The 123,845-nt window shown below is 39.7% G+C and overlaps 1 protein-coding gene across 4 annotated transcripts; it reads left to right on the forward strand.

Moving 5' to 3' along the window:
• Nucleotides 1-12,071: 12,071 nt before the first annotated feature.
• On the forward strand, nucleotides 12,072-65,153 carry MYZAP (myocardial zonula adherens protein). Of its 4 annotated transcripts, XM_071441626.1 has the most exons (15): nucleotides 12,510-12,727; nucleotides 18,569-18,658; nucleotides 27,061-27,219; nucleotides 29,526-29,618; nucleotides 31,975-32,088; nucleotides 32,951-33,103; nucleotides 35,811-35,936; nucleotides 36,793-36,921; nucleotides 38,704-38,789; nucleotides 40,930-41,035; nucleotides 51,217-51,300; nucleotides 51,715-51,815; nucleotides 59,602-60,276; nucleotides 60,923-61,145; nucleotides 61,917-65,153. In XM_071441626.1, exons 1-15 carry the CDS (start codon nucleotides 12,644-12,646, stop codon nucleotides 62,052-62,054), a joined length of 2,361 nt encoding a protein of 786 aa, XP_071297727.1. In that variant the 5' UTR covers nucleotides 12,510-12,643; the 3' UTR covers nucleotides 62,055-65,153. The 4 variants fall into 4 exon arrangements, with proteins under 4 accessions (XP_071297724.1, XP_071297726.1, XP_071297727.1 ...); XM_071441623.1 differs by lacking the exons at nucleotides 12,510-12,727; nucleotides 59,602-60,276; nucleotides 60,923-61,145; nucleotides 61,917-65,153 and adding exons at nucleotides 12,072-12,227; nucleotides 53,414-56,045; XM_071441625.1 differs by lacking the exons at nucleotides 59,602-60,276; nucleotides 60,923-61,145; nucleotides 61,917-65,153 and adding an exon at nucleotides 53,414-56,045 and having other exon boundaries at nucleotides 12,325-12,727.
• The last annotated feature ends 58,692 nt before the right edge of the window (nucleotides 65,154-123,845 follow it).

Genomic DNA, 123,845 nt, shown 5'->3' on the forward strand with positions numbered 1-123,845 from the left:
GAAATTTCATTGGCATCTCAAAATTTTCTCAGGAGCAGTGGGCTGTTGAGAAAAAGGTATAGAGTTAATAGATATTTTTGTATTACAGGTTTTTCTTTTTACATGTAGGAAAGGAAAGACTTAAGAAGAAGGGGAGTGAAGTTCAGCAGACAAGGCCAAGTGCAGTAGTCAGTTTGCCTCACCTACCTCAGTAGCAGAATGACAGTTCTTTAATGGTTGGTACCAGTGACCCTTATGTAAAGTCAGCAGGGACTGTTTTATGTAAGCTGGAACATTTGATCTTTTTTCCATTTCTAATAACAATTTACTGCTTTATTTAGATCTTGAAGCTTCATGCCATTAGCAGAAGAACAGGCAATAAAAAAAATATTTAAATTCAGAGCACAGGTGGAGGATGAGAGTTTAAGCTCTCCAAGTTGTCAGTAGGAAAACTGTAGGAACACTTCTATGTGAGTGCAGAGGAGGAACTCACTACAGGTAACTCCATTACAGGTAACCTGAGTTTTGCTTTGCCTTCTGTGTACTTCTGTTTTTCAGCAGAATGGGCTTTCTGAACAGTGCTTCATGTGTTAGGTTACAAAGCTATTTTTACTGGTTTCAAGTACTCCTTTCATCTTGGTATGCAGGCTGGCTTGGATGGACCCTACAAAAAGGCATAATGGGAAGTAAGAAAAAAGTACAGTAGGAAAGAGTCAACTCAGGATCCAGTTCTGATTAATTTGATTTTGACCTTCCCTTCACTCTTAAGGATCCTGGCACACATCTGAGATTGAATGTCTGGCTCTGCAGTAACCAGCAGGCTCTGTGGAGTGTCTTTTTTGCAGAACAACAGCCTTAAGTATAGATTTCCTTGCTTTATGGGGAGTTTCAAATCTGGTTTTCTTCAAACAAAAAAATGGTTTATTGTGAAACAGGTAGAATGGCTATGAAAAGTGGAAAGGAAGAAATAATAAAGTGAGTCCAATAAAAATATGTAAAAGCAGTAAAATCAGCCAACTAAAGAAAGGAAGCTTCCTGAATTAGGCTATGTGTACTTTAAACACAGCCCACTGTGCCTTGCTATTTCAGGACATATTGTGCATGGTATCCACCTATTTTAGAGATAAGATCAAATTTGTAATTTAGATATAATGTCCCTCCCAAATGTGAACTTCTTAAGCATTACTGAGTCACAATGGATAACTGTGGTCTGTGTGGATATAAAAAAACAACTCAAAATGCTCACAAATGTGGAAATTCAGTTTTCTAAATGAAACAGGTTCTGTTTAGAGACCCTGCTGGGCCAGCTGCTCACAACACAGCAGCCCCATAAAGGTGCAGGTAAGTGTGTCAGGACTACCAGGCTGTGCTGCAGTGCTTTCTGACACAGTACCTGGCTGATGGTCTCTCCTGCCCTTCCAAGTTGTGGTTCTTCTTCATCAGTGACAAGTGCAGCCTCTGCTGGAAGACCAATGTGTGGCTTAGATGCATCAGGCCAGAGAGGACGTGAAGAGACCTGACCACCAGATGTCTGGGAAACTGAGTTAACATTACTTATTCACAGCAACAACAGGGTTCCAGGTACTGGCAGAAAGGTGTGGCTGTTTGATAGGTGGCTGTTGGGGCATTCTATATTTTTTTGGCAAGTTTAGAGTTTTGGGGTATTTTGGTCAGAGGATAGGAAAGGAAAAAACAATTCAAAAAACACCCCTGTCCTGGATGTACTCTCCAGGTGCCTGCTGGTTCTTCTCTTTCTTGTGGGTGAAATCTGTATGCCTGGGATTTGATTTTACTTCAGTCTTTGCTGACCATGTGTCCACAAGCACACTGAGAGGCAGGCAGTATCTGCAGTCTGCTGTGGTGACATTGCCAGGGTGGTAGCACAGGAAATGTCAGGACACTCTGTGGCCATGACATTAAACACCAGTCCTGCAGCTTTATTTGAGCAAAATAAGGAGCTTTTTTTACTTGTGCAATATCTGCTTACCTTGCCTCTTGGTGAGTGTTTGTATTCACCTGGTGGCTCTTACTGTAAAGCCTCACAATGCTTTTCCAGGGAATGCAGGTTCTTATGGCTCAAAGCTGGATTACCCAAGCCTCAGGAGGCTGTGTCTAAACTGCAGCATCCATCCATGTCAATGTGCCATTCAATGACATCAGCAGCTGCAGCTGAAGGCCAGTGCAGATGGAGGGAGGAAACTGGATACCAGGAAGCTCAGTTGGTTCTGCAGTCAGCTCAGCTCTGTTCTGTGTGGTGTCAGCACCAGTGCCACAGGGTAATTCCTGCATTGAATAGGTCTCTGCTCTGAGTGGTTAGAGAGTCCTGCACTTTCTATGCCTGCAGAGTCTAGAGCACTAGATATCATGTAATTGGGCTTTTATTCCACAAGCTTTTGTAAAGTCTTGTCATTTTAGCTTTTCTTTTCAAGTGTATAAAAATACCAACCAGGCACAGAGGAACTGTGCCTCTTACCACAGTTGTGAGTGTGCCCAGCTGCCAGCTGTGAGCCCTGGGAGGATGCTCTGAGGATGAGCTGAGCGGAGATAGAGTCAGATACAAGCAACACGTTTTAACTTTGATTGGCACTTTATCTTGTCAGTGCAATTTTTCTTACCACCTTTGCCATTTTTACGAATTAGAAGTAATGTAGAGGGAAAATGGGATATTAACACCCAATTAACTTTGCTGCTCCTCTGAAACGATTCTGTGCTTAGCAGAGCTTGGAATTTCTGGCTCTTGATAAAAAAAAACTGGTTTTCGACGTAAGACGTTTGGAAATCTTAAACTGGGAACCGCAGTGGAGTCTCGGCTGAAATCCAGCGGGTCTGGGAGAAGGCGCGGGGGAGCGCGGCCCGCAGGGGGCAGCAGAGCGGGGCGGCTGCGGCCCCTTGGCCCTGAGTGGTTCGGGGCGTCTTCGGTGCCTCCTCCGTGGAAATCAATTCTCTATTGAAATGCGAGACAGGACTGCCAGGTTTCCCTTCAGGAAGTAGTCTGTTCAGCAAGTGACATGCTGCTCCACAAAAATGCTTTTCAGTGTAGAAGCACAGTCAAAGTAGCATTCAAGATGTTAAGGTGCACGAAGTGACTGATGTGAGAAGGAGAATGGTGCTTTCCTATAAAGATGTTGGTGCTGTAAGTACTCAGATACTATTGCATAACTCTGTAAGAAGACAGAAAATTGAGTGGTTCTGAGTCTGAAGAAATGAATTTATGAAGCACAGAAAAAGCTCAGAGTATCTCATCTTAACTGTTCAGTGACACTGTAACAAGGTGACAACCTCCAGAATAGAGCAAGGATAATAAAAATTAGTACTTTTAAAAAAAATATACAGCATGATTAGACACACTGGTATTGATGGTGATAATTTATCAAAACCCAGAAGTTCACAGCTGGTAAGAACACCCATTATTCATGAAAATGTGATGGCTGGAGTTATGCCAGACAAAGATCAATCTAACCATACCATCTGTACATGTGCTGTGTGTGCCTTTCCTGCACTGCAGACATCCAGCCTAGAGATGAGGAAGTTTATGTCACGTTCCCATCAGGATCAAAGCTTCTGCCAAATATGTTTTTCTAGATGCTTCCATTGTCAGAAAATCACCTTTAAACTGAAATTATTCCAAATGATGATGAAATCCTGCTTATGGTTACAGCATATTTATGCAGAAAAGGCATCCTATTAAACAGGAAGATTTGTTTGTATGGGTAGGATGCATAAAGTGTTCTAGTTGTACTCATCTTCCTTTGCAATTTACGCCCACGTTGGGCACTGTCCTTTGCATAAGCCGAGGAGAGAAAAACAATATTCTATTGAGAAATCTACAGAAATGTTCAGCAGGCATGTAGTTATGGAGGGCACTTTAACATTTTTTGTCCAATGTCAAATTCTATAGGATCTTTTTGTCTGTGCTCTCTTCTGTTGTTACTCTATCAAAATACTAAATGTGTGCATTAACAGAGGAAAACCCCAAAATTCATAGAGATTCTGTAATTCCAGTCATATGAGACATGGGAAATGTACCAAAATGTCTCAATAAGGCCTTGCTAACCTGTCTGCTGTCAGAATATTTTGGTGTACTTTTCATTCTAATCCTTTAGCAAAAGTACACTGTCATAGGACAGTGGATTAAGATTTTGAAAGTGTTTGTTACTCCTCCAAATGGTTTACTAAAAACAAGCTAGAAAATGAACAACCATCAAGTGTTTTCAATGTATCCAGTACATGCTATTAATATATTATAAACTCTGTTCTACAGAAGTAGAAATACTGGGATTGTAGATGGAGGAGGATGGGATCTTGTGTTACTATATTAATCATTGGGTAAATGTTTCTCTAAAAGGTAGGATTATAGAAATTTCCAGGGGCAGACTGATGGTTTTTTATGAAAACATCCTGTTTTCAACAGCTCCAATTCCCAGGGCCCCATAGGAAGGCAGATCCCCTCCTTTCCTTCCCCCCATGTCAGTTGTGTCAGAGACTGCTGTCAGTCTCTCTTGAGTAAATCTGGCTAATAACTCAAGCTGATTTCATGGCAACCAGCTCACCATTCTGCCTGACCTAAAGCTGAGCCTGTAAACCCACCCACAACCATGTGTGTATCAACCTCTTCCTTCAGGGCTTCTTTACTCTGTGACCTGTGGCAGCAGTGGATCTCCAAGTTAATTATAAAAGGCAATAAGATATTTCCTTTGTGCTACTTTAATTCTATTAACCCACATTATATCCAGAGCATCTTCATTTACTTCTCAGTTATTATCAGGCAGATGCTAGTAAAAAATGAGAGCACAAGTAGGGCAATTTTCTTGTCATGATTTTTGGTGTCTTTCTGTTCTTGTTCTGTACCAGGGAGAATTGGTGTTTCAGACAAGACTGTTCTAAGCACTCATTGCTATCCATACCCCTCTTGCGTCTGTGTTCTCTGCTTACATCCAAACTGTCACGCGTGTGACTGTGTATGTGTGAATTTTAAAAAGCTTTGTGAGTTCTTCCTAGAGAAAGCTAATGGGAAAAGAATACCCCTTGCAGAAGCTGCATTTTGAAATAAATACAGCAGCCCTATACTGTTTGCTTTCCATGCAAAGCTGCAACAGAGAAGAATGTAAACACACCTCTTGATATGCCATTTCTGTTTACTCCAGCAAGGTGATACAATTCTGCCCCAGCAGGAAATATAGGAAAATGTCCCCTATTAGGCCAACTCAAGGAGGCTTAATAGAATTCCATTAGTTAGTCAGTCCAGCCACTCAGGTAGATTTTCAGTCTTTCAGTAACTCCTCTCAAAGATTTCCTGAGGTGGGAGTGGTGCTCTGTTATCCTGTAATAAACTCCTCAAAGAAGTAACCTGGGTAGGCCAGAACTGCAGCAAAATGCCTAAGCAAAGGGAAGTTATGAGAAAAAGAACAGCAGTTATTGTTCAGTGAAATGCAATTTTTAAGTTAATGCTAATGACAGAAGTTTTATCTCTCTCTGGGCTGCAGCATCCTGAAGGATGACACACGGGAAATCTGGGGAGTGGCCATCCAGATTCACAGATACAGTGTGTGACCAAATATATAAGTGGTGAGGTGTGTAAATCCATTTCCTTTCTAGGACCAATTTAGAGGGAAGTCCCCTAGGTAACATTTAGTCATGCTGGCTCAGCTATTATTAAGTACCTTAACTATTTAGTCCTTCCTACGTTCCCTCCTAATAACTTCAGTCCAGTTAGACCAAACATTATCTTCTGTATTGATTATGACTTTACTTTTTTCTATTATTATGATGACTTATGCACAGAGGAAATGAGACAGTTCTTGGTGAGAGGATTAGAAAATTTCATCATACTGTAGATACAGAGATGTCTGCTAGAATACTTTTAGAGCTGGAGGGACCCAAGTTTCCTCTTGAAGGTCCCCTGATTTCAGTCAGTATGACCTGCTATTTTATGGTTAAAATACCTCCCCTTCTTCCTCTTTTTATATGACTTCTAATAAACTTATTTTTAGTATGTAGAAAGGAAATAAATAATAGAACAAATAGAAGATCTTTCACTTACACTAAACAATTTTTATGGACAGCTTCCTGTCCCAGCTGTGTGTGTGAACAGCAATGGGCTGTGAGAGTCCATTAAGGACTGCTAAATTCCCATATACATCATTCTGATATGAGAGAACATGGAGGTCTTAAACCAGATCTGAAACAAGGGAGAAGCCAAATAACTGAGAACTTCTGTAGCATCTGCACAGATGTTCTAGACAAATGCTTGGTTTCCATCATCCTCTGCCCTGAAGCAGGGCTGAAGTTAACCACTTGCTATTCTGGTACTCTTATCATAAGATAGAGCTGAAGCAGAATATTGGTTTTGCCCTCTTACTCTTCTGTGTTTCCTTTTTGTGGAGAAACAAAATGAAATATTTCATCTTCCCCTTTTAAACTAAAAGAAGTCAGTTGTGACTTCTTTTACAAATATAGTGATTTCCTGTCTTAATGCTCCCACTCCCTGAAATATGCACATTCCTCACACCTATGGAAGAACTTGAACTCCACAGTTTATTTCTGCCTCTAAAATTTCCTTATTTCCTGCTACAATGACAATGCTGGAATCAGAAGAAATCTGATCATTTGCTATTATCTCTAGGGAGTGGAACACGATTTTAAATGCAGCTACCCGGCAATATAACAGTGGGTGTGCCTGTTTTCTACTCTCCTACCTACCTTAACAGGTTCCATTGCGTGATCTGGCCAAGCCACACCCCTGTGTGAACAATGCTGCTCCTGTGCTGCATTATTTTTATATGACATCTCTGCTGAACTGTCTTGCTTGCATGACTGACTAAACCAAACCTGCTACTGGAGGATGAGTGACAGGCTTCCAGCATTTCATGTGCATCTCGAGCCACATTGCCGTGGCTGTGACCCACTTGTGAACTGAATGGGAGACCTACATGGAAAAGGAAATGCTGAAGATGAATCAGGGGGTGGTACTTTTTCTGCTGAATCAGAACTGCATTGATGCCCTATACACTTCAGCAACATCTGAAGTGATGCTATCTAGATCCCTTAGAATTTGTGACTGAAAAATTAGAGTGCTATCTTTTTATTCAGATACAGACACACATGATAAATTAAACTGTCCTATATTTGTCTCAATCCATTTCATATTTCTCAGTTGATTTTAAATTCCAGTCTTTTTTTAAATTTAATAAATCAAAAGTCATGACTACAAAAGTGTACAATTATGCAATTATGATTTATACGCATGCTTAATGAAAAGCCCTCCCAAATAAAGGTGAAAAATACCTTTTTATTGAAAAACCTGCCCTTCTAGGGCTTTCCAGACTTTAAAATCTTAGTAGTGGTATTTTTTGTTTCTCTATAAACTGCTTTTAACAGTCTGGCTCTACAGATCACATCAACTAGATGTAATTTTCATTTTTCCCACTGCTTGGGGTACAAACTGTGTGAAATGCACTGACATGGATGCATAAAGGTACACAGCAGAATCCTGGTACTATTGTCATTACCTGATTGGCTTCAATGCACTTGCTCTGTGGTCATGCCCAGATACAGCTTTTCTGACTAACCCATTCCCTTTTGTCCCTTCTGTCTATTCCAGGGGAAATTACTGTCAATGTGGCATTGTATTACTTATTGACCTAGCTAGCGTTTTTTTGCTTTGTTGCTACATAGTTAAAAATTATTTTGAGAACTCAACAGGAAGATGGACTTTGAGTAGAAAGTAGGACAATTAAAAGCAGAAGATATTAAAAGAAACATTTTCTACAATTGCAGTCTGTGACTCTACATTATCAGTAAAGATGAAAGCAAGGTATTATGGCAGGTAAGTCCAGGAATTTAATTTTTACTCAATTCAACCATAACTGAAATAATTACATAAAATACATACTGAGGGCTTTGCACAAATAAAATGTGTATTCTGCATTTCAAACTCCTGATGTGGGAATTCCTAATTATAGATTAATGTGTGTGAGATCAGCAGGAAAAGCTCTAAGTTTTTGCAGTAATCTTGTATTAGCCATGTACCAAGCATGTACAAGGGTAACAGTAGTTGCAAATGCAGCAAAGATGCATTTGCCAGTGAAGACAAAATACTACTCAAGAGAAAAACTGCACAGTATTATATATTGGTTTATATATTGCATATAAGAGCACCTATGGCAACTGACTTTGGGGGCGCCGTTTCTGATATGTGTCAGGCTGTTTTAGCTGGCTAAAATTTTCACATGAACTATAATATCCAAAAAAGAGAGCCTCATAATTATATGGGGCTGAGCTAAATGTGTGTTTGAGGATATAGTGGTGAGAGCTGGCAGAAAAAAAGAAACAGCTTTCAGGAAACATCATTGATCAAGCCTCCAGTTCTTACTAAGTCTGGTTCTGAAATGTGTTACATGCATCTGTCCATTTGATAATCTCTGCTATAATGGGTTTCATGCCTTAGGGATGATGAAGGCAGAATAGATCTTAATCCCCCTGGAAAGTGAAGGCTATTAGAAGTTAATTATAACCTCATTTTTGTAGCAATGCGAACAGGACTTTATAACCTTAATGACCACAGGTGTGAGTTCTTGTACAATTTGTGACTGCAATTATTCCCAAATCTCCTAGGATTAATATTCCACTTGATAATGTATTACAGGAACTTTTCTTTTTCCTCTGGACTGTGTCAGCAATTAGCCTGAAGATGGACAGGAGAATTTTGATTAAAAAAAAAAAGTCAGCCTTTTAGCATGTCTACATTCAGGCAGTTTGTTTCAGTAAGACCAGGCTACCCACTCCTGCTGTTCTAGGAGGGCAGACCTTCCTCCTCCATGTACTGCATGCTCTATGTCCATCTTGTGATCAAGGGCTTTGCATAGAAAAGCCTGTTGATTCTGTGCCATCCCACTTCATTTTTCCTACAGCATAATGATCTTTGGGCCTCCTGGGAAAAAAATATTTCAGTAATGCTGGTGATGGGAAACAGGGTAGTTACAAAAAACCAAAGGTGTCTACACTTTAAATTTCTTGCTGTTTCCATGTAATTATATTAGCTTTTTCACAATAACTATTGCTTCAGATATTCATACTGTAGTGTAATTGTATGAATTACAATTGCACTACAGTATGAATATCTGAAGCAATAGTCAGATGCCTATTGGACCATTGTAGTCAGAAAGCACTGGCAGGTTTTGAACTGAAAGCTCAGCATCCTGGTTGGATTATGTTCTGCCACCATATTGTATATTGTCTATGAGCAGTCTGTATGATATATGTTTTGGGCAGTCTGTCCAGCTGTAAAAATCAGCAGAATAGGGTTATTTCAGTCAAACTATTTCCTGAGTAGTGACTTACTTTCTATTCCTCCATCTTGTTTCTGTAAACTAGTGCCACGTGCCAAGCAGAGTATGAAGGGCTCCCAGCAGTGTACAATGACTCTTGCAGGAAAAAAGAGCTGTAAACTGTGGCAAATCTACTTCAGATTATCAGAACCAAGGAGGTAAGGTCATGGGGCCTGTTTCAGGGACAAGCTGAAACCAAGCAGAGACTTCTCTCTGAGGTGTCAGGGACCGAAAGAGGGAGACTGTGGAGAAAGAGGAGTGACTGTTAAACCTCCAAAGGGGGTGAGAGAGACTGGCAAACATGGAGTAATGGGCTGCAGCCATGACTATGTGCCGAGTGTGCCCAAGGCAAGCAAAGCTGGGCATGGGAGCAGCATTGCAGAGCAGAGGTGATTTGTTGCTTGCTAGAAGCTGTCACCTCTAGTACTGTTGGTGGGGAGTCAATCCTGCCCAGGAGGACAAGGGAGTGTCAGACATCCTTTGACTGGGGAGCTATCAACAATGCAAACCCACATTTTGGGGACCTTCTGAGTTGTAAGCCTGTCTTCATGTTTCATAGCCCCAATAGCTTGTTTTCCAGGAGCTTACCCAGCTACTATTTGGGAGCATTTAAACTCTTCATGATCGGTGATTCTTCTGACATAATTTTCATAATTTTCACACAGAAATGTGGTGCCTGGTTTTCTTCAAATCCACTGTTCTCAAAGGTAGGAAATAATGAACAGCTGTTCCCTGTTAACTTCTGCATACCAGCCATGATCTTCTATGCCTCTGTCACCCATTCCCTGCCACTGTCTTTTGTCCAAGCTGAAGATCACAAATTTGCTTCTCCTTTCTTAATCCAAAAATAATTCTAGAGTTCTTTTTTTCAGCTCTGCTGTGTATGTCCCATATTGCTTCAACAGCTTCTCTTGAACTTTCTTTTTGCCACCTGGGGAGTCCCAGATGTTCACTCCATACCAGTGGTTGGCTCCATAATTCCTTTAGTGTAGGCAGAGCTTTGGGGATGAAGAAAAAGTTGTTCCAAATGTTGCTTTCATGCAGAAGGGTCACACAGGCTACACAAGGGGTGAAGAGACTGCAATGGTTGCATGGTCAAGTAGCAAGGCAGCAAACAAATTACTCTCATTACTACATCTTGTTGGCAGGGGAAGGGAAGGTGTTTCTGAGAGTGTTCAAAATAGGGAGACTACTCACCATGCATGTAGGTTACTTTTTCTTGGAGGATATTAATTTGCAGATTAAAATGAAGATGCTCTTTTCAAACTAATATTGGTAAATCAAATAAACCTGTCTTTCTGCTATTTTCCAAGAAATGGGGAGAGCTGCAACTAAAACAGATATAACTGAGAAAATAATATTTTTATTGTCTGTCTATTATTCATGGACAAGTCTTTTCCTCATCTGCACTTATAAGATTTCCATCAAAATTATCAATATTCTCAAAGTTGATGCAGACCTTGCAAATTTTCTCAGAGATCTGATTATTGTGCCTTACTCTCTTATGTCAATGATTATTGTGCCATACTTTTATCATATAGGAAGGGAGGTCCTTTTCCCTAGTGTAGTGCAAGTTTAGTCTCTGACTGTTCTTAGAAAAGCAGTTGTGTTTGTGCCTTGCAGTGACTGGGCAGCCCCACATACACACCTTGGTCCAGAGGGAAATACAGTCCAGAAGATACAACTTGTAACTAACCAGAGCAATCTCACAGGTCTGTGAACTCCTTCTCATCTGAAACCACAGAGGTCACCAGCTGTCTGCATACCAGAATTTAAATAGACTCACCAGAATGACCAGGAGCACATGCTAAGGGATAACCCCACGGGTAGACAACATACTTGTGAAGGAGCATGTTCCTGTTGATGATGACACACCTATTATCCACCTGCAAACCCACAAAAGCAGCATTACAAGCAGGACTTAAGACAGAGGGTGATTCACAGAGAAATGCAATTGTTTGTAGGAACAAGACACTTTGCCACAAAAAGAAACGTGTAACACTCAATCTTGCCTAGAGACAAATCCAAATACAAGTGGATGTTCTAATTCATCTGCCTTGGGCTATATTACCTTTCACAGGAGGAGAAGAGAATAGTAATTGGGAAAACAGCAAAAAAGATGCTGAATACTAAATGCGGATCCTTCATTCATTCCTCTGTGCTGGGCAATAATATCTTCCTCTCCTGCTCAGATCCTTGTCATGCCGATAGCTCAATATCCTGCCCTGGGGACAGAGAGCTGAGAGGCAGAAGGGAGCAGAGGCATTGTACACAGAGAGGGGAAGGCATCCATAGCTCAGTGCAGTTCCCATTTTTCCAATGCAGATTTCCTCTCTTCAGTTCTCTGGTCGTTACCATCTTAACAGGACATTGCGTAGCCATAACTCTGTTTTCTCGTGGTCTTAATTTAATTACATGGAGACAGGAGATAAATTATTTTTAAAATGTAGTTTAAGTTATTTGTTCTGTCATTTCTTTCAAACAAAAGCATCTCCTTTGCTTATAACTCCCTTGATTACTGAGGAATGTAGTGCTCATGACAGATGCCCCAAGACTGCCTAGGCCGTGTAGGGCATTATAGGTTATGGCGTTCCCTCATCTCAGATGCGGAAGAACCGAGCATCTGAAATGCTGAAGTCCACACCTGCGCTCTGGCTCGGGGCCAGCCGGCTCGGGCAGACCACGCTCACCTTGTGGGACCTTTGGCACTGAGGCGGATGCTGTCATCCATGCACTGAGCTGCACCGGCTTTGTGCCTGTCAACCCCGAGGCTGGCGGGGATCTGCGTGCTTTCTGATGAGCCTGGTACCCATTCCTGGGGCACGGACAACCACTGACAGCCTGGGTGGCTCACGAATTGCCGTGGGAAGAAGGGGAGGACAGTGTTCAGCTTTCACATAACACTCTTAAGAGTGCTCAGAGGTGGGTGCCGGGACTGAGTGGCCGCCAATGGCTCCTGCGAGCCCTAACCCCCGTTTTGCGGTGCCGGGGGTGGCTGTGTGACAGATGGACCTTTCTGGGTCTCCCCTCGAAGCTCCTCTCCCCAGGCTGCAGCCAATATTCTCGTGAGCAGAGGGAATGCCAGCCTGCCCTGGCACCTCAGCGTCCCACAGCGACTTTGCCCAGTGTCGCGGCATGGGAGGAAATCGGGCACTCGGGTGGCCCGAGAGCCGGCGCGGGGCCGTGAGTTCCGCGGGGCGGAGGGGGAAGCGGAGCCCGCGCAGCCCCGGCCCGCCCCCGCCCGGCCCCTGCGGCCGCCCGCGGCCAAGTGCGCGGGGGCGGAGCGGCGGCGCCGGCCCGAGGAGCCGCAGAGAGCGCTGGCCCGGCGGCCCGCGGGGATGCTGCGCTACAGCTCGGGACTCACGGTGACCGCCACCACCCCCCGGAGGCCGCCCGGCGACGGCGGCCGCTCCCGGCGGAAGGTGCGCGGGGCAGCGCGGGGGGGCGGCGGGGAGGTCCCGCGGGCGCGGTCGCGGGGCGAAGCGGAGGTTCGACATCCCCCCTCGTGGAGTTACCTGCGGAGCGCCTTTCTCTTTTTAACCTTCCCCCCCTCCCCTTCTCCTTATTTTCGGTGTTTTCGGGTGAAGCTTGGGGTGTGCGAGAGCATCTTTTTGTGCGTTGTTTGTAGGTGTGGGGAAAGGAAGAGTTTTTGGGGAGTCCTGCAAGGCTTTTGTAGTTCTAGACCCTGGCCTGTTCTGTAAACCTGCGGAGAAGGTGTACTAGTGTTGAAGACTTTCCCCGCATCATTGAAATGTGTCTGGATATTTACAATGCGAACTCGCCTATCCTATCCTGAGAAAACTCACTGTAATGATTTAGATGGCAATAGTAATTTAACTGTTTAATCACTTCCTCAAATTCAGATATGTAATTTGCTAATTTTTAAAAATTTTTCATAAATGCACTAAATAACAACCATTGGGTTGTTATTTAGTGCATTTATGAAAAAATTGCATTTATGAAAAATCTATTGGGCTTCTAAAAAGTTGTTAAAACTCAGGCAGATATGATAGGAATGTCTCTACAGCCACTCAGCTTTAAATAGCCCTTTTCTTCCTTCTGTAACTACACTGCTATCATCGTGAATGTTGATTCCACATGAGAAGAAAGAAATCAAAAAAAGTGATAATCTTATCATTACCAAAAATACATCTATGTGACCATGATGTTTCTTGAATTATGCAGTTATTGTTTTGATGCTTCAAAAATATGAGTTCATAATCTAAAAAATTAAGAAAGGTTTTGCATGATAGCAAGTAAGTCAGAGTGGTCTTCCTGACAAAAAGATCCCTGGTCTTCATAAAAAATGGAATTGCTCATGCATAAGAAAAATTACAGTGACTTGAAAATCATAGGTATGTTCCCTATATGTCTTCTGTGTTCTAATTGAGTTTCCCTGTTCTAGTATTTCTTAAAGAAGTTACAGTAAGGGAACTTCTGTTCAGGTGATAAGCTTCTTATTTTGCTCCCCTTGATAGATTTATTGGGAATGATGAACTGCATTTGATGCATTCTTTTAAGAAAACTGGTAAGAATTTAATTTGTGACTGCAACCCACTGGGAAGCCGTTGTTCCTTTTTTTTAGTGAAGTGTGGTTCCCTTACCATGAGTTGTTAGAAAAGAGGAGAGAGACAATCAGAATAACTGCTGAATAAAAGGAAGATGTGTGTCACATTCCTATGTGCCTGTAGTCAGAGGAAAGTGCCTTTAATTGTGTGTGGAATCTCACGGGAGAGATTTCATAAATGGAGCAGGCTAATCAACAGATAAATGACCAAAGAAAGTGCTTTCTTCTTTGCTTTTTAGGACTGAAATTAAACAAGCACTGTTTGTCTGCTTTCACTTTCAAAGGTCTAAAGCCAACAGTCAAAGGGAAGGATTTTTAGCCATTGAGCTGATAAGGTAGTAGGTAATTATTCTACAAGCATGTTATCCCCATTTCTTTTGTCAGTATCTACAGTATTAAATTCTGGTGATGTAGAACTCAAGGGCTGGTTTGAAGCTAGATCAATATTGAACCACATCTTTTTTTTTTCTGTGGATGTCCTCTAAAATGCTTAGAGACTGGTTGCTAGTAGAATAGCCTGTATATTTCTGTTGCTGTACTAGTAACTTTGGTTATTCTATAACAGCATTGCTCATTAATTTAACAATTAATGAAAAAATCTGTAATTGTTTCAGCCTATAGTTAATTCTGATTAATGCCTTTCTGGGTGCTTTGTTTTTTGGAAAGGGGGAAGAAGAGGCTGAAGGACATTACTTAAACTGAATCTATCTGTTTTTAAGTTGCAGCCTAGTGATTTGAGTTAGATGGTAAACATACACATGGATTGTGGATCTGGGCTGTGGATTCTCAACATTTTAAACTAAACTAGATTGGGATTATTTCTTAACTGCTATATTACAGTAGCTCTCCTCTATGCTGTGCCACTAGCCTCTTAGAAATATTGTAAAAAAACGTGTTTTCACCTATTACTTTTCATTGCAGTCAGGAAGCTTTTGTGGTCTGGTGTTGTGGTAGGGTGAACCAGTCCTTGTTTTCCTGTCTGTGTCTTTGTTTCACAAATGATGTCAGATGAGCTTTGGAAATGCTACTTATGGGTTGTTGGTGTCAAAAAGTCAGCAGCGAGCATAAAATGTTGGCACAATTAAGATTATTTATAATGTCGACTTGCCAAAGCTGCAGATGCTGCAAATTAAATGGAAGTCAGTCTTGTAGGATTGTTAGAAAGATACCTCGTTCTTCTTCTACCCAGTATTTCTTTTTAAAATTTATGCTCACCAAGTTACAATGTTAATGACATTAAGATAAGGTGGAAGTCATGTCTGTCCCTGTTTTCTCTCACTTGTTCTTACTGTCAGTAAGCAGATGAAGGAAATTGAATTGCAGCTCTTTCCCTGTTGGAGAAATTCTCATTCTCCTCCCCATTTTCCTTCTGCATTGCCCAGTTTGTTTCTGGAAATTACTTTTTCATCCTCAGTTGCACGTTATCCTGCCACTGTTTGGCACTGAGTCGGGGCTCTTCCTGTTAGGATTTCATTTCCATTTTAAGGCATCACTACAGCCGTGTTTGCTGTGGGAGGAGGGCTTGCTGTGATTTCCATGTGAGCCTGCTCATTGATTTGGTAAGGAAACTCACCAACAAATGGCACAGTGTGTTGTTCCTTCAGGAAGCCCTGCAGAGCAAGAACAGTGCATGTACAGTGTTCAGAATGCTTCTGGGGGCGGGAGGAAAAAGCAGTGCCTGTTGGTTTTCCTTTCCAATCTCCAGAGTGTTTCTGAATTTTAGCAGGTGGGTCTGTAGTGCTGTCCTGAGGTAGAATGCATCATCTGGTGCCTAGGAGAGCTGGTCTGCATGGCTTCTTTATACATTTGTGCTGTTTCCCCAGGGATGCTGAGGAAGTCCCATTGTTGTGAACAATGGCAGAGTACAGCCAGTGTAAGTTTGTTCTAGCAAGGAACTGGGTGGTTCTGTGCCACTGCTGTACAAGCCTTGCTGGGCACAACTTCCAGGCTGGAATCCTTGTGATTGCCAGCTGGGGTGGGTGGGGTAAGTCATTTGGGGGTAATAGATAAGGCAAGGTGAAAAGGGCAAGAAAAAACAGCTTAAATGATGACAACCTTTTGTTGTACAGTGGTTTTAGTCTCAACAAATGACTGTTGTTAATTTATATTTCCAGTGTAGTTGTGATGACTTGACTGCTATCTGTACTGCACTTTTGTGATTTCCTTCATAGCAGTCCTGTGACACCTGTGATGTGAAGGGCAGTTGTGGTTCACTCATTGGTGTACAGGTACAGGCATAATTACTTATTTACAATCACTGCACTCTGCATCTCTGTTAGCTATAATTAGCCTCATACTGATTAATAGGCAGGTTATTTGCTTCAGAGATTCATACACAGCCTCATTCTCCTAACTTTGAGTTTCCAGTCATTATCTATTTCTAGTTATTTCAGGCATTTTAATGTTTCATCAGCAATGTGTTAATTCCTTTTTGTCCAGTTTTCCTTTGTTCAAAATCACTGTAAGAGAAAGGTGGCCTCATCTGTCACTTCCTTCACAGCACAAGTTCACTTCTATTTCCTATTTATGGCTCTGGCCTTTGTTTGCCTACATGGAGGAATGCCAGTCTGTGTTTCCCTTCTTGTTGTAAACAGGAATGTTTTAAGAGGAAAGAGCCTTAATAAGCTGATGGGAGGAAAGGGCACGAGGAAATAGATGAGGAAAGGTGAAGTCAATTACCTTATGAATTAATGAGTTCTAAAGATGAGGAATTTACTATTATTATTATTATCTGGATAACTAATCTGTAAGTAGGAAGTACCACAGCTTCTGTAGTATATGGAGACAGTCTGGTGTTCTTAGAGCAAACATAGCAGCCAATCAGTATCAAAAGCCAATGTACCAAATTTCATAATTTTAGAATGCATTTCATTGTTTCAGTGTTCTTTAGCAAATATGAAAGCATAAACTGCTTTTAGGTTTTGGGGGCTTTATGTCACTTTGTGGCTTCTTGTTCTAGATTTTCTAGCATATGGATGAATGGTAAATTAAGAGGGAGGAGGCCACTGCACGAAACATTGATTTTACAGATATGTCCACAGAAAAGGTTATATTTCACCTCGATCTTCTTATAGACTTTCCCCCCTTTTTATTCTTTATAATACAGACACATCTCACATATTTTATAAGAACTTTATCTGTCTCAGGACAGTGTTTCTTACTGCCCTTGCAGACCTGAAAGACCAAACTGAAAGGAAGATGGAAGGCAGTACCTAATATTTCTAAAATACAGTTGAGAACATACCAGTAGTCTAAATGCTATTGATTTGTCCTCTCAATGGATTTAAAGAAATGCCAGAAAAAAATAGTGAAGTTGCAGATAGTTCTTCCAATTGTTTTTGCTTGGGAAGAAGAAGAAATTAAAGCCTGTTTGAGAAGTTGAAAAAGGTCTTTTGTCTGGCAATGGAAAATAAGGATGTGATGTTGTGATGCTGAATAATGGTCTCTGAGGAAGTTGTATTGTAAAGAGGCTTGAAAATGCAGTCAAGGCAGCTTAAATGATTTGAAAGACAGTTGGAAGAAAGGAATTGTAAAATGGAAACATTTGGGGTATATGGGAAGGGCTTTGCTGCAGTGCTCTGAATGCAGTGAGCAGAACTTTATTGCCATTTTCAAGGCAAAAGGAGGTGCTAAAATGACCAAGATGTGTGCTGTTAGCTGGGACAAGTGCAGTGGGAAGGTGGGTGTGAAAGAGAGACACACGTTCAGCATGACTCCAGGAGAAACTGGAGAGATCCGGATCAGTGAGATGCTGGGCTGTAGAAGAACAGTGATGTTGGCCCACAGTTATCATGAAAGAGATACTTAAGAGGTTTGGAGGAAGAGCTTTAAGAGCTCTCTTTGTTGCCAGCAGACATCTGGCATTTTACAGGAAGGCATAGTGCAGCTTTGAATTTGGACTGCCAAATTTCTTATTTCATCATTTGCTATGCTCTGCTTAGGACTTGGAGTTGTTTTCCACAAAAATGTCTCATAAATGGGACTAAGACCAAAAGTTTTAACCAAGTTTCTTGTATGAAATGTATTGCTTGGAAAACACCATTAAACCAAAGATGTCTCAGCCCAAAGCAAGGCAAACTGCAGCTGAGTACAGAACAGTACCATGCCTGCTGGCAAGAGAATGGCTGTTCTAAAATCAGATAGGAAACAACACCTCCTAACTTTTTTTCTGAAGTGTTTTGAAGTTTTACATTTGTATGTACCAGATTTCAAGAATGCTCCTGTTTCACATCTAGTGGAGTTGCAATACTGAGGTATCCTTGGATCAAATACTTGGCTATATGCTGAGCAGAAAAGAGGCATTTACTCTAAAATACACTCCGTGTTTCTAAATAATCCCTTTTGAAGAATAAAAGTATGCCAAATCAGCAAACAAAATTCAGAAAGTGGAAAATTATGTTCATTGTTCTGTTATCTCTGCTCTAAGTGTCATTTATGAGTACCTAAGAACAATTTGTTGATTGAAATGGAATTTTTTGCTATTTCAGGTATGTAATTATGGGAATGCCCTTGAATTATTTTTTGCCAGCTAAAAACCCCTTTAACCAATAACAATAATAATAATAATCAGCTGTGTGGTAGAAAACAGAAAAATCAGAAAAATAGTAAGTTGAAAATTGAATCTCAGTACCATTCATTCTGTAAAGCAAATTGTTAAAATAATTTTTGTAACACCTAAATCTTCTTCTTCTTTCAGATGAATGTGTGTAGGCTACGTTTAACAGTGCCACCTGATGAAGTATCACAGCCTGAACAGGGACCAAAGGAAACAGAGAGAAAGAAAAGTGTAAGTTTTAAAAATCAAAGTTAAATTCTCTATAAATAAGAAGTAAACATTGCCCTCCATAGATGTTGATATTTGTTGTTTTGCAGCCCAAAGCCCGGTCATCTTAGAAGATTTAAGAACATGTGGAAGGTCATCAAGTTAGGTGTGAGTTTTGAGCCTAAGTCTTGGAGTTAGGGATGGCAAAACTGCATCCAAAATAGAACAGTGGCAGAGGAACAACAGAGATTGTAGGTGATTTGTGACTGAGGTACCTTTACAACCTTGATTATTTGGTATTTATGTATCAAAGAGCAAGAAACTGCTGCTAGGAACACGGCCCTTTATTAAACAGGATCTTGATCAGGATCCTCTTGATCCTGAAAGAGCATTTAATATTTCATGTAGGCTCAGATTTCATGTGCAAGATTTGAACATTATTGTAGTTGGTGTGCTGGGGACCGTTGATGTTTGTGTGTGCCAACTAATTTCAGTAAATGGTGATGTACAAATAAATTAAAGAATTCAAGATTGTTCTGAAGTGAAAGGGATTTTGAAGGTCATGTGCTTAAAAGAGTTCAGAAGCCATTTGTTTTGCAGAAGTGAGTAGTGTGCACACAGAGAAAAATTTACAATCTGCTTTGGTGCAGAACTTGTTCTGTAAGAACTGTTCACTGCAAGAGATGATGTTTAATTAGTCTTAAGGATGAAGACTAAAAAGGGAAGCTGGATGGGCTCCACAACTTCATCACATTTATACTTGGATAAACCAAAATTAAACAAGTTGATGAAGTTTGCCAGACTCAATGTCTGACAATAGGAAGTGTGACAGCAGAAAGAAAAACAACAATAGGGTTTACTAGAGATAATTTCTTAGAGATACTTAAAGGCAAAAATTACTGTGAAAGGCATTCTAAGCAATAAAAATAATTGGAAAGTAAAATTCTCAAGATAAGGATTCCTTATCAGTTGTTTTTCGTCCTGGAATCTTTTATACACTCAGGTTTTCATACACTGGTCTAGCAGAGTAATTGGTTCTTTAGGATCAGAATAGTTTAAATAGACCTTAATGCAAAACAAAATTTGGGCCACCATTAAATAGTAATAATTCATTTTGTACAGAGGTGTTTAGTTGTAGCACTTAGAGTAGCTTCTCTGTCATCTCTTGTCAGCTTGTGTCTGATTGCAGCAACCCTCAGACTCGCCTAAGTTTATGGGCCCATTGCCCTGAGAGGAATCTGAGTTTGCTTTTGAGGAGGATAGATATTTACTCATGCCTTACTCACTTTATGGTTCTGAGTAATGTGATAATGAGAAAGAATCGTTAAGGATTAGGGCTGGACAATTTGTAGTGACTTTCTTATGTAACCGATGTTTTTCTCTGTGGGACCTTGTATTTAATGAGCTGTTATTTCCCCCATAATACAAATAAAGGCAAATGGGTTTTATATCAGAGAATGTTAAGGAGAGGATATGAAGATAATAAATAGACTATTTGATTCTATGTGCAAAACAGTGATGTTTAAGAGATGGGTCCTTAAAGCTGAGACCAGAAAAAACCATGTGCAATTTAAGTATTGTGTGTTCTGAGTAGTTTCTAAATTCAGTACTTTGAGACAATTGAAAGAATTAAAAGTCAGGCTTCAGAGCTAGGTGGGATCTACTCAGCCAATTTCATAGCAATTAAAAAACACAGAGGAATTGTGCCAACTACTTGTGTTTTATAATTTCTGTGTGATAAACACTCCACAGATAGTATAGCCATGGAAGCAGCTACAAAAAAAATCACTGCTCATGAACTGGTATTTCCTTATGTCTCTGAAGTCAGACAGCAGTGTATTACCTGTAGATTTTTATTGTCTGTGTGATCAATTGCTTTATGTATCTGAATTAGCTATACAGTAACTTACAGTGCACACATGCCTCATGATTAGTTATGCTGTGATGCTTTTACTGCACAGTTTAAAAAAAAAAACCTCCCAAAAATAGTAATCATGTATCTGCTGATCACTTGTTTTCAGCTGACTTCGTGTTAATGAAATAGCTTAAAGCACTTTGAGAACAAGTTTTACAAATATTAGATAATCCTTACACAGTCCTGTGAGAACTGTGCCCCTTTTTGGAAATAGGGATAATAGAAATTAAGGAACTGCTCTGTTTTCTACCTTGCACTTTACAATTTAAGGTCAAAAAATCCAACTTTAGCAAGAATCAAATTTAACATCAGATCTCTTGTTGGAATCTAGTGTTCTCTGCTGACTTTAATTGCTGACTCCTAAGAAAATGGGAACATGAAAAATGCTTTTGGTATTTACAATACATTAATGTGACTTACAGAAATGAACTGCAGGGGTAATCTCTGGGATTGCACAGGTTTTGCTGGAGTTCTCAGCCAAGTCAGGTGGTCAGAGCCTGGCTGCAGGTGCTCTCCTGTTTGGGCAGGACAAGTCTCTGCCTCTGCTGCTGAGGGAGGAGAGAAAAGACCTTGCAGTGTTGGAGGGAATGCCAGAAAACTATAAATACACCATGGTGTGACATTTGGTTGTAATCTCCTCTTTGAAATCTTTCATTAGAAGGAGGTGATTTTGAGCTGCCCTAATGTGACATGGTGCTGGCTCACTGTGTTTGTTCCTTTTCTGCGTCTCTCAGGCTCAGTACCATTAAGAGGTGTTTCAGTTCAGAAACTACACAGCAGCTCTTGCTAGTGCTGATCCTCCCAATAACTTGTTTTGCTGCTTGATGTCAGACCAGAAGGGATTCTTTATCAATTCTGTTGGTAGCTCTTGCCTTAGCCTTTTTCATTGGAGTCCAAACTTGGCAGGAAATTTATGCTGTATTTCATTCAATCTGTATCAGTGCAGGAAGTTTCTAGATTAACTTTTTTACTGCTATGCATCCTTTGAATAAAAATGAACTAGTGTAAGAGATTAAAAATGAAATTATGGATCTGGGTGGTTTTGTTGCAAGAAAATTGCTGCAGGCAATACTGTACTAGGGTGGCCTCTCCCTGCCTTTTGTGACAGGCTGGCAGATGGTACAGAGTTAGAAACTGATCTCAGAAACTGAAGGGGGAGTGAGTTTGTGTCAGGTTGAATTTTTTATACTCACATTTAGGATATGAGACCCTGAAAGAAGCATATGAGAACTTAACCCACAGGTAGAGGCTGGTTGGTTGGCTTGTTTGAATTGTTAGTACTTTAGGTAGAGAGAATCACAAACTATTCTGATTGTGTTCAATTATTTCTGTCCATGACAGACAATGGGTGACAGTAGTGTGAGGCTGTTTACTTCACCATGAAGTACAAAGGAATGTTGTGCTTGGCAGATTGTATGCAAAATCTGCATATCCTGAAGCTTCTCTTGTCTTGCATAATAAAGGGCTACTAGACAATTGTATTGTCCCTCTTTGGGATTGGGCTTGTTTTTATCCATCAGTCTCTTTATTCACTGTGATGGTTAAATTTGAAAGTGTCATTGGAAGCTGTAGCTAAGCTTTTGAGGGCAGAATGTGAAGATATGTATAGACAGACATTTCTTTTTCATTTGGATATGTGGACAAGAGAATGAAAATGAGATAACACTCTGGAAATTTGTGTCACTTTACTGTCTGTGGCTTTCAGCCAAGTTTGAGCAGTGTTTAGTCTTAAACTCAGGTTGGTACTTTGGCTGCATATATCCTCAAACACTTTAATGTTCTTGGTTTTTTAAGCATCACAACTAAGAAGTGGAATTCTTTTTACTTCCTAAGCAAGAACACAGAAGCAGAGCAAACTTTTTTTTTCCCCCCAGAAAAAAAAAAAAAAAAAAAAAGTAGGCTGTAAAGAAGCCAGAAGGGGAATTTGCTTCTGTACATCATGGTGAGAATCAAGCAGAAACTTTTGTCAGGCCTGGTTCAAGAATATGAGTGCAGTGAGTGTGGGGCTGTGGTGCACATGGAATCTAGGACAGCTATTTTCTCTGCTGCTGCCAGCCCACTCCTGTCAGCAGAGCAGAACTTGTACCTGAAAAAATGTGGTTCATCTGCTACAGGTGATGTTACTGTTTCTCAGCCTCTCCAGCACTGGTCCCTTAATTTTTGACTCAGACTAATTAAGCAACACCTTTGTTAAAACCAGCACTATGTAAAAAATACAGAAAGAATTCCACTGACTTCTGAGGTTACTGCTGTATTTGTTGTATCTTATCTTCCCAATGTGTAAACACTGGCATTCTGTGTACAGATTTCAGGGGTTAGATATCACTTTGTATAATGTCTGGCAGTTCTCTTTTGAGATGGACACCTAAATTCAACACCTAAGCAGCTTCAAAGCTGGAATGTGTTCAGTGATGCTTCTTGCAGTCTTCATGAATTTAGGAACACTCATGTCTTTTGTGGCATGTTTTCCCCATTGTAATACTAGTTTAATGTAAAACATTCCTAAGTGTAACATGATTTTTATGGGCTGTAGAGGAATATCAAAAGACATAAAAACAGAGCTGCCTTTTGTCAGAGCACAGTAACTTTTCTTGGTGAGCTCAATGTTATAAATGTGTCATTTTACTGAATAGAAAATATGTAATCTCAGTAACAGCATCAGTATTCTTGTTCCTTGTGTAACTAGTGAACAGGTAAAAGATAACTGGATGTTTTAGAAACGCCTGGAATGTGGCTGTTAATGGAAAGATAAAGCCTTGCTTGACTGATATAATTCTTGTTTACAGTTTTTTGATGGTGTAGGTAAACAGAAGATCATGAGTCAGGAAAATTTTAAGGCCATAGGGATACTTAACATAGACTTGAGTTAGGCAATACATTAGATGTCCTTTTTTCTCAAAAAAGATGTATCTTCTGTGCTTTTGCTTTCAATTTTGGGGCAGGGAGTACAATATATAAGCCTAACTGACTTTCATTTATAAAACTGGTAGATTAGGAAGCAGATGATCCCCTAATGTTGTTTATGTAATGCAAATTAAACCATGGGCCATAATAAAAACAGCTAAAAACTTAAATTTAGGGTTTAGGTTTGTAATGTTTTCACCTCTTTCATGTTACTTGTGCTGCCTCCTTGGACAGAGACATAAACAGGATGCATGGTAATTATCAAGGCTTTTGCAACCTTGGGGTGTAGGCTTCTGTTTTAAATATTTATTAGTTAGGTGAAGGCAGTCTGTGTTTCTTTGGTGCATTCTGTGTGAGCACACCAAGTGCAGCTGTCTGTTGCTGCAGCACAGACAGGACACATTCCTGGAGGCTGCTCATCCTCACCACGTGCCCTTGCTGTCACCTTGGGCTGTCCTAGAGCTGACTATAGGTGCAAAGAAATATTCACAAACTGGTTAAGCTAACTCTGCCTTTTCAGATCATTACCTCACATTAGAAGGGATTTGGCTGATGTTTTGACCTTAAACAGCAGTGGTAGATTAATCTAAGGAACCCTTCCATCTTAAAGCTCTATTCTTGTTAGCTTTACAGTATTTACTTGCTCCTAAATTCTTGTATGTATTTACTTACACTGTTATCTTCACTGAGATGCCTCACTGCAGATAAGAGTGGAGACCATTGAAGACCTGCTTGGAAAAATATCTGAGTTCTGGGAGTGGGTGTGTATGGGACACAGAGGAAAATAATGGGATGTATTTGACTTTAAAATACTGTTATGTAGTTCTTGAGCATGTGGAAAATCCAGGATTTGTGAAAGAGGAAGCATGGGAGAGAGGATGTATCAGAGGAAGAAGAGAGAACAAGGCAGAAATGGAAAAAACAGTGAAGGGAGAATAATAGACAAAGGTGGATAAAGTGGCTTGAGAGGAGGCAGACTGGCAGAAGAATACTCAGTGCATGCTTACTGCTGCAGCTCTGTGGAGATATTTGAGAACTGAGCTGCTCAGCAAGGCCTCGTTTAGAGGCAAAGCTGTGTTGAAAAAGTAGTCAATAAACAAAGCAACCATCTCAACCCTGCATTCAGAGGAGTTTTCTGATTGTAACCTTTCTCCTAAGAGGAGACTGCATCAGGTGAGCCCTTTTTTGGGCTACTTATATAGAACCCTGAAACTAGTGGTCACTGAGAAGAAATTCAGTTACTAAACAGAAAAGGGTGAGTAGAAGATAAGCATGGCTGGAATAGACCAGCAATGAAAAAGGTTAAGGAAACATGAGAACAGTTCCTTTGTAGCTGTTGGCTCACACATCTTTAAAACAAGCAAGAGCTGAAATTTTAACAGGCACTTGTCTGGGGATTGTGATACAAAGGAAGAATAAGGAGAGGATAAAAACAATATCCTGTATTTTAAGTAGCTCATAGAACTGGAACAGTCAACAGATGATGGAGAGTCCTTTAATCTTCTGAAAGAAAAGTAACAAAGGCATCTTAGGAGGCTTGTGCACATACAGATAACAGGCAAGTTTAGCATTGTTGCAAGAGACATGTAACCAGTCTGCCTTTGTGTGTACCTAATCCTGCATGTACTGTCCATTATAATGGAAATTTAAGTGTCTGTTCATCTCTGAAATACATATGTAAGTGCCATGGGTGATTCTCCAGCTGCAAACCCATTGGTGTGAATTTGTAGGTCTTTCTTGGGGAGTGGGGGGACTGGGAGAGGGGGCATCCTTCAAAGCATTCCTTAGGAATGTGTTCATATTATTCTAAAAATAAGAAACTTGGTCAGAATTTTTGTGCCAGAATTCTGCAAATAGCACTTTAGACAATTCTGCTAATGTTTCAGAGGCACAAAGAACCTTGGTATTGCTGGTATTCAGCTGTTCAGCTCATTAAAAATGGGTGATCATGGGCAAAGGGTATGGATTTATGAATTCTGTGTCTGGTGCCTTGGTAACCTCTAAACAATCAAAGTGATTATTCATTCTGTTATCAGGAAGATGGAAACTTGTGTGTAATCCCTTTTTCCAGATGCAGGGGAGGAGCTGCAATGAACTCTGAACGAAACTGTACAACCCTGGAAGCAAACAAACACAAAATATTTTTGAGCCATGTCCCCATCTGGTTTCTGTATTTCTCTATTTCTAAGTATGAGGTGTAGAAATTTTGTTTGTGCACATCCAAACAGCAAAACAAAACTCCCAATAATACATAATTATGAAACATCTCATTTTGAGGATATGAAGCTTTGCATAAAATGTTTTCAAAGTGCAAAATTACATCATGTATAGGTAGGGCTGGTTGCCCAATGTTTTCTTCATTAAGTGGTTTTAAAGCTTTCTTTTCAAATGAAGGCTTACATCTTTGTTGGTCTATGCCTGAAATGTTCTTTATTGGGTGTCTGCTCTGTGATTGTTCCCCTCCCAGCCCTGCACACACACACCCAGAGCTTCAGCAACATGCCTAAACTATTAATGATGTGATAAAGAAGAGGGTGTAGGATTTACAGTGTTGAGGAAAATCAGTCAGTGCCATGTGGGAAGGACACAATAGAAACCAAATGTCTGTCAATTTTTCTTAATGCAAGTAAGTTTTCCTGTTAATTTCCCCCCTACCTAAAGAAGTATTTATTCTTATATTGCCAACATAGTTGTGTTGGTTTGGCTCCTAAAAACTGAGAGTGCTGCTGCTTTAGGCTGCAGATGGTGTCCTCTCTTCACTGTCATGGTAAGGACTGGAGGTCTCTAGGAGGCAGCTGCAGATGGACATAAGATGCTGAGCTTTGTCTCTTTAAGCCTCTGTTTGGTGTCAAAGAGGGTATTTAGACAATGCTTAGAATAAAAAAAAATAAACCAAAACATATTCTAAGGTCAATGTAATAAATGTCCTCAAGTGGGCCTGTATCTGATATATCCAGCATAAGAAGTAAGTTCAGTAAAACAATCTATGCCTGATTTTTCTCTAGAACTGACCTTTCAAACGCAATGTGCAAAGCTTATCAGTAACAGCTGTGTTTCCAAATTCTGCTTTATCTTCAAGAGAAACAGATATTTTCTCTTTTAAAGAGCACTGCCTAAATGTTTTAATTTCAGTTTCTTAGAACTTTCTATGTTTTTTGAGTAAACTTGTGAATTTTTGTTTCCTGCAGCAGGGAGTTTGGGAAATGAGGGATACTTCTTTGGTTGCAAGAGTTTGGAGGGTACTAGAGACCTGACAGTGTTCTGCAGGAATGCAGAAAAGTAGCATATGGTGGTGAATGAAAATAAGCCAGTTTAACCTTTTCTTACATGCCTCTACCTCTCCTTGTACAAATCAGCCTGTTATCTCTAGCTGTGCCTGCACGACTTCCATTGAAGGCAGTGGTAATTACACATCTCTGTATTCTTTATCAATTAGAAGTTGGTCATTGTTCTTTCCTAAAACATGAAGGCTGACAGGTTGACTCCAAAATGTTTGGGAGTTAGTGTTCATATGTACTGTTGTTCTTTCACTATAATTGGTGTCTCTACCGTGGTGTTTTGGTTTTTTTTTTATTCTAGTACTGATTTTTTTTTTTTTAATTTTTAGGAGCTCTACCATGTTCCAAATGGGATGTCTCCAGGGAAGCTCTCTCATGGGATGGTATATGGTGTTGTGCACCGAACCGACAACAACCATAAGAGAGAAATGGTGGTTTATGGCTGGTCAGCTGATCAGCTGAAAGAGGAGATGAATTACATTAAAGAAGTGAGTTACACTTTCACCTCAAAATTTGTTAAATACCCTTTCCATATATCCATATATTTCCCTATATGTAGAGCTGTGAGAATATAATGGGATGACTGATGTCTAGCCCAACATCTCAGTTTGAACTGGGAACCTACTCTGAAGCTAGAGGCTGGCCTTGGTAGTATCTGAGTTGGGAAAAAAGCATGCTCTGTACCTGGGAACTGTGCTTGCTGATGGAAGAAGCTATGTAAGGAGACACCTGAAAGGATAAAGTCTCTCTTCCTCTGCTTCCCCCAACCCCAAAATCCCCAGTTTTGAAAAGGCTTCTAAATTAGGTGACATAGTAAAGTCACTTGGGGATATTTTGGGGTGGCCTTAAAATAGTCAGCCTAATAAGGATCTTTGTACTACTTTCTCTGTGCCTGCTCATTTATCACCGTTGGCAGAAGATTGCCTGAAAAACAAAAAGTGCATTTCTGATCCTGCTTGAATTTTTTCTGTTCTTGAAACTCAGCATCTCTTTGCCCATCGGTCTTTGGCTCTCAGACTGTGGCAGTAACACCCTAATTACCTCAGGGCAAATCATCTGACCTCTTTCCATCCACCTTCCCCACCCAGGAGGCTGTTGGTCAGAGCTTATTGTGCTACACTGATTCAAGTGCAAACTGAGTTGATAAAGAAGGGAGGAACCTTGAGTCAGGGGAGCAGTGTAAAGCACTGTGACCATGTGTGCTCCTTGCCTGCCTGCTCTGTGGCTATCAGCACTTGCTTCTCTCCCTGGCTACTCCCAGTTCGCCGGCTCCCAGTGTTGCTGAGGTGAGGGACCGGCAGGGTCTGTCAGTGCTGTGGTGCTGCCGAGGCACACAAGCTGCCTTGGCTGCTGTTTTCCTGCCTAGGTATTTTCTTTGCCCTGCTGGGGTGGTGTCAAGGGGCAGGTGAATTGGCACACAGCAGCGCCAGCTCCCCAAACTGCACTGTCTGTGGTACCTGGGGATTGCTTGGGCTGGGACCATCTCCCTGCCCTTGTCTGTCCTTTATGGAGGGACACAGCACACCAGGTGAACTACATGTCTTGCTTGTGCGTTCAGGGTACTGATGGTTTCAGGAAGAAGTGGGAAAGACAGGGGAGGAGACATTGCTCTTCATCTTCTGGAAGCCTTTGTGGTCTTTGGTCTGCTAGAGTAGTGTTGTCTTTAAAAGCAGAGTTTTACACAAGAGTCCTCAGCTTGTGCCATCTATTTGCTGACTCAGATAGACCAAAAATGATGGGCCATGTCAGAGCTGCTGACAGCTTCCTCTGCCTGAGTCAAATTTGCATCTTGCAGGAGGGTGTGTGCCTGTGCTTGTGCGTGGGGAGGCACAGGGCGAGCGCTGCTTTCCTGAGGTGCGGGGCAGGAATCTGCTCCCTCCCCTCTTCCCCACCCCAAAGGGAGCCTGTGGGTAGGGAGCACTCCCTGCATAGCTCTGGTGCCCAGTGCCCCTCTTTCTGGGAGGCAGGGGGGGGATTCTATGCACAGCTGCTAAAAACATCTCCTGCTGAAGTTTTGCCCTCACCCCACTGTGCAGACACAGTAAACTCACTGACCTAAATGATCTGCAATCAGCCTGTGCTTGGTAGAGGTGAGGAAGAGAAAAAAAAGAGATTGAATTATGTAAGCTGTAGGCAAACATGGCTGCAATGGCATGTAAAGCCAAACTGGAGGCCAACTTGTGGGGTTTTCGAGTGTTTTTTTTTCTTAGAAAGGCAAAGAATAATTTGCATCCATAGTTCTTGAAATCAAATTGAGTTCTCCATTCTTCAGATTTGAAATTGCATTGGTAAATGTAAGCTAGTTTGTTGTTTAGTTCGATACAAGTCTAAAAGACTGAAATTAAAAGTGTTTGTCTGCAAAGGATACCCAGGGGAAACCAGCCACTTTTAAAAGTATGGAGGTACACTAAGTCCATGCCTTTTTCAGAAATAAAACAATATATGATCAAATTACTTTTAAGACATTTAGTAATCAGGTTAGAATGACTTATGGATTTTTAATTGAAATTAACTTATCTAAATTATTAATTTACAAGTGTTTAAGCATGTACAGAGAGGTTTGGAACTACTCATAGTGACAGTTATTTGTATCATCCCTATGCAGACAAGTCTTGAGACTTAAGTTTTTGTCTTTTTCTTGAGAATAAATTGCTGTTATGCAGTGGTAGATTAACAATGGAAATTACAGAAAGTAAGCAAAACATAGAGAAAAAAAATCATGTCCTACACGTTATACTATATGAACAGTATAATCCAAAATTTTGATAAAGGCATTTGATTTTTCTGACACCAGGTGAGAGCAACTCTGGAAAAAGTAAGAAAGAAAATGTATGGTGAATATGATGAAATGAAACGAAAAATACAGCAGCTTACAAATGAACTGAAAGTAAGTACCCATTCATTTACAGGGAAAGCATATGGGAAAAACTGTCCCAGTGTTATCTAGAAACTTTTCTTTTGCTTTAGCAGAACAGAACTAATCACCCAAACCACTCCAATTCACTGGTTTATGTGACATCTGTAGTTTTCTTTTGTTATTTATTTTTCCATCCAGGAAGGTAAAGCAGGACAGGGATGCTTTTTCATATGAAATTACTAACTGGCTGGAAATTCTTGGAAATAAAAGAATGATTTTGATATCATTGCCAGTGTGTATTGGTAATTAATGGAGATGGATGTAACAGCTTGCAGGTGAATCAAATAAAATTGATAATTAGGAAAAACTGATAACTTGGAGTTATTTCAACACTTTGCTCTGTTTTACTGACTCTGTTGTTTAAACACTAAGTAAAAGAAGCAGCAATATTTGTTGGTATTAAAGTGCTAAAAATGACTTACCTTTTGGTTTTTAATGGAACATTTCAATGGTCATTCAATGACCCGTCTTTCTTCTGATATGCTGCTTTAGCAGTAAAAGCTGTTGCACTCTGTAAATAGCCTTCATATTAAACTGCTAAGTTGTTTGATCCAAAAAAATCCCCCTGAAAACTTGCTTTGAATTTATATTCAGCATTGATTTTCACAGCCCTGATTCAGAGGAAGCTTTGGCGATTAAAAGTATTCTGATTTCAAGGGACTGGGACCTTGACTTGTGCCCTTCTGCCATCCTCATTTGGAGGCTGTCAGTTCCCTGCATGCTGTATTAGGTACAAAAATCAGAACTTGCTATAAACTGCTACTTTCATTCTGTGCAACTGGTCTCAAAAAATAGGAAAAAAAAATCTCCCTGACTTGAGAGGAAGAGAGAGAAAAAACTCAATTTCTGCAAACTGTTAAATAGTCACAATGCTGCCAACAAGACTCTCTCCACCCAGCATGCACGTGGTAAATGCTGATTCAGGTGCAGCTTTCTTGTCTTTGCTGCTGATCTTTACTGAATAGCAGTGATGATATCCTGCACTTCCAGAACTTCTGTCAGACCAGTAGAAATCCTGCATGAGTCAGAAATTCTTCTTTAATTAAGGGTTTCTGACCAGCTCTGACAGAATATCTAGTTCTCCAGCAAATTAGCAGTTCATGAAGCTTCCTTCTGACATAAATGGCACATTAGGAGACATCCTTCCCTTTTTTTTAGTACTCTAGACTGCCTGAAAGAAGCACAAGTGTTGTTCTTCCTAATAATGTGAGCTTTTTGTTTGGTTGGTTATTTGGGAGCTGATTTTGGTTTTACATGACTGTTGTCTTTTGTGCTATTTCCGAATCCTGTTTAAAATCCTTTCTATACTCTTTGCTTCAGATTTCAATCACTGTGCTTTTATCTTTCCAATTTCCAGAACAACTTTTTGTTCATAAAGTTTGTTTGAAATTTGCTCTTCCAGTATCCTGCCCTGGGCTTCTTCTCACAAGTTCTTCCCTTGTAACTTTCTTAATCCATCCAAAGCATTTTTGCTTTCGTTTGTTTTACATGAGCACGCATTTATGGAAGATTAACAGTGACTATTTGGCCTCTACTCCCTATGCTGACCTAGTCTGTGTATGGCTTGGTTACTGCACACTTGTCCCCTGTATCAGTCCCTGGTGTTCTTCTCTTTTTATCAAGAAGCAAATCTGGTCCATCTAAGAATGTGAGCTGGCTGGCTTTCATTAGTAACACTCTTTTCCTCTTTATTATTGAATCATTCACAATTGTTTACACTGTTTGAGTTTTGGTCTCTTCTTGAATGATGTAATTTTGTGTCTTCCCCCTCTCCCCTCTCAGTTTTTAAGCATGTGTGTGAGTACCTATCAAAAATGACTAATTTTAACACAACAAAGCCCTCTGGCTTCCCCTTCCTGCTTTGTACTGTTTCATCCTTATGTCTTCTTGATGTTGCTTCTCTATGTACCTGATTAGTCAGTTCCTTCTTAATTAAGGCTCTTCTACAATTCACAGTTCTAGATTTCCTTATTTCTTGCATTCTTCTGCTTTTCACTCTGAATTTTTACTATCTGCCCGCTCTGTGTATATAATCTGTCTGAATAGACAGCTGCCAATTGTCCTCTTGTCCTTTCAAAAAGAACAGCTTATACAGTGATTGCAGACTAACAATAAACTTAGATACTCATGCCTTATTTCTGTTAGATTATTTGGATTTTAAGTTTTGTTTGTTTGTTTGTAAGAATATACTTTGAGGCCTGAATATTTTAAGCATCCTAGTACTGTGAAAACGACCGTGGCATCTTTTTCTTCTGTAGCTCTCTTGGAAAGAATAGGTAAACTTGATCATAAACTATATAAAACTTTTTTCTTTTTTCCTGCTCAGGTGACAAATGCTCATCAGGAATCCTTAGAGAATCATGTGCGAGTGCAGGCTGCAGCCTTAGATAGCTTTAGCGAAATGAACAGCTCCTTGACATCAGCATCAATAGACTTGCAGGTACATCTTCACAGCTGCTTCCCAGCTCACAGCTGCCTTTGCTAACTTGGATTTCAAAGCACACAGAAAACATGGATGACAGATACAGATTCTAACACTAAGAACACCATGAAGTACTGTCTTGGATATCTAAAGCACCTAATTTAGGAAACAAAGAAAAACATTCCAGAAGTTCTTGTTTTTAAAAAAATTAAAAATAATGTGCAATAATGAGATACTGATATGCAGCAGACTAATACCACAAATCATGGCTCTGTGAAGGATCTAAGGTGAAAATGTGATTTGGTCTGTATAGTGCAAAATGGTGCATCTCCTGACTTAGTTCTGCCTTCAGCTGGTAACAGAAATGAAGTGGCATGTTTGGGTGCCAGACACTTGTGAGATTTTACATACCTGTGAGATGCAGGGGGAGGGATGACGTGGGAATGAATTTTAATTTTTAAAGACTTCTAAATTCCCATGTATCTGAGCTGAACAACTTAACGTCCCTGCTTTCTTGTATGTAACAAGAATGTTATGCTCTTGTACATTACTTTCATGTTTTCAGTTCACTGCATTTTGTATGTATGGCATGGCCCTCAGAGAGAAGGGAAGATTATTCATGCTGAAATGTATCCATGTTCCCTTTTTTTTTTTTTTTTAATAGTGTTCCAGGGCTTGATTTCACTGAGTATGCTCCTCACAGAAACACCTCTTAGGAGAAACAAAAGCCATAATTTTAAATGTTAAAACTTGCAAAACTGTTCACTCTGCATTAATATGTCAGAAAGCTCTTTAAATGTGCTGTTTCATAACATCTTGCCTATATTAATTCATCAAATGGTTTCTGATTTTTAATATGTGCTTTGCCTCTTTCTTTTAGAAAACTCTAGTGGATGTTACATTGGAGAACACAGACATAAGGGAACAAATAAGGAATTTAAAACATACACATGAGCAATCTATGGAAAAGCTGAGAGAGAAGCAAAAGCAACTGGAAACGGCACAAATTGAAAATCAGTTACTGAAGTTAAAGGTGAGGTATACAAACTCCCCTAAAAATACTGCACAGTAAGGGCATTAGGTGGATTTAAAATAAATTCCTTGGCCTTATCTGTAAAGGGCTCTTCATCCTTCATGCCCTTGTCATGCCCTCGAGCTCCCTTGTTCCTGTGAATCAATACTGGTTTAATAACAAAGAATCTCAGCTGGCGACAGGCAGTCTTCCCATAACTTGGGATGTAACATAAGAGTCAGAGATGTTGGCAGGTGAAAATTTTATTAGTGTCCATAATTATTAAGTGAAAGAATATTACAACTCTGCACATTGCTACCTGAATTTCTTGGTGTTGAGTTTCTTTGGTGTTGCACCATTTTTAATAGGTAGTCTGTTAAGTCTTGTGAGCATGTGGTCAGCAGGTAACAGCGAGCATCTTCAAGAGAGAATTAAGCTATTATTTCAGAGAAATGCAAGGGAATAAAGCACAAACTGCAAGGTTTAATATGACAGAAAGCTTGACCATGTTTTCCCCTCATCAGCCAAATGTATTCCTTTAATCTCAAAAAAACCAAGCCCACAAAAACCCAAATAAAACAAACAACACCCTCTCCCTGCTGGAAACCTTTGTCTCTGTTTTGCTCAAAGTAGACCAATTGGGATATAGCACTACATCAGAATTCGTCAAATTTTGAAAAATTTGTTTCTATTTTTGATAAAGTTTCTGAAATTAAGGTGACTGTAGCTACATTCATGTTTGATCTTGTGAGAGAAGGTGTTTCTTTCTGGCTGTTTTGCTAGTGACTAGCACTCATGTTTAATGATAAATGGTTTAACAAGTGCATTTCATGTTCTGCTTTCCTCTCACAGTGAAGCTCTACAGGCTGTAAAAGTAGCTGTATTTTGCACCTGTTGTTGTCAGCAGGAAATAAAAAGAGGGAAAAACCAAGTAACAGACGCAAAGATGATGCAATTAAGATTTAAAACAGAAATTTGGGCTTCATTATAATATTAAGGACATGTCCCAGCAAGTCAGGGAAAGGTATGTCTGCTTCTAAGGGCAAGGAACTGCAGCTTAAGTCTCAGTTCAACTGAATGCATAAGGATTTGTTTAACTTCAAGCATGTCAAGCTCTGCAGAGTACATGCCCTGCATTTACAAAGCAAAAGTGTAAATTTTGCCCTCACACTTTCAGGTTTAGTACCAAGTTAGTGAATAATATACCTCATTACTGTCTTTGGCAGTTAAATATAAAATTGTGTCTCAAAAGGTGCCAAGAGTTCTGGGAATTAATTCCAGGAATGAATGTAAGGGGATGGTGTGGCATCTGGGAGGTTAGTGTTGAAAAGCAGTAACTACTGTGTACCATGATTACAGTCTGGGTGGAGAACACACCTGTGGGGCTTATTAAAGAGGTTTGGTTTATTCATAAATCTGTAATAACTTAGAGTGGAGATGCTGCTTAAGTGTATTATAACAGATGCCCTGATACATCCACTTTTTTATGCTTGTTTTTACTGTCCTCATTGCTCAAGGTGTAAGGGAGGGAATGATGGAGATAAAAGGCCAGAGATCCTGTTCCAGTTCAGTGTATCTGAAGGAATCTGGGGTTTGATGATTGGCTTTCTCTAAATGATACAATTCTTTCAGGCTTCCTGAAATGTGGAAGGTTCATTTAACTCCACACCCTCTCATGAAGTGCAGGTCACTACCTGTGCCCCAGGGTTGGCCTAGGTGAGATGACAGAGGGGACAACTGCAGTACAAGTGGAGTCCTTCAGGGCTTGTCCCTTTTCAAAGAATGAAACACACTGTTGTTTTTCTACAGGGTATTAAACAAGCTTGTTTCTGCCATGCAAGATGTACCCAAGGGTTTACTAAACCTTTTGGTCCCTGAAATAGAAAAAAAAAATCCAACCCAAAACCTTAATCATCAAAACTCTGTATTTTGTAGCTCTGTTGTGTGGTGATCAGTCTCCTCTTCCTGTCACTTTTGTAGCACCCATAGCATTTCACTGTAACCTTGGCTGATTCACAGCATCTCTAGGAGGAGAACTAAGTTCTGTACTAGCTGTTTTACTTCACTTTTATTGTGGTTTACATAGTAGATGGACCTAAGCTATGAAGATCCTATCTGGTGTTTAATTACTGAGGGTGTGGTTAAGTCAGTGTTTTCAGCCAACACAGGAAATCCTGTCTCTGGATGACATTCTGCCCTCTTCCCCATAGTTCTAGTAAAGTTTCTGGTTCTGTTGTTAAAAATTAACCCTTCCACACACCTGAGAATTTTAACTTTTGGTTTGATTGCAGGGAAGGTACTGCAATAAAGTATTGCTTTGAGTGTTCATGGTCATTTAGAAAGAGGAGTTGAGTCTAGTCCATGCTTCAGTAGAATGGGGGCAGACAATATCATTTCAATGGGGAAACAAACCAAGTGACTTGGAGGCTGTTATGGAATGGTTCAGCAAAGAGGCATGGCCTGATCTTGGATCAGCAGTGACTAAATGAGCTAATTTCAGACAACATGGAACTTCATGGAACAGTAACTTCTACAGATTCAAATTATGTGAATTCTGGCAGAATGCTGTAAATGGTCTTGATGCAAATGGAAATCTACTTTTTCAATGTCAGATTTATAAGAAGGAGGAGCTTAATCTCAAACTCTTATTTTCTCATCATGTGAACTCTCTTTCTCCTGCTGCCAGCAATACTGTACTTACTGATGGGGCAACCTTCCTCTCTCGTAGGTGGAATCATCACAGGAAGCCAATGCTGAAGTCATGAGAGAGATGACCAGAAAGCTGTATAGTCAGTATGAGGAAAAAATGCGAGAGGAGGAACAGAAACACAAAGCTGAGAAAGAAATGCTCCTGGTATGTAGAGCCAGTCTGTAAGAGCAGTGCTTAGCTTGGATGTTGTTTCTCAATCGCTTCATACTCCACAGTCTATGCAAGTTCCTTCACTCCTGTCTCTGGGATTAGTTGTGCCATAGTTACTAAACTTTACAAACATTTGGGGTTGTAGGACTAAGAAAAATATGTATTCAAACATAGTAATATTAATGATAATCTAGATTTCAAAATCTGAAATAGGGTAAGTAGGCTTTTTTAACTTTTGATTCTCTAAAAAAGGAAAACATAATGTCCAATTTTAACAAGTGACATTTTAAGGAGAAAGGGAACAACTTCACTGGATGCTACTGGAGCAAGAACTCTCCTGTACCCCAATTCCCCTCCACCCCCAAGTTAAACCTTTCTATGAGCAGTCAGTTGTTGCATTTTTTTAAATTATAGAGTCAGATAATGATGGAGATTGAAGATAGATGCTCCTTTTTATTCATATTGCTTTACATGTAAGGAAAGTACAAAGCTGAACATGGCCAGCTATGGTGTTTAGAAAGCTGTCTTTTGGAGCAGCATGTTTTTCTCATGCTGTTATTCAACAGCATCCTCGGGAAAAGGGAAGGGAAATCAGCTATCTAAGAAATGGGTAAAAGTTTCTCGTGGATTGTCATAATGATGCTTTACTAATTCCTGTGTATTTCAAAGTACGCCTAATCTTTTGCTCTGTATAATTCACTCTCAGGGTCATAACTCTTGCAGATTTCTGAGCAGGTGTAGTGAAAAGCTTTGAGCTCTTTAAGAGCTGTTAGCCTTGCCCTAGATCCGAAAAGAAGAAATATTCCTCATTAATACCATAGATGCTAATGTGACTGTAAATGTTGTTTAGGAGGAAACAAATCGGCTTCTGAAGGCTATTGAAGAGGCAAACAAGAAGATGCAGATTACAGAAACAAGCATACAGGAGAAAGACCAGAGAATTGGTGAGCTGGACCGGCTGATTGAACGCATGGAAGAGGTAGGAGAGCTGACTGCTGCCTTGACAGGAAATGCACCAAGTGCATGGAGGAAACTCCAGATGTTACTGTTCTGCTGCTCAGCTCCCTGTTCAGTGGCATACTGAGCTGTTTGCATCTTAGTATTTATATCAGTAAATGCACCTGGACTGCCATAGAGACCCTGTGTTGAGGAGGTGGTTCTCTCTTCTTGGTAGTCCTTACAGGACAGCATTTATTTAGGAAATGAACCATTATTTTAAAGAGAGAATTTAAAAACCATTCAGTGTCTCTTCAGTGTGCAAGGTGTCTTAAGCCTAATCAAGTAATAATCATAAATATCCCAGAGTCTCTTAGAAATGTTGCTGTGGTAGGTCCATAGAGTGCACAGAGCTCTGTCCAGGGATGGGTAAGAAGCTGATGAAGAACCTACAGGGTCAGGATTAAAGGGAGGGCAGGGACAGGTGACATCAGAGTGAGGGGCTACCCAGCCAGGAAGACTGAAAGGAAGAGGCCCTTTACAGACAATGGGAGCAGCCTCTTGTTCACAAGCCCTGGTCCTCATGGGGATTTTCAACCACCCTGATATCATTTGGAGGGACAAAACAGCAGAGCATAAGCAATCCAGGTTCCTGGAATGTGTTGATGATAACTTCCTTCTCCAGTTGATACAGGAGCCAGTGAGGAGAGGTGCTGTTCTGGGCCTTGTTCTCACCAAGGAGGAGCTCCTGGGGAATGTGGAGCTCAAGGGCAGCCTTGGCTGCAGTGACTGTGAAATGGTCTTGGATGTACTTTGGCATTTCTCATTTCATTCAATAGCAGGCAACTCATCTTTAAAGATTCATGCCTCACTATCTCTGATACTCTGATACAGGAGCAGAGAGTGTTTTAGTCAGGGGAGGGAGTACAATCCTCTGCTCTTTCCAATGAAATGGGTTTTTTTCACTAATTTCACTTTATTGTCGTACATATTAAATATCAGTATCTACTGAGAAATAGATTTTTATAAGCCAGTCTTTTTGGCTTGAGTGGTTAGTCTAATGTGCACTGAGTCCCTTTTGTCTAATGCTTGCAAATCCATTTGTAGAATTAATGATTACACTGAGAAATTACTCAACCTAATAATAGCCCCTCTAGTGGCTCCATTAACTTCATCTGGGCTTCAGCCTACAGCTTTTAAGTATTATGCAGTGAATGTAGGATTGCAGTACAGTTCACAAGTACAGAGGAGTTCCTTCACTTTAGTTCTTTAATCTGCTCTTACCTGGCTCATCCTCACCCAGTGAGGCTGAATGCCTCTTAAATTGCCCTCAAGGTGGATAACACACTTACACTTCTCTGTTAACTTTTTTGACTCAGACCCTAAGTCCTCACAGATCTTCACAAGCACTGTGCTGGTGGGCACTTAAAAATAACAGGAATACTCTGGGGGAAGAAAATGCAGCAGTAGCTTTTAGCTCAGCCTTGGATTGGGAGATTTTTTTGAGTAATAATGTGGACAATTTGACTTTATGTAGTTAAAGATTTTGATGACTCATCTTTTTATTGAAAAAAAATCAGTTTCAAGTACAACCGTACATCTTCATATAGGAAATTGAAAACTGATCTTGTTTCTATGCATAGCTGGGAAGTTGATTTTATTATTATGTATTCTGTCCTCTTTGGCTATAGGAAATACATGAATTTTGTTTAATCAGTTTCTATTTTAATTTCACAAATGATGTTTTGAATTGCAATGAAATATGCTTTGTGAAGCCTTTACACTTTTATACATGGAGAACTGAATGATAACTTTTCTTGTTTAGGAACGTCATCAGCTGAAAAAACAACTTGAATTAAATGAACTACAAATATCTGGAGCAAAATCTGAAAACAACTCTGACAGTGAAAGGTGAGATATAACTTGCCTGTGGAACTTCTACTATTGCTAGGAAATGTAGGTTTTTTTGTTTTTGTAGACATCTGAATTTGCCTTTTCTAACTTTAAAACTGCAGTGTGGTAGGGGGTAGGGATTGTCCATCTGAATGTAGGTTTATTGACATGTAAAATATCAAGACAATTATTTTTTGCAAGAATGACCACCTTCATGCATCTTTTCTGAAAAGTTGTTTGCAAATGTGCGAAGTCCATTGTAGGTGGAACAAGCTGTGACATATCTATAGCTTGCATTTTTCTTAAACAAGCATTCCCAAATTCAGAAGAGTATGATCCTGACTATGAATACTTTCACTACCTAAACTCAAAGGTTTATATGACACTGCTTCAGTGGGTAAAGATGAATTATAACCAGAGACTGAATAACAGTGCTTGATTACTACTTACAGTTCTGTGGCACCCAGAAATTAAGTTTTAAGGTTTTGGGCTTCCTGCTGTTCTTTGGGAAGCATAAACATGAAAGGAGATCCCTGCTGAGAGCTTCTCAGTGTCTTGTATTGATCTTTGACCAGCTTCTCTGGTTTCAGAGTAAGAATGGCTTTTCACAGCAGCCTGTTAAAATAATAACTTCAAATGAACAGATGTCGCTCACATACAACATAGAATATGGAGATGAAAGATAATTGCTGTTTTCCTTTACCTCTGAATAACACAGACACTTCTTGCTTCAGTGAATCCTTTTCAGTGTGAAAAGTTATGCTGCAGTAAAAGGGTAAAGGCAATGTTCAGGCAGGAATTTGTGCAATGCAGGCAAGCTCACAGTTGCAATCTATGCCATGCAAGCAATGAATCTGTGTTTAGATGATGCTGGTTTATTCTTAAATTGTCTTTACCTATCTGTACGTTATCAGACACTCAAGCTCCACCTTAGGAAGGATGTCTGTTCCATTTCTCCATTGCTATCAATGCTTAAGATTCTGACTTTTCCAACGAGATACAAAATATGTGCTAGAATTGCAATTAAAATATAAATTAAAGTTTTATGAGATGTTAATACACACAACTGAAAAACCTGCAGCAATGCTTTGAATTTTTTGAGTCCTTGTCAAAGTGCTGCTGTTATATTTCTGCAGAGTACTTCACTGTTAATAGAGACTCTTTTGGGGGAAACAGGATACAATTCAGTCATTCACTGGAATCACGTCCTACAGTTTGCCATCTGCTGCTTTGTCTTAGAATGGTTTTTCTATTTGCAGCTTTAACAGTTTTTTTTCTGCTGTGCACAGACCAAGATGAAAAAAGCCTTTTTGTTTTTGATTCCCCTCCTCCATTCTCAAATTCTGTCCAGTCCTGAATCTGGGAGTACAGCAGTTTATTTTGTAAGCGAGAAATTGCTTTCTTTGACAAATTTTAAGAATTGGACATTCAGATAAAAATGGAGACTCCCATGGCCAAAGAGACAAAAACTTATGAAAAAGCTTCACTCCAGTTTCCTTGCATATTCTTCAGCTACTTTTCTGACAAGCTGCCAAACCAGCTTGTGGCAGGAGTTCTGTGGGAGTTCACTTTCTGTATTAAACACATTTGAAGAAATGCAGAATCTATCTGAAGAGTTGTATGGACAAATTTAAACCATTCATAGCATTCCTGCTGACTGCTGAGGAGTTAATACTATTCCAGTTAGCATTCTGCTGCTGTTGGCAGCTCTGCCAAATTCTTGACTCCAGGCTCCCCTGCAGTAAGACAGTTTTGAAAGCAGACCTGCTTCCTGGCTTTTGTTTCGCATACATTTCCAAAATATTTGCAGGTAGTAGTAAGTCAGCCTAAATGTGTCTCTCTGAAGCTAAAGATCTAGTTGTGTAAAAACCTTTCACTAAAGGGAAACACACCTTGAGATGAGTTTTGTCACATTGTTTAATTGTCAGCACTTCAGGCTCTGAGTAAGCATGTCAGTATGCAAGACAAAGGTGAGATAACTTGGGTGGAGACAGCCACTTGGACTAAGATCACATTAAAATGTACTTTGGACAATTTGACATCTGTCAGGGCAATTTGACCTGCCTGTCCTGATTTATGGTGGACTGTGGGGGTTCTTGTTCTGCTTATACTGCATAGCTCCCCACTTACAGGCCTGATCCTTTGCATGTTTTGCCAGGTCACAGCATTTGGAGGAGGTAGCAGCCAGCCTGAGAGAGCGGATCAAGCATCTGGATGACATGGTCCACTGCCAGCAGAAGAAAGTCAAGCATATGGTTGAGGAGGTGAGATGTAGTAAAACAACTCAGAGTCTTTGGGGAACACTGATTCTTTTAGTACATAATCCAAAGAGAACTGTGTTCTTTGTGTAGTTGCTTTCTGCCACCTTTGTTGCAGTGGAAGTTGAATGAAGCATCTGGAGCCAGTGAAGCAGAAAGAGTAGATGAAAGCAGTTTATTGCAGTGGCTGTGGGTTATATATTGTGATCTTTAGGCTGACACTAGTTCTGTACCTCTTCATGGGTGTTCAGGAAATGCAACACAACTTCCAGCTCAGAGGGTACCTCTGATATGATGCACTCTAGTCATTAATGGTCTCCTTCCTGTACAGAAGTGGAAGGCAAAAGCTGAGTTTATTGCTTTGTTCTTCTGGTTTTGGGAGATTTTGCTTGGGTTCTTTTGTTTGTTTAATATGATTCCTCACAGAAATAGGTGAGCAAGCACAGATTCTCACTGCTCATCTCTTCTTACCCTGGTCTGGGGACATTGTCTTAGCTGCTGCCATTTCCTGTAAAATTTTAAGTGGAATTTTGCTTAGGATAAATGCTTTAGGTTACAGGCTACCTGTGTGTCAGGAAACTGTTCTGTGGTCAGAAGGCTGTAATTGCAAACATTTCTGTTTGTCCAAGTGGGAAGAATGTCATGGGAAATAGATAAGTTTAAATTGGAGCTTTACAAAGCTGACAGCTCTATTAGACAAGCCTCCTACTGTACAGACGATGGGTGTTCATGAGATACCTTTGATTTGTATCTGGACATCATACACTCAAGATATCAAATGTTTAGAAACCACTCAAATCGAAGGCATTCTTTCTGCATTTGTATTTATATGTATTTACATATGCTTTGTTTTATAAGATTCTGATGCAGCCCTTCTGTATGATCACATGTGTGATGCTAGTGTATTTTACACAGAGGGATTAAAGTTCTTCTGTTGTATCAGACATATCTTGAGGTTTTGGTTTTAGTTTAATTCACCATTATCACTGTTTTTAAGCATCCTAGCTGGTCTAAAACAGAACTTACAGTCTTCATACCATGGCATTTTAATAAAGAAAGTTTATCCAGTCCAGTAATCCAATCCATCTAATTAATGGATTATGGGAACAATTATTTAATCTGCTTTGTATCTCTGTACACCAGAGTTTTTTCTGAAGTATTTGTGATATATGTGGCACCCTGAATGAATCTAGTAATACATGAGGACGGTGGCCTAAATTTTGCCCTTTATTACTAAATATATTTTAAACTTCTGGTTGTAACTTGACCTCTAGTGGGCTGCATTGGTATAACAAGTCCTTTCAGCTCTATCTTTTGTTCTGGAATAAAACCACATATAAAGCTTGAGCCAATGATTATCATTTCATTAATATTAGATTTAATGGGTAAGTTTAGCTTGCTAATTAGTTGTAATGCTTGTAATGTATCTCTCCTGGTGCCTTGATATACACAGAAAGCCCTTCTAGACCATCTGGTTATCCTATTTAATGAATGTTAGGTGACCAAGTCACTATTAATTGTCAAACATGTCTGCTTCTAACTGCTGTCTAACTGCCTGCTTTTCAGATTCAGTTAAACCTCTATCACTCTTGACTGCCACCTAGCCATAGGGGAGATACTTTTGCTCTTTCCTTTAGTTCCTGTGTGTTTTAATTTTTATTTTAATTCAGCTTCCTTCTGCATGAACACCTGTGTAGCTACATCTATATTTTCACTAGTGAGCTAGCTAAAGACTCCTGTACCAGAGGTTTGATCAGGTCAGGTGGTACCAAATACATCAGGCATTTAATGTTTGTTTCTTTCTTTCTTAATTTTGTGCTGTTTGTTGCTTGTGTTTGTACTGTGTTTGAGAAAATATCCATAATATAGTTGGCATGCCATGTTTTAAACTAGACTCTTGAATAATGGCCTAAAAATAGCAGTTTTAATAATGTGGAGAAGAGTAGCTGTTCACCATGGGGCAAGAGAAAAAACATTGCAGATATGTATGTCCTCAACTATCCAAGCATGTGGTGCTTTTCATGATTTTGTATTTTTTCTTCATATTAGATAAGTATTTTTTGGTTTATTTTAAGCAAACACTTATTAACTATGCCATAGAAGCTGAAAAGTTGGCAACAAAAATATTGAAAAGGAATGCTATCTGAAGAGTCTGTTCTGAAGTTAGGTTGAAAAGTAGTGAGCAGCAGCACTAAAAATATCTGCTAGAGCAAATAGGGAAGATTGCACTACTATTTAAGTCCCGGAAGACATGTTCATCAGGGTATATTTAAACACACATCCTCCCTACACTAAATTTAACTGATTGCAGAATGTAATGGCAAGGAATATCAAGAAAAGTGTAGTGAAAACCTGCCTTGTTACTCATTGCACTATTTTCATTACTGGTATCTGTAAAGTAACATGCCATCTTAGGGTTTATGAGGGTATTATAATCATATTGATAACTTGCATTTAAATAATTGAGAAAGAATAACCAAATAATTCAAAAGCTAGAAATCTTGCTTTCTGAAACACTTAGCTTCTCTGTGGCAGTCAATGGAGTGAGAACAGGCTGACCTGGGAAACTCAGGAGAGAAGTGGAAGGAAAGGAAGTAGTTAAAATTATCAGCAGAAATTGAAGCTGAAACAGGGCTACTGTTTGAGCTGCTAGGTGAGAAAGCCTAAACTTGCTTGACTACAGGATGAGCTTTGTTTACAATTAATCTTCATATATTGGACACAGGTTTGAAGTATAAATAAGGGCTTTACTCTTCCAGTGTAAATCATACATGTATGCTGTTACCATCTCCAATTCAGAGAAATTGGAGAAATGAACATCACTTCAAAGGGATGCTGAACAAACAAGATATACTGCTTCAAACTCATACGGAGAACTGTCAAAATTGGACAAGTACTGAGCTGAATCTCCTGCTGAAAAAAATCACGGAGTAGATTGCTCTTAAGCCGTTTCTGGGAAAGATGACGGATCGTTTGCAAATCACAGATGCAGGGCATTCTGTAAAAGAACAGCAAGCAGCCAGGAGGAAGTGAAAGAGAAGCTTTAGAATGGAGTTTTGTGATGCAGCAGGCAACTCTTAACACCGCTGGTGCTATTTTGATGGCATTTAAAAATGTGTTAGGAGCTGGTGGTCAGTCCTGACTTAGGCATGAAAGGGGATACTGCAGAGAAGCATCAGATGTAGGAGGCCATGGAGGTAGAGTATTAACACCTTCCTCTTTACAGATCTCATCATATTGGTATTGAATTCAATGATTACGTGATCTAGGGAATTGAGCCCAGGCAGAAGAGGACACTCACAATTCAGTGTGCTCACATTCCTTAGCAAAAACATATTTGCTTCTATTTTTTTTCCTCTGAAAAGAAATCCTTCCATTTCAGGCATTAATAGAAACCTTTTTCAACTTGATCTAGTCAAATCAGTCATAAATTAAATAGAAGCCTAGAAAATTACTTTCAGAAGAAAAATAAATGGGAGAAATAAGATGGAAATTTTCTGGAGTTGGTGACCTTCAACACCTCTGTGTGTTAGCTCTCACGCACACACATTTTTCATCCTCACAGGGATTCTTTTCTGTGAGGGCAAAAATTGCTGCTCATTAGTGCACCAGCTGAGCAGAAAGTTATCCTGCATGGTCTTAAAGCCTCATGTTCTCATTAGAGAGAGATTGCAGATGATTTATGGCTGACAGATTTATCCCTGTGTTGAACTTGTTTGTTAAACAAATCTATTTGTTCACAGCTTAGTGTAGTATGCTTTAAATGCAGTGCTGGCAGTTAAAAGTGCAGGACTTGCATTTTGCAGGTGTTTAGAAACCCAGCCCTTTTCTCATACTATTTTTACATCACAGGCTTTCAAAAACCAAGTGAGGAGACACAGATGGCCCGAGTGGTCACCCAAGGCTCAGTTTTTTCAGCCCTGGCCTTTGTAGATGTCTTAAAGTATGGCTAGGTAGAGCAAAGGCAATCCTGGTAAAAGACTGTTTGATGAGAGGAAGAATTTGCAGGGAGACTCACAGGTGGAAGGCAGAGGCACAGAGACTTCAGGCCTTTCCACTGAGGAGTTTCCCTGCAGAGATGGGACTGGGCAGGCAGATGCAGGCACAGAGGCACCACGGGAGGGCAGGGGAAGCTGCTACCACACTGTTCCCTTCAGGGCTGAAATTGCTCTTGTTCTGTGAGAGGGGTAAAAGCTTCTCTTCGAAGTATCTATCTGATGGGTCAGCCAGTTCATCCTGTCTGTGCCACTGTAGGAAATGAGACTTTCAAGTAAGATAAATCAAATACAAAACATAGATTTTAAATTAGCAATATAATTATTTTGTGGCTTGATCTCAATTTCAAACCTGGAGAGATTTGAGAGAGGTTTAGTTTTGAGAATTATGCAATTCACTTTGAAATGGATTGCAATTTCATTGCCCAGTAAGCTTATTTTATATGTAATGTTGTTTCATTGTTGAGAAGCAGAGGAGGGAAGGAAATTAGCATTTACATTTTATAAGCTAGGCAAGGGGGTTGATGCAGATATAGGAAGCTGTTCTGAAGGGATCTGAAGAAAAAAGGATATTTGATCTCATGCCAAGAAATTATCTACAGAACTTAGATTTCACATGAAATTCCCCTAACGACTGAATTGAACTGTCTCTAGGTCATGGCCCATGAGCTGTTCTCCAGCTTTAGTCTCAGATTCCTTGGATAATAAATGGTGACCAGACACCAGGGAGAAGCTGTCTCCTGTTCTGTCGGGGAGGATACTTGCATGAAAGGACACAGTGCTAATGAGCAAATGATATCCCAAATACAGAAGAGACTTTGTATTGCACAAATGGGGCATAAAAAGAAGAAATTTTTCCAAAAAAGACTTAAACATCTGAAAACATCTGTATCAAGACACTTCAACTTCAGATATATAGTGAAATTTCCCTCTTTTAATATGGAAGAACAGTTTCAAGGTCGTGTAAGAGAAGCCACGGAGAAGGAGGAGAAGATGGAATTACCAACAACAGATGCCAAACTTTTATTAACCAAGATCTGCATTCCATAGTACCTGCCATAAAAATGAAACAACAAAAATGCAGAACAGGAAATGTAGAAAGAGAAACACACCTTGGGATTTTGGAGGAAGAAGACAAAGGACAGAACATGAATAACTTTCCACACCCTCCTCCCCCCCTCCCCAGTACAAGTGTTTGGCATTCCTCAGTGGACTTGAGCAAGCAGTACAATGCTTATCTGTTGGCAGAAGTAGAATCACTGCTGGTGTTTGGTGAGAGGGTTTATATATGCACAACATCAGCACTTTCAGCTGGGAATTGCCTGGCCAAGTCACAAATTAGAAACTTGCCCATCACTAAGGTAATGCTTAACGAGGTGGGTTGATGTGCAGAGAATGAGCCAATGTCTGTAACTCATTAGGACATGTCAGCCCCTGCTTTAGCAATACATGGACATCAACCACTGGATAATGTGTTCATGGAGCTCATTCATTTAGGAAGGTCTCTACGTTGGTGCATTAACCTAAATCAGTCAGTTACTTCTTTTGTAAATGCAATGTGAGGTTTAAAATACAAAAAGTGTAAGTTTAAGTGGATAAGTTGTTCACGTGATTTAAGGAGGATTAAAAGGCAAAGGTGCTCATTCCTATTCACTGCATTATGCTCCCTGAAAAAGTTTCAACTCTTGTCTAGCCTCTCATAAATACCAGTTAAGGTCCAGTGAAATACAGGACTGAGGAAAATCCTGTTCTCCTTGTACAGCACTTACCTCTGCGAGCTCAGGCTGATGTATGTTGCAATGTCTTGTCTGTCTTGTTTTGTGCATGCTGTGTAGCATCTGTTTGTCCTGTGCAGTCATATTTCTGACTAATTTGTTCATGTCTCTGTATTGGTGTTACCGATGCTCAGTACATTAATGGTGAATGAATAAGGAAAATATAGGTATACTTGAATAAAATGATACTTATATATATTAAAACTATATGCTGGTAAATATTTTAAACTAATGGATAATACTGTTAAGTGGTAAATGGTGACTGAGTTTACCTAATAGCTGGATCTGTTCCAATCGAGCAGATCACTATATAGTTTAATGCCTTCAAATCTGTATCTGAGTTACTTAGAATGAAATAGTTTCCTATTTCAGGCCTTCTTTATAAAGGCTCTACATTTAAAAACAATTTTACTTTTCTCTCAAGATGCTTTTTCCTTCTGCTTTAATAGCTTTGTAATTCTGTTGACTTTTCATTCTAATACCATTAGTCACATATCCAGCATTTCTTTACAGACTCTTCCTTTTAGATCTTGCAGTTCTCCAACTCTTCTCTTGACTGTTCTTCTTAGGTATTCTGTCCATGAGATCAGTTTAATGCTGTTGACTCTTTCATCTCACTTTCCATCTTAGGGAAGCAAAGTTTAGTATTTACAAAGCCCATTCAAGTACCCTGACAATTGTTTGGTATTTGGAGAATCTATAAGGAGCAGAGATGACAAAGAAAGAGATCTTCATCGATGGGATGGACAAGAAGAATTGAATTTTCTGGGAGATGCAGCAAGATAAAATGACAATCTGAAGATTGAGGCAGTTTGAGAAATGACTTCCAGTTTCTTGAAGGAGACAAAAGCATAGAGGTGGTGACAGCAGCAGGGCAGAAACAAGGATGGGAGATCTAAAAAAGAAGTCCGTGACCATATTAATCCTGAGTCAGTGGATGAATTCAGGATGATTCACATTCCATGTTGACCTTGCATGCTGATTCAGATAATTGGAAATTGCAGTGGGTATATGAAATGCAAGCTGCACACCCAGCACCACTGGCAGGGAGCTTCATGGATTGTGCCAGGATGGGGAGAGATTCGGTGCCCCTTCTCTGCCCGGCAGGGAAGTGCCAGGGGTGGCTGAAGGGCTGAGAGCACAGCATGCCCCTCAGTTGCTGGCACACCAGATAAATTACAAACTGGAGCTTGGGCCTTGTAGCCTTTCTCTTCCCAGCTTTGGAATAGTCAGATGTCTCCCAGCTGGAGAAGGGAAAGCAGGAGCAATGGATACAATGGGTTGGGGGAGGTAAGAGAGAATGCAGTGGTAGGAAGAAGGGTGACTGTGTGGTTCAGAGTTGATAAAGTCACATTAGTACTGTTAGCAGAACTGTTTTGAAAGGAATGAGCAGCTCATTAATGTAACTGATATTTCTAAGTATGTTGCTAGTTTTGTTTTAGTGCTTAATGTAGACAGGAAGGTTATAGAAATACAGGTAGAAATGTGGAGTCTTAACAATGTCAGGTCAAGAACTAAAGGCTAGGGAAAGTCTGTCTGGACATTTCTGGAGAAGGTTGGCAGAGAGAGCCTGAAGAATGTACCTGAATAGTGCTTGTAGAAAATGATGAAGAAATCTGAGAGGGTAGTTGTGCAAAAGCCAGGCTTGGGATAAAGTTGCTGAGTTCAGTGAGCAGAAACTCTTGAAGCCTGCAGACACTGCAAGGTTGAGGTGGATTATAGACTGTGAGCATTGACCAAAGAAAACATAGGAACATCTTGATGATAATTTTATCCTGAAGTCAGTCCAGAAATTACTTAGAAGAGTCAGTCCATGGAATTTGGGAGTCTTTGGCTTGCACTGATTTGTTTCTGACCATTCTGACCAGACTGTTCTGGCCACCACTGAGGCCTGGAGTTGAGTGCTGTGTTTGACCCATCTTGCTTCTCCTCTTCTCCTCCTTATCTTGTATTCAACCCAAAGTCAAAATCTATTGCTCTGACACCTGCTAGATGTTCTCTTGCTTTAGGCAGCTGCTAGAAACAAAGAAATTATCAATATGTGGATTTGTGGGGTTTTAAAATTTAATATAATAATATATTAATATATTAATATAATCTCTTAGAGTTATTCCTGTTTTTCCTGGTTCCCTGTGAGATACTCTCTCAAGGATTAATCAAATCAGCTTTTTCGTTCCTGATGTTAATGGCATAAGATGATGTGTACTCAAGTCCTTATTCAGTAAATAAACTTATTTTTATAGTAAATTACTGTGCTGGGATGTGTCATCTGTGTCAGGACACTTGTTTAGCCCTTGGCCTGCAGTAGCTGCTGAGGCAGCTGTTTGGCCAAGTGTTTGGTGGTGCAGAATTCTTGCTCCATTCTGAGCCTGCTTTCCTTCTGCAGTGGCCTCACAGGGCTCTGCTGTGTCCAGGGAGCAGGACTGCAGGACATTGGAGCTGAAACAGCCTCTCATTTTAGCACCTCAAATGCAGCCTCACTGCTGCATTTATTTCTCCTGAAATCTATTTGGGATGTGTGGCTGTGTCTGAGTTCCTAATGTTTAAAGACCCACCAAAAGGTTTTATATAGGTTACACAATTCACAGCCTGATCGTTCTGTAACCTGCATGGTCTAACCACACCGTTCTGTCTGGCTGCTCAACTGAGACACAGAGCATGTGATGATATTCTGCATATTCTCTGCAGAAAAGAAGGTGGATTTAAAAAATCTGGTGTAATTCTGGGGCAAAGGCATGGTTTTAATGGGTTCTGACTGGTACCATGTAAACATGTTCCAGAGAGCCTGGAGGTACTGTTGTCTATGCTTCAGTCTGCTGCTCCCTGGAGCATCCTCACCAAAATACAAAATGTCTCTTTGGAGTTCAGTTCTGTGTTTGGGAAGGGGAGGAAGCTGTTTGTCAAAGTCTTCCTTTTTGTATTCTCTGTTAGATTTTAAGGTTCTAACCTCATCTTTGCCCTCAGACTATTCTAATAAAATAATTCAAAAATATCCTTAGGGAGCTGTCTTTCTCTAGCCAATGTGAAAAATAAGCAGAACTTGAATTTTAACTTACACAAAATCTATTTGTACATGATACTGGTGAACATAATGGTTACTGTCAGTTTATTTCACATCTTAGGTCTTTCTATCATAGAATGAATATAAGTTAAGGTAAATGCCTGTGAAACACAAGAGTTGTCTTGCTTTTGGATGACAGATAGTTTAATCACTTATTTGGAAACAGAAATATTTTGTGTTTGATGTAAAAACCAGCCTAGGCAGCTGATGGAGTTGATTATTTTCAATAACAAGCAAGAATGGCTGTGTGCCAGTGTGATCACACAGCTGTGCTTGGCTTTGGGCTTCTTTGTGTGGCACTGATTATTGGTGTTAGTAATATTTCCTTATATGCATAGTAGGAGAATATTAATAGAGAAGAACCACTTGAAAGTCCTAAGAGAACAGTTTATCTTTTCTAAAGTGGAGTTTATTGGCAGGACTGAAGCTACTGAACCAGGGAAGACATAACTGACTTAATTCAGTCTTACTATGAAACAAAGTTGTGATAAAATATGAAGATCGAGGTATGTTCTAAGATTTTCTGAAAATGCTACAAGATGACATGGGTAGTTTTTCTATGGACTTTAAAAGAGGAAAAAAAGGAAAGACCTGATTTTGAGAAAGATGGATGATGACAGCACTCCTGTATTCTGTAACTGTTCAGCTGAAAACACTGTATGGTGTTTATGTTTTAGCTTTTCCAAGTAACAACTGATCATTGTGTCAGTGACATGTGATACCTGAAAGTCATGGAGACTAAATTAAAGTTCACTTGGTGTTACAGCTTTTCATTTTTCAGTTCAATATGTGTATTTGTTTTGCTTCTTTTTTTTTTTTTCACAGTTCTGTATGTTTTTGTTTAAATATTTTATAATTTCTAGCAGTAAATTTTTGGGAGAGTATTGTTTTCATTATTGTGCCTTGAGTGTTTTATCCTTCTCCTTTAGCAGGATGGGAATATTTATATTAATCATTGGTTTCCAGATACGCTGAAAAATTTTACCCTGGTGATGGGGATGTTAGTGTTTGTTCATAGCTTTGATTTTAATATACAGAGTTAAAAAGTGACTGGTGAGAATGCATGGAAAATTTGACCAAAGTATTCAGAAATGGTCATTCTTGCAATGACTGCCAGAAAAAAATGAATGTGTTCTGAGTGTTCCTTGATTTCAGTTTAGCTCTTCTCTAAAATGAATTCACTTTAGTAAAAGCCCACTGAATTTGGTAGCTAATCCAGGGATTAAAGCAGTTTGTGAATACTTACAGATATTCAATTGTTTCTGAACAATAATATTAAATACGTTTTCTTCCTCTGATACCTAGATAATTTTCTCCCATCCCCATCAGACTAAATATCTTTGTTTTTCTTCATAGATTGAAATGCTAAGGAAGAAAGTAAAAGAAAAGGAATTATTTATAATACAGCTTTTAGACAAAATCTCTTTCTTAGAATGTGAGGTAAGGCATTACATTTTAAGTTTACATTATTGTGATTATTTTATGAAACCAAATTAAATTTGAACCAATGTCATCCAGTGCTATCTGGATGTACTGTATGTATTTGCTGTTCTTCAAATGGAAATTAAACATATGACCAGTCATACAGTCAGGAGTGTGTGTAATAAAGTCTCAATATTCACTCTAAGTTTCTTAACTTACAATTTGCTAAAGGTTTTATAATGACTTAGGCCAGAAGCTTCTGAATAAAACTGTTGGTTTAATTTATATTCTTTCCAGAATTAAGGATCCCTTTATTTTATCAATACATACTTTTACACTGTTTCTTTTAGGGAGAGGGCAATGTGCAATTTTATTTCCTTGTTTAATTACCATAAATAAAATAAACTTGTGATGAAAATTACTGTTTCCCAGAATAAAGAATTGCAAGATAAACTGGACTACCTAATGGAAAACCAACAAAAGACCAATATAGAGACCAGAGATACTGGTGTAGAATGTGATCTTCCATACAGGTATTTACTTTTTCTGCTTGTTTTTAGGAAAATTCCTCATAATGTTCCTTATCAGTGTTGTATTAGTGAACCATTTTGCTAATGAACTCTTTGAGTGTGGAGTTTAAAAGAGTGCTTCACTCCTAGGTGCAGTTTACATAAGTGATTTATGGTTTCGGATTTATTTTTTTCTTAAAGATGCAAACATACTGCAAACTCGTGGGGAGGAGTTATTGCCAATAATGCAATTTCAGTCAAGAACTCAGAGAGGGGACAGTGAGGTGTGGCAGGTTCTGGTGCAGAGTGGCCGCTGGCAGCGCTGCGGACAGGGACAGCTCTGCCCAAGCTGCCCAGCCCTGGCTTCGGGCACGCTTCCCTCTGTGCCCGGAGGTGTGACCGGGAGCACTGGAGAGCAGGGAACACCCACAGGGAAGGGCTGCGGCATTCTGGACATTCCTGGCCCGGGCTGCAGGATTGCCAGGTAAACAGCGCCGTGACATCGCCACCACGGCTGCACTGGAACGCTGCGGCTGCTCCGTGCTGCCAGGGCTCTGAGCCTGGCTTTGGGAAGCTCAGGTGTGGTGCCAGGGCTCTGAGCCTGGCTTTGGGAAGCTCAGGTGTGGTGCCAGTGGCTCTGCAGCCTGGCTTTGGGAATCCCGGGTGTAGTGACTGAGGCTCTGAGCCTGGCTTTGCAAAGCTTGGGTGTAAGTGCCTCCCCTTCTCCCCTGCTTTCTCTGCCCTGAGCCTACAGCAGGGCACTGAGCTCTGGGAGCAGGGCTCTGCACTTGCACTTCAGTATTCCCCACAAGGCCCCACACAGAAGGGCAAAACAGGAAACAAACCAGTAAAATAAAGAGGACCACTTCACATTACTTTTATTACCAATAAGTAAACTTGTTCATTGTAACCGCTCTGCAAATTGAATTGTTTACTTTGAGGAATGTAAATTAGCATATGAAATCAGAAAGCAAACTAAAATTCACTTCATAATTTAAAAATACACTCATTTTGGAGTTCAGCCTAGAGCATATTTTAATGGCATGTGTTTTGGAACCTTAAACACACTGTTTTTTCACTCAGATTGTCAATAGAAACCTATCTTTGCCCTCTCTCGGGCCCCTCCGTATGTAAGCACAGCCCCTACTTATCTGATATTTTTCCTCTTTTTGAGATTTATCTCTTTGAAGAAATGCACCTCTGTGCAGTTTAGATTTCATGGAATTACTCTTAATGATTAATTGTGTTCTTAAATGCAATACTGCTATCTTTCTTTGTTGCAGGACTCTTAGTCCTAATAACTTTATTGCTGGGCATTCCACTGTGAGCACCAGCAAATGCTGGCCTGTAAACATGTCAGTATCTGCCACGGATCTTATCAAATACTCTTTGTGGCAAGGATATTATAGAAAAGAAATTATACAAAAGAAATTTAATGGAATATTATATACAATTTTATAGAATATTATAGAATAAAGAAGTACGGAACATACCAAATGCACTGATATGTTTAATTTTAGCCTGTCAATATCAACACAAGGGTGCAAGTTCACTGCCATGGCATTACAGCTGTGTGGTACTCTGACCTTTACACTGTAAGCTTTCTCTTGTCTCCTGAACAGCACAAACTCTGAGACCAGAGCTCCTGAAAGCCCGAGGCCGGTGAGGACGTACACCCCGTTCAAGAGAGTGCTGGAATTCAGCACAAGGAGCAGCACATCCTGAGAGCCCAGCTCAGCCAGCTTTCCAAATATGAGCAGATCTTTGCGCCTTGCAGCTTGGTTAGATAAGTTTTTATCAGTTTAGAGGAGAGCAGCAGCATGGAGTCTTGCTAAATTTGTCCTGAAAGCAGCTCTTTGGTAACTTTTTACCTGAAGTCACTACTGATGTTAACTGTGAGGGAATAGGGAAGCAGCAGGCTGAGAGAAGCAGCAGTCAGGCAATATTGCTTCTTTAGAAGCTGTCTAGTGCAATGTGTCATTTCAAATGCCTGTAAGGACTTGTATAGCTGTACAGTTGGTTTTTTTTTTTTGTCAATTGTGTTGTAATTCTGTTTAATTAGGCTCTAATGTATTCTGTTGTCAGTACTACTGGAGCAGTACCTGAAGCTGTGCTGGCAGAGGGAATTTGTGTGGAAGCTCCGGAGCTGCCCAAACTGAGGGTGGCTCACACCTGTCCCAGAGACCTGGGGCAGCTGAGGGCTCTCTTCAACTGGGAGCAGCTCTTTTGTACCCAGCACTCTTTGTCTGGGAGGGAGAGATGAACTGGGCTGTTTAAAACAATTCCCTCAACACGTGGCAGATGAATATTGTGTTTGCAGCTCAAAACAGTAAGGGATAGAGCAGATTATAATGGAATTTGCTTTGTTGGACTGAGGCACTGGTTTGCACTTCTTCAGTCACAGGACAGAGTGACCATGGGTGACACATTCAGTAGCAATTATGTAGGAAAATCCCTGACACTTTATTTATTTACTTTTCTATAGGAAAAATAGGAGTTTTAATTAAACAAAAGTTTGCCTACTGCAACCTGCAGCAGTCCTTGCAATTCCAACAGCAATAGCAATCCTGAATCAGGATTTGGGGTTTTGAGTACTAAGTTTGTTTTTTTTTTTTTTTTTGTCCAGACCACTTAAAATCTTATCTTTGGCTTCAAAGTAGCAACAGGAGTGACTGTATCTAGTACTGAACTAATTTAAATATATTTATAGGGTATTATTTACATCTTGTTTTGATCTTCCTCTCTTAGTGAGTTTAAAATGAAGTAGGAATATATTATTTAAATTCTGTTAACATGAATGAAGGACTTTTTTTTTTTTTTCTAATTACAGCACCTGCAACAGAAAACAAACAACTTAGGTTCTGTATGATCAATATTTCATGCAGTGTCAATCCCAGGAGGTGCTCACCTTGCCACAGAGCTTCACAAAGGGATTGCTTTTATCTCCAGCCTAATGCAATTCAGTCCTGTCTATTCAAATCAAGTACACTTACTAAAGCTGTATTTAAAATAATAATGTTGAACACACAAGAAGATGAATAATAACTCTGATTTCAGGGATAAGCTTTGTACCCATGAAATCTTATCTCCATCTAGTGGCTGATAACAGCAAATATTTGGACAGTATCTGTTTTTGAAGAAAAGGACACTAAAAACTAATCCCAACAGGTATCTTAATGTCCATTAGGGATGCAACTAGGTCTTACAGAATGTTTGTTAGCATTTCTGTGCCCAAACAGTCCCTCTGTAATTCAGGACTTGAATTCTGGACCATGTTTTGTGAAAATTACTTTCAAACTTAAGATGAATGGATGAAGGTGGTAGTTTTAGATAAAAGGAAATGCATGTTGCTGCAAAAGACATTAACTGACAAGTTTAAAAAAGTGAAAATCCTTTACCCCTCTGATTTTGGCCAGAAGTCAGGAAACAGAGCCTGATGACTGTGAGGTGCTCAGTGAATGGTAGTAGAGGGCAGGGTAAGTATCAAAATGATGTTTTGACACAGACTCAAAGGAAGGTCATTCTACTTTTAATATACTCCTGAGGATCTCCTGAAAATGCTGCAAGCTATTTTTAACTCTGAGACTTGCAACATTATGATAATCTGCTCAAGACTTTACGAGGAATGCAGCAAGGCCTTAAGTTTTTACTGTAAAGGTGTTCTGTGTAAATTTTGTCTTGACTGTTTGATGAAATACAGTATTTTTTTCTAAACCAAATAAGGACTAAAGTCAAAGCTGTATTTTAAGAGCATTTTGACATGCAGTGAGCTGGATGACTATCACTTGATTGGATTACTGGTGTAGATTTGGTAACTGAAGAACAGAAGAGGAAGTGTATTTATATCATTGTGCTACATGAAAATGTAGAGCTTTCCAGTCAAATGAGCAGTAATATAAACTAGCATAGATAATAACAAACCTGACTGAAAAGATTGTAACACTTCTGGATAAATTTTCTCAATTTGAGACTGAGTTAATTAGTACTATCACATTAGAAACTAGTAAAATTTCTGTAAAAAGCAATAAAAGCCATATAGGAAGGTCCCAGAAAGTACACTAAATGTAAGTCAATTGTATGACTACATTTGTACCATGATAAGTATTCTTTTGTGATTTATTCCAGATACTCTGGAAAGTATTTTGGGATACACTTTTCATATATGCTGTACAAATAATGTATTACATTGTATGCTTTTAATACATCCGGTATGTAGGACATGAAAAGGATAAATTGCAATAAACACTGTATTTAGACTTGTTGTTCTGTTGTGTGAACAGTCTTTTGGAAATAAACCTACCTTAAAAGGTTGCAGACTCTTGCTGTTCACAACCTTGTTTGTTCCAAACATGTGGGAATGGAGAGCGGCTCCTGCGGAGCCTCGATGTTCCCGTCGTGTTTCCTTTGGCACACGGGCTCCTGAGAACAGGAAGGCACTCCCTGCCTAAAGACTCTCAAAGCCAAGTCACAAAAGTAGATGAACTCTTTCATGAAATAAAAAACTATTGACTTGCACAGGATAAACAAAACTGGGCAGCACAGCTCTTGGAAAAAACTCAACAGCTTCAGATCATCCAGATAACATCTGAATCCATTTGGGATGATGCTCTCCAGGCTTCAGCAGGATGAGACTGGGATGGTTGTGGCACATCTTTATTTACAGGTTATATCCACTTACTGATAATAGAGATTTATTTTTAAGACTATAAAAATAATCTACATGTCAGCTAAAGAAGAGGTTGTGCAAACAAGATAATCACAGTGTCACAGGTTTGTAATGCTCACAGGAAGAATGTCAGGTTTTTAACTCAAATAATGCTTTCCTATTTACATGTATTCAGCTCAGATTGCCAGCAAGCCCTGATAAAATCTTGTTGAGATGGGCAGTGCTTGGTGCTGAACCTCCAGCATGGAATTCTGGGAGCTGGATACAGATGCTTTTCAAAGAGCTTTAAATATTTGACATCTGAACATTTCTGCATATGGAGGGATGAGAAGTAAGTTCTCTGTGCATGAAGTGTGTAATTCTGCACAGGAAATCCCTGCTCCACAGAATGGAGAAGGGCATGCTGAGAGTTTCATTCCATTTACATTTTACTCCACTCTTATTCAGCCCCTGGGGCTATTTGCATGTTTAAAAGAAGAAAAGTGCAGAGAGACCTGAGTTAAGGCCCTTCCAGCCCTGCCTCAAGCACAAGATGGAAGGAGCACAAGAAAAGAAAGACGCAGGAGCCATTTACAACTCAAGGTATGTGAATATTTTACAAATAAAAAGGGACTTGGTGATTTAAAGAGAAAATACATAGAAATGGACATCTGTGAGGTTACAATATTCTGTAAAGGCAAGTGGTATGTAGGCAATGCAATGATCTCATGGTTGCTTCCCAGTACATTGATAGGTATAAATACATATAGATTTGTTTTTGAAATGTTTGGGACTTTTTTTTGAGAAATAAGTTTAAGGGAGGAGTTGTTTTTTTAAATAAAATGAATTATTATAAAGGTGCATCATGCTGATAAGAAATTATTTTTTTCCCTAAATGCAATAAAAATTATTCAGTTAAATTCCAAATACTCATACCATTTTTCTTGTTATTTTGGGGGTGATTTACATTGAATGTTTACCTTGTTTCCTCTCAAAACTCCTGAGCAGAGAAATGGTAATGGTAGTTCCTGCCCTCCCGCCCAGAAAAAAAACCCTATAATCTAAAGATTCTTTTGCTCCTTTTCCTAATGAAAAGAAGTAACATTTTATAAAGTTGAATAATAATACTAAATTGCTAAATCTATATTTCCTTCTTTAAGTTTGTACTGAAGTTGATGCTGGCTCAGTAGCATGGTGTCTCAATACTGCCCTCTTGTTCACAACCAAGAATATATTTGTTCCGGCACGTTCCAAATTTCAGCTACTTGCTCATCATTCTGGAACTGTGGGTTACCTGTAAACAGACAATGTTATTCCAAAATTTAACACTCCCAAACTGTAAAGATGAACAACATTCCTTCCCAGTGAACTTGGACAAATACAGACTCAGTGAACAGTATTACCAGTGAAGTACAGAATGATCAGGTGAGATTCCCAGAAGCCATGTTATTAACACTTTATTATCTTCATTTTTTGCTCTACTTTTTTCTGTGTTTATACAGTTTAGCATATAAATTGAACCCTCTGTAAATTGCTTTTCTGTACATGTCACAAAGCAGCTGAACATTTTGTGAGAGCAGTGCTCTAATGCGTTTATTCCTTCTAGATCCTCATTTCCCTGCTGGCAGGAGCAGTTTCCGTGCCGTGTTCCCCACTCTCTCCTGCCTTCAGGATCAAGTGCTCCTTCCTGCAAGATGCCCAAATGTGACAGAGGTACGTGACTTAAACTTGTGTAACAGAGGCAGCAATTCAATGAACTTGTGTCCAGTAACTGCGGGGGATCTCCCGCTGAGAAAAACTCGGGGATTTCCCTGAATCTTAAGCAAAACCCCCAGGGGATTTTCCACGGATGATCCAGGTAGTGCGTAACAGATAAAAGATGTCGAGAAACTTGGATAGAATACCAGATTGTGTGCTATTGTGTGGACTGTGGAGGAGGAAAAGTCAGAGTCTGCTGCAGCGCTGACCTAAAAAAATTGCTAAAAGGTGTCAAATTGCTCTCAAACTCAAACCCACAGGCTTTCAGCGCTGCTCCGCACGTGGCACGCGTGCTGTGCAGGGCACACACCGCAGCTTTCCCAGCTGCTGATGCAATTCTCGTAGGATGAAGGCGGGTCCCCAGCGCGGGGCAGAGCGGCCCGCGGTGCCGCAGCCCCCAGCGCTCCCTCAGCGCTGTCCCAGGGCCGCGCCGTCCTTCGCCTTCCGAGCAGGTCGGGCCCCGCCGCCGCGCCGTCACTTCCGGCAAGATGGCGGCCCGCGGGGCTGTGCCGGGTGCCCATGGCGGCGGCTCCGGGGCTGCGCGGGCGGGCGCTGCCCGAGCTCCGCGAGATGCTGAGGCGGCAGGAGCGGCTGCTGGCCGACCGGTGAGGGCAGCCGGAGCGCGGGCGCCGAGGAGCGGGCCGGGCTTCCCGCCGACTTTGCCCGTCCCCTAGCAGGCCGCAGAGGACGAACCGCCCGCTCCCGTTCGGCGCCTGCGGGGCTGGGGAGGGCGCGGGTAGCCCCGGGCTCCAGCGGCTGGGGCTGCGGGCAGCGCTCAGGCTGTACATGGCCGTGTGGCTCTGCCGCCCGCGGGCACAGGGATGGACACCTGTCCTGTGAAGGGAGGCTGGGAGGGTTGGGATTGTTCAGCCTGGAAAAGGGAAGGCTTTGGGGTAACCTAAGTGCGGCCTTGCAGAACCTGAGGGGAGCGTACACGAACGATAGGGCAAAACCATTTGCGGGAGTATGTCGTGACGGACGAGGGAAGGAAGGGGTTCAAATGAAAGAGAGTAGGTTTAGATTAGATACAGAAGGAAGGAATTATGCCCTGTGAGGGTGGAGAGGCACTGGAACAGAAGCTGTGGCTGCCCCGTCCCTGCAAGTGCTCGAGGTTGTGTGGGGCTCTGAGCAGCCTGGCCTGGTGGATCGTGTCCCTGCCTGTGGCACGGGGTGGAACGAGATCATTTCTAAGATCCCTTCCACCCAAACCATTTAATGGCTCGTGTGTTTCACTGACAACATGTAGGTAGTGCTATGCTGCAAATGCTTTGCATCTTGCTGTGTTTCAGAAGTTTAGTATGTAAATAGGAAACCTGCCCCATTTAGCCATTCTAATAAAACTTATGTATTTCTGGTTGAAATAGGATTGTTTATAATAATTTTTGGTTTTTTGTTTCTTTGTTTTAGGAAGTTCATTGCTAGGCTTCCAGATAAGGGTAAGAAGATCTCTGATTTTGCTGAAAAGCTGAGGCTTGCCATTTCCCAAGAGGAAGAAGTAGCCAGGACAGCTGAGCTGTTATCTGCTGTCAGGTTGGAGTTTCAGGCAAAACAGGAGGAGATTAACGCAAGCAAACAAGAAGTTGTCCTAATTGAGGACACAGTGAACAGTGCAGATCCCTCAGTCATTAATGAAAACTCTAACATTAAGGACATTTCTGACACTTCTGCTGAAAGGGAGGAGGAGGCAGAAGAAGACGTGACAAATCAAAGGACTCAGAGGAAAAATAATAAAGTAAAGACTGTTACAAAGGATCAGAATAGTTTTTGTGAAGATGTCTCGAAGTCAGCCACCAGTAATCACATGAACAATGATCAGCAAGTGTCCCAGAGCAACACTGAGGATGGGACAGAAAGTACAGCTGCTTTGGACAATAGTAAAGAAGCCTTGGTTGATGCCTTTCAAAAAGTTACAATTGCAGATGGGGAAAACAGTGAAAAAATATTGGAAAAAGAGCAGGATGTGGCAAAACACAGGGGCAATGTATTTGGAAGCCAGCATCCCAAGACACCACATTATATTGAAGTTCTAGAGGCCAGAGCCAAGAATCCAATCATAAAAAAACCCAAATTTAAAACAAATGCGTGAGTACAGATCTTTTCTAGGTGCATAAAATGGGAAATGGTGGAGAACAAGCATGATGGCTTTGTTTTCTGGTGATGATTAAAGAGATTTAAAGTCTCGTGACACACAAGGTTCATGTGTTGGCTCTGTAGCTTTAAATGCCACAGAATCTCAGTGCTGAGCAGTGGTTTCATTCCACCCATCTGAAACAACTGTCATGAACTGTCATAGAATTTCATAGCTTAAGGTGCAAAACTACTAAACAATTGGTAAAACTTTTGGATCAGTTCTAGAACATGTAGAACTTTAATAGCTGGAAGTGTTTTGCTTTTTCTGCACTTTTAGGAAAATTACAATTTACATTGTCTGTTCTGATAGCAGTAACAGTTTGTACCTTGTGTGACTCCCACAGCATTGCTACTTCAGTTTGCTAATAAATCAGCAAACCAGTTTGGTTCATTGCCAGGAGTAACTTTTGATACTGTCTCTCTGTGGAGAAATAGCTCTGTTTTCTCTGAGTGCTGTTTACTTTTTATTTGTCTATGTTTCCATAGCACTTCAGATTTATTTTCAACTCTTAGGTGTTTAAAGTAAGTTTTGAAACTGGAGTTGTTCAACCTTGTGATGCAACTTTGGATCACAGCACAGGTGTTTTATGTCTTCCAGACTATCAGGAGAGCAGAGTGGATCATCTCATGGTTCCTCTTCCAGTCGATCACCCGGGGGATTGGGCTCTCCAGTTCCTCCAGAAGAGAGGAGGCTCAGAGATAAGAAACATTTGGATGACATCACAGCAGCTCGACTGCCACCACTGCACCACTCCCCTGCCAAGCTGTTGTCCATAGAGGAATCCATAGCAATTCAGATACAGCAAAAAGAAGCTTATGAGGTATGCATTTACAATCTGGTCTGAAAATGATATCACTCCCAAAACAGAAAAGATAAAGGAAGCTTTTCTTAAAGGTGAATTCAGATGGGAAGACTTTGAGGAGAGGTACTTTGTCTTGTATTTGATTCTTTTAATGATATAATTAAAGAATGTATTATTGCTCTCTGAAAGTGTTGGTTCTACATTAAACAAAATCTTTGTGTGTTAATATGCTGACCTTATTGCACTCACTTCACCTCTGACTAGAAATTTAAATGTACACTTTCCCTATTAGTGATGACAGAGCTTTTGTCCCTTGCATAAATGAAGGCCTAGCACTATTTGTTATTCTTAAAATATTCAAGTATCTACATTTGCCTTTATTTATTCTGTGTCTGAAGAATCCAGGTTCTGAGGTTCTAAATTCTGTTATAATGGATTTTGACTTTCCAGGTAGAGTCAGGCTAATGTTTAAATTAGACACTATTGTAGAAGTGTTCTGTTAAAACTGACACTACTGTATCACAGGTGGGGGCTGCCACATGGAGAATTTCAACTCTTATTAAAAAGAGTCAAATATTAATAGCATAGTTATGTATAAGTGTGAAAAGAAAACTGAAATTTCTTTGCTAGTTGCTAAAACTTTTAATTAAGTCCACTTTGGAATTACTGATATTGTTATTATTATTATCATTATTATTTCAAGTTTATATTTTAGTATATTAGTTTATTCATGAGAATGACAAATGAACACTTTTTCTAACCTTGTCTTTTTTTTTTTTCCTGACATAGGAAATGCAAGCCAAGCTTGCAGCACAGAAGCTTGCAGAGAGACTGAATATAAAAATGCTCAGGTTTGAACCAGAGGGGGAGGCCTCAATGCAGTACAGAGAAGTGAGAGATGAAGATTATTTTTCAGCAGAAGACTGAATGCATGGAAGGGTGTCTGTGGATGAGCTGTGTAACTGATCTTTATGCAGTACTTCTTAAAACCCAAACCTGAATATTGAGAATGCTTCATCTTGTCAGCTTTTTCTTAAAATCTTCACATGACAGCTCCAGTAAGGGTTCATAATAAATATACATGTCACAATTATTTATCAGTCTTCTTTGGGGACTGTTCTTTGAGCACTTGGGGCAGCTAATTCTTGTAGAATGCCCCATAGTTCTCAGCTTTAGCAAAGTAAGCTCTCTAATACAGTTTTGCAGGCTAGGACGGGTCAGCTATAAGAGAAAGTTTCTTCTGTGTAGAAATCTGATTGCAAAGGGCTTTGGCACAAAACATGTCCATAAAGAAAGCTGAGGTGCCTGTGAACTGCTCACATGTCTTGTGTAAAGCTCTTGTCTTGTATAAATGTGAGCTACTTCTTTTACCTATTTAATATTACCTTTCATGGTATGGTGAAAATACCTGCCCAGAGAGTTACAATAAATACCTGATCTTTAGGCTGTAAGGTAACTTCTTACCACATGAGAACTTAGTTCTCTGCCTGCACCTTAAAATAACACTTGCTGCCCTTACCTTGTAAATAGCTAAGAATTCAAAGTTATTTTGTAACTCAAATTCTGTTTGGGCTTTAAGGGACTCTGCTGTTTGGTTTTTGGTTATTATGGCAAAGCACATTAAGAGATCAAGTTCATCTGAAGACTTTACTATTTTATTAAAGATTTTTATGTTTTTCTGTATTTTTGTACACTGCTTTCATACTTTGGATGTACTATTTTTCATAGCCCAATACTGTAAATGAAGAGATCCACCCTCTGGTTTTCTTGGAGGAAGTGTTGTGTGTATTTTTAAGTTTTGGCTGTTATTTGAAGACAAAAAAACCAAACTTCCTTACATGACCATGAATAATAATATGAATTTTGAAAGATAAGGAACACACCTGACAAGTATTTATTTCACAATGGTATTTTCACTGTGGACTAGGATTTTCTGAGCCTAGTTTGAGCTCAGTTCCTTAAAGCAAACCTCAGAGATTCCTTGTAGTGCCTGGCAACCTGTTTTCCAAGATGTTGCCACAGCTCTGTGTGTGCAGGGCTGTCCCTGGATGTTCCTGCAGGAATGATGTCTTTGGAAACCAAGGCTGCTCCAGCTGCAAGTCATTGAAAAAGCTGCATGGAATGAAAATGTGGGAGGAAGGTCTCAGCCACTTCTTAGTGCAGGCAGCACTTCCCTAGCAGGCAGGAACTCTCTCCCAAGTGCTCCACAAGCCCTCCTGGGCAGTCCCTGTGGCACAGTCCATACCCTGGCACTGCAGTTGGACACAGCAGTGGAACTGCTGCTCCTTGTGATATTTTTTGACTAGATCATCTCTTGCTCTTTGCTGAACCCTTTCAACTCTTGCAGCCTTCTGGTTCTCATTGTTCATTGGCTTCTCATCAGCTGCTCTTCCCTTTTTCTCATTAGGCTTACTTACTGTCACTAAACCCAATGTTCTGCCTCCCACCCATTCCCTTTCCAATGACATGCTGCTGTGTGTGTGTGTGTGTGTGACTCCTGCCACTGCTACCTTACCTTGCTTTCTGGAACTCCATCTAAATACCAGCTGTGCACCTCCTATGTGCCTCAGTCCCTTGAATACCTCACAGAGACCTCAATATCTTTGTAGTTTTGCCATAACTGCTCTCCTGAGGCTTTCCTTATTTCCTGATTTGATTTCAGTCTCTGCAGGTGTTTGTCATTTCCAGGCCTTCTCACCTTTCTACCTTTTTTTCATATTTGGAGTTTTTTCCCCTCCTCTCTTGTCTATGCTCCTTCATCATCCTCCCAGCTTCTCACCATCACTGGCCTTTGTCAGCACAATTCTTTGGTTTGTTTTCAGCCATTCACATTGATCCCTCAGCATCCCTATTGATGACCCAGTGGATCTCAGTTGTGCCTATTCCTGTTCAGCACGTGGCTCTGACTCACAGGCCAGAGGAGTGGGTGCAGTTCATCTCTCAGATCAATGCTTTCCATGCTGCCACCTGCTTGCCCAGCTGCATCTTATCATCAGCTCTCCCATTACTGCAGTTTGTACTGCTCAAGGACAAGCAGCCTCAGAATTGGATTGGCTTTCCCTGTGCTGTTTCATGAAACATAAATCACCACTTCCATGCTGTTTGCATCTCTTCCCCTGGTTGGCATCCCTGCCCTTACCCTGTACTGGCTGTGCTCTCACACCTCTGTGAGCTGCTGTGTGTGTGTTTTCTCTCTGCTGGCTTTTCTGTGCTGAAGGAATTCACACAAAGCTATGCAGTTAGGGACTTGTTTTCCAGATTACTCAAATTTACCTCTTCCTAGGCTTCTGCTGAGCACACACTTCTGCTAACTAAACCAACTCTTTTTTTTTTTCTGCTATTAACACATACTTTTGCTCTCTAAACTTGGTAAATTAAAGGCAGTTTTCTTGACCTTTATTTTGATAGCATTTAACATGTTGGGTTTTTGCCAAAATGATCCCTGAATGGGCAAACTTCCCCTTTAAGGGGAGGTAGGGTGGGGTGGCAATCACTGTGGTAACAGGTGAAGTTCATTATGTGCTCATTAAACAATCAGCAGTTGGTCAGTGCAGTTTTGGGGAGTTCTTGTGGAGGAGAGTCTTGTGTGAATGCCAAACCAAGCTAAAGGTATTAATTTTGATTTATTATTTTAAAGTTTGCAAAACCTAGAAGCTTTCCTGGGGGCTATTGCTTCTGAGCAGAGGTGTGCACTTTGAATTAAGATTCTGTGAATGATAGAAAGCAAAGGTTTAAAGAGTCCTATGTTGAGGATATGCAGTCCTGAAATCTGTGAAAGGTTAGAGCACAAGAGGATCATGAAAGGATTTGCTGGATAATGAAAGGATGAATCATTAAATGGTTTAGTCACATTGAAAAAAAGTTCTGATTGAGTACGGTATTGCTGTTGTGTATTTCATTGTTTCCCAGTTCGAGATCATGTCCAAATGTATCTGAGAGCTAAGGAGCTTGTTCTCTGTTTTGAGAATGGACTGCTATATTGGAATGGGTTGTTAACACAGTAAAAATAAAGAATGGATAATGATATATTTTTGAAGTTGTTCATGTGAATAATGTTTTGTTTTGACCACGTAAAATTTAGAAGAGAATGGGAACTCTTTTGCTTCAGTGCTTTACAAGGAAAACACGGAGATGGAGCTAGGAAACTATTGCTATATAGGAAAAGAAAACTAGGGGTGCAAATGGATGAGGAAAGACCTGAGAGACCTAAAGCTGGCCAATCTTGCAGGTCTGAGAGATGGCACAGAGACGCAGTTTAAATGTGGCCTGTGGGTCAGAGAGCTGTAGCAGGTGAGGCAGGATGTGTGCTGCACCAGCTGTAGGCCCTTGGTTTCTGCATTGCTGGGGCACCTGATACCCAAACTGCTCAGAAGAAAAGCCCTCTAACAGATTTTCTGTGCTGCAGCAGCTTTAACCTTTCCTGAGGGAAAGAACATGTAGTCTGGTTTGCCTGCTATGGTGATAATATCTTCTAGAGGATTTAGCCACCTAAAAATTTAGGCTAGTTATTTAGAAAATAGCATTTGAAGAAAAGTCTAAATACTGCTGGACTTCAATTATTTTTGGCAGGCTTGAGAATAACTAAGGGTAGCAAAGACACAGTTGCTTTTCTGTTTTTTAGAGTTCTGTTGAGAGTGTTCTGGCTTCTGGACTACTAAGGGCCATGTGATTAAAAACGTCAGTGACTGTGAGCTCTGAGCTCCTGTGTGGAGGAAACGGGGCTGGTAAATTGCGAACTTGGAAACTGTGGAATTTCTGAACCTGCCACAGGGACACAGTATCAGGAGTCAGGCAGAACAATACCCAGACAGTACTGACTGAGCGGGAAAGCCACAGCAAGAGCTGGTCCCCGAGCAGCCCCGGGCAGCAGTGTGGGGTTTCATTGTGGATCTCAGGCACACCACAAGCTGGCAGCCTTCAGCGGCCTCCCTGAGCAGCTCCAGCTGTGCCTGTGGCTGCTGCTCTGCTCCTCTGCAGAGCCAGCTCGGCTCCAGGAGCCTGCAGCCTCAGTCGTGTGCCTGCAGGGTTTTGCCAGTGGAAATGATCTGTAGTAGGACCCAGTTCTGGCACGGTTTGGGGGGCGTCTGGCTCCTCCTCTGCCTTTAGCAAGGTAGTGCCTGCAAGGAGTGTACTTGGGCCAGGGGAATAGCAACTGGCCTTTTATTACAAAGGAAAATGAATGGCTTTAAGAGGACAAGCAGAGGGAGTACTGTGTTGGAACAAAGCTGTGTCCTGTTGTAGGAAAAGACAGCTTTTCTCAGCTTTCCCAGCCCTGCTTCTTTTTTCAGAGCAGGATAAGAAAGAAGCATAATTTCTCCAAAGTATTTTGTAAGGACAAATTTTTCAGGGTGTAGGTGTTGCGTGTTGTGGCCTTGTTCCAGGGAGGTGCTAACTGACCCTTAGTTTCCCTTAGTTTCTGGTTTACAGGTTTTTTTTGCAAATTCACTGCTTTTAGGTGGTATGTGTGGAGATCACCATTGAGATTTCCTGGTCTCCTAATGTTTAGGTTTAGGTTGTGAACTCCCACGTTCTGGGAGGGAAAGGGAAGTAGAAAAGACAGCTGTGTGAATACATTTGTTTTGTTGTGGTATTGTTTGTTTTCCAGTCAGCTAATGAATGTATTTTGTTCTCATTCTCTGCAGTGCTATGTCACTGCTGCCACTGTGGTGGGCAAATATTAGCTGACTACAGCCCAAACATTTTCCAATCACACTGGCTTTTCATGGAATATGGATGCACAACTGCATTTGACTCATTTGTAAATCCATACTGTAATTATTATTCTATTATTATGTATGCAAAGCTTTAGAGGCATTTAGTAATCTCTTGTTTAAAGCAACTGTCCTGATCACTTGGTTATTAAGCTTTCACTGAATTGCCCTTTGATTTGGTGAAGCATGAAAACTTCACTGTAATACTGAATTGAAGTCAAAGCTGGATTCCTCTAGGAACATTTATGTGCAAGTGTTCTGTTGAACCGGGATATTGGCTCTGTGTATTGTTTAATCTCTGTGTGCAAGGCAATTTGTGAATAAGAGTTGTGAACTAGTTACTGGATGTGAGGAGACACAGATGAACCCAGTGAAATGTGTGTGGGAAGCAAATTGATTTTCAACTTGCTAGAATCATTGAACTAAGCATTTCACTTCTAATCACCTAAATATGAGTGAATGTGTCCTGCAGCAGTTTAAGAGTGGTTTCTTGACAGGAAAATTTGTAGGAATTTGTACTGACACCCTCATTGCTTTTCTTTCAGGTCTATATTGGAGACTATAATTGTGTCATGCATGAATTGGCAGATCTCCACTGAAATCTTGAAGGATATAAGTGGAGCCATAATGCTTAATGAACGTATTTCTATTTTCTCCCTCTCTCCACACAGCTGGTATTAATGTACTTGCTTATTAGATCAAGACAGTGATATAATGTGGCAAGTGGTTGCAGTCCAAGGTTTGCTGAATCTCTGTAGCTGAGTACTTGATAGGAGATACTCTTTACACACTTCTAAATAGAAATTTCAGTTGTAAAAATTCTGTACATTTTTTCTTTTTTTTTTTTCCTAAAAAAAAAGTTTTCTCAATTGTTACTTGATGACAGTAACACACACATTATATTTACTCAGAGTAGTCAGACAATGGTGGGAGTACTGCAGCTCTGGCTTAACAGCTCAAGATTTTCTGCACCCATTTCTGAATTGAAGCTGTCATTTGCCCAGCCTGTGCTGCCCTGGGCCCAAATACTGTGACAAACCTTGTCCTGCAGAATCACAACTGAGTCTGGAGGTGCAATGACACCATCTGTAGGAGATCTTGGTGAGGGAGAGACTGCAAGGCTGTAATGCTCAGCTGTTAGGGCTTTGGGTAGGTGGATGCACCTTCCCAAACTGACACTGAGAGAGTAAATTACACAGTCAATGAGATTCCCAAGTCATTTAAGCAGTTTTCCATTGAAGTTGCCAGGTGCCTGTCTCTTATAGATCAATGAGAACTAAAATTCCTCACCAAGAGAGGAACCTGGTATTAGTAAGTACCTGGGTACTAACTTCAAAACAGGAAATAGCATTGGTAGTCTTTCCTTCAGCCATCTTATAGCTCTAATGCCACTTATATTAAATTAACATTGATTTTATTCTGTTTTCTTACAAATCTTTAAAAATGAATCTTCTAGAATTTGCCTACAATGAAATGAACTCCCTGATTTTGGGTAACAGATTATATATATATAAAAAGCATAAGCTGTGCTCTCTGGCCATTATTTGTATTTGAATGTATGAAACCTTCAGGGGCTGTGTGATAAGCTCTTTCTGTTTAAGTCACTGTTACGAGTGGTCTGTGTTGTCTCCTGGTTACTATAAAAGTCTTGATGTAATTCTGGTTTCCAGAGTTACAGTTTCCATCAATTCCATTTGTAATTATGTGTGAAATTATTTTGTCATTGGCTTTCTCCCTGCTTCTTCCTTATGGGGGGAGAAAAAAACCCAAACCCAAGCCACACAGATTCATAAAGCCTTTCTTATGTGAAATAATTTCTTTACTGACCCAGGTTATTTCATATTGATTAGAAGTTCCTAAGCCTTGGTTTCATGTGTCTTCCTCTGAACTGCTTTAAGTTGGCATTGTACTGATTATAGGAGTGCTTAAATGATAGCTGATGATAAATATTATCCGTGCACAGACATTGGGCATCATCATGTGTCATGTCTGCAGACCAGTTTTTTTTGCCTGCACGGCAGATTTTTGTGGCTGTGAGCCAGGAATTTTAATGAAAGAAAACATCAAAGATGCAGAAGAAATGAGAATATTAGTCAAGGAAGATACACAGTGATGCTCTCTGATAACCCCTGGTAATTGACATTAGAACTATGTGGGAGCAACTTAAATAAACATCTGGACACTGAGTTTAGACATTTCCAGTGACAAAACCCAGACAGATCTTCTGGACTTGCAATAATAAATATTTCAGCGCAGTCCACATGAATCAACTTAGAATTCTGTTTTCAATTATTCTAGTTTTATAAATATATCATAGTTAATTATTCAGGGATACAGTTTCTTTTGAAGATTAAGGAATTTGATGGTTGCTTCATTCACATAAAGTTCCATTTTTTATTTGTACCAAACTTACTTCTGTTTGTACAAAAACAATAATGCAAGCTTGCCAGAAGCCATTAAAGTAGAATGCAACTGAACTTTTCCTGGGGTGGAAGGGACTTTTCTGAAATTCCTGGCAGTGCACTGTACTGCATTCCAGCTATGGTAACCACTTAAATTGTGCTGAAAAGAAAGTTATAAATAATAATTTTTAAAAGTTATTCTCAATATTTAGAAGATACTTTCTTTATCTTTTTTACTTTTGGTAATGTGATAGTGCTAAGAATGTCGTATCCCTTACAAACAGTGAAGAAATGTTGATATCTACCAAAGTATTTTAAAAAGGTAGTAATGAAGCTACAAGACTGAATGGAATACTGGTTGCAGCCCAGATCTGATCTTAGTATTACAACTGTGAGGAGTCAATGGCTAGCAAAAGCATGCTCAACTTTTGTATTTTCTCTATATTCTTTAGAGAAGCCTCTACTGTGGGCTCTAATTGCAAAACCACTTATTTCAGGAGGAGTGAATCATGTCTCCGAGTTCAAAGAGTTATTTCCACATTATATTAAAATTACTCTATTCATGCTTTTAAAATAATAGTAATAATAATAATAATAATAATTATTTTGGGATTATATGTACCTTTGTTGCTGGGGGCCCTGGACAAAATGAGGAATTCTTCTGAAGTGTACTCAGCATTTAGTAATCTTCAATTTCCACTTTCAGTTTAATTTATGCTTCCCCACAGCCCAGCCTGTCAACATCAGCAGGTTTCTGCAGCTCCCTGCCCTGGCTGTCACTAGCAGGAGCACAAGTGTAAGCTGGCTGCCAGCGTTACTGAGGCACTGGCTGAGTTGTGCCATAGCACGGGATTAAGAAAGTTTTAGGGGACGACTGTGTTAGTCTGGCTTACAGGTCATCGTCCCTTTCAGAGGTGGGAGAGGCAGCCATCAGTGAGCACAATTCAGAAAGTCTCTCTTGTGCTGGCTGACAGAGCTGTTCCTGCATCAGGCTGGGCTCGTGTGGCAGTTCAGGTTAGAAGGGACCTCAGGAGAGCTCCTGGCTGGGATCCTGCACAAAGCAGTCAGTTCTGAGGCAGGTGACATTGCTCACAGCCTTAATCCAGACTTCCTTGGAGACCTCCAAGGAAGGAGACCATACAACCTCTCAGGATAACCTGTTCCCGAGTATGGCTGTCCTCCTGTGAGGCCAGGACAAAGCCCCTCTTGCTTCAGCTTATGCCTGCCTCTGTCTTTTGCTGATGTCCTTATAGGTGCTGGAGGATGCTGTTCAATCCCCTTGAGGTCTCTCCTTCTCCAAGCTGCACAGGTACACTGCTGGCTCAAGCAGCTTGCTCTTTACCAAGATCCTCAAGGCCTTTTCAGCAGGGCTGCTCCACAGCTTTTCATTTCTGGGCAAATCCTAGGCAAGCATGTCAGGAAGTTGTAAGCAGACAAGTGTATTGGATTTGGTTCTGTCACAGCTCTCTCAGATTAATAAAGTATGTTTTCTGCTTTCATATTTTGAAAACAAAAAGTAACCTAGACTCAGATCAGGATTGCCATGCTATCCAAAACTTCACTGTTAATTAAAACAAGGCAATTTGTGCTTTGTAACCCTTTCTACATACTATAAAAGTGATGGATAAGGAAGCACAGTGAAAGCTATAAATCAGCCTTGAATTTGATAATCTAATAAGAGCATCTCTTTGGTGGTTTCACCTCTTGCTCATTGATCTATAGCTTAGTAATTAATTTTCCTTAGTTTTATCCTTGTATTTATTGTAATACCTAATTCTTTATTGCTGAGACTATGCACCGGAAATTTGTAGTGTTATAGTTCAGAGAGTGCAATTTATTCATTGTTATAGGAAAACAGAGGAGGGAGACAAATTATTTAGAGGTTTCTTACTCAGAGAGGTGCACTTAAGCAAAGACAGAATAAAGCAGAATGGATAAATTTAAGGGGAAAATGGAGGTTGTGAATGTTAAGCAGCTCTTGTAACAGAGGAATTATCTGTTGAATGATCCTCATGGGAGAATGTTCAGTTCTCATCTGCAGGTGCTCCCAGAGCACTGAGTGCAGGGAACAGCTCTGCACTGGAGAGGTGAATGGATAATTGGGATGTGGGGATGTTTTGTGTGTGCTGCCCATGCCATGACTGGAGCATTCCCCTCTGTTACAGGGCAGCCACTCTTTCCAGTTGCATTTGTGGTTAAAACCTGAGGGTGTGGTTTCGATACCTTAACTCCTGGAATTTAAGGGAAATTGCTCATCAGATCTTGAATCTGAAATACATTGATAGTTATTTCCTCCTGCAGTTTTGTTTTCTTATCTTGCTGAAAGGATGGGGCAGTATGGGTAAATGCTTTGCTTATCAGCTCTGCCCCATTCCAACATTACTTTTTCCCAAGGAGGAAAAATGCTGATAAAAAACAGTAATAAAATTAGTTTCAAATCATTTGTAGCAGATGACAATTCTCTTTATGCATTATTTTTGTGTCTTGTCTAAAGGCAAAAGAGCTCAAGCTCTTTCTTGACCTTTCATTTGACTCAAACTACCACACAGCAGAGAGGAAATGAAGTTTATAGGTTTGTACTTAATGGCTGTTGAGACACTTGACATATGTACATTTAAAATGTTAACTCATTTCTCTATTTCAATGTTTTTATTTCCTAAATGATTATTAAGTTTTGTAGAGATCCAAAGATAACAAACTTCTAGGTAGTACATACGTTACAAACTGACTTTTGTGCTCATGTGCCACATACTTATATGCAGATAAATTTGAAAAATGAAAAGAAAGCAAGATGTAGAAAAAAGTAAATATTTCATTAGATGGTGAAGCTCTCACTTTCTTTATAAATAGCACTTTGTTTAAAACAAACAAACAATCAAAAAACCCCAACCAAACCCCACAATTGAAACCAAAGCAGCAAAGAGCATATATTGTTATTAGGTTATCAGAATCTCCTGCAGAAAAGAGTACAGGTCAGGTATATTAGACAGATGCTAAGAAGAGCTCTGTTCTCTATCTTGCAAGCAGTTCCCATGGTTATCAATTGTATTTGGCTTTTGGAATAAAGGTAACTGGCAAAGTGCCATGTCATATTTCATCCATTGTGCCTGTCTTATGAAGTATCACACACTTCTTCCTAGAGTAGGTGCTCCCCCTCCTCTCCAGGGACCAGACTCTGCTTTTACTTGTGGAATGGGTCTGTGGGAGAGTCACGTGAACTGCACTCTTCCTATCTTTTAAAAACAGGGAGATGAGAGATAAAGTTTCATAGGTCTGGAGAGAGCAGCAGTTTGTATTTCAGCCCGTGTCACGTCTGTCTGATTTGTGTATGTGGTCCATAACTCTCTGCCACAGCTTTGGAGGGGAGTGCTCCAGAGGACTTGGTGTGCTCTTTTTTGTGCTTTCGTGTGTGAGAAAGGATAGCTCCAAAATATTTGGAGGCTCTAAGAGATTAGGACAAAAACCCAGTACACCTTTTCCAGATGTATAAGGAAGGACAGTATGACACTTGTTCTTAAACCTAGCCTATACTTAGGTTCCCTGCTAAATTGATGTCTAAGTAAATAGCTTTACTGGTGGAGTAGAGGAGACACGAGAGTCAGGTTACACTTTATCACAGAACTTAATATGAAATCCATACTTTTTTCCCTGGACAGTGCAGTGAGATGGATATCTCTGGTAGTAATGTAAGAGGATGTTTGTAGGAGTGCTGTATGTCACAGGGCTGCCCTGGATCAAATAGCATTTAAATACGTTGTACATGGGCTTTGATCAAGGACCACGGGGCCATGTCTAGCCCATGGAGCATGAGGAGAGCCACTTACAGCCTGCCACTGCAGCAGGAAATGTTTTCCCAGGTCATGGTTTTACTATTATTAAAGCTGGAGATGTATAGTACAGGATCACCCAACAGTACTAGTTAAACCAGGCTACTATGTGGATACACAACTTACTCTTGTTTTCTGTTTAGCTGGAGCAGTCCCAGAGTAACGGCTATGCTGCCTTTATGCTTCTTTGCCAGCTGTGTAAGGACAATACTGGATATGGCACACAGTCTGAGGAGAAATGTGTTTTTCAGAACAGCTGGAACAACTGAGACTCAGGTGATCAATCTGAATCAGTGTTGCTATTTGTTTCACCTGCTTTGTTTGTGCTTGGGCTAGGTGCTTAAACCCAGGTGATGTCTGACTGAGCTGTGTCCTCAGAAAAGTTCCAATTTGTGCTTCTGTCTGAAGAGTTGATGTCCCCTCTATGGAACACCCTGTTCCCCACTGCAGAGCTGTGCCATGCAAGGCATTTAGTGGCTTTTGTTGTTGTGCCAATGTTTCAAGGCTGCCATAATAATTTCAAAATCTAAGGTAGAGGGAAACCAATGTTTTTTCCTGCCAACAAAACTGGCCTTGTTTGGGATTTGTTTTAGGGGTTGAAAATTGTATCTAGTGTTTTGTGTAATAAATGCACTCCTGGTTTAATGCCATGAGGCACCCGTGTGGCACCAGGCAGCACCCCAGAACCTCGCCCAGCTTAACAGGGCGATGGAAGCAATGGAATCTTATTAGCACCAAGCTCTGCCTGGGTTAATGAAGCCCTGCTAATGAACAGTGTTGTGCTAGGTAACCTCATGTCAGTAGACTAACCATGATAAAGTTTGGATATTAAGAGGGTTTGAAAGTATTTTTTGATATTTTTATTGATAATACAGGTATATGCAACTTGACCTGATCCTATTTCTGTTCCGTTCCCAGGAATATCGCTGGTCTGTTTGTAGCTTCTGATTAATGGCTTAACTCCAACTCTAACACAATTTTCTGTGGATTTATGATGTTCAGCCAAGCTGATATAATAATGTAATAAATATCCAGTTTTTCCCTGATACTTTAATTAAATATCAGACCTCCTTACAGAGCTTCAGAAGAGGGGAAATACACGAAGTGGGAGTTACGCTTTGCAAGTCACTCCCCAGCCCGGACTGGGCTGAGGGGAGCAGCCCGGCTCGGGGATCGTGTTTGTGAGGGGCGGCACAGTGGCAGTGGCTCCGGCCGGGAGGGGACGGCGTGGCCTCCCCCGGGCTGCGAGGAGCTCGCTGAGAGCTGAGGAAAAACTTAAAATGGGCCATAGCCTGGAGGTATTGTGCTCTCCCTGGCTGACAGCCTGGGCTGGAGCGCAGCCAGGGAGGGCGGAATGGGGCCCTGGGGCTCTGCAGATCCGAACAGAATCCATAACCCCGCGCAGCGCCCCTTGCCGCCCCAGCGGCCGCGCGGAGCCGGCAGCGCCCTCCGCGGCGCGGCCTCCTGAGGGCACCGGGCAGCCGCGTCTGCTTTCTATTATTAAAAGAGGGAAATGGGGAAAAAAACTCCACAAAAAACAACACCCCGCAATGTAAACATTCTTACAATTGCTGCGGAAACTGGATATAACCAGGTTATTCAAAGGGGAAAAAAATTAAGCCATCTGTACATGCCAAGTTTGCCTTCACATCTGTTAATTGTAAGGGGGTGATTTTAAAAAAGAAATCGTGTTTTAGAGCCTGGTTCGGCAAAGGCTGTGAATGTGTGCTCTCGAAAAGAAGGTTAAATGTGCCCGTGTGCCATGAAGGCCTTTCCGTGCCGGTGGCCGTGGGCAGCCCCCGTGTTTCCCTGGGCTGGGCCGCCATGGCCGGGGCTCCACAGCCCCGCGCTGAGGGCGCCCTGGGCCGGCAGAGTATCCGTGCTGTGTTGTCAGCGCTGTGCTGCTATTATCCTGTCGGCAATGCACGGTAAGAAGAAATGAGCCCTGCTTTAAAAGATTTAAAGGACAGAAAATGCCCGTGTTGTTGCTACTATTATGTTTTAGGAGTGTTTTGTCTTACTGTAGCATTACTACCTTACTCTTACATAATCCACAACATGACATTTCTGAGTTCAGTACAGTCATTTTAACATCAAATAGCAAATCTTTTACCTCACAAAATCTTCGGTTGAGTTTAGCATGGCAACACTTTTAAACTTAAAATAAAGACAAGGCTTTTTTGTCTATATGTGCTCACATGAGTGCCTATCTCTGGTGGCCTAACTTAGAGAGCCATGATCCACTTCTCGCTGAAATTCTGATTTCAGTAGGAAAACCTAAAACGTCAGAATCATTAGTTCAAACTGCTGTGCTCTGGTTTCTCGACTGTTACTTGAAAATGTCATCCCATTAGAAGCACAATGATGTCACTGCCCATTATTGTCAACTTCAAAATACTCCGTACGGTTTGGGGGCTGTTGTTTGTTTGTTTGTTTTTCTTTAACACTATCTCCTGAAAAATCTTGAAAATCTTGGCTTCAGCTGTATAAGGTGAGTTTCTATGCCTGGAATCTGGATAATCTACCTTAAAGGTAAAATATTTTCTTAATTCTGTCAGTTATAAAGAATCCAATGCTTTCTATGTTTACAAATAGATAAATAAATCAGCCAATTCCCATGATTTTCTGTTTTGAAATTTGCTAGATTTTTACTACTTAGAATTGTTAATACTGAAAATAAATACAGCAGAGGAAGAAAGCATTTTCTGTGCCTGATCAAATGAACTCTTAACATAATTTGGTTTTCTAAGTTGCCTTTTAATTTTAAAGAACAAGCTATTCTTATATAAAAGATTCCTTTCATTAAGTTGTTTAGATGCTTTTCTAAAAGGATTTTTTAATAAACTTTATGTCGCAGTAGAATAATAATTAAAATGTGAATAAATGAATATTCAATAACTGGAAAGCCTAGCAAATGCACACAACAAAATGGTTTAAATAACATCCTATAAAAAGTTGTCTTTACTGTATTATTGAACTGTTGAAGCTCAAGCTTTAAGATACATTATCAAATTCTGACAGAATCCTCCTTTCTAACAGCTTCAAAGGTACATATTTTATAAGTTTACATACATAAGTAAGTTTAAATACATATATGACACTTGGAAGCATTTGAACAAGATGCATTAATTTAATCTTTCAGTGAGGTTTTGTACATATTGCCTTGCAGAGTACTTGGGGGAGCAAGAGTATTTGCAAAGATATCTGTGACATCTGTTCTTAATATTCTAACATCTTTCTTCCGTGTATTTTTGATAGACAACATATTTTTGGCAGTCTTTGTTATTAGAATTGCCAAAATGTTGATATTGAGTGCCTTGGTTTTCGATGAGTGCGAGCCAGAATGAGCCTTTTCAGAGATTCATCTTTGGAACCAAGTTTTTTCTAGAAAGTCATGTGTTTCAACATTCTTTTTAGGTAATCAGAAATAGATTTATAATAGAATAAGGAAATTATTTCTGTTCAGGAACAGTTGTTCAAATATGTCTGCTCCCTCATCTTTATTTCTGATCTGTGTATTTTTAAACATAACAGTGTGTTAGAACTCCATCCAAGTACCAGGCTGTGGGATTTGCTTCACTAGATCCCTAACCCTCTTAAATGCCCATTGTAAGTGCATTGATATGAATGTATAAATGGCATTTCATTAAGGGGATTTCTGAGACTCAGGTGTAACAGTGTTGAGCACTGTGCTGTGCAGTTTTTAGGGTTCTGAGTACAGAGTGAAAGGCACAGCCATGAGTTAAGTGCCAGGGCTTCTTACAAAATATGTGAGAAGTTCCCTCTGAAAGATCGGTGTAAAGTCCAGAAAGCAAAAGGAGAATCAGTAAGGAAATACCTCTGGGCACTCTGGATTAGCAATCTGAAAAGAAAGAAGGTTCCTGGGTATTTCTTTTCAGAAGCTAAGTGACTGTCATTTCTCTGAAATCACACCATCAAATGATTAGGTGTCTGTAGAATTCAGCTGGGATTAAATCCTTTTGTTGCAGAGCCTGTGCCCTTCAAGTCTGTTTGTTGAATGTCTTGGAAAGGTTCATTAGCCAGGGGCCCACAAACTGTTCTGCCCTGGTGCAGGCTGACATCCTCAGGGAAAGCTGTTACCCAGTCTAGCAAAGCTCAGGGAGAGGGAGAACATGGGTTCAAACCCACCTGACATGTTGAAGAGAGAGATCAGCTTCCATCTGCTCTTCACAGCATTACCTGGGTGGAGAAGCAGTATGAGCCACCTTTTCCCACTCTAGGAAGGCAGATGAGGCTGCAGCTGCTCGTTCTGGGGAGGCCAGTGTGAGCAATAGGAATGCATGCTGGACCAGACACCAGTGATGACTGCATGGATCCTGCTGCTAAGTGCTGACCTGCACACTCCTCCCATGTGGCATGTCAGAATGTATGCAGAAGCCAAGCTTTAGGTATGAAGACAAATTCAAGGTGATAACTGAGGCATAGATCCTTTGGTGAGAAAGCATCAGGAGAGGGTTTCCAACCCTGTGCTGCACTTTGTAACCTGTATGTGATTTTCAGAGCAGAACCTAAGTGGGAGCTGAGTGTGTGTCAGCTTTATTGATTGGACCTACTCACCTAAAAAAGCTGGAGTTTAGTCCTGAGTGACCAAAAATTAGTGATGGAGATATTTTATACAGCAGATACATGAGCCAAAGGTCTCATGTTTATATCTGTTTCAGAATCTGCAGAAAACAACTGTGAAATGTCTTGCAGACACTGAAATTCTGGCCCTGTCAGGGTCACAGGGGCACTTCATAACAACTTAGATCAAATCTTGTAATGTGATATTTAATTTTGACTGTGAAGGTTTCTCTTGTAGAAATCAAATTAATTATGCTGCTTTATTGTGTTGCCCTATATTGCAAATATTTATTTGCCAAATTAGTTTTTATTTATAATCCTGTAAGTTCAGTGTAACATCAGTGATGAGAATATTGCCCCAGAAGTGCCCTCAATCATTATCACCCTCACTCCAACTTTATTAGAATTTTATGTTGTTTCTTACCCCACAACCCCCAAACTGAGATAGACATACCTTTCCTGTTGTAGAAGGAAATCCCTAGACATGAGACCTGTAGTAGTGGTTGTTGTTCTGTGGCTCTATGGATAGCTATGAATTCTTTGTTCAGTTTGGAGAAAGAATACACTTTATAATGCACAAGATACCAGCAAAGTTTTTCCTTGAATTGCCTGAATAGTGTCACTGCCATATGTCACTGTGACAACAGACACACGAATCAGAAAGTATTTCTGACTTGGTTTTTTGAGTACAGTTCTCATACTGGTGATATTTTTATTCCTGCCATAGTTTAGCTAAATGATTCATTTCCTATAGAAAAAATGATACTGTATTTTCAGTATTACTTTTGGAGCTCTGTTTCTTAGATCTGGTGTTTTGTACTACAGGGATTTTGGCCTCAGCTGCCCCAGCCTGAGGGCTTTAGGTGCAGTCAGTGTGACCTGGAAGTGCATCCTCATACATCAGATGTGTGAGTCAGTCTGAGCCTTCGGACTGGCAGCTCTAACCACGAGTCTGCAGCAGTTGTGTAAGGGATCCAGCCCTCTCCTGAAGGCCCTCTCATCTCCTCCCTGGCCTTTCCCTTAGTGTATCTGTTGGTTCGCTGATCTGAAATGAAGCAAGTGAGGATTGATACAAGATAATGAATAAATATGCGAGAAAGAATGAAATGAGTCTGAAAACTAGAAGAGCAAACAACAAATAAGGGCCAAGGGAGGCTCTTCCCTTTGCAGAGATGTGCAATTCGGTTTTCTCTCAGTAGATGTCAGCAGCACTACAAATTTGCCCAGCTCACCGCTTTGGGAGCCCTTCTGTTTACAATTTTTATTAGTTCACGATTTCAGATCCAAAGGAATATCCCATCTAAACCAGTGGAAACTATTGCCCTCTGAAATGGGTTTAGAGACTCCTGTTTAGCATCTTAGAATAATATTGTATTCTCAGTAATGCATTTTTTTCATAGAGAACTTAGAAGAGGCTTATTGCTACATTTTTAGAATTTTCTGAACATTTACCTCACATTTGCCCTCCAGGCAAATGTGAAGAAATATAAGATGTCTAATATTTTGCTTCTTTCTGTGAAGTAAATCAAAACCGTGGGAATGTTTTCATATAATTTGATTTACTCCTGTCTCCTACAATACATCTTCAACTCTGTTCCATTAACTCTGCCTGCTATAAGAAAAGGGTGCAGTCATATTCTGACTGAAAGCAATGGCAAGTGTTCTTTTGGATCTGCTGGGAGCTGTCAGCCCCAGAGGAGTTCACAACCACAAGGGAAGGATGTGGAAGGAAGTTTCCTGTGTGTAGAATTTTGTGTGTATATGGCAGGGACAGAAAAGGGTTGTTTATTTCAGTCTGTAAGGAACATGCATTTTGCTGCATATTATAAAATAAAGAGAAATATTTCAAAATCACCATGTACATGAAATAGGGACAAGAAGATAAACAATCCAGTGTTTATTTGGTTAGAAATCAAGACATTTCATTATCTTCTGTTTCTCACAGGAGGGGGTCTTTTCCTTCATCTGATCTCCAGCAGGAATCTTGAAGTTTTTTTGTGGTATACTGGGGACTTGTCAAGTGTGGCAGAGTTGTACTTTTGGAAGTTAAGATCCTCTGGGACAGGATCAGCCCAGAAAGCAGCATTGGCCCCTTTCCCACATGTCTGTCACCATCTTATTTGCAAGAGCACCAAAATGAGCAGCACTAAGAATTAGAGGCCAATTCAGCCACAAGCAGTGCTGGGGACATTTTGTGTGGCATTTGCTTGTCTCTAGGAAAATAGGCTGGGACTGTTTTATCTTGACTGCAGGGTGTGCCCACACATGTTGTAGCCAGCTAGAACTGGCCAGCTCCAGAGCCAAACTTCTCTAACCAGGGATGCTTATTTCCACACACCCCTGCAGCCCACCCCAAATTTGGAGGGGAATCAGGTGGAGTGATTTTAACTTAGTGAAGGGAGATAGAGCAGTGCTGCCAACCTGTGTTATTGTCAACAACACTTGCAATTATCACACTCTTAGCAACTTTGTAATTTGTTTTCCATGCCATCTTCAGACCCTTTTCATTTCCTGTGTCACGTGCAACTTTACTGTGTGTTGCCTTCAATCTGTAGGTTGGGGGCCCTTTGTCATACTATTCCCTTTCTATTTGTCCCCCACTCTCTGTCCTTTCTCATGATCTGTTCCTTTTGCTGTTCTTTAGTGCCCTCTCCCACCTCACAATCCTCCATTCCTGGCCTTATCCCATGGACTTTGATAATTTTCTGCCTGTCAGTCGATCCATTCTGTATCAAACCTTTTCTTAACTGCACTTTTTTCATGACCCCACCGGAGTGGGCTGGGAGATGCTCTGTGGCAGGCCAACAGTGCCAAAGGAATAATTACCAGTTCTAGGGATGGATCCAAAACACAGGGGAGCCAGCGGAGTTTGGGCCCCCCACATGGGCCCATTGATGCCTGGATCTCAGCCTGGGTAGATGAAGCACTTTGCCAAACTGAGCATGGGGTACAAGGCTCCAGGGTGATGAGGCAGCAGCAATGCACAGCAAATTTTCCCTCAAGGCATCTGTTAGCAGCAGTTTGGGAACTAAACCAAATGACCCCAGTGTAATGCTGTTCTGCTCTCTCCATTGTTCTGGGGTTCTTTCTTACTTGCATAGCCAGCAGGAGGAAGCTGGTGGCTTTGGCTCTCTCTCTGACTCCTTTGGCTCTCCTTGCTGAATGGATCTGTTCTGCCTCCGTTGTTCAGCTGTTGAGCAAGTCTGTTTCTTAGGTTTTGGCTTGCTCTCCAGGACATGAAGTAGGGAATGCTGAATCTGCTGCTGCTTTGCAGAACATTAGATTTGGAGGGGCAGTCTTTGCCACTTCACCTCAGACTGGAACTGGAAGAAAACAGAACAATTGTGTCTAGTGTCTGCATGAAGGTTGTGCAAAAATGTCTTCCTAGTTAATTATGTTGTGAATTTGCATCTGAGAATATCAGAGGGTCATGAGCTAAACACACACCTGTGCAAAGTTAGGCAAGAGGTGCCTCTACGTTACAGGGATTGAAATCAAGGTGCAAAAATTATATGAGTTAGCTCAGAGTTTACACAAAGCTTAAGCAATTTGGCAGCAGAGTGACAGGAAATCTCCCCATCTTCAGGGTTGTGCACAATGACAGAGCCAGAAGTACTAAATAAAGTGTAGTGCTGAACACTGGGTTAGTTTTCATTGTCTTCATGTAAGTCTCCTAGGGAACTTCTAAGAAATGAAGTTTTGCAATTTTTTTTTTGCAAAAAGATTGGGCACACAGCAATACTGCTGGGTATTTTGGGATTGTAAATAATTGGTGTTTAAGTCACAGAGTAAAAATGAATGATCCTAACTTCACGCATACTGCAGTATGAAAGAAGAGATGCTGGCTTAGTTTACCATCATGCTTGTGACAACTTTTTCATGATTTGCTGCACTGATGGACTGGTTTAGATGAAAAGGGAGGTGGTGGCAGGGCTGAGTTTTCATTTAAATATGACTTGACTGGAAGAGCTAGCATAAATTTTTATTAATACTAAAAATGCTGAACATAACATCAAAGCAAGGTTTAACTATTACACAGTTGCATACCTAATATGAAAAATAAGACCTTTCTGTGTGTGCACAATTTCCTGACACTGATTTTGTGGCCTTATGTGCATCAACAATAATGGACCAATCCAGCCAAAATTTTCTTCCACAGCTGCTGTTCTTAGGAAGTTCCCTGGGCCTCCTGTGCTCTGCAGCTGTGGAGGCTATTCCCTGCTCTGAATAAAAGAATCTCCCCTCTCCTGTGACTGCAAATGCTGAATGAGACATCCTGTAACACCCTGTTCAGAGGGGCAGAGCTGACAGCCAAAGGCCATCCTTGGCATTTTAGTCCTTGTAGATAATGACAGATGGTGCATAACCATGAGCAGGGAACCCCTTAGTCCTAAAACAGGGAAGGAGATTTTGGGGCATGAAAGTTCATTGCCCAAAGGTCTTGGGGCTGGTTCAGCTCCAGAAAAAGTAAGGAGGAGAGATTTTACGTAGCAGTTTAAAGAAAAAGTCATCTGGCATATTAGAGTATTGCAGCATCTTAGGTGGTGTAAAGGGCCCATTTCTGCACATACCATTAGAGTAAAACCCAAGGACTGCTATGTGGAATGTTTCCTACAGAGCCATGCAAAGCTGGCCTGCTTGCATTCAGCTGTAAAAGCATCAGTTGCAATTTTCACATGAATCCCTTAATTTGCACCTTTGAAAACTTACAGTTTTGCAAGTGAAACCTGATGGTTTCAAGTGTGTTTCAATTTGAGCTTTTAATATTCTTGTTTGAACCTGAAACTCAAAATGAAATGTAGGAGTTGCAAAAGAATGCATAGAATACAGACAAATTGCAGGAAAAATTCACAAGAACCTGAGCAAACCAAACTTGCAAAATTTCCCATAGCTCAGGCTCTCTTTGTTTATGAAAATTATCTTGGTCTTCTCTTTGTCACGTGGCTGTGGAGGCTTTGAAGGTGGAGAGGTTGTGATGGTGGGAGCTGTCAGGGGCAGCACTGTCAAAGAATTGCAGGGTCAGCTACTGTCCCCATGGGGACAACAATTCATCCAAATCTAAGTTTGTCTTCAGATTCCACCCATGTATTAGGCAAGAATCGTTTAAGCTCTGTGGATAATGTGTAACTGAAGCTAAAGAGACAAGGTTTGAAGCCTGTTTTGAAGCAGGGAAGTTTTAGTAACTGATTTGCAATAAAGGAGCATTTAAAAAGAGCTAGATGGTAGAGGACCAGACTAATGATGAAGTTTTTCTGATTTCCATTCCTGCAGCATTTTCGGTTGGAAAACAGAAAATAACCATGCTTGTTATTGCATGAAATAAATAAAACAAACCCAGAATGCTGTGGTAGTTTCTTGATGTCTAAAGCATACAAAGCTGAAACCACCACATGCAAAAACCATCACAAGAAGAGCGAGTGCAAGCTGAAAGGTTGGTGATACTTGCTCTCTGCAGTGCACACAGCTCACAGTTCTCAGCACTGAGAACTCAGCTGACCTCTGGGGAATTGATAGGAAGTCCTGGCTCTGCTTGACTCAATGGGAATTTTGCTGTGGACTTCAGGGAACTTCACAGAGTAGTTCTTGTTGTGCAATGTATTGTTCCTGACTCCTAAAACCTTGCAAAATCTCATAGTTGGGCAAATAGGCATTTTTTAGTGCTCTACATCTTCCCTAGCAAGCATGGGAAAAGAAAGGCAAGCCATGTTCACTGAGTCTGGCTAGGCTCCTGGTGGGGACATGTTGCCTTACCCATGGAAATGAAATGCAGAATGTCCAAGTGCTATGGCAGGCAGTGGTCTCGTGCTGCTCATTCTTTGTATTTGTGTGTTCTGTACCTTCCTTTGCCTGTGCTGTCACCTGAGCTGCTTCTGGGGCACACAGGCTTTGGCAGTACATGGAGGGAGGACTCCTGCTTGTTTGCTTGTTGGACATTAAGGTCCACATCCTCACTCCCCATGGGGGCCTCAAGTGGTAGTTGTGATAATTGATATTCAGTTATATTAACCAGATAATTTAAAGTCTGTTAAGTAAACTGGTATCTCTGATTATAACATTAGTAATGGGGAAATGCTGTGCTCAGCAAGCAAATAAGGATTAATTTTTGGGCCCTGTTCCTGGCTATCCTTAGATGTGTATTGTCATCCCTACAGAAGATACAAGCATTTTTCTCTCTTAATAATACCTTTTTGTCAGCTTTGAATGTGTAAGCTGCCAATATTGTTACAAAAGTTTTTATTCTGTTCACTCAATTTGTTGAGTTCTTCCTGCTAAGTCAGCCAAAAATTTATTTTCACTGTATATGGAAGGTCTGGCTGTTGTCAGTAGGTTATGTATGGGGGAAGGTAAAATTTAATTTATTGACCACTAAGAAGCTGTGCTTTCATAACTGAAATGGCTGGGGTTCCTTGTGTCTCCTTCCCTTGTGTCTCTGTCTCTGCAAGGCTTAGCTACAAGGGTGAGACCTACAGTCCTTTGGAGAAGAGGAACCTACTGTATCTATTTCACTTTAGGAGGTCTACCTGAGTAAATGGACAGATGAAATGACAAAAAGCTGGCAATAAAATGGCATGAAGCCTGAGGTACTTCTTTCTTGTAAAGCATCTTGGTAGGGGCCCTAAAACAGGTCCTTGTGTTCTTTTATAGCCAGAGCTGTAGATAAGTGGGGACTTAGGACCAAATCCACAGCATTAGTACCTTCCAGTAATCTGTTCTTGTGGTGGGAAAAACCTTGCTGAGGAAAAAACAACACTTAATTTAACAAGAGTTTGAAAATCACTTCTGCAAAACACAGCATTCTTAAGGTGATTTGCCAGGGTGAATTGACCTTATAAGGTCCATGTAAGGAAATATAATGGTATTATTTCCTAAGAATTTGAACTTTAGTTTTTTCTACAGAAGCTCCAGAAAGTTTTTATATCTGTAGAGGAAGCAGCTGGTATCTTGGATGTAGGGACAGTTTGCTACACCAATCAATAGACACCCAAATTAAGGTGCCACGTCAAGAACCTTTCACTTCAGAAAAAAACAAACAAAATCAAATTTGAGATTTATTTCTGTGTTGCCTCATCTGGAAAAACTCTCTGATGATTGTATTGTGTTCATAAGTATGACACAAAATCAGCAGAGTGTTGCTAGTGGTGTAGGATTTAGAACATTAATTTAAGACAGAAAAGTAAGCAGGAAGAGAATTGATTGCCAAGGGTGTAGGATTTGCTCTGCCAGTGTTGTAAGCAGGCTGTGAGTGCTCTGTCTGAAGCCTGCAAAGTGGGCACATAATACAGCTACCCACAGACTATGGGTTAAATGCCAGCTGTGGTTGGTGCTTTTTTTTTTCTCCCAAGTATAGCTGAATAAGGAATATTCTATTTAAGCTTGTTTTAGTTGGGAATGTGACACATCAAAAAATCGCCAGATTATTTTCCCAGCCTTGCTTTCTGCAGAAGCCCAAATAACTTTAGTTGCCTCATAAATCCACAGTGATTACAATGTATTTATTTATTATTATCTATGCAGACACAAAATGACCTCAGCAAAGAAGAAGCCAAAACAATTCCTTGATTTTGGGAGAAAACTCATTCAGCCCCCATCTCTTCCACCCACAGGCTCCTTCTGAGGGCTGTGACTTTGTCATATGCTTCAGCAGGAAACATATTTTTGGCTGAGATTGAGCTCTCTGGAGTGTGTGGATCTTACAGGTCTATTGTCAAGTGGAGTTTGTGTTGAACACAGGGTGCTTCACTTCAGTGTTCCCTGTCAAATTGCATTTGTGATTTTCAATATATGATGTTTTGTTATTACACAATTTCAAATAATAGAAAAGTTAAAGGGATGAAATACTTTTTGAGCTGTGTAAGGGGAATGTGGGACCATGTTCACTTCAGCAGAGAGCTGAGTAAATTGTTGACAAGCATGATAAAATAGGATTGTACAGCCTTGGATGAATGGAATACAGAAATATGTTCCATTAATTTCTAGGGGATATTAACTGTGTATTGATGAAGGGCCCTGAGCTCTATTCAGTGTCATGGATGATATAATTGAGATCATTAAATGCTGTATTAGGTATGCCACCCAATCATGTTTTGCTGTGAAAATCTCAGTGTCAGAGCAGAAACTCATTTAATGAAGCACCAACAGTGGACACTTCTTACAAGGTTGGGCATAGACCCTCTCAGATTTTGGAAGTTAGCAGCTTAAGAATACTTTGTGCTGGGTTATTGTGGCATATCTCTGTCACAAACTGATCAAATCCCTTTCACTAGACCTCACTTTTGAGTTCCACATTCTTTTGTTTTCCATGGTACTCCTACTTTATTCTTTAATTCCAAAAGATAATGATTAGTCATTTTTTGTTAAACTAGATTTCCTTCCAAGTTACCTCACTTCAATTAAAATGTTATTTTTTCCTACTGCATAGAAGTTTTTCCACATCTGTCATCTCTTTCTAGAAAGATTTCAATCAAACAAATTATCTGGAGTTTGAAAGTACCAAACAATCTCTGTGTAATACACTCTGTGCTCCACTCCATGGGCACAAAAGCTGTGACTGGATATAATGTGCTTTCAAGGCTGAAGAACAAGTGTTCAAGACAAAATATAATTATAGATTGAGATTAAAAAAAGTGACATGTGAGATGTGCTTGCCGAAGTTAGATCGCAGCCTAGTAAAGTGATGTTTAAAACAATAATGTATCTAGAAAAAGAACTTCTGTTCTAGATATTTTGCAGGAAAACATTTGGTCAGGATCAACAGGGGACTCCCAGTGTTTGCTGCAGGAGGTGGGGATTTTCACAGACACTGTGGGTAGGAAGTGCCTCTAAGGGGAGAGTGGGTGCTGTTGAGAGGGGATTTACTGGGCAGGCAGGTTACAAAGCTCTGTGGTGATCAGTCAGGGTGCTGGATATAATTTATACTTCTATTAGTGACTTCAGCATAAAAAGATGATGTTGAGGAATTTATTGATGATATCCAGTTGGTACCTATTGGTAATGCAGAATGGGCAGGAATTACTTCAGGAAGAAATGAATGATCTCAGAGTTTGGACTAATAGGAACAGGCTGAAAGGTAATGGAATGCAGTGCAAGATCATGCACTTTGGGATCACTGACAAACACTAATATAAACTGGAGCTCATGGTTTGGAAACAGTTGAAGAAGGGACATACCCAGGTATTAGGGGTTCACTGGATAGCTGGTAGCCAGCAATATGTATGGGTATCCTTTGTACCCAGGCACAAAGGGTAAATGGGATTTGAGATTGAGATCTTCTTCCAGCTGAAATCAGTATTTTTGCCTGGTAAGTTGTGATGAAGCTTTATCTGAATACCATGTATAACTCAAATTTTCCTTGTTGAAAAAAGGGGAAATCAAGATTCAACAAGTCCACAGAAGACTTACTGGTATCATGGGAATGATAAACTTTTCTGTAAGAAGAAACTAAATTGGAAATGGTTTTTTGCCTAGCAAAATGAAATTTTGCCTAGGTTATTTTGCCTAGCAAAATGAAATTTGAGCTGTGATTTATATCCATGGGAGAAAATATCAGAAAAGCAATGCTATTTAAAAGACAACAATTAAAGACAAACAAATTGATATGAGCTGTTCTTGAGGAAATATGAGCTCCACTTTAGGTTTCTAACTAACAGAAGAGCCAGATTCTGGAACAAACAGGGATATGGAACAAGAACAACTGTCAGGTGTTACTGTGGAGCAACATCTGTTCATTAGAGTAGTTCACTGTGGCTGAAGCCAATGGCATGACCCAAAAGTCTTATGGAGAAGCTTCATAATTTTTTGTTTGATCCTAAGTTATTCTTCTTTGATTAGTGCTTGAATGGCAGTTTTGTAAGGAATGTGTAGAAATTGCATCAGATTTTATTTTTGATTGTGATTAAATTGGTAATGCCTTAACATATTTTCACTGTAGTAGGTGGAATCTTCATGTGGGGAAAACTACCCTTTCTGGAAAGCCATAAAATTTACCAATCCTTATAGTTTTGCAAGTGAAGGCATTAAAGCTGCATTAAAAGTCATCTGTCATTATCCTGCTGAAAGACTGGCCAATCTGTGTGCAGAGCTAGAAGCTGCTTTACAGTGCCATTGTGTATTTCAAATTTCATGGACATAATTTATCTTTCTAGAACACTCATTTTCACACCAATTAATAGTACAAATGGCATACTTATTCCATACTTATTAATGCATCTAGATGGACCAGAGGTTTTTACTTTCCAATAAAGAAAATATTTCACATTTCCAGTTTAACTTGTGTTTATAACTTGCTTAAAAATACCTTTGTTAAAGGGACTTCTCTGCTTCTATCTGTGAGTACCCAAGGACAGAAGCTATCATGAAACGAGAATAATTTTCTGTGCATGAAAAAAACTCTCAACTTATTCACAGACAAAATCTTCTTGATAAACTTGTCAACATATTCATGGTCTAATCAGAATGACATGGTATTCAAAGAAGAATCATAAGTATTTCCCCTTCATAATAATAGAATGAAGCAATGTATGAAAATAAATGCACTGCATGGAAATTCATGTAGATGTCAGTCAGTGTTTTATGTTCTCTGATCAAGTTGCACCTTTGAAATCTTCTAAAAGCTGCTGTAATAATTCTATTTCAGAAGAAAAACAATTGTACCCCTGGCAGGATTAAGCCCATGACAGTTCTCTCCTTACCTCTTTTTTCTCTTGATGTGTGTGTCACCATAGGTTTGTATATGTAAGGTTCTTAAAGCCCAGGAATGCCAAAACTTCTCCTCTTTTAGCCAGATGTTTCATTTTAGAAACATCTTTTTCAATGAAAGTAAAGTAGATTCAAACTTTGAAAAGTGGATTGCCATAAAATAGATATCTGAGTAGTTGCACCTGAAATTTAAGTTCTGACTGAAGCAAAAGATTACACCAAAGGGCTTTTAAATGACTATTTGTGTGCTAATTGGGTAAAATTCTTTTTCATGCACTAACATTTGTGCAGCTGTGTTTGTAATATATCTTGAAAAGTTCAAGATACAGTACTTTGGATGCTATGCTCCTTGTGGTTTTAGGAGAACCTCTCTTGAAAGAAGGGTTTTGTACAGGGAACTTGCTAGGCTCATTATTCACTGGGAGGATGGTGATGGTTTTCTCAATGTTTATGACTGAAAAAAAATAATATCATAGAACCCTCAATCTCAAAGTTTGCATCTTGCTTTGACACAGTAATGCTTTTCCACATGAAGCACTTGTTTTCTACAGCTTCTGCAGCTGGGACAATTCTTGAATTGTGAAAAACTCTCTTTACATGAACCAATACAATGAAGTCCAGATAAATGAATAACACTGTTGATCAGATCCTCCAAATGAAATGCATAAACACTGGGATTTTGTCAATTTATGTGTTTCTATTTTAAGTGTAATGCAGGTTGATGCATTCTGACTACCATCTTAATCTGACTGCACGTTTCACAAATAATCTGACCTTTGTGCAGCTGTCTTGAAGTTTTTGGCATACAGGTCATATAACATTTCCTTAGTGAATAGTTACACCAAATGACTGTTTCTTAAGGTCATTAAGTCAGGAGAAATGCTCTCATAGGAGCTCTGTGGCTCCAGCCCTTGCCACAGGAGACACCCTATAGTGAGTGCCCAGGAGCCAAAACATTTGCTGTGGTGTGTTCTCCTTGCACTGCCCCACCCCTGCAGTTCTTATATTTGGTGTGCAGTCTACCAGTAATTGTTGGTATTATCCCCTTACAGACCTATTGTCTCTGAATTTGTATAATCCCTTTCTGAACCTACACTCTGACCTTACCATCTCCTGTGGTGGCAAGGTCAGGAGTTGTATTGCCCACTTTATCTGTTTTGTATTATGAGTTCATTTAGTGCCTCCTAATGGCCTGAAAATAGCAGGGATTCTGTGAATAAAATTTCTACATTCATTTTTCACAGTTCTTCCATAATTTTAGGAATCCTGATTGTATTGCCCTTGATCTTCTGTCCAGATTGATAAATCCTAGATTTTTTGGTCTCTGCTTGTAAGTCAACTGCTGCAAACTATTAGCTGCTCTCTCTTTACATCCTCTATTTCTACTATTTATTTGTCAAGGTGCCAAGACCAGACCAACATAATTTCTCATGTTGAGTTAAAATCTGATATTGCTGATTTCCCTAAAGCTGTATTTCATCCTCTTTTGGGCTTAATAGCATAATTTCTTTGGTGCCTAAAGGTAATGGTAAAATCACTGAATTTCAGTTCTCTAGGAAAATGGACAGTGCAGTAGGAGGATTAAAAGTAAGTAGCATAGGTGCTGACAAAATAAAACCAGAGAGCTAAATATATAGTTGCTTAGGCTTCTCAGAACGAATCAAGTCTGAGAGGATATGGACCTAAATTATCTGAACCTGACAAGATAGGTGAGTGGAATCTATACATATGAAAATAGAGGCAGGATTTGCTAAAACTGGTTATAACTTTAAAACTTATTTTTAAATTAACACAAGTTGATTGTATCTTAATGACAAAGCTGCAGCCAGCTCTATGAAACATGCAAATAACTGGATTATTTGTCATGGCTTGATAAAGCAATTACAAGCTAGCTTATAAAATGACTTTTCTAGTGCAGTAATCCTTTGACATGAAAAGGTGATAAAGAATATAGCAATTTTGGACGTGACCTCATCATTACCTGTGGCTTCTGTGTTGGTGGTTTAGAACAAAGCAGGCCATGGCTGTGTTAGGGCTGATGCATCCTACTGGTTTCACCCATATGGAGTAGTCAGTCCTTCCTTTAATTGACTTCCTGTGCAATTAAAAAAAAATGAAAACAATCCCAGCTCCTCCGTGTGACTGGTACTGAAGGTTGCAATTACAAATTTCCTGGTTGAAAATTTCCTTCTGAGCTAAGAAGCTGACTCTGCTCTTAACTCAAATAAAACTATTTTAATCCAAAAGCTCTAAATCTGATCCATAGCATTCTGAATTACCTGACTAAGCTTTAAAGACAGCCTTTCTGAGTCCTTACTTTTTGGAGTGGTGTGGGCTTTTTTCCCCCGGTCTTGTTTTTGGTCTTGTCCAATATTATTGCTAAACTGGTCATTCTTTTCTAGGTTTCAGCTTCTCTCTCTCTCATCTGGCCCAAACTCCCAATGTCCCAATGCCTAGAGATTAAACAGTTCATATTTTTCCACTTTTCCTCAGTTTCTCATTTGTACTTCTTTCCTTAGCCTCTTCTCTGGACATAGGTGGTTCTCTCTTGTTTTGGAATGGTCTTACAAAACAATATAAGGAAACATAGATTTCAGTTTGGCAACTGCTGGTGTTCTTCTCATGCTTAAGAACAGTTGGGTGAAAAATTAGGTACAAATCAGAGGGAACCCACAGTCTGTAATGTATGCTGAGTTGACTGCCTTTGTCACTCCTCAGGCTCTGCCATAAGAGGAACTTGCATGATGCAGCTACAGGTGGAGAAGTGAAGGCCAAGTGAAGTCAGGCAGAAGTGGTTACCATGGAGTGACAGACACATGAGAGGTGCCATGGTGGTCAGTGAGGATTGCAGGGACCTTTGTTTGACTGATGTTGTAAGGCACCTCTGGTTGCCAAACTGATTGCAGCAGTGTAGATAGAGAGTGCTCTCCCTGGGCAAGTGCTGGAGGATGTGCCCATGGCTGCCACAGGTCATCATCCTGGGAGGAAGCAGAGGCGCTGTGTAGTGAGGGTGTAGTGGGGAATGCACAGTGTTCCAGTGGAAGGGAGAAGCAAACCTAGCTGTGATTTTTTGCTTAAGGAAAAAGTTATCTTGGGCATAGACAGGAGGTAATAGAGGCAGAATGGAAAAGGCTGCCTATAGCTGTGACTTGTTTGCTTTCATTATTTTGCTGTGCCTCGTGCTGATGAACGTATGCGGGCAGCTTCTCTGCCCTGTCTCCTTCAGGTTTCAGGTGTCATGTCCTCTGCTGACATGTGCTTCGTTCCTTCCTTCTCCCATGACTTGTTTGTCTTCAAAGCCACTGGTAAACCGATTGTATTTCTCTAGCCAAGCCTAAAAAATGGAAAACAAATCATATTCTGCCTCTAGAGAGAAAAACTAAAGTGAAATAAGGAAATAGATAACAAATACAGAACAAAAATGTAGGTTTTCCTTTCTCCATATTTTCCTATTCATACTTTAGTTTGTAGGAACAACTCATTTGTCATTTCCACCACTAATAAATGCTGATAGTACTTTGAAGTCAAGACCATATATCCCATGGTTCCCCAGGGCACTTCCCAGGAGTACAAAGAAAGAGCTCTGAGATTTTGAGAAGGCTGTGTCCCAAGGGAGGTGCTGTGTGGAGGTAGGGCTCTTCAGTCCTGCCTCTTTGTTCTGCAATAAATGTAAGATAATGCCCTTTACTGAGTTGATAAAATTGAGGTGCACTGAGCTAAAACAAACAAAAAAATCTCTGCTTTTCACCTTTTTTTTTTTTTTGTTTTCCACCTCTCTTACACCATAGCAATGTATGTGTTTCACTCCAAGCTATTGTTGGTCTTTACTGCATCCCTGTCTTACAGGGTGAGGCTGGAGGGACAACTGATATTTCTGATTCCATGTTCTATGTACTGAAATACAGAATATAGGGCTGCCCATATATCTGCTGGTTGAAAACCTTGATGCTGTGATGGTAGGCAAGTGCATACAGACACATTTCTGCAATGCTTTGTTCTGGGGTAAGAGTAGTGCTGGAATTCCAGCAGTGCAGCAGCTGGAATTAAGTTCTCTCTGATTTATTCATGTGGGCTGTCTGATCTGACCAGAGCTATAATCTGCATAAGGACATAGATTATTAATGGTAATACACTTATCTAGTTCTCTTTCTGTTACTGCCAAAACACTATTTATATCAGTAACTCTCACTCACAAGTTATATGGGGAAATGTTTCCTTTTCTTAGTTGTAAACTTACCTAAATGAAACTGGACTCTAAACGTGTGTATATAACTCTTGACCTTGCATTCTGAAAAGTGAAGCAGGTCCTTTTTTTTCTTCCAAAGTTCTTCACTTGATTAAGAAGTTTTCATTGCCTAAGTTCTGCTAGTCACATCACATATAGCAAAAATAAACACACCAGCTGATGAATGAAGGACAAGTTACAAGGCTGGGGGGTGGGGGTGTCACCTACATCTGTGCAGGAAAATTAAGATTTATTCTTGCATCGTTTTTGTGTGTAGTATGTTTCTTGCAGCCAAGCTGAACTTCTGCATTTAAACACAGAAGTTGTGTATATGCAGAATTTTAAGCACAAGGATAATCCCATTATTTACATAATTTGTAAGATTTAATTTGTAAGACTTTGCTGAGTCAAACCTTTAATTGCATACATTTTTAAAATCCTGAAACGCTTCAGACAATGATCCAGGCACAGGATCTTTGCATTGGCCTCCTAATGTATCAGGAGCAGCATTTGAAAATATAATTTTACTTAACAGATTTGAAAATTAATTTAATTAAACATAGCTATGAATTGTTTTCAACAGATGTCTAACATTTCAAATTAGGGTAAACATCATTATTGTCCTTTTACACCTGAGAAAAAGGAAACGTAAGAAGTGCTTGCAACAGTATTAGAACTAAGGAAACTTAGCAAAGTCTTGTTAGTTCAGAGCCATAACTAGAGGTCCAGACTGCTTTGAAATTCTGGCTAAATGTAATTTCATATTTTTCATAATTCTCACTCCTCAATCAAATTAGATACAAGAATTAGAGGCTCAGTTGTATATGTCTTGAAGCTTATAGATGTCTTGTCTTGAGTTTGGGGTAGCTAAAAGTGAGCCTCCAGTTCCCAGAAGTCATCTGTTACTTACTGTGTTTTCCTTGTGTCAGGTGTGTTCTATTTCTGTGGACTTATAAAAGAGAAATAATTATACTATTTAACAGTTTTATTAGTGGGAGATTAAGCTAGGAGCATGTAATTTAGTACTGCCTCTTTTCAGTCAGTAATTTTTTTTTGGTGATTATCTCGAAGTATTACTGTTTCTTCATTTATCACTAGTTTAAATATTTCGAGGGAAATAACAGACTCACAGTGAAACTAAAAATGTGAAACAAAAAATTTTCTTAACAACGTGGCTAATTTAACAAAAACCAACTTATTAATGGAAACAAAAAATATACAAATGTTTGTTGGACCTACATGTATTTGAATCATTCAGTTCAAAGGATTTGAAAGCCAGCCTTGTATTCTTGTATTGAGACACAGTCATGACAGAAAATGATTGCACTTCATTTAGGTATTTCTTCAAGTTACCCAAAGGCATAGTATTTGCAACCCTTATTTAAATACCTGATGAAATTAATTTAATTGTAAGGAAGCTATTTCGTATTGTTATAGCACTGTGTGTCTTCACATTTGACAAGTACCAGCATTTAACCTTTTAATTGAAGATTACTTTGGGGACTCTGCCAGAAACTGCAAACACTGACCCCCATCCCTGGCTCATGTCACACAATAGGTACAAAGTCAGGGGTCCCTGATGGGCACACTGGGGCTCTGTGGGTGGGAAGTTCTGTGCCCTTCCAGAACTAACTTCTTGCTGCTCCAAAGGCTGGTTATACAGTTTAAGGATTGCTGCAGTATTTTTCTGTGCAGATACTCACAGAATATAAACAGATATTCCCTGTTACAAAAGTACTTTTAGTGGGTATTCTTTACGGTGGGAGCAGTGCTTCAAGGGGATTAGAAGTGTATGATTTTATGTCTTGATTTTTGAATATGTGGATTTTTATACAAGGCTGTTGCAAGAAGAGAGTCAGGGAGGAGAAATATTCCTTTACACCCTCCAAAATAATTGGTGTTGGAAGCTGCAAGAAGGCATGGAATTAGTGAAAATATCCAGTAGTGCAGGCCCTGCACAGCTCAGGTCATGCAGCCACAGTGGTTTCTAGGAGAGCATGAGTGCAGCTCCAGGCTGTGCCACAAGGACTCTAAGATTCTTATTTCAAGGCTTCTCACTCACTGTGACTGTTTTGTGAGCTCTTTCAAACACAGGCCAATTTCTGAGACCCCAGGCAATGAGTGCTGAAAAGCCTTTGTGTGAGAATATGAGCCGTGGTTTGGTCCTATCAGAATGTTTCCAAACTGATCCATATAAATTCACTTGAAGAAGTGTGCAGTCTCCCTTTTCCAAAAGGGACACTCAAGAGAAATGGGGAATTGTTCTAAATGTTCTGTAATGGAGCTGCAACTTTGGTTGACTTGAGTTGGTAACTTGCCTTTTCCTGGCCAGGTTTCACAGTCCCATGGATGTTGGGTCGTTATATATACAGGCTGGAATTTTAGTTTCTAAATACAGTCAAATCCAGCATAGTATTTAACTGGAAATATAAAACTTAAAAAATCTTGTCAAGGAAGGTAGATTTTGGTCTGTTAATAAACTGAGCACGTGTAAGTACTCTGAGGATGGGAAATAATAAGTGATGCTTTGTAAAAGTAGGGGTTAAACTGTGATTATAGGAATAAGAAGGACACAAAACCTGGTTCAGTGACTGCACTACAGAAATACACATGACAAGCTGAAGGAACATAAAGCCTCTGGAAGTAACCAGTAGTTATTTAGTTACAGTTAGTGTAGTTCAGTTACTTGCAGAGGCCTGTTTGGTGCATGTCATACACAGATGAATTTTCTGAAAGAGTTTTCTTATATGATGATTTTTTCATCCAAGTAATTTTTGTTGATGCTACATCTGCAATGAGATCGTTCATGTGAGGAAGCAGAATTAGGCCACAAGCTAGAGCCATTCAGCTTCTCTTTTCACATCTTTTTGTTTTGGTCTTGTGGCCAAAATGAAAATGCAATGCTTCCCACCACCCTAGCTTTACTGCAAATTTTGGTTTTGTGAAAGGTCAGCACATGAATGTGTCTTGTAACATTACACGTTGCCTTTACTCAAAAATTCACATGCACAGGAAAACTGACAAAACAGTTTATTTTGGAAAATGAGTAAATCCAAATGATGGATACCATGTGTCAAAATAATCCTTAGTGCACGTGCTTGCATTTTCACATGGACATTTTTGAAAATTATACTGTGGAAACTAGAGAATCAGTTTGCCAGGGAGCAGGTTTAAGCCACTTTTCAGTACTGACTGCAAGATGCAGTCTCTTTTAGTAAACATAGAGGCCAAAGCTCTTCCATCTTTACTTTAGCCCTTTGCTATTGGTCTCCAGAGATAGCAGACAAGATATAATGCACTGGTCAGGGCAGTTAGATAGAGGAGGATTAAAACTGAAATCTCAGGACTCAAGATGTGAGAATACCTGAATGGTCTTGAGGATTCACTTCATATCCCTAGGACACTTTAAAAACTTGGTCCTTAGTTGAAGCTGGTTCAATTTTAGAGCTAGTGGAGAGAGATGAGCATCTTCAGAAGGAATTTGTTTGATGTTCATCCATTCCAAAAGGGAAGAGGTGATGAAGGATGTTATATACAGCACTGCTTAAAGAAGGGAATAGTCTTTTATCTGCTTACTTTAAAACCTCAGGTAAATTTCATGTGAAGCAATTAACTTTTACTGTGGTCAGATGTGAATGGAGGATGATTTTGGGGATGTTGAGACTGGGCTACTGTGTTTGATTAAATTTCACAGATGCTTTAAGGACAGACTTGCATTTATACTTTTTTCCCCCCAAATGCAAAAGTGCCTGTAAGCTCTTTGCTGAACCTGTCCAGGGTGGGTACATAGCAAATCTTCAACTACAAGTTGCTGCAGAGTTCTTGAGTTCCAGGACATTGAAGTAACCAGTAAGGTCCTTTCCTGGGAATATAGAGGACTTGGGCATGTTCTGATTACTTTCTGAAGAGTTTTGGATATAGTTAGTGGAACACTTCTGCAGATATATTTTCAAGTACTTTGAAGTAGTAGCAGCTTGCTTCACCTGCATAATATTCTGTGTGTGAGAATGTATATGGAAGAGAGGTTAAGATCTCTTTGGTAAAAAGGCCTTAGTCTGCTTTTATTTTGTTTCTGGTTAATATTTGCTCGGTGAGCTGGCAATGGAAAGTTCACTTCATGTTAGTGTCATACTGACAACCAGCATCTCTTTTGTGGAGACTTAAAGTTGCTCAAACATTAAAAAAGTTGGTAGAGTTGAGTTTTCAGTCCTCTTCCTAAAGTCAAAATGCACTTACTACTGTCAGTCTACACTATTGCCATGAGAACAAGGCATTGGCTGCCATTTTCTCTTATATATGTTTTAGAAAAGATGCTGGGGCTGTAAAATAAATTACTATTTTGTAATTTAGCTTTAAGCAAAAGGAATATTTCAATGGTGACAGTTCTGGAAATGCTTTAACTTTTAAATGCTGACACCAAATAATAAGTAAAACCTTGTGATTAATGTTTCCAGAAGGGACTATTAACATTATCCTACATCTGTTCGTGATATAATCTCTAAATGAAAAACACTCACTATGTGGGGAAAAAAAAAACAACCCAAAAAAACCCACACAACAAAAACCTAAAGAAGTGTATGTTTATGTAGCATTTCAGTGCAGACTTAACTCTAATGTGTGGACATACTTGTAAGACTTAACCAACTAATTTTTCATCTGATCATTATTTAGTCAAAACTCTGTGGTGCTCCTGAGGTTGCTTAAATTTCATTGACAACATGTCATTTCATTTGCTGAAAAATATGGTCATTTTAAATTATACTACATGAAAGAACTTTTTTACTACTTACAGTAAAATTAGCAATTATACTTGATGAAAATACGTAGTAATAGATGAGGAACAAAGTTCTGTGAAGCATCATTCCATAAGTAGCTCTTGCTGGTTTAAATAATTGAGATTGTATGGAAAGGTTGTTTTTATGACTAGGATGACTTTGCAGTAGTCCATCTATCTTTTAGCAAACGTTTAAAAGTACTGAAGCAGAATTTGTAGAGCATACATCAGTAACTCATTCAGAAAATAATTACCTGAATTGGTTGGGCATAATTTGCCCATTTAAGACAAAACCCTAAATTATGTCACCAAGATAATTGTATTCATTTCAATCTATATGCCTCAATCTCAGATTTATTTACTTAATGAATTGAAGTTTATAGAATTAATGTGCTCTAAGAAAACGTATGCTGAAAAGTTACCCTTTTTATGCAGAGTGGTGGTACTGTTAGTATTACATGACATTTTGTGCAGTGCGAAGTATTTTCTAAAATGTATAAATTGGCATTTCTGGTAGCTTTTTTTAGATACCTGTTGAGTAGTCATTTTGATCTCTGTTGAGTGCTAGGTGCCGTGAACAGGTAACTCTCAGTTTTCCAGTTTCCTTGCTTTAGCTGGCATGAGAAATCAGTGATAACCTAACAATTATAGGCAGTATCTACACAGGCCACTTTGTGGTGCATTTTTTAATTGATGCCCTTTCCTGCTACAATTCTCAAGTTGCAGCAAGCAGCTCTGTTGGTTTGGGTACTGAAGTGAGGTGCGAAGTGTGGGCCATGGAATGCAGGGTGCACCTTGCTCGGTGCCTTACTCAGATTTAACACCTCATGTGGCAGAGCTCACAGACTGACACAGGTGGTGTGAATGCCATTCCTGAAAGAAATGAATGGACCTCCCAAATGAACACTAGGAAGGGAGCAGCAGGTTGATTAGGAATCTCTAAAGCCTGATTCAAATGTTTGAAGTTAATGCCTTTTTGCTCTGCTTTTGTGATGATGCTTCAGGCTAATCTCTGCTAGAAACAAAGTTTCCTTTAAAATAAATTGAGTTGAAGGTTGTTCCATAATTTATCTTGGAACACCACTGTTCTAATCTCTACAGATAGATCAAGATGTATTCCAAGTTATTTTTAACAAACAAAATCCTGGCAACTCTGGACACAAGACTTATCCAAGATACTTAACCTGCCTAAAATGACTTTCATGACATTGACAGTATCTTAATTATGAAATCTAAACTTCTAATCCGTAGATAATATGTTTAATCAACTGCTTTTAAGAGATGCAAGATTTTAGAATTTATATATTTTTATACATATAAACACACAACTTGCATATATATATATATATATATATATATATATATAGTATGCATGCAGTTCAATTAGCACTGGTCAGGTTACTTGTCTTTCAAGGCAAGTGTATGTAATACACTTAATCTATGTCAAAAGGAAAGTTAAAACGCCTTTGGGATTTACTCATAATTTTCACATCATTTCTATCCTCAGTTACTGGATTAGAACAAAACGAGGATATTGCCTTTCAGGGAAATATATTTTTTTATATATATGCATGAAACTGTATAGAAGAAAAGCTTTAGGTTATTTCACTCTGCTTACAAAGTAGCCCTTCACATACATCACTTGAGCTTTGTGGGAGTGAATGAGCATATACTGTATGTGATCACTGGGATCCCATTCAAGGTATTTGGTTGGTCAACATCCCTAGCCCTGTTTTCCATATGGTCTGACCCCATCATTTCCCATTCAGTGTGGCTCAGGTTGTCACCTCTTAAGCTGTAGCTCTGGAAGTTTGCACTGTTTTCTTTGCTTCATTAACCTGTTCTGTTTAGAAGAAACATAAAGATCTTGGACAAGTTAATACAGACTTTTCTATATTTTTCTATAATAATGAAAATGAGCCAGAGCGAGAAGGAATTTTAGCAAAATAAATCTTTATGACTGCCTCTCCTGGCACATAGGTGTAATCTGTCATTTTGTGTTCAGCCCTTTAGTATATTTGTTTCTACACATTTCTTTGTATTACAGGCTTGTCTACTGTGTCAGATTGTAATGTGTCATATTTTGCAGTTCCATTTCCTTGTATGGAATTGTATCACACCTTTCCTGCTAGTACAAGTGACTGGGCATAACTGACTGATTGGGTATAACATCCTTTCCATTTTAATGCCTAATTATTCTGTTTCAACTTTTTTTTCTGTGAGCTCTGGTAGTGTGTGTATGACATTCACCTTACAGAAGTGGCCCTTTTCATTGCTCTTGGTATTGTCATGTTAAACCTGTTTCAGAAACCAGTTTGTCACCTAAGTACAGACAAAACATCGTTCAACACGTGCCAGGCAAACAACTGCCAAACTTGAGACTTGAATGTTTGTGTCAGCCTTGCTAGGCTGCAGTACTGGAACAGCTGTGTGTGCTGGGCTTCCTTAGACACACGAGTGCTGAATGAACTTGGAAACAGTGAAGGGGGAAGGGAGAATCCAGTCAGTATATACAGCAAGTTTTTTGGCTTGGTGGTTATAAAAGTGATTCTAACAATGTTCTCTCAACCTGCTGAGGGCCTCATAAGTTCATTATCAGCAGAATTTATTTTGACATCCTTCATGGAAAAGAGGAACGTCCCTGATGCATAACGGAAATTGTGATTATCATGTTTTCCTACAAAATATTTCTTCAGCCAAGGTGGAAAGAATATTGTTGAGTTATTTTTAGACTTAATGCTACATATATTGCTAAACTTCAGAGGGACTTAAAACATAATGGTTGCTGATGAAATTCAGATTTTCCCTTTCCCCCCAATCAGCTTAAGCAAAACTATTTTGATATTTTTAAAAAACAATCATTCATAGCTCTTTCTGCCAATCTGGAGACAATGAAGACTTTAAAGCCATAAAGAGAGGGTTTTTAAAATAAAGATTATCTAGAACAGTATTAGTAAATGCCAGATACAGAGAACAGAACATCTTTCAAGCAAGCTCTGAGCAAATATTCTGAAGCTGACAAAGTCTGCCTTCCAGTCTTGGTAGGGTCTTGTTCTCTCATGTCTTATGCTTGAACCCTCTGCATGGATTCCCTGAATACTGGTACAGGTGTAGGTTTTCACTGATATAAATGGGAACAGAATTTGGCTTTTCACTGCAGTCTAAATTTGTGGAAACCCTGAACTGTGCTGTTATTAGTGTTTAGGAGAATTGCTTGAGGTTGATTTAAGAGTAATAAAAGTAAGTAGAGTTTGATCCAAAGTTTGGTAACTGGTTTGTGCTTGTGTGGTGTGGATGAAAGGCCAATAAGGGTTAAGAAGATAGAAGTCCCAAATTCGCTTTCATTTTACCTCAGATAAATCTGAGCCCAGGCCTCCAGAGGTGAAAGGCTAGCACATTAACTGGGACCTTAAATGTGTGCTTCAGCACACAAACCTGCAGTATCTTTTGAAATCTATGCAGGTTTCTCCTGCCTGCTGTGCGTAATTTCAGAATACGCTGTCACCATTAAAGAAAAAAAACAAGTTTGCTCTTTCATCTGTGCACCCCACGGCACCGATTGGGGGAATCAGTCCCCAGGCTCCCCTAAAATTTGTGATCTTTGGCTTCTGCTGTAAATTGATTCCGTGCTGTGCCTCCTGACATGTGAACTGGGTAAAATCCATTCTGAAGTCTTTTAAAAGCTGGCATTAACCCTGTGGCATCCTCTTAAGTGCTGATGTTTTCTCATTATATTATTTACTGGGAAGAACTTGCCTTTAAAACTCTAGCAGCATTTCAAACTAACTTGTTAAAATCTCAGTATTAAATGCTAGAGTGTGCTTTGAATTTCTCCTGAGACCCGATGTTGGGAAAAGTGAGTTCAATTAGTCATGAGTGAGATGAGTGCCTCACTACTGTGCAAATTGCTTTGGGACCATTTGGCCCATGTCTACTCATGATCCTCCCCCACCATAAATGCAGATGTGTAAAGTAGTCAATATTTTGTTTAAGCTTATCTTGGACTGATTATCTGAAACCCTCAAACTTTTTTTTTTTGCTTCAGTGTCATCTAATAAAAAGACTATTAAATATTTCAGATTTTTCCCTCTGTTCTTTTATAGGGAAAGTAATAATGTCTTTCATACACATGTGTGTCTCTCTTTACATCTATGCTGTATGACTTGGTTCACTGCCCATTGAAAAGAAGTGGCCTTTGGGATTAAAACATAGTAATGTTTTACTCAAGAGTTTGGGACAGGAAGTCAAAGTAAATAAGTATTTGAAAACTTCAGGGATTTTTAAGTAGCCAGAACTTAATTCCAAAGAGAACACAGCTTTGGACAAAACAGCAAAAACAATGCAAATTCTTTAATGATAGAAATGAGCTGCAACCCCAGTATTAGATCTTAAAACAACAGTATTGGTGGTGGAGTACCCGTGCACTTTAAAATCATAATAAAAGGGATTGATTTGAACTGATGGTCTTGAAGGCTGGCAGATGGTGCTTGTTTTTGTGCAAAGGAGTAATGGTGAAAATGGCCTCTCTGTTCTTGAAGCACTCACTCACTTTGGTTCTTTAAATGAAGACCTGAGCCTCCCTTCAAGAAAGCCATGCTCAAAGCAACTGGACCTTCACTAGAGGAAGATTTTGAGAACTTGCCTAAGTTACATGTTTTCTTCTCTCATCTCCATGCTGATGTTTATGTGGATGTCTGGCATACAGTTTAGTTGGTAGCAACTGATAAAGCAAAATAATGTTTGTTGTTGTATACTAAAAGGGAGGTGAAACTATATTTCACTTTTCCTTTGAGTAAAAGGCTGGTAATACAGGACTTGTCAAGAGCCTTTCCTGTGTTTGATAGCTTTATCACAGCCCCAGCTCGAAAGGTTAAATGTTTTGGATTACACAGAATGTACATTATATGGAGGGCTTACTATAAATCAACAAGGCAGGTATGTTAAACACAGAAAAATATCTACAGCTGTTCTCTTACTCATCCTGCTTGTTATTTAACGCCGTCTCTACCCAAAGGAATATTTTTAGTTGTACTGTCAACAGTTTCAAAACAAAGAAGCAACTACAACTGGCAAATGAGGAACCCAGCTGGTGCTGTGTTTAGGCTCCCAATGAATATACTCTAATCCTGACACCTGCAAGCTATTTAATCAGGATTTACAATTGAACATGAAGGATGAGAGGTCCAGAGGGCTGTGTTCTTGGTGTTTTGATTGCAAATGATGGAGAAAAACTTTGTTATCGGATGTTGTAGTTATTTGAAGTTTGGTGCCCTCTAACCCATGGGGGACCAAGAATCATTTATCACTTCACAGCAAAAGCCAAAAAAAAAAGCCACTATGGCTTACACACCAGCATTCTGCTTTAGCTTTTCCTGTATTCCAGTGTAAACACACCTTGGGTTTATGAACAATGAGAAACAATTTCCAGCAGGCACATGGAAAGGAGGTTATAAAGGAAAGTATGCATTATCCAATCCATGTCAAACTGAAAAGATCGCTTTATTTTCCTTAGCACCCATAATGTACATAATGATGAAATGTATCCTAAAAATGAGCAGAAAGAATGTGAAGGAAATTGAATAAAACAAGTTTTGGGGTTATTTTTTTAAAGAAAAGATTCTTTTCTACAGTGGGATTTTGAATCTTAGACTGGCATTGTCAAGGGTGAATGACTGCCTTCTTAAAAGTCTTCATTACTTTCCTGAAAACATGGCATAACATAAAGAAATGTAAATTTCACCATGCCATCTTGTACCAAGCTCAGATATGCCGTGATGTGGCTGTGCCTGTTTATTTTATATATTTACTGAAGGTTTCTAAGTACTTGTAGCTGAGTGCATGACAAACATCATCCTGGCACTAGCATTAGTGTGTGTACATGGGTTGTGTATGTGGGGGGCAGTTTGCTTTTCTCTTTCTGTGTTGTACTGTCAACAGCACAGTTCTGAACAAGTAGGGTGTGGTGTAATTGTCACCCTACAAAAAGTGGTTAATCAGCTGTCTGAAGCTGTTAGGTAACAATGCTGTTGCCTTTGGGTCTGATCAGATGATGTAATGCCTCTAAGTTATTTTTTGTTGATTGAGGCTATTGTGTAACTAAATATCCCGCAGAGAGTTTGTATGGTTACAGTCACAGAATAAGTCAGAATTTATTTCTAACTTGCATATGCTGTTTTATTTTGTTCTTAATTTAAAAGGGAGGAAAAATGATTTGTTCCTTTTCAAGGGAAATAACTAATGAGGACAGAAAAAAAAAAAAGGGGGGGGGGGGGCTAAAAGCAGTCGTGATGGATTCTTGAATCAGCTGGAAGCAGACTGGAGCAGAGTGCTTTCTGCCAGAGCATCTTTTATTCTGGACTGCTACAGGTAGTGCTGCCCAGGATGATCCAACAAAGGTTCTTGTGCTGTATGAGCCCTCTCCAGCAGACCTCTCCTGCACTGCCCAGCAGGTAGTATTTTGGGCTTTAAAGTTTTACTTCACAGTATTGACTATACAGAGGAACTTAATCCAGGGTCTCTTCAAACTCCTAGTTATAACTGCAGAAACAAATCCTTTGGCAGAATGGCAGCACTGCCCCTTTCTAGACCAGATGCTGTCATCCCTTGGCACGTGGGTGGATGATATCACTTGTAGGGTACCAACGATACAGTATCTTCAGTACTTGAACTGTTGCACTGAAAACTGCTCCCTGAATTCTTCCTCAGCTTTATTTATGTGTTTAGGCTTTGCAATTTCTTTATTCCCACATTTCTTTGAACAAGAGGATGTTTGATCTACAAGTAGTCTTCCTTCTCTCTCAACATATTCCCTCTAGTCCAGAAATCAAATGTTGGTGGCATCAACCAAATATTTATTGTGGTGAACCCTCTGATTACAAGAAGTGCATCTTTCCTGAGGACCTTTGTGGACTTGCATGAGTTTCTTCTCTTAAGGAGTTCCCATCTGTTGCCAGACAGATGCCAGACTCATGCCAGCTCAGTTCTCTCTGGAGAATCTCCATTGCAATCCCTCTGGTGCCCTTTGGTACCTACTACAACAGACCTTGTCTGTCATGTTGACACTCTCTTCATTATGTACATTGCATGCAGCCACTGTGCTTTTCTGCTGTTTCCACTATTTAATTGCTACCCCCAACTCTGTCAGATAAATACAATACTGTCAAGCAACTTCTGCAAATAACTTTTTCATGGGGAGTTCTGCATGCCATTGTTTCTGTGGATAAAGGAAACAATGCTCAGTTCTGTCTAGGGAACTATAATGTGAAGATACAATAAAGTCACACATTGTCTTCGGGTTGCAGCTTTGCAGGGTGAGCAGGTTACTGCCCAGGGGCTCTCTTCTGTTTCTTTTCCTACTCTCTACAGATCTGCCACAATAATTGTGTGCTCTGTAGGCTGTCTGAGAAAACAGTTATGCATATTTTGGTAAAGAGTGCATTTGGTAAAGAGTGCATTGTTTAATCTAACCTGGTCGTTTAATTGGGCTAGATGAGGAAGCAAGTAGTGGTGTGGTGATCTTGGATAAGCTGTGAAGCAGCTGGTACCAGTAACCTCTTCACTTGAATCAGCTGCAGCCAGAACAAGACTGCTGACTTCTGTATCTCTTGGCACTGGAGTCATAGCACTCCTGTTGACTTTTTGCAACCTTGAACTCTCATCCTGTTCATCATGTCTGTGAGATCAGATACAAAATGTCTTTCAAGGCCATTTGAGTAAAGAATAGCATTCTTATTCCTAAAACTGCATTTCTACAGTTGCTTTGCCTTGCTGGGAGCAGCAAGCAATGTTATTGCCTATAGTTCTGCTTCCTTAAGGGGCTACATGAGGAATTCATGCTAAGAAGTTGCCACACAAGTCAATGAAGATATGTGGAAAAAAAATGACTGGAGAAGTGAGAAAAGAGTGGTCAATCACATAGAAAGCATGGGGAAATACCAGAACTGCAGCACATCTGACAGACAAGGAACCTAAATGACACACACCTTACCAAGAAGTTTAAATTTAATCTTGTTTCAAATATTTGCTTTTGACACTCCTTTTTTGTAAAACAGACAATTTCTTGAGCCATCTTTTCTGTAGCTAAAAGGGGTGTTTAGTTCCACTAGCACTCTGAGGAAAAATATCAGTGTGGCAGTCAGATAACTGCATCAATAGATTCACCTTCATGCTTGAAATGTTGTCTGTGTTTCCCAGCTGTATCATTCCATCTGATAAAGGGTATCACTTCATTCCAGGAGTGTTGCCTTTTTCACTACAGTTAACAGAAACATTTGAAATAATATCTGCTTTGATGGGGTTGTAAGATATTTCTTGCTGGCTGCAGTATTCCAGCAGATAGTACCTCAGAAAAGTACTTGGGGAGTAATTTGTGTTAGTTCTTGGACAAACATATCAGAGAAAGTGCTTACAGAGGCAGGCATTTATAAATGATCCCATTTCCCAGGGGTCTGCTGTTAGGCTGCTGGAAGGCTTGATGCAATGATCATTGCCTCTGGGCTCAGGTTTGGAGATGCAAGGATCTTGTGCTGTTGCTTTCTCAAGAGCTAGTAAGGAGGGGAAGTCTTTGCTGTTTGACTTAGTTCTGTGCTACAGTAGCACATAAAATGAGAATATCTATGAAATGCTCAGCAAAACACGGGGTTTATCAGTTGTGTTCTCCATTGTAATAACTTAGCTCTTTGGTATGTAGATAGACCTTTGCTTTTTGAATAACACTTTGCAAAATATAAATTGTGGTGGGGAAATGTGTTCACACCACATCCCACTTAAAGTCATAACATCTGTTTTAATGTGGAGTTTCAGGTTTAGTAATATGGACTGACACATCAGTTCATATTTTTAGTTGCTCAAATATATTGACAAGTAAACTGACAAGTAAGGAATAAGCCTCCTTCTGTTAACTGAGGGTTGTTAGTTTCTGCCTCTTTCAGCATATGAAAATGAACTTGGCTCTCTCTTTTGAACTTTGTCTTTAGAAGTTCGGGGTGGGGAAGTACAGTGTTTATTCAAGTAAACTGTGAATCTATGTACCTCAGCCAGATTATCACTTTGCAACATTGACAGGTAGTTAACAAAACAAATGGCTTAGACAGCAAGGCATGAGCTGGCTTCTGCAGTTTCTTCTTCACAACCAGATCTGTCTAATGATAGGATCTGTTAGTGTTGGGAAAGAGGTGCCTTTGTCCTTCAGATTTTTTTTCAAACACGGATGGTGCTTGAGCTATCAAGTGTTCAGTTAGGTGACTAATAAAAGAGTTGAGGTCTTTAACTCACAAGTATTCCCTGTTGACAAGTGTCTATCTGGGCAGAATCTGTTCTGTTTTGTATATATCTGAGGAGTATTTTGAAAGATAAGGGCCAAATTACTGATGAGAAAAATAAACCTAAGGAAGCTGTTTTCTTGTGGCACATAAAAAATTATAATGCAGAGTTATTCGTAGGTAGAAAACCTTATGACAGATCAAGTAGTGCTGCTGGGACAACTCAAAGGCTTGAAGTGTTATGAAGAGCACTTTCATTAAGGGATTGTAATGCTTAAGTATTACTCAATATACAATTTCTTTTGGCAATGACATAGCAATGCTCATGATCATAAATTGTATAGAGCCACAATTGCATTTATCTACTTCATAATTCTAACAGGAAGTGAGATATCAGTATAAGTTTCTTTGGGAATAAGAATTTCTCAAGCATCATTTAGATTGCATGTGGGTACCACATAGTTTCATGTTTCAGAAAGTGACTTGCATAAGTTGTTGCTTTCACAAAGTCCTTGTTTTCACCTGTCTCTAATTGCATGCTAAGGAAATAAAATAAAGGCAGGCAGAACTTCAATTTGTACTTGTTAGGTACAAGGTTATGATTCAGTCAACAGACAGATACATTCATCACATGGATAAGTATTTGCATAGCCAGTATAAAGTACAAGTGTTTTGGCTAGAGAGTTTCCATTCTCAGATAACTGGATATTTAAAGTAGAACTGTTAGGACAGGTGTGTGCATATTCACCTCTCTTGGTCTCTTTTTCAGTGAATTCCATGTAGATATTTCCTCTGCATTAGAACAATACCAGCAGCAAAAAGCATTTTCTACATTTTCTCCTCCCTGCTTTTCTTTTCCAAAGTGAGAAGAGAAAGGAAAGAGGAGTAAAAAAACCCAAATGTCAGAATAATTTCTAATACAAATTTTAAATTAATTCTTAAAAAGAAATTAACTCTTTTCTTTGACCCCAGAATAATTTTGAAAATTTCAAAATCCATTTGAAGTATTTTTTATGGATTTTTTCAATCAGTTTTTAACTGGTCTTTATAATGTCCTTCAGCCTTTCCATGGGACTAGAATGAATGTCAAGTTATTTATGTTCTCCTACCATTCCACATCAGATGGGATAACTCACAATGAGCCTTCCAGAAATTATTGTGGCTTTCTGTGCTTCACATCTTGAGTGACTATTTCAGAGTATCTTGCAGGGTCCTACATTTTAGAAAATGTATAATGCACGTTTCCTAAGAATCTGATTTGGTTTTGTGATTTTGGTTGAAAACTTGACCTGAAGATAGGCTTCAATCAAAACATGAACTCCTCCTACTGGAGTTTTATTGATATTCCTTCTCAGTATATTTGAAATGCCTGAAGTTAATACGTTCCACTTACAAGCCACATAAATTACAAAGGAAAACAACATTTTGATTTGAAGGCCTTTTCCCTCTCATAATATTTTTGATTAAAGGTTATTGTGGTTTAGCAGATTGCTGGCAGATCCAAAGACAGCACAGTTTCCACAAGTACCGATAGCTGTAAAATCTGCTTGTAGCACAAATATTCTGATACAGCCTCATTAATAGCTTTGAGGTATTTTTGGGGGCAGAATGACCTGGATTGGACCATACAGAGAATGCAAAAGAAAAACAAAAATTTCATAAAAAGAACTCAGTATATATGGATAGAATTCATGCAGGTGCAGGTATACAGGCAAAATTGAAATAGAGGGTAGGTAAACACTGCTGTTTTGCCTGTAGCAGGTTGGATTGCAGATGCCAGCTGCAGTTTTCATGGGTTTCTTTTTTTGTTAAAATTGTAATGATAATAGATTTCTTCTGCTACATCATGGAACTAGTATTTTGATGGACATATGAGGATGAATCTCTAGTAGATTGCATTTCTACACTGCAAAAATACTTATGAATATGAAATGGCAAAGAGAAAAAATTGTGCATTAGTATTTTCGAATGGTTAACATAGATCAAATGGATATGACAAAACCAGAAGAAGACCAAGTACATTTGCTTTTAACTTTTAGTAATGCTGGGTTGGATGACACTTTGTTTGTTCCTGTGTTGCTTGACTACATTCAGGAATGTCAACATGGAGTCAATTTTTAAAAAATTTAATTATGACACCTGATGTAAAAAGCTGAAGAAGAATGTGAGCTAGTTTCCAGAATGGCTCAGCCTATACCTTTTAAGTAACTGTATACTGTTACTCTAAGTAACTTCTCAATACAACTTGTCCTGTTTAGATATGATGCCTTGCAAATTAGTAGTCTCTGATTGCTGGAATTCAACAGATTTCCTTACATTTGGGGGATTTTTTAAAACATTTTTAAAGGATTCTTTATTACCTGAGCTATTAGGACATGGGAAAAAACCCAGGGTAAATAAGCTATTTGTTAATCATCTCAATAGCATGGGAATTTAAACAAATGTTACATATGCTTGCAAGCAAATGGTCAGTGTCTGAACCATGTGTTTCGCTAGTGAACTTCTGGGTCTCTGGTGCTGTTCTTTCATGTGCCTGCCGAGGACATGACTATGCCAGCATTTCTTCTAAAGATGTTAACTTAAAAGCAGCATGATGCTGAAGAGAAGTTGTCAAGGCTGCCATTAAAAGTAGTCCTCGTTATTCTAAAGCCATTTTAAAAGTAACTTATTTCATGAGAAGAAATGAAAGCGTTAGGTTGTATCGATCAGCATCCCGTATTTCATGGCATCATTCCCACAGAACCTGAGTTTCACCAAAAGTGCTGCTCAGCTGCACCATGGCTTTAAGGAGAATTCTTGGTGCTTCTGGCTTTGCATCACGTTCATGAAATGAGCACCAATTGTGAATTGGAGGAGGCAACTAGGATTGGCTTTGTTGTGTTAGTTATAATGCAATTAGAATGTGCAGTGCTGTATCTCAGAGTGTCAGGGAAGGGCTGGAGAGCTGGCTTCTGAAACACTTCGCTCCCAGCTGAGAGCAATAGTAGCTGCAGTGCCAGCAGGAGAGCTTTTACAATGCAGTGATCAGCAGCAGTTTGTGTAATTCATTCTTTGGTATATCTTCCCCTGTCAATGCAATCTTCCCCCAAGAAGATACAATCTGCCATAGCCAATAGCATGAACTGAAGCTCTATGGAAATTCCAGCCCAGTCTGAGAAAGCTTGTGCAATGCTCTGGGCCCCCAGCTAGCACCAAGCTGCTGGCTGCCTTCTCATGGTTTCCCTGCTGCTGTGCCAGACTGGTTTGATGCGAGCTCCTCTTGGCAAGTCCCACACTGCTGTTGTGAGGCAGACATGGCGTGGGCTGGGACAGGATGGAGAGGAATCCAGAGTGATCTTCTTGAAGTCCAGCAGTGGCTGTGTGAAGACTTGCATGCTTTTTGACCTCACACACAGCTAATAAGTGACTCTGCAAAACTGTTTCAAAGATTTATGTGAATAACAGGGTAGACAGTCTTTCCACAGATGAAAATAATTTTATCAGATTTTGTGTTAAAAATGCTTGAAAAATAATCTAAGTGCTTGATGCCAAAGAACAGTTACCAGAACTGTAACTGTGGTAAAGACTGAAAAGCAGAGCTGTGTCTATCACCAAAATGAGAAATGAAACGAGAACATGCTATTCATGACTGATATTTTGAATAATTCTGAATCCTGATTCTCCCATTTCTTTCTGAAGAGCCTTTAGAATAGGGTGGGAGTAAAATTTATGCATTTTTCTAAAAAGGGCTCTTGAAAACCTACACACATACTAAAGAATGACAAGTCAAACCTCATTTCTCCTTGTAGGTTTTGTATATTTTTTGGTGGATAGTCTAGGTGGAATATTGCTAGTATCAAATTCACAGGCTAGCTGAAGAACAGTGAAGGAATACAGAAAGATTTCCTACTGTGTTCTATACAACTTCTCCATCAAGCTCCTTTTTTCTGATGTTTATCCCATGTCAAGTGAACAGCATACCTGGAGGGCAGTGCTGGGATGACATGTGCTTGGCTTGCTGGCTACACCAAACACAGCTGTTGCTGTTTGCTGACAACTTGGCCCCACACCTCTATGCAGCATGCAGGCTGGAGGTGATGAGAAACTGCTGAGATCCCTGCTGAGGAACAGAAGAAAGAAGCATCTTCTCCTTCACAGCTTTTATCTAAAAACAAGTTAATCAATATGCTAAACGCTGATAGCAAAATACACTCACTTAGACTGATGTTCTGAGGAGGTCTGGAAAGGCACCATTTGTCCACAGCAAAGCTTTGTTAAGGGAAAATTATCTGTGGAAGGAACAAGAAGCCGAAAATATATTTATGTCTTTGCTTGAGGGGTAGGAGATAGAAAATAGTGATGACTGCAGAAAAGAACATCCCCACTGGCACTTCCAAATATCTCTTCCACAGTTCAGTAAAATAAGCAGACAAGAATGGCTAGAAATTGTTCTTCATTTTTGCATTGAAATGGTTATAGGAATTACCCTGGTTTGGAACTCAGTAGAATGAATCCAGTAGTTTTACTAATTTTTTTTTTCATAATACTTCTAGCTCTGAGTGGTTTAATACACTTAGAAGTTTGTGCAGTAGCTCTCATTTGGGTAAAAGTGTTACTCTGAAATTTGCAGGGACTGTGTTTGCCACAATTTATAGTGTTGTGCCTAAAAGGAGAAAGTGGTAGAACAGCCAGAGCTGCTATTTTGCCAGCAGGGATAATTTCCATTATTAGAGACCAATTATGTCTTTCTCTGTCATACTGTGTTATATTCATAACAAAAAAATCAATGCACATTTTTATACTACTCTGTGTAAATAATAATAGTTTTTAAAGTTGTCCACTTAGGCTGCATATGTAATACTTTTTGAGGTATGATTGATTCTTATTTTACTCTTGCTTTCGTTCCTGATAACCAGTCCATTTCTTTTAATTCTTGTTGATTTCATAGGAACAGGTTTTGAAAAACTGTGACTGAGAGGCAAAAAGTATTATGGATACTATTGATTAGCATGTGTAATTAGGGTTGGGTTTAATTTTTCTGTATTGCCTTGCACTTGCCCACACTGAATTTCTCCTGTGTTTTTTTTTCCTCATTCAGTGTCATGTCACAAATAGTTTTTATAGCTTTTCATATTTTTTTTTTTTTTTATATTTTGTTTAGGTGGAATTCTGCGCATTTTTTCTCTTCACTGCATCATTTGGGAACAGGTTGAATGCTAATAGTCATAGCTGTCTGGGACCAACTTCTGATGCAACTTGTCATGCAAAATGACTATTTAATATGTACTTTTTGCTTTCTTCCTTTTAAAAGAAAGGGTCCTTTGTCCTTTTACATGACAGCCAAGAGTCCTGAGGAGGGTTTTCTAGTGCCTTGTGAAAAGTTCTTGTTTGATTTCTATTTACAAGAGTCAGCTTGTTCTCCCTTCTATCGTTTTTGTTTGTCCATACCATTCTGTTGCCTCTTAGAGTGTCAAATCTCTTGCTCAGTATAAAGAAAAGCTTCCTAATCTGTAGCTATTCAGATTTATCTCCTTCCTCTTTAAAGCTGACCAACAATACAACTTTAATCCTTGGTGAGATGTCTCTCCATCATGTGTCCTCTTTTGAAGAGAATCTATGCAAGGGTGATTTCCAGGATAGGTAAACAAGGGCAGAATGGAAATATTTAAATGTGAAGCAGTTTGTCTGATGCTATTGGAAGATGGTCTCTGGGATTTCCTTTTCCTGTGGGATCCCAGGTGTTCAGTTGAGTTCCATATACTTAAAGCCAGCCTAAATGCATTAGTGGTGTGGGAGTAGCTGTTGAGGAGACTGTGCTCTTAATTTACTGCTATGTTCATTGGTTTGACACTGCTTATTTATACTTGAGTTACATCTATGCCCATCTGTATTGTAAATATTTCTATCATCACATGAGGGTGTTTGAATGGGACTTATTAGAGAAAGAGAAGTGAAGTGACTGTCAGAACTTCATACCTGGGACAAGAAACTGCCATTGCTTTTCTTCTGCTCCTGAGGTAACCCTTGTGATTATGAATTGGGTAGAAAATGACTTAATTTGCACGAGAAAGCTCTCCAACCATCCTTTTTCATGTGGCAGCTTTACAGGGCTACTTTTCACATAGAAACTTCAATTGTGACCTGATGGTTTTTCTTAAGGTGGGAAGCTGATTTAAGTTATTTGTCTTGCTAGCTCTGCATTTCCCTGCTGCCTCCTCAGCCAGTCCTGCATGCATTTGTTATGGGCATGTTAAACAAAAGTTGAAGTTACTGTCTCATGTAGGTGCTCATCATTGTTCCTCAGGAGAAAGGGGTTCTTTCTGCAGCTTAGTGAGACTGGTTCCTTTTATAGCAAAGCTTCTACACAGCAGAGGCACTGAAGAGATTATGCGATCTGAGGAAAAAAAAAACAACTTTACATGGGTTCCTGTTCTGCAAATCAGTTCCAGACTTAATTGAGAGACATTTAGCGTAGGCCCAGCATTGCACTACCATGGATTTGGAAAACATGGACATGAACACAGGTTTCATTTCAATATTAAAGCCTTTGGTCTGCTGCTGCTTCTGTGCATTCCTTTACAATCCTCTAAGCAATTAAAAATTACAAACCCAAGTCTCTTTAAACCTGAAATATTTTTAAACGCCCTTGCTGAAAAAAGCAGAATCCTTATTAGAAATTTCAATCATTAGGATATAAAATGGAAGTCAGTAGATGCCAAAATACCCTTCGTGTAATGATGCATCAGTGGTTTTGTGGGTTCATGTTCCATTTGTAGGCTATTGTATTGCCCAAAAAATAATTTGCTTTGCATTTGACTGCAGCAGTGTGACAGGAGTCTGTTTTCACTTGCATGTTTGTGTTTCAAGTAAAGATGGACTATGAAGCAGTCAAGGTTTGCAGTATGTTTATGTCATAGTGTCAGCATACAAGAGGAATGTTCCTCCCCAGCTTCTCTATCACAAAAACTCTGCATTTGGTTTGCCTGCTGCATATTTTAAAATCTTGGGAGTTCCCACCTCTGGGGTGCACAGCTCACCCTTCATTTTCAACTTCCTGAGACACCCACCATGTTACTACATTTTCTTGACCAGGCATTCACACACTCAGATCTGGACCAGCTGCTAACTGGGAGAGTCACCACATCAACTGATCCTGCTCCAGCAGCAGCAGCTGCTCAGGAGTAAAGGTGGAATAAAAGAACACACAGTGTAAGAGCACACACTCACTGATGACTTCACAGAAAAGGAAGAAAGGCAAGAATTTAACCGGTAGTATCAGGAAAGTATCAGGGAGAATAATTAAATGGTTGAGTAGTCTCCCTAGCCAGCTGCTGAAGCATCTGTTTGATCTGTCTGGATTGCCTGAACAATTAGAAAGTTTGCTACTGGAGGCAAGCATGCAATGGCATGCTGATAGATGCTGTGACCAAATAGATCTTTCTCTTTTTTTTTTTTGTTTTGCTTGACCACCAGCTTTTAAAAGGAGCAGTGTCTGTAAATATTTGGATAGAAATTGGGCTTTTCCTCGTCATCAGGAACAGGTCTTTGATACCTCCCTTTATTGAATAAGATTATTGCATGCTGAAAAATAGTTGAGAATTCACTGAAGATCTTAAAGTATATTTTTTGGCTGGACACTTTAAAGAAGTTCTGTGATGAAATTACTATAGAGCATTTATCAGAGGCTAGAGGAATTCAGCTGAGTGGGTTTAGTTTGCCCTATTACTATGGATATGCCATCTGTATGACATAGAACCACTTTACTGGTGAATACTTGCTCTTAGCAAGAAAAGAGTACAGAGAAACCCTGATTATGAGACCACCACAATCTAATCTGTCTCCTTTCCCTAAGTTTGTGGTTAAAATCTGTTGGCATATGGCCCAAAATATATTGCCTCTCTTACAGCAGAGCAAAAGTATGCAGAAGTATTTCCTCTAACAATCAAAGCTTCAGTGCAAAAGTAGTGACCCAAATTAACTGTTTGGAAGAAAAAGGTTAAAGGTGTTTTAAAAAAGCATTCCTGACCAAACTGAAATAAATCAGCAAACTTCACCCACACATCCTCCAAACCTGCAATCAGCAATAATTTCATAGAAATAAAACAAATGGATTGCCACATTCCTTCATGTCTATTACACTTCTGTCTTCATTGCAGAAATTACTCAGAAATGAAAAGTTGGAAGGAAACTTGGCTGTTGGTACTAGTTTTATCACTTGTATTACAGCAAACGTACTCTCTACAGAAATTTCTGGGATGCCCTGTTTCTGGTTCTACTAAGCATGCTGAAATTCTTCATGGAAAAACTCTAAAGCATTTTCTGTACATACCAGTAATGAATGAGTTGTTTGGATAAATTTATTACTTCAGATATGCCTAAAAATTTTAGCCTCCACTCTAGAAAGGAGTTTGTTGAATAGAAGCACCTTAACATGCACATAAACTGTTATTTAAGGTCAAGGTGCTCTCTGGAATCTTTATCTTTAAAATAGATTTCTACATGGCCTATTTTGATGAAAAGATCAGTGTTTAGCTACAAAACAAGCAAGAAATTAAAAAAAAAAAACACCACCACATTTAATTCTTAGTGTTGTAAGATAGCAGATGGGTAGTAAGTGGAGTAAAATTTTAATTATAGCAGAATTAGATATGCTGACTCTCACTTCTATTTACTTCAAGATTATAGGAAAAGGATGAAGTCAGCAACTTCTAATTAAATGAAAAAGCAAACAGTACTTTTTCTTCACAATTATTAGCTAGGAAGGGAAAGGGACTATTTGAGACCTGTCCAAATGTAGGGTTGTGAAGCAGAAGTCAGTTGGACCATTAATACAAGATGTGTGTGAGATGGGAGATCATTTGGGTAGTGTTTTCTGTGAGATTTTGTTGTACTTTAACTTCTTTTGCAAGGGGGATATCTGGCTCTGAGGAAACTGCCTTGGAAGATCTCTAGCCTGTAGCAAGGACTTGTCAGTTTTGACAGCGGACAGTTGGTAGCTGGTGGAGCATGTGGTAAACACCAGGGAGAAATTAGAAGCTGAGACTGTATAACAGGAGAGGTGACATTTATTAGGAAGAAACCAAGTTGTGTACAATCAGTTCTGTCATAATAAAAGGATTATTTTGTAGGAAATACTGAAATCTGGAAATAGAGCTTGGAAGGCATTGTTAAAGAGTGTGTTGTGCTCTGAGAACTGGAGAACATGGCAAAGAGCCTTCTCCCATGCAGGACTCTTCAATAAATGCTTTTTCCCCTGACATTGTGATATGAAATGAGAAATGCTTTAAAGTAAACTATTGAATGGAGTACACAAATGATTTTATTGTCAAAGCAAATGAAAACATTAATTTGGGAGGGACATTGTAACATACTCTTCTCTCTCATAAAAAGCAGAAACTTCATTATCCTGGTTGAAAACACAGGCAGTGGCAATGTAAATTCACTAGAAATGCAACATTTCAGCTTAACACCTTGGAGGCAGTTTTGTCACTTTGGCTTCTTTGTGTTCTATGCCACTGCTGCCTTCCTGTAAATCATTTCTCTTAGCAGCCAATTGTTAACATTGTCTTTTGGCTCCTAGTGCAGAAATAATGGCTGGGACTGACCCACAGGGTAATGCAGTGATTCCTGATAGAAGCAGAAGCAAAGGAAAGTGTTACCTGGTGCTGATTCTGCAGTATTTGTGTTGTGCCCAGCCAGGTGCTGTGTTCTCTCAGGCCCTGGACTGGTGTGCTCAGCAAAGTGCAGCCCCATTGTGTCTCTGCTGTCTCTGTCCAAGAGATTGCAGCTCTGTGTTCTGGCAGTTGGGAGATGGTAGAAGTGGGAAATAGATTGTCCCCTTTTCCCCACTTCTCCTATCCTGTGCATCCCTCTTTTTTTAAAGGCTTGTGGTGAGATAGGGTGCTGCTTGCATGAGGACAATTGACAGCAGAAAATGATAGTCTGCACATCATGCCCTACAAAGAGTATGAGAAGGGAAGATGAGCAGGCCAACATCTTGGGGGCACTGCCAGGAAAAGGCCTCCAGGGAAGGTTAAGTCTCTCAGTGAGGCAAGATTGGCTGGGAAAAACATTTCTGACAGAACAGAAATCCTGCTCTGTTTTTCATGCCCACTAACATTTCTCTGCATTGGTTGTTAGCATTGATATTCATGTTAACACCATGATCCTTCCTTTTATGAAAGTCATAGCTGCATCAACTGGTATGAGCATCAAATAGCATAATGGAGTCTATAAAAAACATTCACTTCCTTAAATTGAAACCCCATGTATATTGCAGTAAAGAAAGTATTTGGTTATTAATGATTTTACTTCTTCAGTATCTGGGTTCTCCTGAGAGAAACTTAACTCTCAATTACATTTCAATTTGATATGAATAGCTTGTGAGAAAAAGTTATTATTTCAAAATTGGCTATAAAGAGTCATCAGAACTGATGCTAATTCTTTTGTGGTCAAACATATACCATATCCCTGGTATAAATTGCTTAAATACATACTGACAAGTGTTGCTTAGTGTGTCAGCCATACTTAGAATATTGAGCAATGTGGTAATGTGGTGCTATTTGACACTGTGACCTTTACTCAGCAATAAATGCACATGGCACAATGGGTATCAGCTTTTACATGCCACAGTTAAGACTATTTAAATTGTTTCCCTAGGTTCTTCTATGTATAAAAACTTAACAGTAAATTAAATGTGGTTTCCCTCTCATTCCCTCATCTCCCAGCCACATATAATGCAGAACACAGAGTTTTAAAACTCCAGCTGTTTATATTCTGAAAAATGCACATCAGTCAGAAGACAACTGGGATTTGGCATTTCCCTTTTATTAATATACCTTTTACAGGGAGGAACAGCAGCTGTAACTGAAAAAAAGCCCATGTGAAATATAAATGATAAGGAAGAGGGATAGGTGGCAACACTAAAGAGACAGAGGTGGAACAATTGGAGGAAGCACATGCATCCAAACAGCATCCCTTTAGGTATTCTCCAGTTTCACCAGGCTTTTTCTTAGTGTCTTCCCTACATTTCCCCAAAATTTCATCTGTATTGTTGGCATGAAGCTGACTAAGCATTAAAAACCATCCCTATTCCCCCCCAAATAAAACCATCCCTATTCCCCCCAAAATAAAAACAAATTCATAAGGGGTGCAGTGACACAGAGGCATCATTCTCAGTAGAAGTACCTTAAGCTTTGGCAGTGAAATGTAAACATAACCAAAATAATTCTGGAATGCAATTGTGAAATGGGGTGATACTTAAGCTCATAAAATTCCTGCAAGACTCATCTCCTTAGATAATTTTAATCTATCTGGATAAAAAGAACATAGTCAATGTGGATGTGTTCTGGTTTTAGTGCTTGTTTTAGACAGGCAATGTCAATGCAGTAACAAGGATGAAAAATGTTAAATAAATTAATTAATGCTGTAAATATCTTGCATTGCAACAGAGATCACATCTAGCCACGATGGAAACAAAATTCCAGTAAAAGGCTGTTTCATATGTATGGTGTGATTATAACATGTAAAATAAGTCTGACTTCCAGCATTCTTGAACCAAACTGTCTCCTATTTTGCATTGTAACAATTGTTCCAAGTCAAACTAAACCTCTGTTGATACCATTCATATCTTTATTAAGCTATTGAAAACTTCTATCCCAAGATTTTCACATAATTGTGCCTTCTTTGGCTACCTTATAGGTGAGAACACCAAAGCATGATCAGAGTTTTTAGCTGCAGTCTTTCACATGGAGAGGACCTAGGTACTCATGCTGCTGGAAATTGATTTTCTGGGCCAGAATTTCGGGGACTTTTCAAGAATTGTAATCAGCTGTAGTTAACAGAATCATTTGAGATTCAGCCACCCTTGATTTTTATGATGCATCAGTGATGTTTAGGTTCTTGCAAAGCAGTGCATTTCTGCTGCTGGTTCAGTCCTGTCTGCTGTTACACAGACCTAAGTCACATCTCGAGTATCCATTTTCTTTAGTGGCTTTATCATCCCCACACTACATCAACTAAACTTACCTACAAAGATACATGCAGAATGTGTCCTTTTTCAGGGACTGATTCTTTTGGTAGGGTGAATTTCTTGATGTTTAGAAGAGATAAGAATCATTTCCTCTTCTCTCTTCCATCATAATAGTTTTCTACCCATCCACAGATCTCAAAGCAGAGAAATTTTTACCTTTTCCTAGTTGTTTGTTCCTTCTTGGATTGTCTCACTTTTCTGAGACTCCAAACTCTTTTTTAATCTGACCTTTCTCTTCACTTGAAAGTAGGACAGAGAAAAAAACACCTAAGCCTTTGCAGCTGTCAGTTTTGTCCCATAATGAGATTTAAACTTCTCTTCCAGACTTACACCTTGGCATAGACCTTCCTCTTGTGAGCTGACTTCTGCTGGTCACAGGGAAAAGTTGAAATCAGAGGAATAGTTAATGACCAATACCTTTAGACTGTGATGCTTATTCTTCTCAATAAGTTGAGGTATTATAGACATACATAAGAACTTTAATTCTGTTAAATGTACTGTGTGCTCATGGTAGAGGTGAGTGCAGTCACAAATGTAAAAATGGTCATCTTTCAAAATATAACAACTTTTTCTCCTTGTCCCTTGGATAAGATGTAATGTCAGGATATATCCTCCTTACCTTGTCCAAACTGCTGAGGGAGTTATTTCTATTTAAGTTTATAATCAGCCTATTTTGTGCAATGGGGTGTTTCAAATACATGCAGTATTCCTCATCAGACCTTCTGTGTGGTGTTGCTATGCAGTAGTTCCACAATAACTGTGCTTCTGCCCCAGATGGTTTCCTTCATCTCTGCATGGGATGAATCTTAATGTATGGCCCAAGTCTGGGAGTCTTAACACAGTCAGCTTTTGACCAGTGATTGCTATTCCTACTGGCTAATTTAAAGCTAAGATATGGCCACAGTGCACTGCAGCCACTGTAAGACATCTTGCAGCCATCAAGCTATTAGATCCTATCAGTGTCAAAACAATTACACACTGCATCCAGGAAGGACACTTGCTATCCTGTGGTTGTCCCCTAAAGTACTTGTTTGGAGGTTGCTTAAGGAGGTATTGTGCTGTCTCACTGTTAATGTGTTCAGCATACCATCATGAAGCTTCTCGTTCATGCAGGGAATTATTATCACAATTTGGGTACATTATATTTTTATCTCTTTGATCCAGACATATCATAGCCATGTTATTTTCCTTATATAGCAGCATTCTTACACTATGTATGTCTGCTGCTATCAGGGTAACCACCTTGTATAAGATAAAGAATGACTGTTACTAAATAAAGAAAAGGTAGAAGAAATGGGACCAACAATAGAGCTGGTATAGAAATTGTTGCCATAGCAATCTCTTCAGATGAGCTAGAGAATGTTTAATTGCCCAGCCCATCATGGTATGGTTTATAACTTGATTACTCAACTCACAGAGGGGAAGTAGTCATGGGGCATGCCTTAGAAATCTTATTCTCATCTGGGCTCCAAATGTGAATGGCCAGATTCAGCTTGATATGATTAGGAATAGCAGAAATGGTTTTGTCTAGACTGCAAACTCCCTGGGATGGGAACCAGGCTCTTTATTATTTGTCTATAAACCACCTATTTTGGGTGGTGTCCCTGAGCATGGAGAAGAAATAATGATATGGAGATAATGAAAACTAACCCAACATAAATCTGTGCATTGGTGACTGAACAATTGCAGTTTATTGAGAGTGTTTTGCAGGCCAAGGACACTGCACTGGCAAACTGTCCTAACTTACTGTGTGGTGGTTTCTTCCCTCTGTTTCTGTCACCCACAGATCCACTCAGTGCTGCTGCTTCTTTCCTGTCCTTCAGGACATCTATCCATCTCGGATTGCATTTTCACTGTCTTTCTGTATCCAGAGGATTCTGTCTCTGGTATCTAGATCATAATAGCATAACCTGTTGAATATACTCCAGTGCTGCCCTCTACACTTGGCAAGCACACCATAACAAACCTCCACAATAATGTCCCATTCCATCCCTTCTACACCCTCTCCAGCATTTTCCCATGCTTATATGTCTCCAGAGAACACAGCCATTGCAATCCTCTCCAGGTGACATTATGTTCTCAGTTTCCAAGTGCATTTTGTCTCTTCATAGCCAGTGGACTGTCTTTCAATGTACATACTTTTGGGGCACAGATTATCCTTGTTTAGACGGGTACAGATTGCTTTGACACCTAGCACAGAGAGGGCCTAAATGGTGCATGTATTTTGGGAGCAGGTGTTATATAATGACAGAGAAGTGCAAATAGCATTCAGCCTTTATGTAAAATTTCAGAAAGTCTGTTCTACATGACAGTGAAGACTTGTTAGATTTATTTAGATGCAGTCTGAAAAGTTAATTGGAATGAGGCTGGTTGGCCCAACTTGCTGGCAAAGTCGAATCAGTCTTCCCATATCTACCACAACAGAACAGCAAAGAGGAATTCTCGAGTGCCAGGTGAATAATATGTAGCCAAAACATGGTAATAGTGATTATTTATGTGGTGGTATGAGGTGGAAACAGTCTCTGCAACTGATGCACATTATGCACATCCCACAAGGTGTGAAGTACTACACTCTCCAGGGTTTCTTTATCTGAACATGCTCCATCGCGGGCCACTTTGGATTTTTGTTGTTTCAGTTTTAAAAAAATCTCTGTTTCTCTGCTCGTGAGATTTTCTAAAATCTCAACAAACAAGATGCACCACCAAAATGGGAAATATTTTTTACGTTTTTAATTCACTTTTTACATTGCATTTCTGTCTTCTGGACTCTTCTTTTGTTACGTCAGTGAGTGCAAAATTCACTGTAGCACTGGGAGCAAGTCCCACCTGTGCTAAGAGCACATCTGCTCCATACCAGTTTACTGCTTTCACCACCTGCATTCATGTTAAAGAAGAACATCTGGATACTATTACAATTATAGAAGGTGCAGGTTTTATTCTTGGTGCAAGATTGGACTCTGATTTCACAACCTTCTTCGAATAGTGAAGCTCATGTAAATACATCCTGTCCCATTTATAATCAACATACAATTAGCATCAATAAAACATAATGGATCTTTATACTAACTATATCTTAATCATCATCAAACATAATTGAGGTAGTATTAATGATGCTACAGAGTAAAGGCTGTGAATTCAACCCTCATCATCTGGGAGAGAATTGTGCTCCTTACATCCTTTCCTCTTTTCAAGTAGCAAAGTGGTTGTAGATTTCTTTATCTCACATAAAAAGAAGAGATGGAAAGCATAAGGCTAACTGGTTCTTGCTGACTTGAGATCTGTCACACAGACAGGAGCAGACACTATTTATAATCCTTCAGAATTGTTTATAGAATATATTCCTACTCTTCCCACCCAGCAAACTGTAGGAAAATGCCACTGTCCTTGGTTTGAATATGAGTGTGAGTGTTTGCATGTGCAGTGTGATATAAATCCCTTCCACAGCCGTGGCCAGATAAGGAAACAGACCTCAAGATGAATAACTGAAAGGGGACATAGAATGGAGAAGGGAAAATGCAAAAGTGATTTAACAAATTCCAACTGGGAAAGTATACGAAGCTGTACCTGATGCATGTGCTTCCTGCATCTTTATGGCAGCATTTTAGAAATGTGAGAGACTGTTACTTTGCCTGAATAGACAAGGAAGCATAAATGTAACCCAGTGTGTAATCCTTGAGGCATTTTAGGTCATTTACAAATGTGTTCACACCATTTTATCAGTCAGGCATTGCTAAACAGGTGTGACCATTTCCTCCTGACACGTTTTCCCTGTTTCCTCCTTGTATGAGGAAACTCAGACTTTTTACTTCTGGCTATGGTTATTTTAACACATAGAGGAGACACATGCAGTTTGTGCACTTGCTGAGTAATGGATTACTAAACCCAGCATATTATGTGTAGGCAGAAGCTAGGTTTTATATTACTTCTTGAAAGACTGTATTTCCAAAATAGTTTATCACAGCAGATGATCAATTCAGCAATATTCTGTCTGTGATGTTGTATCACTGCAGAGAGAGAACATTTTTTGAAATAGCATTTTCTGGATATACGGATCAAACCTTGAGCTTTCAGAGATGTTTGTACTCAGCTGGAGAATACATTATAGTTTGGCACAGATCTTCTTTTTATCATCCATAGTTTTCAACAAAGGATTTTGTTGTATGGAAGATAATGGCAGTGCATATATTGTGCTTTCAAATATGTTCACCCCTCTGAACTGTTTCAGCTGTCCTCCTCCTTCCAAGGTTTTATGTACATTATCCAGACAACTGTCTCCCATTCTGTATACAATGGCAATGCTTTTTGCTAAGGTATGTACCTTTATATAGTCTAGCCTCTGTCTTTTCCTCTATTTTCTCGGATATCTGAACTTTAGTTATTGCAAAACATGGTTTGTGTTGTATTAGTATGGAATGAGAAGAAGAAATTCTCTATTTGAAAGACTTTATTTTTCAATTACATCAATAGGTCTACATCATTTATATATAATAAGGTATGCTATCCTTGCCTATGAACTGTATCCTACATTGTCATTGTTTTCATCCTTATCAAGTTCAACTGTAAATCTGTTAAAAGCCTTCACTAAATAACTTCTGGCCAATTTCTTCAGTTAAATATCTTGCAAAAGCAGGACAACTTCCTTAACACGACTCTGTATCATCTGCCTCCCTTCTCTGCTCAGATCTTTTGATTACTTCCCCTGCCTTGAAATTCGGCCTTCTGCTGAACACTATGTAATTCCTCCTCACCACATCAATCATACCTCTAAAGCACCAAACATGTATGTCAGGCTTTGGATTTGCTTTAGCCATAATCCTCTTTGTGGTTGGTTTTGTGTCTCCACCTTTCCTAAAGCAGTTTCTTTCTTTATGGCATTCAGTGCTTTCCCCCTCCAGGTTCTAGCTTACACATAGCAGTGCTGTCTTCATTCTTTTATATGCCAGAGACCATAACCAAACCATCCAAGTCCTCAAACAACTCCAATGGTTCCCCCCTCAACTCACAGGCTGCTTAAAAAAAGCATTGCTTGATTTTAAAATTGCTTGGGTTCATCTTTGTCTCTTTTCATCTCTTCAACTAATAGAGGCTCATTACCTGCTCTTACACTCTTCCATATTTGCCTTTTCCTTACTTCAGTTCTCTGGATCATGGATTTACACCCATTTTTAAAAAGTCTTTCAGTGCTGATGCACTGAAATAAATAAAGTGATATTTATTTGCACCATTTTCC

This window comes from Agelaius tricolor, unplaced genomic scaffold (genome assembly GCF_023055355.1).
Source record: "Agelaius tricolor isolate 1412-34295 unplaced genomic scaffold, bAgeTri1.0.p SCAF_16, whole genome shotgun sequence".
Classification (NCBI taxonomy): domain Eukaryota; kingdom Metazoa; phylum Chordata; class Aves; order Passeriformes; family Icteridae; genus Agelaius; species Agelaius tricolor.

Excerpts from the sequence above, each read along its gene's own strand:
- MYZAP (XM_071441626.1), top strand. The coding sequence starts at position 12,644 with ATGCTGCGCTACAGCTCGGGACTCACGGTGACCGCCACCACCCCCCGG. Across the intron at positions 27,220-29,525 it reads AGATGAATTACATTAAAGAA|GTGAGAGCAACTCTGGAAAA; the intron begins GTGAGTTACACT and ends TTCTGACACCAG. Across the intron at positions 33,104-35,810 it reads ATCAGTTACTGAAGTTAAAG|GTGGAATCATCACAGGAAGC; the intron begins GTGAGGTATACA and ends CCTCTCTCGTAG.